The 124,365-nt window shown below is 44.0% G+C and overlaps 3 protein-coding genes and 1 long non-coding RNA gene across 7 annotated transcripts; 2 read left to right on the forward strand and 2 right to left on the reverse strand.

Moving 5' to 3' along the window:
• Positions 1 to 2,036: 2,036 nt before the first annotated feature.
• On the reverse strand, positions 2,037 to 40,475 carry NMBR (neuromedin B receptor). 2 transcript variants are annotated; one of them, XR_008315065.1, is made up of 4 exons: positions 39,606 to 40,475; positions 11,148 to 11,496; positions 6,260 to 6,803; positions 2,037 to 3,309 (listed from the first exon to the last, which is right to left on the reverse strand). XR_008315065.1 is itself a non-coding variant. In XM_053289947.1 (3 exons), exons 1-3 carry the CDS (start codon positions 40,004 to 40,006, stop codon positions 6,399 to 6,401), a joined length of 1,155 nt encoding a protein of 384 aa, XP_053145922.1. In that variant the 5' UTR covers positions 40,007 to 40,475; the 3' UTR covers positions 2,037 to 6,398. The 2 variants fall into 2 exon arrangements, 1 of the variants encoding a protein (XP_053145922.1); XM_053289947.1 differs by having other exon boundaries at positions 2,037 to 6,803.
• Positions 40,476 to 53,631: 13,156 nt separating this feature from the next.
• Positions 53,632 to 67,072, reverse strand: LOC128342585 (uncharacterized). The gene is made up of 4 exons (XR_008315093.1): positions 66,961 to 67,072; positions 58,883 to 58,919; positions 56,774 to 56,976; positions 53,632 to 54,727 (listed from the first exon to the last, which is right to left on the reverse strand). It is a non-coding gene; the product is annotated as an uncharacterized LOC128342585 (long non-coding RNA).
• On the forward strand, positions 54,355 to 65,070 carry GJE1 (gap junction protein epsilon 1). 2 transcript variants are annotated; one of them, XM_053289996.1, is made up of 4 exons: positions 54,355 to 54,824; positions 55,819 to 55,964; positions 56,861 to 57,043; positions 59,634 to 65,070. In XM_053289996.1, exons 2-4 carry the CDS (start codon positions 55,926 to 55,928, stop codon positions 60,030 to 60,032), a joined length of 621 nt encoding a protein of 206 aa, XP_053145971.1. In that variant the 5' UTR covers positions 54,355 to 54,824; positions 55,819 to 55,925; the 3' UTR covers positions 60,033 to 65,070. The 2 variants fall into 2 exon arrangements, with proteins under 2 accessions (XP_053145971.1, XP_053145981.1); XM_053290006.1 differs by lacking the exon at positions 55,819 to 55,964 and having other exon boundaries at positions 54,355 to 54,546.
• Positions 67,073 to 67,252: 180 nt separating the features above from the next.
• Positions 67,253 to 121,664, forward strand: VTA1 (vesicle trafficking 1). Of its 2 annotated transcripts, none has more exons than XM_053290039.1 (8): positions 67,253 to 67,430; positions 80,471 to 80,565; positions 86,694 to 86,821; positions 87,163 to 87,238; positions 100,387 to 100,498; positions 108,088 to 108,258; positions 116,255 to 116,335; positions 120,561 to 121,664. In XM_053290039.1, the coding sequence occupies exons 2-8, from the start codon at positions 80,485 to 80,487 to the stop codon at positions 120,704 to 120,706; spliced, it is 795 nt and encodes a 264-aa protein (XP_053146014.1). In that variant the 5' UTR covers positions 67,253 to 67,430; positions 80,471 to 80,484; the 3' UTR covers positions 120,707 to 121,664. The 2 variants fall into 2 exon arrangements, with proteins under 2 accessions (XP_053146014.1, XP_053146004.1); XM_053290029.1 differs by lacking the exon at positions 67,253 to 67,430 and adding an exon at positions 68,557 to 68,819.
• The last annotated feature ends 2,701 nt before the right edge of the window (positions 121,665 to 124,365 follow it).

Raw genomic sequence — 124,365 nt, forward strand, 5'->3', positions numbered from 1 at the left:
GTACTGCCAAAGTCCGCCTCTCATGGCTGCTATTAATTGGTTAAAAGTGTAGAGATTCAATTGTGTATATCCCAATGTATCATCTACTTGGCCCTATGTTTTCTCATGACTGTAGAACCAGGGCAGTACAGCCAAAATGCCAAAAGACCAATGTGGTGTTAAGGTGGGTGTGGTTTTAATTATTAGACATGGATTAGAGAAATTTCACTTCTAATCCTTGTTCATAGGATTCTCATGATTTTGGACCAGTCATATACTGTAATTAGCCTACCTTTATGTCACAGAGTTGTGGAGATAAATTGGGGTAGCCCCCATGTGCCCTACCCTGAGATCCTTGGAGAAAGGGTAAAGAATAAATAAAATATTTTGAGTGTTTCTAGACATCCTTGGGGGAAAAAATCCCTGTAACTTCTGAGAGGTTGGGAAATAGAGCAATCACTGCTGTATATCTTTCCTGAGTATAATGCCTTCAGTGACACTTTCTAATTATTTTATTTTATTTATTCATTCATTCATTCATTCATCCATCCATCCATCAAACATATATACCGCCCAAACTTTCATCTTTGGGCAGTTAACATAAAACAATTAAAACACATATAAAAGTTAAAACAAATCAAATAATATTTATTTATTTATTTATTATTTATTTGATTTCTATACCGCCCTTCCAAAAATGGCTCAGGGCAGTTTACACAGAGAAATAATAAATAAATAATAATGTCCAGTCTTTTATATTCACAATATGCTCTTCAGTAAATATGATGTAGTGGGCAAAAGGTTGGGGAGATTCAAGTTCAAACACTTCCTCAGCCATGAAGAAATTAATGGGATAAGCTAGTCAGTCATGACTAGCTTGTCCGATTAATTTCAATGGGACTGCTGATAAGTAATGTAGTCTGAATGTCAGCCAGTATCTCTGAGCCTCATTTTACAAAACAGGTATAACCAGTCATGGGTTTGGGGGATAGTTTGGGGAAATAAACCAAACTAACAACCCGTGCAGAGCATCTTCACACTAGTACTTGATAGCTCCCCTCACCCCCTGCCACAGCCCCCTCACCTCAGAGATCTCTCCACCCTCACCTGAGCCACACTCCTGCTCCTCTTCCTCCATCCCATTGCTTCCATCCCTATCACCCCTCTTGGTTGTTGCTGCAGCATTGCTAGCACCTACTGGCCAAGCTGCAGTCCTCTATCCCCAGAGACCTCCCCACCCAAGCCCCACTCCTGATCCTCCCCACAGGACCACCACCAGTAGCAGTGGTTGACCAGGCCCTTCCTTGCAGCTGCCACTGCCATGGCCACTTGTTCCCTTGCCTGCCTGCCTGCCTGCCTCCCTCCACCAATGACTTCGGTAACCCCAAACAGCAGCAGTGGTTGACTGGGCCCTTCTTTGCTGTGAATAGGTGCTGCCATGGCTGCTCATTCCCCTCAGGCTGCCGACAGGCTCAGGCCCATCCCTCACCTTCCTTCTTTCTTTCTTCCCCTCCCTTCTTTCTCTGTCCTCCACTCACTCTTCCCCTCTGTCTTTCTTTCTTCCCTTCCCTTCTGTTATCTCTCTCTCTCTCTCTCTCTCCCCCTTCCTGAGTGAACAGATCTTGTTCATCTTGTTTCCTCATCTAATTCACACAACAGCAACCTAAAGGAGTTCTTTCCTCCCTCACGACCCCTCTCTTCGCAGACCCCTGCCCACTATCCTTTTATATATAGATAGATTCCTCTCTTTTACAATCTAGAACATCTTCTGACCAGTAACAGCTGCATTCCAACTGACCTTAACCATCACAGGTTCCTCCTCCCTATCTGCATATGGAATCCCCACTGCCCAATCACCATGGTGCTTCTGCTCTCACAGGCTCCTTCTCCTTATTAGCATATGGAATCCCCACTGCCCAATCAGGTGCTTCTACTCATGAACTCTCACGAGACCTGCCACGCACAGGATTAGCCATGGGTACTCCTTAGAGAATTATAGATCTAGATAAATAAAATACAAAGGCAATGTTTTTAAAGCCACTTGGATAAACAACCTATACAGATAAAGTTAGTTTTTATTTGTATACTTCCATGCCACCTTTTGCTAATATAGACTCAAGGCAGTTTACAGCAAATTTAAATCAAAAACAATACAATTTTAGAACACTGAGACAAAGCTAAATACCATTAAAATACCAAAAACAAGCACATAAAATCGTAACAGAAACAAGCACAGAAAATCATAACAGGAGGAGCTTTCCCAGATGGCAAGCTTTACTTCAGAAGAAAAGAGCTGAACTTAATGCCAGTTAGGATAAGAGCATATGTAGCGCCTTCATGCACATTCAATTGCACACGAGCATAAATCAGAGGAAATCTGGGCTGTTCACATTGCTGCCCCTGCCACCCCCACTGCCTTCTGCTCCCCCCATCTCCTCCACCTCATCCTGCCTCTGTTGCCCCAGCACCCACCCAGCTTCCCACAAGCGGTGGAGAAGCTCAGGAGAAACCCCATGCAGTCTCTCATCTTGCTGACTGGCTGGCAAAACAGGCAGTGGGGACAGTGCAGCTTCTCTTTCGTGAGAGAAGGAGGGATCCGTACAGCCTGTTAGGGCAACAAAGGCAGCGGGGCAGTATGCAGCTTCCCTCTCTCCTCTCGTCTCCTCTCTCTTCTGTGAGAGAAGGTCCAGCACCTCAGTTCACCGGCACCATGAGATCCTGCACAGGCTTCCTCCGGAACTACACAATCGCTTTGGCAAGCCCATGAGAGGCTTGGTAGGTGCCGGGCACTAGAGGCAGGATGAGCAGGAGGTGGCATAGGAAGGGGGAAGCAGAAGGCAGTGGAGGAGGCAGGAGGAGGTGGCAGCAATTAAAAAACAGGATATACTGGAGCTACATTTTAGCACAGAGACACAGCGTGCAAAGCAAAACAAAAAACAAAGAAACAATGTTAGAATGGCACCCTTGCTGACTCCGTGCTGACATCGATGTAAATCCTCCACACATATGAATGCACTCCGACATTTAGCATGGTAAAGCAAGGTAAAACTGGCATATGGGAAAGGCCCAGATCATTTCACAGATTTTTCTCATTCCACAGGCACACTGGAATAAAACTATCTTCAATTGCCTATGGAAAGCCAGGAGGGAGATAAGGGAACATATCTCCCAAAGGAGAGAAAACCTCCTGGGGACAACCATGAAGAATGCCCTGCCATGACAGTTGGACCTCCAAAGATGTTGGAATGCAGATGTCCTGGCAGATCTTGTTGGACGAATCACTTGCAAGAAGGCAGTCCTTAAGATATCTCTACTCCAAGCCATCTAGGACTTCAAAGGTAATAAGAAGTTGTATTAAATCCACTGGTCTTGTTATTTACAACTAATTTATCCTCTTGACTTCAGTGGGACATGCAGCCCAGTTCTATCCATGTTTATTCAGAAAGAAGTCCCACTGTGTTCAGTGGGGTTCACATCCACATAAGTGTACAAAACATTGCAGCCTCAAGTACACAACTGGAGCTTATCAAGATAATTGAGTAACAAAGCTGATTAAAATGGAAAAGAACAGTCCACCCATGCTATATTCTGTTAAGATCTATTTCATGGTAGTTACACAGAGTCACCTCACATATGAATCTGCACGCTGATAATGTTTACTGAACCACAGTAAAAGAACCATTAAAACTACTTGGGAAGTACAACACATTATTTTATACCAAAACAACATTTAAGAACTTTCCACAGAACTACAGAGCAGTGACAACTGAAGCATTTGCTCAAACTGAACATGGAAACAAGCAGTGGGTTCAAGATGCCATCAAGGAAGTATAAATGGTACCTATTGTACACAGCTAAAACCACAAGGGGTTTGGGGGCAAGGGGTGGTCCTCTGCCAAGAACCTGTTGGAGCTATCAGCTGAGAGCTGAATCGCTGCCCGGTGCAAAACCTACTTTTAAAATGGTAAGAACCAAGGCTTACCTTTAAAAAAATAAAATAAAATAAAAAGCTTGGTTTCCCCCATAGGTACATAGAAAGCTGATTTATACCAAGTCAGAACATTGGTCCATCTCTCTTAGTATTGTCTACATGGTCTGGCAGCTGCTGCTTCTTTTCAGGCAGAAGTCTTTCCCAGATGCCAGGGATGGAACCTTTGACCTTCTGAATGCAAAGCACATGTTCTACCACTGTGCTAGGGTCCCATCCTCAAAGGTGGCATACATCCAGGCACTGTCTGGTCTCCCATCCAGTGGTCTCTCATCCAGGCACTGACCACACCAAGACCTGCTTAGCTTCAGCAAGATGGCTTTATCATGTGCCCATTAGACAATGTTCTGGTTCCCATATCACATATCTGCCCCCATTTTAATCCATGCTAAACTTCGTTCATGCCATACCGCCCTGAGCCAGCTCGGAAGGGCGGTATAAAAATCAAATAAATAAATAAATAATGAATACAAAAAGAATGAGAGGGAGGCCTGAAAATAAACACTAATAATTATCTATAAGCAGAATTGAATCCATATTCAAGTAGGCCATGCCTTCACCTTAGGGATGCTATTACTAGGCAAGAAAAAATATGTAACGTACTGAAACTGCACATAATCTTAGCTGCCCAACCTGCCATCTCTAATGGAAGAGAGATGCTATGAGGAGGAGCATCTTAACTCTTTAATCTCTACCATTTTCCCACCCTAAATCATCCCTGCAAATGCTTTTAGCTCAATAAGGGAAAAGATGTGGGTATCTATGTCTTTTTCCCCAAAGGAGCAAAAACAACTGGGCTGGGTAATTTGGAGGTAGAAAGCCAGCAGAGATAAATGAATTAAGATCCATGCATGGCATACATTCACACTTGCTTTCTAGGTATGGAGAGGAAGATTTGTGGAAACCCAGGCAATGTGATATAAGCCTAGCTGGGAGTCAAACCCAATGGGGAGAGTCCATAGAAAATGCTTCTTAACAGCCACTGGATACAAAGTCTGTCTCTCTTTCCTACCTTCATTGACTCAGCTTGTCTAGCACAAGCAAAACCCTGCTTAGGGCAAGGGCTGGTGGAGAGGATGAACCCTGATGCAATGATAATACTGTATGAAGCCCAAGTCTCTCTAATGAGACTCTGCACTTTGCCACTGGGTCTGAAAGAAAGACCTGACCTGACCTTCTTTTCTGCCATTAGGGCAGACAGTAGCCTGATCACAGTGCCACCAGTGGCGCTTCTGGCAAATTCCAGATGCCTATCTCTGCCCTAGTTTATCCCATTAGCGATTGAAGCCTGGACAACTGTTGTGGTTTTAAAGAAGTCAAAGAAGACATGGGGCAGTGTACGCTAGCTACACATGATTAATGTCATGTGTAGTTATATAAACCCCAAAGACCCACCTTGCAGCTGGAGGGCAGCCGGACCCGTTTGGAAAGGAATGTGAAATGATTTTTTTATGCACACCTGACTCATGGTGACTGACATGGTGACTCTAGGCTTGTGGCAAAACAACCAAACAACTTCTTCACTGTTGCAATGCCTACTGGACACACCCAGTATCTTAGTATGCACAGGGAGTCATGAGATTTAGCCTTTATGACATATTCACCAAATTAACACCATGTCCTAAAGACATTAGCCCTATTTAGACATGGTGCTGTACACACATACAGGTGTCTGTACATATATACATGTTTCTGTGAATGACTGTACATGCATATTTTAAAAATGAACCTTGGTACAGAACCCAAATATAGAGTACAGATAGGGTGTACATGGGTTGAACATAATGGGTAAATATATTGCATTGAACATAAAGTATGAATCACTGTACATACATGTAAATCTGTATGTGCACACACTGTACACAGATTATATGTGCATGGAACATAAAGAGTGAATTGGACTGTTGTGTCCTCAGAATCTAGGACAAAAAAATCATTGTGCATGTTCCTAATGTGTTGATACTAAACACAACCCTACACAAATATGGTTCTGTGTGGTTTGGAGACATAGATGCACACATTTATTTCTGTGTACAGATCTCCTTTGCTGGACTGGGGGGAAAGCATTACCCAGTAATAGAACTTCCATACAACTTGCAGTAGCCACCTGCAAGTTATCACGTACATAAATCTGTACTCCCCCCACCCCTCTTAAAAAGCAACCAATCATCTCCCGTATACTACTATTCACAGTCATTTATGTTCATCATTTCCAATCAGGTAACTTTAGAAGCAGTTCCTCTAAGCAATAAACTGTACAGAGATTTTTTAAAAAGTATTCCTAGCTCTTACCAAATCAATATGAAGATAAATTAAAAGATCACATATGCTCATCATAGGCAAGTAAGGGTATACCCAATTATCTGGTTTGATAGGCAAAGAGATTTGAGACTGTCAACTTATTCCAAGCTCAGATGCTGAACTGATTAAATCACAATGCTATTTCTTGTTTGGGATTCTGCCCATTCAGCAGTGTTGTCATGGTGACGGTGTTCCTGGCATTGTTCTCCACCAGAGAAGTCATTCGAATGGCTGACGAACTGTTCAGGTAACTGGCCGATCTCTGTCGAGGAGGCATCAAGCCACAGCAAATCTGGCTGTTGAAATGCCGCCTGAAGCTCTCACTGAGGAAATAGAGTGCAAATGGGTTGACACAAGAATTGCAGAAGCTGAGCACTCGGGCCACCAAAGTAATAACCATATGGCCAAGGGACAGGTCCGTCTTACTGTAGTTGAAGGAGCGGTACATGTAGAGCACGTGGGTAGGCAACCAGCACACCGCGAAAAGCCCAATGAAGACGAGGACAATTTTGGCCAGACGCTTTCGAGTTTCCATCTGGAATGATAACATCAGCAGAAGCAGAGTAAATCACGGTAAAACGAGCTGCTCCGTGGTGCAGACTTGATCAAAACATAAGCACTGGCTTTCTCAATGCATTCAGATACAATCAGTACAATAAATAGTATCAGAAGCCCCATTATATTTCTAATGATACCTCGGTTACTAATTAATTGTTGGTGTTCTCAGGTTTCTATGCACATAGCAGTAGGCTACAAAAAGCCTGCATACCAGGGTTTTTATAGCCCTATTCAGACATTACATTGTACGTGCATGCAGATGTCTGTACACATGTACATGTTTTTGTGCGGATGACTGTAGATGTGTCAGTCATTCATTTTGAAAGTGAGTCTAGGCACAGGCCCCCTAAGATGCAGGACATAGATAGGCAGATACATACACATATAGCCTGTGAATACCTGTATGTACATGCACTGGACACAGATTGTATGCAGTGAACATAACGTGTGCAGAGGACTTATGAGGATACCCAACAGTGGTCAATACTGTAATCTTTGACTGCACCAAACACTGGTAGTGGGGACAGTTTAATCCATTTCCCCCTCCAGTTCTCCAACAGATGTTTGGCTGTGTCACCGGTCACCTCCTGCCAATGATCTCTTGGGGCATCTGCACACGGAGGCAAGATCCAAGAAGAACCATATCATCCAGCAACCTATCCAAGGAGTACTGTCTGAAGAAACCTCATAACAGAGGAGAGGGGCTCCTGTATTGTTTGTCACTGGCAGGATTGAGCTAAGGGACTCCAAAGCCTCACAGGGTTCGTCGGGTTTCTCAGATTCAAGGGCGACAATTTTACAAGGAAGATACAGTATTGAAGAATAGTGCAGCACGCTCTACTAACTATAGCCTGGCACCATTATGTTTGTGGTGTCATACAATAATTTCATGCCAAAAAATTTAATTACACACATTATGATTTTGCAAATAACTTATTCTGAAGTTATTCAGAGTAAATGTCTCTTAGACACTTATAAATCAGTGTGCTCATAACTGCAGCCCATAATGGCTGCGCCTAAATGATCTGCAGTAAATGATATATTCCAGTAAAGCCCTCGGCACCCACCCACTCCATTCGTCACAAATGCTACATTTTCATAACTTCTCATAACATTCTCATGGCAATTACTAAACAAATATCCATGCAACTCATATTAAATATGTGACCTAAAGTTATATTAAAGAAGCAGCAGTTAATGAATCTCTTACTATTAGCCAGGTACAAGGAAAATACATCCTAAGATAAAGTTGGAATCCAATTAGTAGTCAGCTCAAAACCACCAATATCAGGGCAGGGGGAGGGGCTTAATGGCTCTGCTAGGGCTTTGCAGAGGACTGTTGGTGTTAACGTATACCAGTGGTATTTGTTGTGTCCAGGGGCAGAACCACCATTGCATGAACAGGTTCAAAGAACCCAGTCTGCCGCACTCAGGGACCATGATGTGCCCCAGCCATGCCCTCTGTTCCTGACATCAGAAGCAGCGGGTGTGGTTTTGCTCGCAAACTGAGTCACATGCTCCATTTTTAACACTTAGCCAGCGCCAGCTTCCCAATCTGGTCGGGAACACATCGCTCTGCCTTTTAAAGCAGGGAGAGGTGCTTCCCGGGCCGTGTGACAAATGTGGCAGTGGCTGGAATTTGCTCACAAATGGGGCACGCGGCCCTGCTTACAATCAAAACCATGCCCCATGTGTCTGATGTCAGACACAGGGGGCGTGACTGGGGGGCTGCTGGCCTCCTTACACCATTTAAGTCCAATGGCACTTAAAGACTTCTAGAAGAGCCTACTGAAGCTTCTAGATGCCAGGGGACTATACAAAACCAGGCAGAGCCTGCTGTGAATTCTGGTAAGCCCCCACAGAAATCTGCAGAGTGATTAAATGGAAATGCAAAATCTGGCCAAAATTATACCTTGGGAAATTGCTGTTATCCTTAATGCCTTGGCATATACCAAATATTCAACATGGTGGAGGCTATTTCTCAAACCAGGTTGAAAGAGGGTTTTTCACCAAAGAATAATCTGTTTGATCCTGTTTGAACAAAGACATAAGTGGGAATAGCTTAGTCACTGAAGTAGCCGCAGCATATTGATACAGGGGAACTCCATTATCTGTGGGGGTTCTGTTACGCATGAGGAGGGATGCAGATAGTTAAACTGCAGATAATGGGGCATTAGGGCAATGGAAATTGGGTGGTTTATTCCCTAGCCAGCGAAAAGAGCAAAAAAGTGCAGAAATTGGGGGGAAGTGCCCTACCATGCTCAGGGGCGGAGCCACCATTGCATGGTTCAAAGAATCCAGGCTGCTGCATTCAGGGAGTGTGGCCCACACCCCAGCAACACCCCCTGCATCTGATGCCAGACACAAGGAGGCGTGGCATACTCATAAACAGAGCCATGTGCCACATTTTCAAGCATATTCCGCCCAGCGCCACATTTGCAGCAAGGCCAAGAGAGGCTCTCTCTGCTTTAAAAGGCTGGGAATGCAGCTCTCTGCCTTTTAAAGCAGGGAAAGCCTGGCTTATCAAGCAGGGAGAGCCTGACCTCACTGCAAACGTGGCACTGGGGAATATGCTTGGAAATGGGGCGTGCACAGGGGCATAACTATAATAGGGCAAGGGGAGACAGTTTTCTGGGGGCCCACTGCCTTGGGGGGCTGTCCCAGAGGCAAGTCACGTGACTGACTCCACCAGCCATGCACCTGCCCGGGCTTCCTTCCAGGGGCGTAGCAAGGTTGGAGTGGGCCCAGAGACAAGTTTTTAAAATGGGGCCCCCTGCCACTGAAGCTCAGCTCATGAAGTAAAGAAATCTTAAATGACGCTGAATAGTGGTAACCATATCTAATCTATCTATCAATCAACACCTATGTGCCACAATAAAACATCAGGTTTTGTAAACTGTGGACGATGCAAGTCATTTAATGTTACGAGAGAGAGACATGCTGTTCTGGTAGCTCCAGGTCTTAACACTCACATAAGTTTGGGGGGATGAATACAACTGAAGGAAGCTCGGGTGTGTGCGCAGCTGGGGGAGTCAGTCATGTGACTTGCCTCAGGGGGGCCCCCTGGGCAGTGGGCCCCCAGACAACCGTCTCCCCTTGCCCTATTATAGTTACGCCCCTGCTTCCTTCAGTTGTATTCATCCTCTGAAACTGATGTGAGTGTTAAGACCTGGAGCTACCAGAACAGCATGTCTTTCTCTAGTACCATTAAATGACTTGCATCGTCCACAATTTACCTCATTTAAGATTTCTTTACTTCATGAGCTGAGCTTCGGGGGGGGGCATTTTAAAATCTTGTCTCTGGGCTCACTACAACCTTGCTATGCTCCTGGGCACGCAGCTCCATTTATGAGCATGCACACCCCCTGCGTCTGACATTAGATGCAGGAAGTAGGGCTGGGGGGGGGGGCTGCCACTGGCATGCTAATCCAGGACCGCCAGCAGCTTCCCTACCCTCCTGACCATGCTCTATGTCCCCCCGGCTGTCCAGCAATGCCCTGCAAATGCTGAAGCTTTCATGTTTTTCAGTGAAGAATCAGTTTGTTTGTTTTTACCAAAAAAAGCCAGAAAATGGCTTCCATTATTTAAATTTTGCCCACCATTATTTAAATGGTGAGCAAAAATGACCTTGGAGGTCATTTCCGCCAAGCCAAGGATACACAAGTGTTAACCCTTTAGCTGCCCATTTTTCACGCATATACCGGGGTCAGGTGGCAATCACCTCATGAAACTGCAGATGCAGGGTCCGCGATTAACAAGGTTTGCCTGTATTGTCACATGTCTACTCTCTACTTCTCTGAGTACCAAGAAGTGTAAAAGGTGCAGCACTTCTCAAATTCTGGTTTCCTCTGGAGGAAAGATCGCTGGAGGCTTTTGGTGTCTTTGTAATATTTTGTTTATTTACAAATATACAATTTGAAATATACAAGTTGAACATTAGATGGATTTGAAATACCAGAGCTCTCCTACAAGTCAGCAACTGGTTCTGTTAGATCCCAGAGAGTGACCCTGAAGCCCTGAGCTTCTCCATTCCAGCCTCTTCAAAACTCAGTCTGTTTCTGTCTCACTCAGAGGCTGCCTGTCTGTTTCTCTTTTCACTGACATGCCCCCAGCTGTTCAAACCTTAAATTTCCACATGAGCACCTCCTTTCAGGTGGAAATGGATATGTGCCATATTTCAAGACTGTTGGTGTCTTCCCCCATTCAGAGTCTCCAGGCTAGGGTCAGTTCAGAAATATCCTCTGACTTCCTGGACTATTAGCTAGTGGTCTACCTAAGAAATTCTCTTACAGAAAATCATTTAGATAGACAGACAACTTACCTGTCTTTTAGAATGTTCACTGTGCTCTCCAGGTAGATTATGTGCACTCTTAATTAAAGTCCGTGCGATATGATAGTAGTAAATACTAATGATGGTGAGTGGAATAAGGAGGTATACAAGGAGAATCATCACTGAATGGATCCTTGGGTGCAAATCATCCTTCGGTGGATATCGTATACATTCCGTGAAACTGACGTTATCTGCATCATTGATGTATGCCACTTCAGAGAATACTGCTTCTGGAATTGCTAACAAGATGGAAATTACCCAAATGCCAACAGCTTTAATACATGTCCACAGGACTGCGTTGGGAGCTTGAATATCCATTGGATTTACAATTGCCTTGTACCTAAAAGTGTATGGGGGAAATGAGTGTTATTTTTTTTTTTTAAAGAATGCAAGCTTTTATTGAAAGGCGTTAGCTTCATAATAGGATCACACTGAGGTCCTTTGGGAGGAGCAAAGGAAATATACTAGTTAGCAGACAAAAGTTACTGCAATACGTTCAAGGACCTACAGAAAATAAGTGTATGGGGTGGGGGGACACATCTGCCCCCCACCCCACTTGGGGATCTCTACATATTTGGCATGTAGAAGATCCCAGGTTCAATGCTTGACATATCCAGGTAGGGCTAGGAAAGACCCTTCTGTGAAACTCTGGGGAGCTACTGCCAATCAGTGTAGACTAATGCTGATGCAGCTCAAACTGACTAGTATAAGGCAGCTTCTTATGTTCCAAGAGAGAAAGAGAAAAACAGAGTAACTGCAGCAAAGAATTACCAATTTAGAAAGATCTGGAAGGATCTTATTTTTGACAAACCCCATTCAATGAATATAGATAAAGATTCTGAAGACCTTTCTGGTGCACCTTTACTTTCATAAAGTAAAAAGGCTCAATTTGGAGGAGGAGGTGCTTTATTTAATTCATACTGTTCTGACTTTTTGTTGCTGTGTTTGTTACTGTGACTTTTTGTTACTGTATGTTCCATGTGCGTTTGACAGAATATAACCTCTGTGTTATTATCACATATCACTTCCACCTATCTATCCTACCTGTATTGGAACGTGAGGGCATGATTGGTAAGGCCTAAGGTGAGCTTCCTGGTTTCCTTGCAGTTTCCTGGTGAATAAAGGAAAGATCTAAAGCTGTATTTTGAGTGGTTGTTTGCCACCATACTAACTAAATGGATCTTCCATGTAGAAAGTCAGTGTACCTCTGACTGACCACCAAGTGATAGAGGCAAACAGTGGGGAAGCCCATAACAAACATGTGGTGGGCGTTGAGGGCTGAGAGGCATATAACTGGCTGCCTTTGTAAACGAAATGGATGAGATGGACCTCGGTATGGTCTGATCCAATTAGGAATGAAATCAAAAGGCAATCTATACTCTTTTACAAAAAAAAAAAAACCCACCCTATTGTGTAAAGCAACACCAGAACAGCTTTGCGTCAAAGGGGTTGTTAGTCAAGATGCACCCTGGAAACAGCTAGCACAAGTCAGAAGTTTGTGATCAACTCATTCCTTATTGAATGTCTATGTGCCAGTTAATCATTCGCCCAGTATTTTCCCCTCCCTCCACTCAGGAGTTGACCAGGAGGCTCACTACTGCTTCCCAACTCTTGGATGGCTCTTTAAAGTGAGACCTGCATGCCTGCAATACAGAAATAATCTCTCCTGCTTTAGCCCTATGGTCTCTGGACTCTCTCTCTCACTCTCTCTCTATTTCTCCCCCTCTGCAGGGCCAATCGGGTGGCTAGCAGAGTTGTGGGGCCTATGTGCAACCCCATAGATGACCCCACCTGCCTAGCCCTGTGCCCCAGCTGCATGTCCTGGGTGTCCCCAGTTAGTTGGTGTGGCTGCCTTGTGGGGCAGCTTCAGACTGGCTTGCAGGAGATGGCACCCCCTTCTAACTGCGAGCAGGCCTCAGATATTGTAAAAATAGTTTTCAGTGATGTGTAAATATTTAAGAAACTTATAGTTAAATTTCCATGTTTTGTTACAGGAAGTGCTTTGCCTGTAAGGTGCCCTAGGTTCAATTCCTGGCACCTCCAGGTAGGGGGTCAAAAATAACCCCTTTGAAGCTCTGACTAGGGAGCTGCTGGTGGTCACTGTAGATGCTGTGGATAACAATGAGCTAAACAAATGGATGGTCTGGCTCATAATAAGCCAGTGTCATATGTTTGTACATTGATGACACTGAGGCAGTCATGTCTGGGGTAGGCTTGACACCTCAAAGTCTTTCTTGACTAATAAGAAAAGACACCAGCACTCTATCTGACACTACTCTAGAAGCAAATTGGGGGGCGGCACCTTTCTGAAACAAAATCTGTTGGCTTATAATTTGACTCAGGGACATAAGAGGCCAAAGCCTATCTAACCTGGCATCCTGTTCCCCACAATGATCCAGGGAATCAAGTTTGGCTTCAGAGGAGGACAAGTGCCCCCTCAGACAAATAGTTTGCCCCCATCTGCCCCCCATTTCTGTTTCAGAAATAAAACATGGCTCACCCACCCATAAATGCACTTTGCCTGCTCTGTGCCCAACCCTCATTCCCCCCCCCCTCCGATACCACCAGTGCTGGGAAGCCTACAAACACCAAAGGAAAATATATATCCTCTCCCACCATTCTCCCTTACAACTGAAATTCAGAGGCATTCCTAAATATTTATGAGATCATAGCAGAAACATGGCACCATTAGACTCTGTTTTGAATGCTCTGGTTTTACTGCCATGTGTCATATGCATATGGTAGGGCTATGTGTGGACCATGGTTCATGAGTCGGTCCAAATTTGGACTGACCTGTGGTTTCATGAACCAGTTTGCTCAAACCACTGGTTCGGTGGTTCGAGGGCCAGTGAGCGCGGCACCAGGGGGAGCCCAGAAGCCTCAAGAGAGAGGGACTATAGTCCAACTGGCTGTATTGGCAAGAGTGCCCCGTATTCTTCAGAGGCCGAGCAGACCACTCCTATTAGTAAATGTCCCAGGACTGAACAGACCTCCCCAGTTGAGAGTAGAACCCATAGCCTCAAGGTGGGGATTCTAATAGCTGGAAAGGTGCAGAATCCTGTGAGCCTGGGGATCAAGGACCCCAACCCAATAGTGTGTAACACACAAACACACACACACACATTCTTTCAACACCAGCCTGGCAATTTGTAATGAAAACTATTTATCTTCAGTCTTCAAGCAGTAAGTGCCTTCAAGCTTTCTACAAACAGTCATGATTAATGATACCTAGGAATTTGGAGGTGGAGATTTGTTCCTTTTATTAACTGCTGCACTAACCAACATACGTGGTGATTAGATTAGGAAAGCCCCTTCATAAATCTAAAGCCCCTAATAAGTCTAGACAGCTGAAGAATCCAAACTCCAGAATTTCACTCATGAGACAGATGCTCAGCTGCCGTACAGCCAAGACTGTTAATTTCTGTGCAGCTGTACATGAAAACAGCTCCTGAGACAAAGGCCCAGGTTAATAACATTCTTAATTGATTTCATTTTAATGAGCAGAAGAGACTTTACCATGGGTTAGGCACTGAAAATCTCATTGAGGATATATTAGGGGCTAGAGAAGCAATGCTCAGTTGAATATAATAGCACATATTTTGATGATGATGATGATGATGATGATGATGATGATGATGATGATTGATGATGAATGGAGGGCTTCTGATCATGGTGACAGCATGCAAATGGGTGGAATTTAGAGTATCCAGGAGCACCATTTAAGAATGTCAGGGGAGCTGATGCATATACGCAAACAAAGTGTTTATGATTTGGATCATAAGGGATTATTCTTCAACCATACTTATACTTTTGGGCAACTCGCTAGTTCTGTCACCGGCCAACACCCAGACTAACCTTCCACAGGTGTGCCAGGATTTTCTGTTGCATGAGGGACAATGTCCAGCTATCTCAGCTTCCTTCTGCAGCAGGCTGTGCCTCCCAGAACTGAGTCCCCCAGCTCTCAGGAACATTGCTTCGGGGCACACAAATGGCTGCAGAGGGAAGAGAGGGTCCTCAAAAACTCCCACCCTTGCATACACAGGGAGAAACCTAGTGTATCTGCAGAATGTTGCTCTTGATGCTGGCCACTGACTATTGCTATCTATAATTTAATTAGTGTCAAATGGATTGCTGGTGTACATTAGATCTGTATGCCAAAAGCACAAATCCCTCGGGTTCAAAACAAAGGGGAATGACAGTTGGGCATGTGTGAATTGTTGGGCCGTTGATTATTCTGCAATGAACACAAGCTTTTCAATAAATCACTGCAACAAATGCTTTTAACTTTACACTGTGGGGTTTTCTTTTTCTATGTATCTTTCATATATCTGAGAATGAGCCTTCTAACCTGACTGATAGATTTGTCCCTTCCCACAGAAATCCCTTTGCCCCCCCTCCTGAGATGGCACCCCTGGGTGTGTCGCAGGAAATCCCCACCTCCTTGCAGGACACCCCTGCTCTTGCTGTGGGCAGCCAACAAAGTGGCCTGAAGAATCCAGGTGAATCCTTAGCTGGTCCCTATAAGCTATCTAAACCAATGTGGGGTAAGCAGGCTGAAAATGCCATGCATGCCAGGATGCACTAAGAGAAACAGTAAGGGGGATAGGACGTTAGCTCATCTGTAGAGCATCGGCTCTGATGCAGTAGATCCTAGGTTCAATCCCTGAGACCTCCAGAAGCTTTTTCACATGGGGGCTTTCAGCCCTCGGTTTATCCGAGGAGCAAAGCCACTTCAAATAAGAATCACGCTGCTCTTCTCCTCTGTTCTCCCATTTTATTTTGTGTGTGTTTGCACTCTCTGGGCTTCCCCCCTCCCTTCGCTTACCCACTCCAAGGGAGCCTCACACTGTGGGTGCCACTCCTTTGCCAGGGGGGATGCAGGCAGGCAGGCAAGCAGCTCGACCCCTCACAGCCTACAAGCCACAACTTCCTCCCTGAGCACATGCACACTTATTGCGAGGTACATTCCTCCCGCCAGCTCCTTTTGCGAGTGCCAGCAAAGTCCACCCCCTCCACCCACCTGCACCACAACCTGACTGAAGTACACAACACACAGAGAGAGCCAGTCACTGCCGCTTTCCCCACCTCCCCCTTCCTTTTCTGGTTTTTCCACTATTTGCATCTGAAATACTTGACTTGGTTCCTTATCTCGTTAATGTGATTGCTTGATAAGCCGCTCCTGGTTTATCAAGAAAACTCGCTAAAAACAGGTTTTTTTTAACTTAGACAGAAATTGGGATAAACTTAAATTCAGAAAGGAAACCCCAGATTGTGTGTGAAGTGCTTCCAAAAATCTCACGCGGACTTCGGCAAATATCTGGCTGATGTTCAAACGCACACACTCCCTTCCAGAGGAGATTCCCCAGTCCTCTCCAGGTTGAGGCGGTAGCCAGAGGTGCATTCTATCAGCTTCGACTGATATGCCAGCTGCGTCCATTTCTTGAGATAAATGACCTCAAAACAGTGGTACATCTGCTGCTAACCTCCAGACTTGAAGACTGCAATGCACTCTATGTGTGGCTGCCTTTGCACATAGTCCAAAGTAACCTCTGCTAACTGGGCAAAGAGGTACCTTCTTAATGTGGTGATTCTCTTTATTGAGCAGGGGGAGAGCAACTGGCCCTATCCACCCCCAGCACAGTACCTCCAGTGACTGTTGCTGGTGTCTATCTTATGTTTCTTTTTAGATTGTGAGCCCTTTGGGGACAGGGAGACATCTCATTTATGTATTTATTATTTATCTCTGTAAACCACTTTGGAAACTTTTGTTGAAAAGTGGTATATAAATATTTTGTTGTTGTTGTTGTCTGAAAACTGCAGTTGGAACAGAATGCAGCAAACAGGTTGGTCTCTGGGTCATCTCGGAGAGATCATATTACCCCTATATTGAAAAAGCTATACTGGCTGCCGATAAGTTTCTGGGCAAAACACAAGGTGCTGCTTATAACCTATAAAGCCCTAAACAGCTTAGGCCCAGGGTATTTAAGAGAACATCTTCTTCACTATGATTCCCACTGCCCATTAAGATCATCAGGAGAGGTGCGTCTGCAGTTGCCACCCGCTCGTCTGGCGGCTACTCGGGGACTTGCCTTCTCCATTGAGGCCCCAAGGCTTTGGAATGCACTCCCTGTTGAAATAAGAGCTTCCCCATCTCTGACAACTTTTAAAAAGTCAATTAAGACACATTTGTTCACCCAGGCTTTTAATTAGATTTACAGTTTTAATACTTTTAACTTGTTTTAAGTTTTAAATTGTTTTCAATGTTTAAATTTTATTTTGATTGTGTTATTATTGTGAACCGCCCAGAGACGTAAGTTTTGGGCAGTCTAGACATTTGTTAAATAAATAAAATAAATAAAAATTCAAGGTAAAAGCACAGACTGGGAAATATCTGCCTGAAGTCCTGGAGGGTCACTGCTTGTCTTGGAGACAGTACTGAAGTTGATGGACCAATGATCTCACTCAGTATTGGGCGGCTACCTGTGTGCTCCTAGGTACCGGAGAAAAGCCCATGCATATTTTTGTTCTCATTTTTAATTAACCACTGTATGTGTAATTAACCACAATAAGTATGTTGATTAGATTAGATGCTAAATGTAGTAAGAAAGGGGTTTTCAAAGATTCCAATTATAGCAGAGCAAGCATGTGTGAGAAGAACCAAGCCCATTTCATGTATTTTGAGACAGACATTTAAGGTCCAAATACTTACTGTATACTTGCACAAAACAGATTTTGCATTTCATTTTAAGCTTGAAATGAAATGCAAAATTCTCAGAACATTTTTAACAAATTGTTAACCTTTTCCCCAAAATCCACATAGGATGAGCATGACCTATCACCCAATCTACTTTGGTGTCCCTAGGAGATACCCATGGGGAACATGGGGTGTTTCGAGTTCCCCATTGTTCCCTATGGCCAGAACAAGCTGCAACAGAGTGCACACACTAGTTTTGCATTGCAATTTGCAATGCATTTTGCAGCCCTGCCTTGAAAAACACTGCAAAAAACACAGTAAGAGGAAATCTGTCCCTCCCAATGCAGAACACACATTTCAAACACAATCAAAAAATGGCCAAAACAGAATCACTGACCCAGAATCCATTGCCAGTCACAGTGCCTGCACTGCAGTAACATCATTGGCACAATTTACTCTCTCACACACAATTATGCCTCCTTACCTCCTAACTTTGCAGCAGCTGCCACAGCAGCACCCTTAGCAGCAAGCATAGCCATAAGCACAACTAGAGCAACTTCAACCACATTTTGACTGAGTACACCTTGCTATGCAGACTGCAGAGCAGACCAGAGTAGTGGGTGAAGCACAAGTTAGTTTCAAGGCCAGACCTTGAGCTCATCACAGCAATCACCAATAAATATTACTGTTACACACACACACACACACACACACACACACACACACACACACCTGCCACTGTCTATTTCTCACCACAACACTATCTCACAAACAAAACAAACCACAACTCAAGAAAGACAGCTAGGCACACAAGTTCTGCCTTTTTCAATCTGAGATCCAGCAAAAACAGATAGTTATAGCAGCAACAGCACAGCAAGAATATTATACTCAGTGCAGAGAAAAGAAAACCACAAAATCAAACCTTCCTTGATTCCTTCCTCCTCTCCTGATGTAAGGGCTCTCTCTTTCTCTGCCTCCCAGTCCCTTTGAATATATTTTGAAATTCCCTCTCTTTTGTTCCTCCCTTTGTCGGTCTGAGATCTAGCAAAACCAGATAATTATGGCATAAGTAACACAGCATATTTTCTCAGTGCTAAGAAAAGAAACCCACAAAATCAAACCCTTTCTCCTGTCCTGATGTATCCTCTTCTTCAAAAGAGACATAAGGGCTCTCTCTCTGCCTCCCAGTCCCTTTGCATACATTTTGAAATTCCCTCCAAAAGTAATCATTCCTCCCTCCCCCCAGCCAATGGGGGCACAGTTGCCTAGGGATGTGCATAAAACCGGTTCTCCCGGTTCGGTTCGGGTCCGAACCGGGTCCGGACCGGACCGGGGTGGTTCGGTTTTGGTTTTGCCAGACCACCCCCCCGGTCCAGTTCGGTTTCGAACCGGTTCGGATCCGAACCGAACCGGTTCGGATCACAAAAAGTGGCTGGTTTTGAAGGGGACATTGTGTTCTACCTGCCACCCAAATTTCAAGTCGATTGGACCTTCCTCTGATTTTTTACAAATTTTTTTCAAAAAATAAATTTTTGCCCATAACTCACAATGTGGAGCCCTTAGGGGCAAAAAAGCTGGGGTGGGTGGTAGCCACCCATGGGTGTCCTCCACCCCAAAAATCCCAAGGCAATTGGTGGCTCCTAGTATTATTGGTGAATTTCTGAAGAAAAATTTTTTTTCCATTGGCTAGAATGGGGGTTCGAGTCTGCCCCAGACCCACCTCTGTGGGGTGGCAGCACCCCCAAAGTGGGTCCGGGGCCATGGCAAAAATGCCCTCAGTCCCTCCCAGCAATCCCCGTAGAGATAGGAGTGATGGTTCTGTTGTTTTTCTGAGGTATTCTGAGTGTAGATTCTATGATAGCTTATGAGATTTCCAATGAGACACCATGAATCCACTCTCATTTGCTATCACAGAATCCACACTCACTCAGAACACCTCAGAAAAACAACAGAACCATCACTCCTATCTCTACGGGGATTGCTGGGAGGGACTGAGGGCATTTTTGCCATGGCCCCGGACCCACTTTGGGGGTGCTGCCACCCCACAGAGGCGGGTCTGGGGCAGCCCCGAACCCCCATTCTAGCCAATGGAAAAAAAATTTTTCTTCAGAAATTCACCAATAATACTAGGAGCAACCCAACAATTGCCACCCCATCTTTTTGGCGCCTCTCTCTGGGCGCCCTAACACGTAACACCTAGTCAGTCCATCTTAATGCCTACCTACTACCACCACTCCTATCCAAGCAAGTAAGAGGAGGACACTCAGAGAGACAACACCCACTCTCTGATCTAACAAAAAGGCCACAGCTGTGCTGCCTGCCAGCACAGCAGCAGCAGCGGAGCAGCACACTAAGCACAAGAGCAGCACACACAGAGAAGAAGCAGGAGGCGGAGCAGCAGAGCAGCAGACCTGCTGCTCCGCATGATGGGTGACGTGATGCCCAAAGAAACCACCGCCTCACTCAGTGCCTGCCACTGACTAGGCCCGACAGACAGAAGCCAGCCAACCTGCTCTGCTCTGCTCTGATGCTCCCCATGGATGATGCACACACACCCTACATCTGCATCCCAATGACCAGACCAGACCAGACCAAGTGCGCAGAGTCAGCACAGGCCAGCAGCCACCAGCCCAGCAACAACAACAGCTACTACTGCTACCACCACAGCCAGTGTTGCCGCTACAATAACATTCCCAGTCCAGTCACGCGCGCCACAGCCTGAGCCTAGCACACAGCCAACAGCTGCTGCCAGCCAGTGCCTGGCAAGCCCAGCCAACATGAGGAGGAGAGAGCTAACAAGTAGACGGCGCACGCACATCACCAACCCATCACGACGGCGCAACTGCAAGGGGAGAGGGCACAATTACAGGCAGGAGGAGGAGGAGGAGGAGGAGGAGGCGGGCGAGGCAATCCTAGCACAGATTTGAAAGTTTAAAATCCACCAGGACATCTTCTAGAATCTAGACTTCTGTTTTTTCTACCACCAGCTGTAGTGTCTAGTTAGTCAGTGTGCTGTGCAGCTGAGCTGAGCTGAGCTGAGCTGCATGTGAGGAAGGGTGACTGTAGCTAGTTCTTTAGTTTCAGCAGACTGAGCATTGAGCATGGGCAGTGGCCTTGGGAAGCAACACAATTACACGACACTCACCTGCTGCTGCTGGTTCTAGAAGTTGCCTCTTCTCGTCTTCACCTCTTCGTGTGTGTGTGTGTGTGTGTGTGTGTGCAGTGAGTGCATGCCTTTTGCCTTGCTGGAAAGAAATGCTTCTCTGGTCCACCACCACATATCTGCTCAAGGACACAGAGGCCCAAGGCAGAGGTGGTGGCACCAGTGTGAGTGCATGTGTGCTGGTGGTGTTTGCCACCACAGGTGTTTTGTGTGTGTATGTGTGCGCTGCTAGCTAGGAGGGGGGAGGGAGGCAGGGAGGGAGGCTGGGAGGCAGGGGGGAGGAAAGGGGAGGGGGAGAGGGATGTAGAGGGGATTGAAGGGGGGAGGGTCCGGCTCAGAGTTGGTCAGCCACATATTTGTGCACACACGTGCTCACGTGTGTGCTTCGGTGGGAGAGACCAGACTCTCATCATCTGCCAGACCGGGGTTGGGGGCAGTTGAGGCGGTGGTGGGCTGGAAGGGAGGGAGGATGGAAGGTGGTGAAGAGGAAGGGGAGAGGATGAGAGGGGAAGGATGGAGGGAGTTGGAGGGGGGAGGAAAAAAACATGTAGACAGACACACACCACACTACACACAGAAAGCATCCACACACAGAGACAGTGCTAGGCATCCATTCACACAGACAGACAGACAGACAGACACACAACAGGAAGAGACAGACTGAGCCTGCACCACACACACACACACACACAGACCCAATTCCCCCCCTGCACAGTTATCAATCAATATGTTGTGTTGGCAGCCAGTTCATTGCTATTCTGATGGTTTTGGGTTTTTTGCCATCAGCCAACATCAACAGTGACCACAATCAAGATGAACATAAGATGATAATAATTCATTCGTTTCATTTCAAAAAATCACCCAATCATTTTCTCCATGTAAACCAAGCCCCCCACACATGATTTCTGGTGACATTTTCAATAAAATCAATTCATTTGGCATTCATCATTTTGTTCTCCCTTTGTCACCTTTTTTTCTTTCTTTTGCATAATTTTGAGGCTTGATTTTGACATGGGGTTTTTAAAGAAAAAATTATTTACATGTTTATTTACATACAGTATTTACATATCTACACTGCATTTTTGAACGTATACCCGCCGCTGCCGCTAAGTCTAGTACTCCGTGGGCTGTGCTACTTTGGGGGGGTGTGCCGTGCCCACGCCAGGTCCCCAAATGCTGACAGGTGGATAGATAAAGGGCCTGTGCTGGTCAGCATTGGGTTTCTTTTTAGGTGGGCGTGGGCATTGTAAACATCTGGCCAGTCGCAGCACTACAACTACTACTACAACTGCATCTCTGTGTGGGCACACTACACGCTGCGACTGGCTGGCACGGCTCAGCATCTGTCACGTCAGCTCAGCTAGAGGTGGAAGGGGGGAGGGGAGGGATAAGCAGAGGTCGAGCCAGGCAGGTGACCAACCATGGGGCAACCCACGGTAATCACTCGCCCGTCTCAAACTCAAGCTTGGGGTAGCCCAACAAGGGGAGGTTCACCTTAAGGAAGACCAGCTGCTCCACCAGACCAGGGTCCAAGCGGGAGCGAGAGGGTGTCACCACGTCCCCGGCACGTGAAAACACCCGCTCGCTCTGGACACTGGTTGGGGGGCAGGAGAGGAGGCGCACAGCCACCACCGCCAGGTCCGGCCAGACTTGGCGGCGGCTCGCCCAGAACTGTGCGCAGTCCACGCCGTCTCCCTCCACAGGCTCCTCCAAGTACTGCGCAACGCATTGCTCAGCACTGGAGGGGGGCCTGGCAGGTCGAGCCTCCCGCATACCAGGCATGGCGCCATAGCAGAACCGCTGAAACCACTGGGCGGATCTCGAGTCGGTAGCAAATGGCTGCTGCGATGGCGCCGCCTGGGATGCCGCGCTGCTGGACTGGGAAGAGGGAGGGGAAGGGGAAGCTGACGCCGGCTGGCCGCCCATGCTGCTGCTGGGTGCGGGTTGGGCCGCGAGGGCTGCCCCCGCACCACTACCAACACCCTGGTCTCTGCGGGCCCTAGCGGCCTCCTCCTCCCTAACCTTCTCGACCAGGATGCCCTTCCACCTGGGCAAGTCGTCGGCACTCACGGCATTGCCCTTGAGGGCTGGGTGACAGAGACAAGCGAGGACATACTCCTCCCTGTCTCCCAGCACATCAACGAGCCGCTTGTCAACCCCAGACCTCAGCCTCCCAGCCAGAGCACGACCCTCTGGCGTGGTCAGAGAGATATGGAGTCCACCCATCAGCTTCTCGAGACCAACAGCTGTGGGCAGCGCCTGGCTCAAGGGAGTGGTGTCGCCACACAAGCCCTTCGTGGCAAGCTGGAAGGGCTCGAGTGCCGACACCGCCTCGGACATCTGCTTCCACTCTGCGTTCGAGAAGTCGCAGACATCCAAGGACTCGTCCCTCGCCAGGGCGACAAGGGCTCTCTCCTGCTCCAACAGGCGCTGGAACAGGAGGAAGGTGGAGTTCCACCGCGTCTCCACATCCGTAGGGATGAGATGGCGAGGAAGGCCAAGGTCATCCTGCTTCTGGCGAAGCAGTCTCCTGGACTTCTCGCTGCGGTGGAAGTGGGCGGCCAGCTTGCGGGACTTATCCACAAGCGTGGCCGTGGCAGCAACAGCACCTGCGATGGGGCGGGCCCCCTTCTCCTGGGACGCCCTCAGCTCCTTAAGGCCAAGGGCGTCCCTGACGGTCAGATGGAGCGTGTGTGCCATACACCGTATGTTCACACAGTTCATGACTGTCTCGACAGCGGCGGTAACGTTGGCTCCATTGTCGGTGACAATGAAGCCGCGGGAGAGGTGTGGACACCCGCCAATCCACTCCTCTATCTGGCGGTCGAGTACGGCCGCCACCTCCTCCGCGGTGTGCCTCGTGTCCATCGTCTCCACGTGCAGGACGGCCCACCTGTGCCGTAGTGCATCGGGAGCCGCGCCGGACCCGGAAGCATCGCCCGCGGAGGTCCCCTCACTCTCCGGTCCCCACCAGTGGGCAGTGAGGGCCAGGAAAGAAGCGTGCATCCCACTGACACTGGTCCAGAGGTCAGTCGTGAAATGCACGCTTGTCCCGGCCGGAGCTGCACGCAGCTCGGCCGACACGAGCTCCCTGCACCGGCGGTACAGGGAGGGGACCACGTTCCGGCTGAACGTCGTCCTTGAGGGGATGACGTATTCGGGAGCCAGGTATTGGAGAATACGGCAGAAGCCGTTGTTCTCGACCACCTGAAACGGCTGGTCATCGGTGGAAATCATCTCCCCTATGAGGCGGGTGAGGTGATGATGGTCCACGCGAACAATACGCTGGCTGCCCGAGGACTGCGTCCACCGCTGGACGGGCAGTGTAGCCTGCCTGCTGGCTGGCACACTGCCGCTGCCCGCCCTAGTGGCAGATGCACAAGGCGCACTAGCGCTGCCAGCCTGTCCCCTGAGACCTGGGTGGTGACGCTCTAGGTGTCTCCACATAGGCGTCGTACCCAGGTGCGCAGGGTCCCTTCCACGGCTGACAAGCATCCTGCAGTGGACACAGCGGGCGTGGAATGGGTCATCTTGAGGAACCTCAAAATGCACCCATGCACCACTGCCCTTGGCCTCCTGCGCCCTGGGCGCCGTCCTAGGCCGTTTCTCGCAGGGTGGCTGCAGTCCTAGGGGGGGGGCGGCCGCCGCTGCCTGCCCACTGCTGCCACCCAACCCGCCCCTTCCGCCCTCCACAGCGGAGGAAGGGCCCGGCTGAACTGGCATCGGAGAGGCAGGCCTCTCCTCCACCACCTCGCCAGACCGCTCCCCACCAGAGTGTCGGGCTTCACGAGGGGGGGCCCCACTGAGCGGCGAAAGGATAGGGGGAAGGGGCCCCAGAGGGAGGGAGAACCTGGCTGCATCGCTGCCAGCCGCACGGTCCTCACCGCCCTCTACCTGCTCTTCCAACTCCACAGTCTCCTCCACCTCAACAACTGGCGGTAGCTCAGCAGCACCTGGTGCCGCCGGCGAGGAGGGACCCGCCACAGCCCTAACAGTGCCTCTGCCTCTGCCGCGATTGGCGGCAGCAGGCGTGGGGAACTGAATCCTGCGCACCAAAGATGGGGCCGGAGCAAAGAATTCTCCAATGGGGAGAACTGGGGTGTCCTCAGGCTCCCCGCGTCCTCTCCCTCCCCGTGCCGCAGGCGCACCCCGCACCTGGCCTCTCCCACCTCTGCCTGCCAGCCTTGAGCGAGCCCTGCCCGCCACACGGCGCTCAGACATGCTGCTAGGTCAGAAGGAGGGAGACTTTAGGAGGAAGGCCAGACAGGGTCAAAAAAATAATTTGGAGGGGCTTAGGGGCCAAAAAAAAGGCAGCTGATTTGGAGGCGGCGGGGGGGAAGTTTGTTTTGAAAAAAGGAAGCCAATGGGGGGGAAAGGAAGACTTTTTGATATGGGGGGGGAAGCCAATCGAAGTGAGGGGGAGGGTGTCCTTTTTGAATTTGGGAGTCAACCACCAAGCCAATTGGGGAGATGGGTCTGGGAGGGTTTTTTTTTAGAAAAATAGGGGGTTAAAGGGTGGAACCCCGGTGTGGGAGGGTGGCACGGGCAGTTGGGTGGAGTAGTTGTGGTGTGGGTGGCAAGTTTTTAGCTTTTTTGGGGGGGGGAGTGGATGGGGGGAGGGCACAGCACCTACCGGGGGTGGGGGAGGGATGCAGTCAACGCTTGGGAACCTGCAGATCAAAGGAGGAAACCCTTATTTAGTGAACTGGAACACAAAGTGTGGGTTCTGGGGGGTGGTTCAAACTCAATGCAGCCTATTTAGTGACTCTAAATTGCACACAACCAAAACCAGAACCCAGTCACACCAACACAGAGGTTGAACCCACCCACTCTGTGACTCTGCCTGCCCAATGCCATGGCAAGCAAGCAGCAGCAAACACTTGATGGCAGCCTCATGGATTGAACATCATGATCATCATCATGCGTGTGTATTGGCCCAGCATGTAGTGGCAGCATCAGAGCCCAGCCAGGACCCCACTCAGACTGCCCCAGAGGCAAGGAAGCACTCTGGCATGGCATGGGCCCAGCATGTAGTGGCAGCATCAGAGCCCAGCCAGGACCCCACTCAGACTGCCCCAGAGGCAAGGAAGCACTCTGGCATGGCATGGGCCCAGCATGTAGTGGCAGCATCAGAGACCAGCCAGGACCCCACTCAGACTGCCCCAGAGGCAAGGAAGCACTCTGGCATGGCATGGGCCCAGCAGTGGCAGCATCGCATCAGAACCCTGGACCCCACTCAGACTGCCCCAGAGGCAAGGAAGCACTCTGGCATGGCATGGGCCCAGCAGTGGCAGCATCGCATCAGAACCCTGGACCCCACTCAGACTGCCCCAGAGGCAAGGAAGCACTCTGGAAGGCACCTGTTCAAAAACCACCTGCAAGACGCATGCAATGCAACGCAACACACAGCAGCAATTTCTTTACTGGGCATGGGCATGAAGACACAAGTTTTACAACAGTACATCTCCTCTCCAAGGTTCCCTCCCTCCTCCCCACACCCAAATGCATTTCAGAATAGGGGTGTCCCTATTTAAAACCGCCAGCTAGGGAGAGAAAGGGGCAACAAAAGGTGCACAATCGCACACGCACTAACCCCTCTTCTTCCGGTCCTTCTCCTGCCGCTCACTGCTGGTCACGGATTCGCCGCCGCCAGCCAGCCACCCTGGGCTGAGACACAGCAGGGCGGCCGCACGAGGCACACAGGCAACCGGGGTAGTTCAACAACGATGGAGGGGCAGAAGTGAGGAGACAACACTGTTTGTGTCGCTCAACTCACCCCCAAGCAGAGACAAAATCAACCAAAAACTATAAAAAGAAAAAAAAACCGATGGCAGCCGCCAGGTGGGTAGGCTACTGTGTGTGGCTGCAGCTGTGGGAGAGGAGGTGGAAAGTGAAGGGGAGCAGAGAGAGAAAAGACTAAGAGAGAGAGAAAAGAGAGGGGGGGCAGGGACAAAGAGAAAGAGAGGAGAGAGAGAGAAAAGAAAGAGAGAGAGAGGAGAAAGAGAGATGATAGAGAGAAAGAGGAGAGAGGAGAAGCGCAGCGCAGCAGGGAGGGGGGATTCAGGTGTGGGGGGAGGACACAGCAGTAGCAGCGGTCCAAAGAGGTGGGGGGAGCAGAGAGGGTGTGTGTGGTTGGGGCTAGTGTGTGGCAGGGGGCCTGGGGTAAGTGGAGAGAGTCGGGGGCAAGGAGGAAAAGAGGTGGGGTGGGGGGAGCAGAGAGGGTGTGTGTGGTTGGGGCTAGTGTGTGGCAGGGGGCCTGGGGTAAGTGGAGAGAGTCGGGGGCAAGGAGGAAAAGAGGTGGGGTGGGGGGAGCAGAGAGGGTGTGTGTGGTTGGGGCTAGTGTGTGGCAGGGGGCCTGGGGTAAGTGGAGAGAGTCGGGGGCAAGGAGGAAAAGAGGTGGGGTGGGGGGAGCAGAGAGGGTGTGTGTGGTTGGGGGCTAGTGTGTGGCAGGGGGCCTGGGGTAAGTGGAGAGAGTCGGGGGCAAGGAGGAAAAGAGGTGGGGTGGGGGAGCAGAGAGGGTGTGTGTAGTTGGGGCTAGTGTGTGGCAGGGGGGCCTGGGGTGAGTGGAGAGAGTCGGGGGCAAGGAGGAAAAGAGGTGGGGTGGGGGGAGCAGAGAGGGTGTGTGTGGTTGGGGGCTAGTGTGTGGCAGGGGGCCTGGGGTAAGTGGAGAGAGTCGGGGGCAAGGAGGAAAAGAGGTGGGGTGGGGGAGCAGAGAGGGTGTGTGTGGTTGGGGCTAGTGTGTGGCAGGGGGCCTGGGGTGAGTGGAGAGAGTCGGGGGCAAGGAGGAAAAGAGGTGGGGTGGGGGGAGCAGAGAGGGTGTGTGTGGTTGGGGGCTAGTCTGTGGCAGGGGGCCTGGGGTAAAAAAAAAAAACAACACCTGGGAACAATGGGCAGAAAGTCTGGGGGGGGGGGGAGAGGAACCAACAACAACCAGCAGGGAGGAATGGGACACACACACAGCAAAACCAGAACCAAAAGAAGCTAATTGATTTCACACAAAAAACCAAAGTAACTAAGACAGGACTCAACAGGCAGCAGCAGCAGCACCAGGGAGGATGGGGAACAACACTCAGTCTGGGTGGGAGGGGGCAGGCAGGGCAGGAGTGGAGGAGGAGGTGGCAGTGGGGGGAGTGGGTTTCTGGAGGGGAGGGAGGGGGGAAGCTAGGAGCAGGACCACAGGGGAACAATCAAATTTGAATCCAAACAATCTATACACAAAGTAAAAAAAAGGAAACCAAAGGGCAGCCAGAAAGTCTCAGGGCGGGGGGGGGGGGGTTACAACTACCAGGGGGAGGGACTGGGGGAGTGGGTGACACACACAGGGAGCAAAACCAAAACCAGAACCTAATTCCACAAAGAAATCCAAAGAATGCAAGGCTCAACAGGCAGCAGCACAGGAGGGAAACAATCTTATCTGGGTGGGAGGGAGGGAGGGAGGGGGGAAGCTAGGAGCAGGGCCAGAGGGGAACAAATTAACAATCAAAATCAGAACACAAGGAATCAAATTGCAGCAATAATATAAACTAAATCCTCAGAAACACAACTCAGACAGGCAGCCAGCAATAACAATAGCTATTAATTAAAAACCAAAATCAGCAAATATATAAATTTACACAGAAGCAATAATTGAATGCAACTCAAAAAGTGGAACAAAAGTCAGGCAAGGCACAAAAACAGGAAAGCAATGCAGAAGAGGGGGGTGGGGGGGGGGAAGGAGGGAAAGCCAAAACTTTGGAAGAAGGGTTGAGAGAGAAAGGGTGAAGAGAACAGAAAACACACAACAGGAAAAGTTGGAAAAAGTTGAGGGGAAAGTATTAAAGAGGTTTGGACAGAGACAGACAGAGGGCAGATGGACAAGGTGGCACACAACAACACACACAGAGAGCAGAGAGACAGACACACACTAATGTGACACACAGTCAGCAGGGACTCACAGCAGACACCAGCAGCAAAAGAGCAAGCAAGGTCTCAGAGATGATCCCACAACTGCAGCCAAGAGAAGTTTCCAGAGAAGAGGCTTGGGTTTATATAGGTTTGAAATTCCCTCCTTTGGGAGCCCCCACCTTTGCACTCCCCCACGGCCAACAGGGTGCCAGCTCTCAACAGTGCAACAGCCAAGCAGCCTACCAGACCAAAGGACTCATTCTGGCCAATCAAAGGATCAATAGCGCAGCCAATACAATGCCTGAAAATAGCATCACAAAATGGATGCTAGGAGCAAAAGTTCCAGGAATGAGCCACAAAATGGAGGACACACTTCAAACTTTAAAGGGACACTCCAGAGACTCAATTGAACTCCCGAACCGGTTCGGGAAACCCGAGCCGGTTCGGAGCCGAACCGACTCGGATTCGGTCCGGATCGGTCCCAGAAGGGCCCGATTCGGTCCGGGATTGAACCGCCGGATCCGGACCGGTTCGGGACGAACCGATCCGGATCCGGACCGAACCGCACATCACTACAGTTGCCCATGACAATACTTGATTTGGACACTACACAAGCCAATCAAAAAGCAAGGAGATCGCAAGCCAATCAGAAGCCAGTGCCAGAAAATCAATCAGCAAGGGAAAAATAGGCTGCCAAAATGGCTCTCGAAACACTTAAAACATTTCAAGTAAAAATGGGGTCATTCCATTTCGAGCTCAAAACAGGCCCTATATTTTAAGGGTGTTTTGTTTCAAGCTCGAAACACTCAAAACAGCCTGTTTCAATCTTGAAACATTTCGAATATCCTTATTATAACGGTTTATTAAGGAAGTTGCATACTGGATAGAAAGCCTGTGTCCCTGAGCTTTATGTCTTCATACTGCAAGAGCAGAACAGGAAGGAGGAAAGGTGAAATGCAACACACAGGTACAAAGAGGAGGGATAGACCTAAGAGTATCAGTCTACCAATCAGAAGCCGGAGAAGAGAGGAACAGAGAACAGGAACGGAGAAACAAAGAGGAAGACCTTTACTATCTCTATTCCCAATGCCCCTAGTGGTCAAGAGGAGAGAAGGTGTAAAGAGTCGATGCTGCAGGAGCTATATCTCAAATGTTAAAGACATTTAAACTGGTTCTGTTTTGATGGAATGGCCAAGAAGAGGAGTTTTTAGTAATCTGGTCTAATTTTAATGACCTGTTTGTGGTGTCAAGAGAAATATGCTTGGAAGCAGCCAGGGTGGAGCCACCATTGTGTGAACGGGTTCGAAAAACCCAGGCTGCCACCCCTCAGGGGCTGCATGATGCACCCCAGCCACATCAGACGCAGGGGCATTATTTTGTTCACAAACAGGGCCATGTGCCCCATTTATGAGCAAAATCCAGCCAGCGCCATGTTTGCAGCACGATCGGAGCAGCTCTCCCTGCCTTTTGCAACTCTGTTTGCGAGTGAAACCAGCACCACATTCACAGTGTAGCTGGGAGTAACTCTCCCTGCCTTTAAAAGGTGGGGAGAGCTGCTCCGGCCACACTGTGAACTAGGGAAGTGCCCGAACCGGTTCGGAGGCCATGCTGGAGGCCTCCGAAATGGTCTGGTTCCGAGCCGGTTCGGCATGTAGGGGGGTTGTAGCTTTAAGGGCGGGGGGGGTACTTCCCCCCCCCCCGCCGCTCTTCCCCCTCCGGCACTGTGGTTTTAGACAAAGATTCTGGGGTGGCAGCATTCCTCCCTGCCGCCCCTGGCCCCGTCGTTAGCCTGCAAGTGCCGAAGTAAAGTTCATGCATGTGCCCGTTCTGCCACGTGTGTGCACCCGCCACTGCTGCCCACGCTCCGCTGATGTCACACGTCGACGTGTGACGTCTGCGGAGCGCGCGCGCGCGCGGCACATGTGCACACGCGGCAGAACAGGCGCATGCGTGATCTTTACTTCGGCACTTGCAGGCTAACGACGGGGCCAGGGGCGGCAGGGAGGAACGCTGCCGCCCCAGAATCTTTGTCTAAAACCACAGTGCCGGAGGGGGAAGAGTGGCGGGGGGGTAAGTACCACCCCCCGCCCTTAAAGCTACAACCCCCCCCGTGCCCATCCGGACTGGTTCGGAGCCTTGCACACCCCTACTGTGAACTCAGCGCGGGCCGGACTTTGCTTGCAAAAGGGGCCATGCAGTCTCGTTTGCAAGGTAGGCTACACTACCTTTTTCTGATGTCAAATGCAGGAGGAGGGGCTTAACCATGCGCCCTGCATCTGATTCAGACATGTCTGACACAGGGGGCAGGGCTACGGCTGTGGCGGCAGGCTGAACCCAGGCTGCTGCTGCTCTGTCTCCACTCTGCTTGGATGAATTTCCCCCATATTGTTAAAATTAACACTACTTCTATTATACTACTAAAAGAGCTTGCAGTTTGCAAGCATTTCTCCAGTACCATGAAATGACCATGTGCTCTCCTTTCACTCCATGCTAGCTGGTCACCAGAAGAGCTGCTTTGTTTTGAGTAAGTAATATTGTTGCTGCCAAGAACTCCTAAAAAGACAAATTCTAGGAGACTGAATGAGACAGGTAAACGAAGATAAGCAGTGCAAAATTTGTCATGTTTTTCAATTTATCAATTTGATTTACCCCACACTACTAGAACAACAACCAAAAAACCAGAAAAATCAATTTAACTTCCCAGAAAATGAGGGGAAACTCTCCTACTACAAAAGAATGGGAAATGATTATTTCTGACAAACTTTGGCAGTTTTCTTGGGTACTTTTGCAGACAGCAATTCCAGGCATTCATAGCATGATGATGAAACAAACAAGCTATATTGTTGTATTTCACTGCATTTCAATCTGTATCAGATTTCCCCGAAACCGCTTAAGTTAATTTCATGGAAATCCGATACAGATTGAAATGCAGTGAAGTACAATATAACTTGTTTGTTTCTTCATCATGCTGTGGAAGCCTGGACTTGCTGTCTGCAAAAGTACACAAGAAGACTGCTAAAGTTTGTCAGAAGTCATCATTTCTCATTCTTTTGTAGCAGGAGAGTTTTTCTACATTTTCTGAGAGGTTAAATGGATTTTTCTGGGGGTTTTATTTTTCTGGTAGTGTGGGGGGAGAGGTCTGGAACCTACCAGTGAAAACAGCATGTTTCTATATTTTATGGTTGGGTTTGAGAGTTTCATGTCAGTGAGTGAGTGAGTGAGTGAGGCCCAAGCAGCTTTATAGATATATATGTAAATAATTAGGGGTTGGGGTTTTTTTTTAACCTTTTTTAAAAATTTACATTTTTATTATTTCAGCATTCATGTGGGTTATTATCTTTTTTGGTTGTTGGTTTTTTCAGTTGAAATAAAGAAAAAAAGATAGAAAATATTAGATGTTAAAGAGCCAGTGAGGGATAGTGGCTACAGTATTGGACTTATTACTGCAGAAAACTCATAGAAAAGATCTGTAGTATTGTGGCATCAATCAGCTCATCCACATAGTGAGTGGCAACCCCATCAGCAGTCTTCATGAGCAATCTGAAGTTACCTCCACCACACAGCTGCAATGTTACTAACTCTGATCATGTCCAGGCTTCTTACTGTTGTCAGTAAGTGAAGCACAGTTGGTTTAATAAGGTTCAGTGCATTGGAACAGATAGATTTCAGGATGGGAAGGGAAAACATTTCAGTATATGAAGGATCCACAATGGTGATGCTTTTCTGAACACTGTTTGAAATATCTGCATTTGGTATGGTTGGCTGTGTTCACAAGCACTTGCAAAAGCACAGTGAGACACTCTGATAAGCAAGATCTATATCTATCTCCTACAGAAATGATTACTAGCAAAGAAAGTTCACTGCACCTATTTATTTCTCGGAAGCAAAAATGCCTCAAAGGAGATGTCAACAAAAGACTCATTTCCTAATTACTTATTGTCCCTAAACTTGCTTTCATGGGACTCTTCTCCTTGTTTCCTGTTTGAAGGTCATTGTTGGCAGATGCAATAATTCAAGAGCAGCTTTGAGAGAGGATATCTCCATGTGAATTAACAAAACGCTATGGTTCAGGCTATGATCACAGACATGTTTGCAGTCAAAACAAGTATGTTTACGACAGACAGGACTAAACGAGAACCTGGATCAGTAGCTGGTGTAAAGCACTAAAGAAACAGAATTGACCCTAACACTGAAGAGCTACTACCTAAATCTCACACACACCCATCTTTCCATCCAGCCAATCCCCTTCCTCCTAGTTTGCTTTGCTTTCCAGTTCTTTTTCTACTGTCTGCGATCTGTCATTTCCTGCAGCAGTGCATATTAATTCATAGAGAGAGCTACAGGTGAAACTCGGAAAATTAGAATATCGTGCAAAAGTCCATTAATTTCAGTAATGCAAATTAAAAGGTGAAACTGATATATGAGACAGACACATTACATGCAAAGCGAGATAAGTCAAGCCTTAATTTGTTATAATTGTGATGATCATGGCGTACAGCTCGTGAAAACCCCAAATCCACAATCCCAGAAAATTAGAATATTACATGGAACCAATAAGACAAGGATTGAAGAATAGAACAATATCGGACCTCTGAAAAGTATACAGTGTACTGTGCTTGATTGGCCAGCAAACCCGCCTGACCTGAACCCCATAGAGAATCTATGGGGCATTGCCAAGAGAAGGATGAGAGACATGAGACCAAACAATGCAGAAGAGCTGAAGGCCGCTAATGAAGCATCCTGGTTTTCCATAACACCTCATCAGTGCCACAGGCTGATAGCATCCATGCCACATCGCATTGAGGCAGTAATTGCTGCAAAAGGGGCCCAAACCAAGTACTGAATACATATGCATGCTTATACTTTTCATAGGTCCGACATTGTTCTATTCTACAATCCTTGTCTTCTTGGTTCCATGTAATATTCTAATTTTCTGGGATTGTGGATTTGGGGTTTTCATGAGCTGTACGCCATGATCATCACAATTATAACAAATTAAGGCTTGACTTATCTCGCTTTGCATGTAATACGTCTGTCTCATATATCAGTTTCACCTTTTAATTTGCATTACTGAAATTAATGGACTTTTGCACGATATTCTAATTTTCCGAGTTTCACCTGTAGAGATCTGCCATGTAACATGCTTAGGGTTGCTTGTTGTTATGAGTTACATTTCCATCCCACCCTTCCTTCAAGGAGCTCAGGGTGGTCCACATACAAGGTTCTTCTCCACCATCTTATCATCACAACAACCCTCTGAGGTTGTTTAGACTGAAAGACAGAAGTGACAGGCCAAAGTCACCTTGTACTGTAAGCATTGTGGCTGAAGAAGGATTTGAACCTGTGCCTCCCACTGGGGGGAGTGACACTCAAACCACTACGCTACACTGGATCTTTAGGATTAATATGCAAGTCTCAATTTTGTAACATATTAGGAATCCTAATTGAGATGGGTAAGTGGATTCATTCAGCAAATGCCTTGCTATAATAATCTTGGGGGTTGGAATTACTAGTAAGTAGGGCTTTTTGTTTTCGTCTACTTCTCTGGAAAAGTAGATGACAGAACCGGAGGATTACTTTGTAAAGCATACCAGTTTAGTCAAGCAAATATATACATTTCTGCAGGACATTTTGAGTAAAAGGAATTTTACAAAAATCTATGCAGTGCAACCATGCTACCAAATCAATAAAACAAAACATATATACCTCTAGCTCATCTGAAAAGTTTTGTATGACACAGCTGAAAAATACTTCAATGACTATTCTGTTTCCTCAGGAAACAATTTCATAACCATTCGTTTTACTTGAGCAGTTGCATAGAATTTGGTGCCTTTCAGATTTTCATTACATTATATTTAACATTCAAATTATGTTGTAACCAGAATGAGGTGCAAATACCTATTTAGTTTCATTAACTTTCACTTAAATTTCATACCTAATTATCCTGTTTTTCTTCTGATCTTGTGTTTCAGTTGTTTGGGCCAGTTGATTTCCTGTGTTGCATGCCTACTTTTAAAAATACTCTCTTAAGCATGACCCAGGGGCCAGGGGCAGGGCAACTACTGAACATTGTGAGCTATGGAGAACCTAAAGGGGACCTAGCAAAAGAAGAAAAAAGTACCCCTGCCTTTGTGAAACTGGGTGACAAACAGTTTCTGCCCTGAGCTATTTTTGGAGGAGCAGTATATAAATAAAATAAATAAATTAAGCCAGCCTTGCTGTGCATTCCTATAGCAACAAGTGATTTCTGTGAAGGCCATGTTCTTGGAAGATGTTTTATACAGAAACTAGAGTATAAAATAATTATAACCGCTACATGATGAAGCTTGCATACAAAAAGCTTTGCTCTTCCATTGCTGATTTTGGCACTCTCCCATAATTTTATGCTTACTCTTAATTTTTCCAGCCACGATTCTGAAAGAGAGTGAGATCCTTTTCCTCCTTCTTTAATCTAGGATCACACAAAAGAAGTTGCCCTGTATTAATCTCATAATATTGTTCAATATTGGTTCATTTTGGGGAAAGGATGGCTTACATCCCAAGCTCACATATATTACACAGAATTAATTTTCACTCACTACTTTCATCTGGACTTTCTTCCACATAGTCTGTTTTGTTTAGATAGGACCTGTGTAAAAATCTGCCTCCATTCTGTTACCTAATTATAAGTACACTTAAGAGTCATTTGTTGTAAAAACAAAAAAACCATTCTGGGTGAGTCCATGGGTCCAAAAAAAAGAAAAAGAAATCACTTTTTCCACTAGAGGCCAACCAGATGCCCCTGGCAAGCTCTAAAGAAGAGCATGAACATCCTCCTGTTTGTTTCCTGAACTGAGTATACAGAGATATACTGGCCCTGAATGTGAAGGTTCCATTTAGCGATCATGACTAATAGCCATTATCCTTCATACATTTGCCTAATCCCCTTTGGAAGCCATTTACCAATGACATCTTATGGCAATAATTTCCATACAGACCTCAATTATGTCTTGTGTTAAAAAGACATTCATATAATGTCTTACAAATCAAATAAATAAATAATAAATAAATTTATATGTGAAGTACTCCAGCCATAGCAGCAGGGAAATGACCTGACTAGCAAGCCAGAGGTTGCCGGTTCGAATCCCCACTAGTATGCTTCCCAGACTATGGGAAACACCTATATCGGGCAGCAGCAATATAGGAAGATGCTGAAAGGCATCCTCTCATACTGCACAGGAGCCGGCAATGGTAAACCCCTCCTGTGTTCTACCGAAGACAACCACGGGGCTCTGTGGTCACCAGGAGTCGACACCCACTCGACAGCACACTTTACCTTTACTCTGCTGAAGAAGGATTCTACTTCCAAGTACAATTTTAAGGACCAGATTGTTAGAACTTATGTATGTCTACTTGGGAGCCATACTCGGATCATGTTTCTTGTTATTACTCAGAGGCTGAGCTCTTTGGGGGTATAAGCAGAAAAAGGTTTACTTCTGAGTAAATGGGCTCCGATCGCAGTCCTGTTAGGATTACCACTCTAGCAGAGCACTATGCCTTTATCAGATGACAAAAAAAGCAGACATTCAACAAGCAAAGTTTCCTTTCCTCTGGAGATGGAGAAAATCTGCACTTGTTTAACTTCTGGATGCCATGCATCTGTTAGGCACAATGCAAGAACACAAAATAGTGGGCAACATGCAAACTAAGCTAGTCACTACTAAGCTCGAGGGACATTAAGGGGCTTAGTTAGTCATGACTAATCTGTTCCAGGGGCATCGTGTGTTTTGTTTTGTGTGCAGCAGCACCGAACCTCTTGCTCAAGGCAACAGATGATTCAATCCTTTCTGCCCTCTATGTTCTATCAGGTAATTGGTGAGAGGTTCCTGCTGCTGAGCCCTGCCATTTGGAAACCTCAGGCATCTTTAAAGGTGGGTGTTTGAAGACCCCACAAAAGAAGCTAAGTGCCCCCATTATGTACATATTAGGTGCTAAGCTGCTAATGTATTGTTTAAGTTATCAAATGTAAATAGCAAAGATAGAAAACTATCATCTTTTAACATCCTGGTGAGGTGATCTGGCATAATTTTACATGCTCAAGTCAGATGGCAGGCATATTTGCTTCACCAAAGGAGCTAATGTAATGTCTTGTAAAAAGTAGCAGGCTGTTAGTTAGCCTCTGTCCCCTGGGATGGGGGCAGCTAGGGAGACAGACAGAAAATAGTCTAGTAGCTGCAGTCTGAAAGAGAGGAGTAGAATTTCACAAAGCACAGAGCCAAGCAGCATATATGATAATAAGTGATTTTACTCTGCTTTTCCCCTTCCCCCACCCACACCCAGGGGCTTATTTCATTATTTGGGGCCATTTAGACCTGCTCCTCTATCCCCTTCCCTCCCACCACATCCTCTCCCTTAATGGGAATCATAAATCATACATATCAGGGGTTCCCAACCTATGGTACTCCAGAGTTGCTGAACTGCAACTCCAGTCATCCCTGGCCACAATAAATTGTGGCCGAGGATGATGGGCATTGTAGTTAGCAACATCTGGAGCGCCTCCAGTTGGGGACCCCTGTCTTATATGATGTAGTGGTAGAATGTTGGACTAGGACTGGGAGACCAGAGTTCAAATCCACATTCATCCATGAAACTCACTGGGTGACTCTGGGCCAGTCACTTATTGCTCAGCCTAACCGACCTCACAGGGCTGTTGTGAGAAGAAACATAACCATGCACACTGCTCTATTCTCCTTAAAGGGAGAATGGGATATAAATGTAAAAATAAATAAAATAGAAATCCTTAGCATTATAGGTTTATGGCTTCAGCTGCATTACATGGAGTTATGTATCACTGCTGTATCAAACAGATTTTTGTTCAGACATCTCACATCTGAGCCTTGAGGTTTTTAATATAATCAAAGGGTTGTTGTTATATCTGTATTAAATGGCTGCATCTCAGACTTGTGACTTCATTCTGAAAGCAGCAGCACCTGTGTCTCTTATTTTCATTAGGCAGTGCATTGTCCAATGAATGTTTTGCCTTTTTTACCCAGCAGTATTATAAAAGGTTGTTTGTGGGTTTGTCTCATGAATTATGTTGCCACATAGATCACAGAGCATAGGTAGTATAGAATGTTTGCTAGGTATAGTTTGAGATCTAATATCAGGAGGTAAAGTTCTCATCTATGTGGTTTGTTGGAGATATGGCAAGAGATACTTTCTATGATATCTGATTGTAGCAAGTTGTTTTTTAAATTCTTTAATATGTATGATGTGCAAGGTTTTCATTTTTTAAGCAACAGTGATGTGTGTTGACATGCATTTGGCATTTCTGTGACTCCATTTAAAATCTCAGGGAGCAAAAAGCTCTTTCTGGGCCCAAGAGCTACTTCCAGTCTGTGTCCTGTGCTCTGGACTTCATTTAACGCAACTTCAGATGTTAATATCTCCATTTGTTTAAGCAGATGTTGTTGTGGATGTGCCTTTTCCCTCCTCCTCTGTTTTTTACTGTCTTGGCTTTTACCCTACTTTTAATTGTCTTATGTTAGTAATTTGAGCATTACCATTTCATTTTGAACCCTTTTTGGAAAAATTTGTATAGGACCTCTACTGATGATGTGCCTCTTGCTTTGGGTATATTTGATCCCAACATCTGATCTGATTAATAAAGTTGTTTTGCAAAGTTTTATACTGTGTATGTACTGCAGTCAGTACTTTATTGATGATTAGGGTCTGTGTGTCTGGGACTGGGGGAATTGGAGATAAAGCTATGCAAATGTCTGACAGTCTCTTTAAAAACCCACCTCATAACTGTACAGCATGTAGCAACTATCCAAGAGTGTTAAAAATAAAATTGTGAAATACTTATTTCCCCCAATATAGACACTATTACTATGGTTCCTAAAATGTAACCCCACCCCATATTTGAAGAGTCTAATTTTTGGGCAAAAATGCTATTTAAGCCAGAAAGGCAAAATACTGTTTGCAATAAATTGGAGATGCTAAAAGAGTGTATTAGAACATTGACTTAGTAGTAGTAGAGTTACAATTGAGTTGTAGTTAGCTACAATGAAGTTTTCTGTAGAATTATTTATTTTTATTATTTCCCAGATTCCCCTGTTAAAAAGAGGCACAAGGTGGCTTAGAACAGAATGGCTCAACTGGTCACCTCAAAAAATTCAGTTCTTCATTGAGGCTGCATTCCTGTACTCACCTTGGAGTAAATCCCATTGAACACAATGGAGCTTATTTCCCAGAAGACTTGTTACAGGGTTGCATTGAATTGCATTGGGGAAATCATAAAAATAATTCTACAGAAAGCTCCATTGTAACCAGTTACAACACCAGTGAAGTAACTCTACAATGGAGTCAATTATTATTACTTAGTTATTTCGAAATGTGCAATAAAGATTTATTTTTGCATATACCCATATGATATGTATGCTGTCTTGCGTATAATTATTACCCATCATTATATGCATGCTAGCATTTAATTGTAAAAATGGGAAGGGGCTGTAGATGGTTGTCTTTGGGTTTTCTCCCTTTAAAAAAACAAAACAAAACAAAACAAAACTTGCCTGTATTTCTTTCTCTGTGTGTGGTGCTCCCTCCCCTGCCTGCCCCCCCCCCCGCGCGCTTTCGGAAGATCCCCGGACTCTCCGCTCCGCCTCCCGCCTGTGCCTCAGGTAGGTTCTTCCGCTCCCTCCATCCCTCCCTCCCCGGCGGGTACCTGTCGGCACTGAGGGCCGTGAGCGTGAAGACGGAGACGCCCACCGAGGTGAGCTGGATGGCGGGCAGGAGCTTGCAGCCCAGGCGGCCGAAGAGCCAGTCCTCGAGGAAGAAGCGCGAGGCGTCGACGGGCACGCAGGTGAGCAGCAGCAGCAGGTCGCCGGCGGCCAGGCTGGAGATGAAGATGTGCGGCACGCTGCGGGCGGCGCGGCGGCCCGCGAAGACCCTCAGCAGGGTGACGTTGCCCAGCAAGCCCACCGCCATGATCAGCAGGTACAGCGAGGGCACCACGCAGCGGACGATGAAGAGCGCCCGCGCCTGCGGCGGCCACCACTCCGGGGCCGCCTCGCTGCCGTTGCCCGCAGCCTCGACCCGCGTCCCGTTGCCCGCCAGTCCCCCCATGGCGTCTCCGGCGGCTGTCGAGGTTGCCAGAGCGGCGGGCTCCGGTTAAGGAGCGCGCCCCGTCGTGCCCGCTTGCGGGACCAGCCCGCCAGCCTGGGGGGCAGCTTGCTCCCGTCTTTTCCCCGGAGGCGCTTCCACGGTGCTCGGCGACCCCGCTGCCATCAGGAAGAGTGGCAGGTAAAGCGGGTAGGCTGCGAGGCACGGGTGGAGGTCCACGTCCAGGATCGCCACCAGCAGCCCAGCCCGGCTCCGGTCCCCTTGGCTTTGCACCGCGCACGTGGGGATCGCGCTGGGCGCAGCAGAGCCTCTTCTTCGAGAAGGCGCAGTGCCGGTCCTGCTTCCCGGAGGGCAAAGCGGCGGCTGTTTTGGACAGCTCCGAGTGGACCGAAGCCTGATCGGCTTCCTGCGCTCCGCCGCGGTGTGTCTTGCCTTTATAAGCTCCCAGGGCCGCCTCCGCAAGGAGGAGCACTTCAGAAGGAAGCCAGAAACTTGGGCTCTTGGCGCCCAGAGAGGGGAGGGGGCGGCTCGCCTCCCTTGCGTGGGCATCCAAGTCGGCGAAAGAGTCTTTGCCCACACTGACAAAGAGGCGATGCTATGGCAGTCAGGTCCCCACAGCTGCCGCTGCACCCAGCCGTACGCTTCCTGGATTCGACGTGATCGGTTTTAAAGACGGGGAGGGCCGCGCTACGGATCTAACAGCGATGGGTCCTATGAAAACCCGATTGAAATCAGATGGACTTACTTCCAAGTAGTAGATATATGCTGTATGATAGAGATGAGGCCGAGCTCTTTAGCTTCCAGCTGGCAGAGTTAGCAGACACAGTGGACAGGAGTTTCCAGGATCGCTTTGCTTGGAGTCCCTCGGGGTGGCACAGATGACGTGGAACTGTCCGCCCTGTAGTTCTGAAAAGCTCCCGGGCGTCGCATCTCCCATTCACACCCATCCCTCTTTTCTTTTTCTTCCCCCTCCCCCAACAACAGGGTAGAAGATATAACCCTTAAAATGCTGTCTTAGAACATAAGTCACACTGAAAACCATTGAATTTACTCTCTAATAACTCGAGCTGTAGAATCCGGCTGTAAGCCCATCATATCAGACACCATTGTCACTAGATCTTGCCATCTGGGGTGTCAATGCTGTGGTTTTCCTGGGAGTTCCTATACAGCAGTCTGCGATCTTGGTTCTCTTCCCCATCACAAGAGTAGATTACTGTTTCCCTTATGGAAATAATACATGAGGACATGGGACGTGCCCAAGGCCCCCATAAGAAATGCAGGGCAAGTGTGGGACTACACCTAAGATCTGCAATCCTAGACACAATGGACAGTGCTTGCTTTCCTAAGGCTTTCCTTAGGCTGAGGTATGTTCTATGGAAATCAATAGGATTTACAGCCAAGTAAATGGGTTTAGGCAGGTACATCCAGGAGCCTTCCCGCTCCCCGCTAACTTCTTTAGGATGGATCCCATTGACCTCTGCCTGAATAAATGTAGCTAAGGTCAGGTTAGCCATTGAATAAATGTAGCTAAGGTCGGGTTAGCCATTGAATTATGCTTTGTATGGAATGCATTTAGATTGGTTAGTTTGCGGTCATCTATCCATGAATAAGGATTCAGGAAAGGTAGTTGCTTATCTTGATCCTTATGTGTATTTTTGAGCTGTGGCTCCAGAATCCTCAGTTCATGCCTGCTATATAGTTAATGATGTAATTCTCCCGGGATTTCCTAGACCATGCACAACAGAGGATGAGCAATCACATAGTTATGAAGATACCTGTGTAAATCCGTGTTGAATGGAGCATGTGTCCCTGTCGTGTGCATAATGCGCGCACATGCTGGATCTCAGCGCATTCAAAAAATCCACAACTCTACGTGGTATGCTCTGCCTGCCTGACTCCTGGGAAGCAACAGTGGATGCAACTTGATTACTGCAACACACTCTATATGGGGATGCCTTTGTACGTTGTCCGAAAACTGCAGTTGGTCCAGAATGCGACAGCCAGGTTGGTCTCTGGGTCTTCTTGGAGACACCATATCACTCCTATCTTAAAATATCTATACTGGCTGCCAATACGTTTCTGGGCATAAGAACATAAGAACAGCCCTGCTGGATCAGGCCCAAGGCCCATCTAGTCCAGCATCCTGTTTTGCCAGTGGCCCACCAGATGCCACTGGAAGCCACAGGCAGGAGTTGAGGGCATGCCCTCTCTCCTGCTGTTACTCCCCTGCAACAATACAAGGTTTTGGTTATAACCTATAAAGCCCTAAACAGCTTGGGCCCTAGGTATTTAAGACATCTTCTTTGCTTGAACTACACGACCCATTGAGATCATCTGGAGAGGTTCGTCTGCAGTTGCTACTGGCTCATCTGGTAGCTATTCAGGGACAGGCCTTCTCCATTGCCGCCCCGAGGCTTTGGAACATACTTCCTGCAGAAATAAAAGCCTCCCTATCTCTTACAACTTTTTAAAAGGCAGTCAAGATGCATTTGTTCACTCAGGCTTTTAATTAGATATTGTTTTAATTGTGTTTTTAATAGTTTTAACATTTTAAATTTTAATTGTTGTAATGTTTTAATCTTTGTATCTGTTGTTTTTATTGTTTTGTTGTAAACTGCCCAGAGGCTTGCATTTTGGGCAGTATACAAATGTGTTAAACAAACAAACAAACAAACAAACAAACTTTTTCAAATGAAAGACCACCATGGCAACTGGTGTAAACCTGGTAAATTAAATATACTTTATAAATGGTTTATTTAGCTCACAACAAATAAAATGGTTGCTTAGATCATGCTGGTTCCCGACTTATGATGTGATTGCATTTGGCAAACAATAATTCCTAGTGCCTTTAATACAATTGCTGCCAACATGATGGAAGACAAAAGGGGAAAGAGAGACCATCAGATGGAGCCCACAAACCAGGAACAGTGAGAAAGGACATCCATGTGCCTTTTGATTCAAGAGCGCAGATCCCCTCTAAGCATTTGAGGAGTCTGCCCTCATTTTACTGAACTCACCTCACGGCCAGACCTATAAACCCACATCTTCAATCCCTAAATCATATTTTTCTCCCCCTCCCCAAACTTCAAGTGAAGAATTGCTCCTCACAATTTCCCTCTGTCTGCACCCCTGCTTTGGAGCCAGGTATTGCATCCCTCTGCCATAGGGGTATGCACAGACTGTTTTGCACTGTTCAGTCCAAAGTCAGTTTGAATTTGCACCGAACCACACCAAAGCAAACCAGTTCAGTCAAACCAATCATTCGCGATCAAACCGATTGAACTGGCCTGATTCGTAGCAGTCCAGTTAGCAAGCAAACCAGTTCTGCTGCACATCCTTACTCTGCCACTCTTTCTGTTCAGGTCAATGAAGAAAATGAATGGGTGACATGAAAACGCATCCACTTTAATTATGCCCAATCCAGAATGGGATGGCTGATTTGGAAGTCCACTGATGCTACTAATGCAGTCATTTCCCCTTTGTGGGTTCAATGTGGAGCAAAGGAGCCGAAAATATGATTCATGAGAGCAAAGTGGATGCTACAAATCCGTGAGATTGTCTCATTTAGCGCCCTTCCCAGTTTTAGACCTCATTCACGCCCCTCTCTGAATAACATTCCCGGAAATTTGTGTATTTTCACTAAGAGAAATGAGGTGGAAAGACACTAAAATGCCCTCGAAAGAAGACTGGCTGATAAAAATTTTGGAATATACAGAGATGGCAAAGTTCACAAAATTTATAAGAGAAGATAATCTTGAATGCTTTAAAGAAGATTGGGAACCTTTGTTTTGCTTTATTTAAAGAATTATTTTCCCAATATGGACTTTTCAGTAGGGTTTGAAATATAGTAATAGCAGTAGGCGTTGGGTAAAATCGAGTAGTATCGAATGCAGTTTGTATATTTTGAACTATTATAGCAATGGTTTATATGTATAGTTATTGTGAACCGTGCAGATAGGTGAGCTGGAAGTCAATATTTATTTATGTGTAGAGTTAGGAAATGAATGTAATTGAATGTAAAAGTTATTGTAAAATCTAATACAAATTTAAGAAGCAAAGAGAAACAAGGTTTTATGCAGTGAATACAAATTCCAAAGCATTTTACTGAGGTCCAATATACATTGCTCTATTATATTTTGTGAGACCAGATACTGCCTAGGCTGAGATATAGCAACTTCATGTAGGGGATTGGCATCTCCTGTCACCAGAGGAGGCTCCAAATTTGGGGCAGAGGGGGCATTGCCCTTCTTCTTGCCAGTCCCACATTCTTGCCCCTCCCAATTATCTCACCAAACATATCATCTTCTCCTCTATTTGCCTCTTTGTCTCTGTCTTCATTCACATGTATGGACCTGCGGTTCTACTCCCCACACCATCCAACTCTCCTGTCCAAATTCAGACCTCACAGAGAATACTCTCTCTGCAGTCAGCAAGACTGCACAGGTGTGGTGGCCTCCAAAATGGCCACCACACCAGGGAATAGGCCCGGAAAGGGCCGAAGGTGCCTGAACCAGGCAAGTTTTACAAAAAGGAAGGCTGGCGGAGGGAGGGGGGACCTCCGCAGACTAGCGCCACCCCTGCCACCTTGGAGAAGCCCTCCAGAGGGGGTAAGTTAAAAAGAAAGAAAAAGTTTTTTTTAAAAAAATGTTCAACACCTCTGTGCCCCCCCAAATGAACTAAAATGGGGGGTTTCTGGGGGGGGGACCAAAACTGGCCTTGTCCATTTTGAATTAAGACTGAACAGGGCCAGGCAGTTTTGTGCACACCCCTAACTCAGAGACCTAGAAAAGGGAATGGGTAGATATGTTGGACTGGCACTTCCTCTAGGTATTTCTTTTACTTACAAGCAAACCAACAGCCTCCCCTGTTCTCTCTTCAATACGGGTCTTTAAGCAAAGCCTGTTGCTAGCTCCCTCATCTTTCTCTTACTCTTGAGGGTGAAAGAGAGGGAGGAGGTTATGGCTAGGGATGTGCACGAAACATTTTGTGCACATCCGGGGGTGGGGGGAGTGGGCATTTTAAAAGAAGAAAGGCAGGTCTTACCTGCGGCTCCCTTGCTCCTCCTCTTCCCCCTGCCACCCCCCCCCCGAGCAGTACTGTTTGTATTCAGCAGCCAGGCTCTCTGCTTGCCGGCTGTGTCTTGCTGGGAACAAGAAGTTCCCTGTTCCCAGCAGCCTTTGGGCAGCATAAGGAAGGAAATGGTGTCCACAAATGCTCAGATGCCATTTCCTTCCTGATTTTTATGGCTTAATTTTCAAATCTGATAAAGAATCCTGGTAACGTTGTTCAGAAGTGCAACCAATTCTATACAGTTGATTCCAAATTGGGACTTACTCCCAAGTAACTGCTGTGTGCATAGGAGTGCAGCTTGAGGATGTAGCCCAGAAATGAGTATATGGTAATAAATGGAGAAATAAAGCTTGCTTAAAAAAAATTGAAATAAAGTATGTATGTGCATATTTGTGGTACAAAAGGAAACTAGTGGGCTCTGTGGATTGCCAAATACACTGTGGTATTTTCAAGTGATTTAAAAAGTGTATATGCAGGTGCTACGTGAAAATAATGTGCGCAAGGCTCCAACCCCTCCCCCCTTGAGTTGATCTTCTTCTTGGCCTGGTCCTGCATGGGGTGAGGAGGAGAGGGCTGAGACTGCAGAGCGGGGGCGGGGGGGGCAGGGAGAAATGGAGGCAATGCTGACAGAAGGAGGGGTGGAGCTACTGAGGGAAAGAAGAGGCATGGGGACTTGAGAGAGAGGGTGTTGCTTCTTTCCACATTGACACCCACAATGAACCAGTCTAAGGGCATGAGTCATTGTTGAATTATTATTAATCATCCTTGATTATTTATTTATTTATTTATTTAGAATATTTATACTCCGCCCCTCCAGTGCACTACTTCTCAGGGTGGCTCACAACAATAAGATAGACACAAGATACAATAAAAGTAATAAAATTAACTAAATTAAACTAACTAACTAACTAACTAACTAAAAAGTAGATTAAAAACCACAATCATTTTTAGGTTCAAATAAAAACTGAAAATTGTAAAAAGCTAAAGAACCTACCAGATTTAACAAAACAACCCCCCCAAAAAATGGAGCATTAAAAAGCCTCCTTAAAAAGGTGTGTTTTATGATTTTTTTAAAAAAACCACTGAGCGAGGGAGCAAGGCTTTATTCACAGCCAACCAAGGGGCAGATTCAACACTAAACAAGCACTAAATTGCCAGTTTCTAAGGGCTGGTTTGAATGATGGAGATTTTGGTTGAGACAAGTAAACAACTTTGCAGATTGAAGAAACCCGTGGGCTGGTGATTACCCTTCCACTACTTTTTAACTTAGGGTTGGACAGGGGCGTAGCAAGGGGAAAGGGGGCCTGTGTTTGCCCCTCTCCCCGGCGGCCCCTCGGAGTGAGTGAGATGGAGAAAATAGGGAGGGGGTGGAGATGTGGTCCCTCGGGAGCTGGGGAGCCTGAGTCCTTTGAACCCATCCGTTCAATTAGAACTGTGACTCTGGGGTTGGACCTGCCTGCTATTTGCCCCACCTATGGTTATCCCTGTCTCTCTCTCCCCTCCACCTGCCCCCCCCCAGCCCTAAGAGGCAGCCAGCACCACTACCTGTTGCCACTACATTAAAATAAGACTTACCCATACCTACTGAAAAAGTGTGAGCAGCATGGCTTTTCTAAAAAGTGTGGCTGGGATGCAAGTCACTCCTTGTACCTGAACTCCATGTCTTCACATCCCAAAATGTAGCTGAGGTTAGAAAGGGGTAGGTGCTCTGTACATGTTTCAAGGCACTCTTTCCTTTCTATGTCATCACATGTTCCAGGACTGACTCCTGTCATACCAGACAGACACAGCGTCTGGTACAGGTACAGAGTCCCTGCTGAGCACAAGTGAAGCCCTGGATAACAGCCTCTCAGGTCCTCCAAATAAATCCTCCTCCAGAGGAGATTAAACCTGAAAGCAGGCAGCTGCAAAGCCCAAGTTTTCCACTAGGGGAGGCATATTTCAAGTCCCTTGCCTTGAGGAACACATTATTTACAGATTTTGTTTAACTTTCCAGGCTGTCGAGCTGAATGTACTACAGTCACCTTGCTATGATCTGTAGTTTAAAATGATTTCTCCAAATGTTATATAAATCAGCAATGGTGACAACTTCCAAGTTCATGATCCAGGGTGCCAATAATACATTACTTTTAGAGCAATGAAATCCTGCTTTTAAGGCTTAAAAACCCAAGGAATGGGAAAGTTAAGTACCTACCAATTGCTTTTAGACGGAGCAGGAACAATGATCAGAACAATGACTTGGTTGCCTTCAGGATCTGCAGTGTCCAATTACACCTGTCTAAATCCTGCCAGCCACTTCAGTTAGAAGGTAAATACAGCTTTAGAAAAACAAAACAAAACAAAACACCACACACATACACAGTGATAGTGGCAGAAGGAAAACAGGGGGAGGCCAAAAGGAGTAGAATGAATGAAACTCTTGTCTCACAGACAAAAGCTTCCTAGGAAATATAACATCTCGTATTTCATGTAAATACCCTGCTCCAACATTTATTCAGAAGTAAGTAATACTGATTTGGTAAGATTGACATCCAAGTAAAAATGTTTAGGATTGCAGTCTTAATTAACATTCGAATTTGATTTTAGGGTGGTGGGTTTTTTTAAAATTAACTGTAGCATTTTCGTGTTGCTAAAAATGTATGGATTTTTCTGAATAGTGAACAATGATGGGAAGCCCTTTTCATCCGTCTTGTCAAAGCAGGACATGTACAGGAGGAAAGGTTTGCCATTAACAACTGGATGACAAATTCAAGTTTTTCCCAGTCTGGAAATGCAGTGATGCGAAGCTCAGAATGTCTGCCAGTTATGAAACTGTTCAAGAATGCAGGAACCCTGTCGGCGGGGGGGGGGGGGGTGGAGAGAGGGAGAGGAAATTGCAGCCACAGACATATTAGAGATGTCTTCAGAAATAGTCCAGTAAAATGATCCAGATAGCTGAAATAAGTAAACCAATCAACACATGCCAAAGCAGTGGAATAACTGAGGCTGTAATGACACTTCAGTACCTGCTTGTGGGCTTCCTGAAGGCATCTGAGTAGCCACATCATGGGAAGCAGAATAGTTATATCAATCTCAAAATATATCTCTACACACACACACACACACTCATATTTATATTTATATTTATATTTATATTTATATTTATATTTATATTTATATTTATATTTATATTTATAGGGACATAGGAAGCTGCCAAATACTGAGTCAGACCATTGGTCTATCTAGCTCAGTATTGTCTACACAGACTGGCAGCAGCATCTCCAAGCTTGCAGGCAGGAGTCTCTCTCAGCCCTATCTTGGAGATGCCAGGGAGAGAACTTGGAACCTAGATGCTCTTCCCAGAGTGGCTCCATCCCCTGAGGAGAATATCTTACAGTGCTCACACTTCTAGTCTTCCTTTCATATGCAACCACAGCAGACTCTGCTTAGCTATGGGGACAATTAATGCTTGCTACCACAAGACCAAAGTCAAGAGAGCCAAAGAAGAAGACAAAGTAAAGAAAGATAAAGACTACAGGAAGGAACTTAATATGGAATTTCAGAAAGCTGTTAGAAGAGACAAGGAGCAGTACTACAATGACACCTGTAAAGATCTTGAGGATGGAAATAGACACAGAAAAAACAAGGAACGTTTTCCAAAAGATCTCTGAACTCAGAGGGAGGTTCCAACTTCAAATTGGTATGTTAAGGGATGCCAAAGGACAGATAGTAACTGATTCAGATTAAATCAAACAGAGATGGAAGGAGGATACAGAAAATCTGTATAGCAGGGACATCAACATCCAAGATACTCTAGAACAGGGATTCTCAGTGTTGGGTCCCCAGATGTTATTGGACTTCAACTCTCATAATCCCCAGTCCAAGTGGCCTTTGGTTGGGAATTATGGGAGTTGAAGTACAATAACATCTGGGGACCCAACATTGAGAATCCCTGCTCTAGAAGATATTCCCTATTTGCAAGAACCTCTAGTACAGGAAGATGAAGTTACATCAGCACTCCGGTCATTACCAAGTCAGAAGGCTACAGGAATCGATGGAATAGCTACAGAAATATGGCAGGCAACAGAAGAAGAATCAGTCAAGGCTCTATGCCAGCAAATTTGGAGAATGACATAGTGGCCAACAGATTGGAAGAGGTCAGTCTACATACCCATGCCAAAGAAAGGAGACTTAGCAGATTGCGCAAACCATCGCACAATATCCTTAATTTCACATGCTAGCAAAATAATGCTCTAGATCATCCAATGCAGATTAGAGCCCTACGTGGAAAGGGAAATGCCAGATGTTCAAGCTGGTTTCAGAAAAGGCCAAGAAACAAGAGACATCATTGCTGATGCATACTGAATAATTGAGAAAGCCAATGAATACCAAAAAGAAGTCAATATGTGCTTTATTGACTACAGAAAAGCCTTTGATTGTGTCACTCATGTCAAGTTGTGGAATATCCTTAGGAAAATGGGTGTCCCAGAAAACTTCATTGTTGTCATGAGAAACCTATACACAGGACAGGAAGCCACAGTCCAGACGGAACACGGTGAAACAGACTGGTTCCAGATCGGCGAAGGAGTAAGACAAGGCGCTCTACTTTCTCCTTCTTTATTCAATTTATATGCTGAACATATACTGAGACAAGCTGGATTGGAAGAAGTTGAGCTTGGTTTTAAAGCTGGAGGAAGAAACATCAATAACCTGTGCTACGCTGATGACACCACTCTGATAGCTGAGAATGTGGATGATCTGCAAGCTCTAGTAATGAAAGTCAAGGAGCACAGTGAAAAAATGGGACTACAACTAAATGTAGAGAAGACTAAACTAATGACAACAGGGTACCCCATGACACAGCAACCAGCCTCAGAATTGACAATGAAGACATTGAAGTGGTGGATAGCTTTTGCCTTTTAGGATTGACTGTCAACAGTAAAAGATCCAGCAGTCAAGAAATATGCCAGACTAGCACTTGGTAGGGTTGCAGTGAAGGCTTTGGAAAGGATATTTAGATGTTTAGAAGTGTGATGTGTCTACATCTACAAGGATTAAAATTGTTTGGACAATGGTTTTTCCTGTGACACTCTATGGATGCAAAAGCTGGACTTTGAAGAAGCAAGATAGAAAAAGCATTGACGCTTTTGAACTTTGGTGCTGGAGAAGACCTTTGAAGATAACATGGACAGCCAGGAAAACAAACAAATGGATCATAAAGGCAATGTGTGCTGTCAAATCGGTGTCAACTCCTGACAACCACAGAGCCCTGTGGTTGTCTTTGATAGAACACAGGAAGGATTTACCATTGCCATCTCCCGCGCAGTATGAGATGATGCCTTTCGGCATCTTCCTATATCGCTGCTGCCCAATATAGGTGTTTCCCATAGTCTGGGAAACATACCAGCGGGGATTTGAACTGGCAACCTCTGGCTTGCTAAACAGATTAATCTAGAATTTTCACTCTAGGCACAAATAACCAGGCTCAAACTATCATATTTTGGACACATTATGCGAAGATGCAGCTCCCTTGTGAAGTCCATAATGCTGGGAAACGTTGAAGGAAAGAGAAGAAGAGCAGCAAGGTGGGTGGAATTACAACAGCAATGAATGAATGCACCACTGAGAGACCTTAAAGGCCAAGTCGAAGACAGATCATCCTGGAGAGAATCTTTCTGTGTGGTCACTAAGAGTCGACACTGACTTGACGGCACTTAATCAATCAATCAATCAATCAATCACCTCTATCTATCTATCTATCTATCTATCTATCTATCTATCTATCTATCTATCTATCTATCTATCTATCTATCTGTTTGTTATGTTTTTATATTGCCCAATCTAAATTAATAGCTCTGGGCAGTTTACAACTAATAAAATTATTAATTTTCTTAAACACTGTAAAATTTAGGGGAATGGTTTTAAGATGGTATGTGCGAAAAGTCCAAAGGCCAGAGACCACATATTAGTATTCATTGCTTTTCTCTCTGGTTTTAAATGTCACTGCTGGTTGTTTTTAGATTGCCTTATTTTTTCATGTGTTGTGAATCACCCCTACAATGTATGTTGAAAGGCACTCAAAAAATAATAATGCAAGTAGGGAACCCATTGCCACAAGATGGGGCGATAGATGCTAACTTAAGTGGCTCTAAAGGGATTAGACAAAATAATGGAGAAAGAGGAAAGGTCTGGCAAAGACCTGGGGTCATGACTGCTAAATGGAACCTCCATGTCCACAAGCAATCTACCTCTAAAAACTAGTTGCTGAGAACAACCCTGTGGGAGGCCTAAATAATATTTATTATTTCTGTTTATTTAGTACATTTACATACCACCCAATACAAAAAATGCCCCTGGGCGGTTGCCTTCAGGCTGTGCATGTGGGCTTTCTGGAGGCATTTGGAGGATGAGATGGCCCTCTGGTCAGAAGGGCTTTTCTGGTGCACTTGAGGGTGCTGTGTTTTTCTTCTCACTGTGACATCACCAGTTCATACCTCAACTGTCAGTTGCTCAGAAAGAGAGATAATGGAAGGAGAAATAGGGAGCAACCCTGCTAACAGAGCAAAGAGGCACTTTTTAAAAGTGGTGATTCTCTTTCTTTAGCAGGGGGAGAGCAACTGGCCCGATCTATCACCAGCACAGCATCCCTCCAGTGGCTGTTGGTGAGGTCTACCTTACATTTCTTTTTTAGATTGTGAGCCGTTTGGGGACAGAGAGCCATTATATTTATTTATATCTGTGTAAACCACTTTGGGAACTTTTGTTGAAAAGCTGTATATAAATATTTGTTGTATTCAGGGAGCAGGAGAAGGGAAGAGGGAGAGATTTCTCTATTTAGATTTGTAAAGGGGTGTTGTACTGTGAATTGTATAACCTGTAAACCAACAGTGGGAAAGAGCGGCTGAACGAAGCCACCCAGCTTTGCCCATTTCCCTGGCTGATCACAGAAGGGAAGTGGGGGATTGTTTGGAGGTGCTGCCTTCTGATTTTGAGCCTTGCTTCTTCTCTCTGGAAGATACTGAGGCTATTCTCCCGATGGGGGGAAACCAGGCTAAAGGAGCCCAGCCTAGTTTTCCCCCTTTGTGAGAACCACCGAGCCCGGTAGTTCTCTGGCGGCTAGCCCGCCAAAGTACCCCACCCCTTAACCCAGGTGAGGTTAGCAAAGCAAGTGCTCCGCTAACCCAGATTTTCTGATTGTGTGCTGCTGCGGTGCAGCTCCACGCTGCAGCAACACACAAGGAGACCCCCGTCAGGAGGCTCAAACAAGCCTCCCGGTCATGAGGGATCTCCCCAGGATGCCCCAGGCATCCTGTGACTTCCGGGGCTGGGTGGACCCTAATCCCCGCCACCCCACCCAGCTTCATGACGGAGCCAGTAATCATGTGGGCGGCCGATTAGCCACCCAGGATTGTCTGTGGGGAGGGGTAAGTGTACCCGCTCTCCCTGCAGACCCGCTGGAACATGAGAAGAGCTTCACTGTTTTAGTCAAGGCTCTGCCCTGAAGCTCTCAGCTGGTGGTAAGCAGTTGGTGGCCCACCGCCTTTGCATTCTACTGCCAAGTCTTTGTTCGGAGCATCTCTCCAAGAGATCTTGCGCCTGGCCTGGCTGCTCAAGATGCCTACTTTGTTTCCTCTGTATTGATGAGAAATAGGTACTGAAGCTACAGAAGGTTTTCACATTTCTTTATTTAGATTTGTAAAGGGATGTGGGATTGTGAATTGTATATCCTGTAAACTAATAATGGGAAAGAAGAGGTGAATCAGCTCTCCAGGAGGAGAAAGTGAAGATAGTTATCCTAATAAGGCTATTTAAAAAAAGGACTGAGGATCTTATGCTCTCCAAAGAAAGTTCCCACAATTTAATATACTCAGTCCCTTTGAAAATAGATTTGATGTGCTGACCACAGTTTCTTCAAGTCCTGTTAAAGAACCCATACTGCTGAAAACTTTACAGACAACCAGGGGCGTCGACTGCTCAGTTTTGGGTTAAACCACAGACATATTCATCTATAAAAGTAAAGTTGTGCCGTCGAATTGGTGTCGACTCCTGTGACCACAGAGCCATGTGATTTTCCTTGGTAGAATACAGAGGGGGTTTACCATTGCCATCTCCCGTGCAGTATGAGATGATGCCTTGTAGCATCTTCCTATATCGCTGCTGCCTAATATAGGTGTTTCCTATAGTCTGGGAAACATACCAGCGGGGATTCAAACCAGCAACCTCTTGCTACCTAGGCAAGTTACTTCCCTGCTGTGCAATTAGGTGGATACATATCCATTATTTGCAGTTCTAGAAATCACCCTTCATCAACAATTGATCACATGGTTTTAAAAATAGAATATTCTTTTGCTCTGTAAATTAAAGCCCACAATCTAAAATAAAAATCAAGAAACTTGTTACATGAATTAAAACAAATTTATCATAGCGGTGTTCCATTCAAGGAATGCCGATTCAGAACCACGCATGGGGGGGGGGGTGACTTTAAGGCACAGAGGGTGCTCTTACCTCCTCTGCTGCATTTCCTCATTAAAAAATTTCTGCATTAAAAAATGCTTGCGCAGGGCGGCTGTATACCCTCTTGCCGCCCCAGTCAGCATAAAACCGAAAGTGGCGTCCGTGTGTGCTCTTTCTTACTCCAGCAATAACATGCAATGCACTTTCATTTCATAGATCCTCATGGTGAAGACTTAAACGATTAAAACAATACTAAACATAATGATTGCCTTTATGTCATTGGCATTTTATAACTCATTACTTTGCTATGTTTTTGTTTTATTGCTGTTACTAAGTGCTGTAATTAATCACTCGGAAAAGCATTGCTATGAAGTAGTATAATATACATGCTTTTAATTTTGCCAAGTGTGTGGCAATCTCTTCACAGCCACATTACTGGGATGGTCATTTTAATTCATATTTTCTTGATCTGGAATTCAAGCTGGGAAAGAGTGACTTGCCCAAGGCCCAGCAATTAATCTGTGGGGGGCGGGGTGCTTGCCCCAAACTCTTTAAGTCCAACTGTGTAAGCAATGTACCACACTGGCTTACTACTTCCTCCGTCCCCTGAGCAAAATACATAGCAACACAGAGAACATCCAAAATTCATTATCATACTGAGTTTTCCTATGGTGATGTTAAAAGTGGTGAAGGGTGCACTTTCCTTACGTTTTCTATACATACACTCTTGGGCCTATCAAATGTTACAATGAGCTTGACCCTGAACTGCAATGGATCGTCAAGTCTGAGAGCAAAGGCCACGTGCTGGGCTGCGGGGTCATGATGAGTGCATTTCTGCCAGGGTTGCCTCTTTACTTCCCTGCCTCTCGCTCTGTGTGTTGCCTGGGCGGGGGATAGCAGCGCGTGAAGCTCTTCAGTCTGGCAGGAGAGCATTTCTCTGCCAGGATGGTTGCAACTCGTCTCCCTGGACGTTCACAGCGGAGCGACAGGCAGGCGGCTGAATGGGGCACCCCAACAACGCCACGCCGGGGCTGCGGCTGGTGCGTATCTTCCGTCTCCCCCGTTCTCCTTCCAGGCTTTACAGTTGCTTCTTCCGCTATGTATAGTTGCTTAAACAGGCAGCCGAGCAGCCTCGTCGCGGATAGGAAAGCGGGACTGGACACTTCTGCTGCCTGCTAGGACGTGAAGAAAAGACGTCTTGGATTTGCTTGGGAGTCGAACCTGGTTTTGAGATAATTAAGTGGGTCAGATTAATGGGTCAAGATTAGAACAAGACAAAAGAGGGATCGGGGAAACTGATGAAACAACACGAAAGAGTGTAAGCTAACAAAGAAGGGGACCTGGGAGATTTTGCTGTGTGTTTTTTTAAAAAGGTTTATCAGACAGCTTGGGAAACAGAGTAGATTTTCGATAGGAAAAAATGGGGGGGACGACACACTAAAGGGTAGCATGCATTTATGGATGGGTGAGCGGTGTCCCACATATTAAATTTCTGAAACAGAAATGTGGGGGGGGGCAATAACCACTTGGATAGTCATTAAGATCTTGGGGCTAGGATCATGTAAAGTGGCTCTTTTGGAAGGAGTGCGTTTAATATGAACAATTCACATATTCTGAGTAAAGCTGTCAAAATAATTCATTTTCTTTTAACTTTATTGTAAGCTAAAGCCCTTATGGCTTCATATTCTAATAATATTGCAACTCAATCCTGTGTATGTATCCTCAAAAGTATATATGCATTCAGTGGGATTTCCTCCCTGGAGAGGATTGAAATTGCAGCCTCTCTGTACTGTTTAAAAAGCTAAGCAGCTTCCTCGCAAACCTAATTTTATGTTGGTTTTGTTCCAAGGCTGATGTTAATTCTGAAGTCTTTTCTTTAAGACACAAAAAGAGTGTCTTGCGCAAACAACCTGTCCCTCCCATTTGAGTTGCTGCCTCTTTATTTTAATGCTGCCCCATATCCTGCTAGTCTGCCTTACTGTGCTAAATCAGCCATTGGTGAAGCTGCCATCTAGACTAGCTCTAGGAATGAAGCCAGAATGTCATGTGTTTTCAGGCTATAGTACACAAGGATGTGGTGACTCCGTTGCCAGTTGCACGTTCACCATCCTATTGTGTTGCTGGTTGCTAGTTTATGAGGTTGGGTTGGGGGTTTCTGCTGACAAGTTTCATTGGGGATTATTGGGCAGGCAGGCTACATGTACACAGCCTTTGTGTGTGGGCTCCCCCCCCCCTTCCCTGAAAATGTAAGGTTAATTGGGGCCCCAGAGATAAAAAAAGCAAAATTGTGCAGTGACAAGAGTTTTCCATAGCAAAGGTCAGGAAAGAGCATAGAATCGGAATGAGCCTGATGACTGCAAATTGGCAATGAGGTGCAGGGATTCTTCCACCATTACACTAGGACAGTATCTTACAGGACATGTCTTTAAATTACATCAAGAACTTCTATGAAGGATGTGTAAGTATGATTAAGATCCTACTACAGAAAGGACACTCATTATTAAGAGATGTTCAGGGTTCAAAAGAACGATTTGCTAATCAGCTGTGGAAGCTCAGAATATCATCCTTAGAGAGACAAAAATCTGTTAATTTGTTCGTAAAACTCAGCCCGTCTCAAATTAAAAATGTATGCTTGGCAGCTAGCATTTTATTTTAGCATAGTAATAAGTAACTCCTAGAGGTGCTAGTTTTGAAGTGGCCAAAACAGAATTTTTAAAGCAAAACAAGAGTTGTTTATCATGCTGGCATTATATTTGTTGCAGCAGTAAGTTAAGTGAGAATTACTATGAATCTATTTGAATCTATGAATCTATTTCGATATGTGCAGAATGCTTAGATGTCTGTAAGTTTCCAGTTTTTGAGGTTAAATTAGAATCAGAAACTACTGGATCTGGTTAACAGTTCTTACTGGAGTAATACATTACAGGAAGAGTAATCCCCCCCCCCCGATCAAAACCCTATGAAAGGAGCCTCTTATAGTCTGATCCTGAACACCCTGGCATTGTTTTAAAAGGCCTTCCAGCTAATGCAGTGCAGTTCCAATGGAAAACCTTTAGAACCCAACTAATCAGTGTATGCATGTAGGACCCTCAGATCCTTGCTCTATGTGGAAATATCGTAATGAAACGCACATTTGGCCTTAGACAACTGATTTGAAAATAATATATCACTGAAACCAGCAGTCTTAACCATGGAGTCTGTTGTCTGTTACCTAGCAGAGTCTTAATATGATTTGGAGAAAGGGTTGCAGAATTAAATATCTTATACCTCTAAATCAAGATTCATTTTGAATAAGAAGATTGTTTTCATGTGTTTTTCATTCTTTTCTACTGGATCTCCATACAATTCTGACAGCTTAGGCCTCCAACAGTGATTGGTCAATTCCACACGCTCTTCTTTGGCTCAGTTCGAATGTTCTTCCTTGGCGTTTTGGGCTTTGCGGTTTATGGGAACGAAGCCTTGCACTTCAGCTGCGAGCCAGACAAGAGGGAAGTTAATCTGTTTTGTTACAACCAATTCAGGCCCATAACCCCACAGGTAAACATTTTCCTCTTATTGTAAAAGAAATTCATTAGGCTTTTTTGGTAATCAAAATGTCCTAAAGACTTAGAGACAACTAAGTGGTAAAGGAAGGAAGGAAATTAGGCAGAGCAGTTTCATCCTGAATGGGGAGAACTTTCCATCTGTGAAATCAATTATTGTTTATCTTTCAGGTGATCTTTAGGAAATAGGTAGATTAGACCTTCATCTTTGCAAACATATGATTTCCTTCCTTCACCTCTTAGTTGGCTCTAAGTCTTTATACAGTGGACTAGTTTGGATTATATATCTAAACCAATCCCACTTACACACAATTACAAATGTGAATGAGTGCATCCACCTTCTAATCACCTATGCCCTATTCAGGCATTCATAAAACATGGACATATATGCTGGGTAAAGCATCCATGGGAACATGCCAGCAAGCACACACACACCCCGCCCATGCCAACACATTCCATAGCCCCGCCCACACTCTTTCCATAAGTACAGGTCCCCTCCCCCCCCAAGGAGCAAATGCTGCACTTTCTTTCATGATTAGGGTACCCAACATTCCTAATAATAGGGAGGATCTCTCTTTAGCACACTTTTTCTCTCCAGTCATGGTGTACTCATGGGCAGCATCAGGGCAGGGCTATGCATTATATCAGTGTGGGGCGGGGCTTGCTAACACACTCCCATGTAAACTATAATCAGATACAGCATCTACCACTTAAATAATGCTTGGATAGGACTCTCATATTTAGATCATGAGTGAGGAAGTAGCTTGGGTAAACTACCCACATAATTAGGAGAAGGGGAATGGTGCACAAGGACGGGGAAAAGGACACGTCCCTAATTGGGCGCTGGTGGAGCCAGCTTGAACATAACGTCTGATCCAGCTTAATGAGAGTTAACAGATGAAGGTGAAAAGATTTGGGACTTAGATGGAGGATTGCATTTGTTAGCACTCTACCATATACTGAAGAAAAGCTCAGAGAGATATTTATATTTGGGGAACAAGACATACACCCTCAGCTTGCAATCTGATGTGGTACAGTCCAGAATGCTATTACCTTTGCTGCAGTGCTAGTTTTGCTGTATGTAACAGTCTGTGTTGTAATTTATGAGAATGTAGTATGTTCATTCAGGGAACCGTGAACTATGCAAAACACAACTTCTGAGTTGAATAAAGCTTGAAATACAGTGGGATGATGATGATGATTTTGCAGTAAATCACATGTTATATTTAACACACATAGAGGCTCTTCATACGACCCGTGTGAAGTGCCTGATGGAGTTCTGTGGGGAGCCCACTCTCCCCACAGACGAGCAGCCGCTCGTAGCTGGGTGGCCAGATCGGTCGTCCACACAGATGGCAGCTTTGTCACGGAGCTGGCAGGGGCTGCAAGGATCAAGGGCCACGTGGCCCCTGGAAGTTCCAGGATGCCCCATGCAAGCACGCCGGGCATCCTGGAGAGACCCCCGAGCCCGGAAGGCTGTTTGCAGCCTCCCAGTCAGCGGTCTACTCATGTGTCACCACGTGCCATGGCAACACACAAGCAAAAAAACAAGGTTAATGGAGCAATCGCTCCATTAACCTTGTTTAAGGGGAGGGGGATTTAATGAGGCTAGCTGCCAGGAGCCGTGTGGCTCCCATTGCAGCACACAATCGCCCAAAAGTGGGCTGGGCTCCCTTAGCCCACTTTTAGGCAATCGTGGGAATAGCCTCATAGATTACTACACTTCCTGTCCATACTCTGCATTTGGGCGGGTGGCATGTACCCAGGAGCATTTTTAAACAAATACACACAGAGTGTTTCACACAAGAACATGTACAGTATGTAGCATATTTACCTGAATTGAAGATGACCTTGAATTTAAGATGACCCACCTAAAATAATAATAATAATAATAAAAGTTATACCTGCATCTACTCGAAAGGATCAGGACTCTGAATTTAAGACAACCTCCTGATTTCTAATATGAAAAAACTTAGTCTTGGAATCAGGTAAATACAGAGTGTACAACATAATGTTTGAATAGGGCTTTAGTCCACACAGGCAAGAGAGACAGGGGGAAATATCACCAGCCAGTGACCTGAACCAAGTATGCACCCCAGAACAAGATCCAGAATCTTCTGCAATTGTGACAAGGATTTCCTGAAGGTAGAACGTTTGAAAACCACTTTTATGATATATTGCAATATGAAGATTTCACTATTAAACTAATGAACAGTTATTAGCAACAAAAATCCCTTTGTTACACATATTAAAAGGAAAAATTATTGGATAATGGCTTGGATCCAAACTTACTGCTGCACTTTCAGGAGCTCCTGCCATTCCCAAGAGAGTAGCACTCATAAGGACCCCTTCTGCTTGCAGCTCGAGCAGAAGGGACTCCCATGAGCACAGTGTTGAGTTTGGATCCTAGTGACTGAGTTACAATTTTAAGAATAAAGTGGAACAGTGGTTTTTCTTATAAATGCTATTCTAAAATTATCTATGGTGAACAGAGCAAATGGCACAAGACATTCATGGATGTCTGTTATCAGGCAGTGGAGAACAGTTGTAAATGATCTGACAGCCAAGTTTCTGCTATACTTTAGGTATTCTGGGCTTTACAGCTAGTGACCGTACTGGTACCTGGAGCCATTTTCCATCTTTATGCTGCATGTAAAAGCATCACACAGGAAGATATCCTCCAAAGCCCTGCCTACACCGTTTTTTATATTCTCTCTGTTCTGTTAAGGATCATCCTTGAAGTTGTGGCTTTTTGGCTTCAGAGTCAGCTCTTTGGTTTCCAGGTGAATCCACTCTACAGATGTGATACAGGAGCCCTTGATAAAAAGTTTAATATTACCAGATGCATGGTACCAGAACACTTTGAAAAGACCATCTTCCTTATTGCTATGTACACATTTACGGTGATTACAATTATGTTGTGTATTGCAGAGGTTTTTGAGATTTTGTGTAGAAGATTGGGCTTCTTGAACAGTCCTGAATAGTCATTACTGTTAGAATGAATTGCTCCCATTTGTTCACTATCACACATTTGTTCACTGTCACAGTGGAGTACTCAAACTGAAACAAATTGTCTTCTTTAAATACAAAAGGCTGCATCCTGGTGAAAGGGCTGTAAACTAGCACCATGGTGTTTCTGCAAGCCATCTTCCCCACCACTTCCTCTCAGCTGTAGTTCCCTGAGCCCCCTGAAAAGCTGTTCCTGAAGGTCAGGGGATCCTTGGGAATGGCAGGGGAAGGGGATATGCCTCAGAGAGCAGCAGTGGAAGAGGGAAATCTGATTCATCTCTCCCACTACAGCTCTGTGTGCCACATCCCACACTATTCCCAAGGGTCCCCTGGCCTCCAAGAGCAGTTTTTTGGAGGGTCAGGGTGCTGTCATTGGAAAGAGGTGGCAGGGGAAATTGTGTGAGCTCAATTGCACTTCTGCTAGCTAGGATAGAGCCCGAAGTCTGGTAGCACCGTAATACTCCCTTTAGATATATGCATAATTCTACTGGAAATTATCATTTATGGGGGTGGGGTTAGTCATTACTAATAAAAATATGCTTGACACACTGATCTGAAGCATATATACGCAGAACAAAGCCCCACTGAGTTCAGTGAGAGTTTTGCTCCAGAATGTAGGATCACAGCATAAGGCTAAGATCCTAAGACCATTTCAATGGCATTGATTGTTTGTCTGGTGAACTCAATGCAATTTAATTCTGAATAAATAAATAAGAAGTAGTAAGATTGTAATATGACTTTATTGAATCTAGTAGAGACAAACAAATCTAATTTATTCCATAACTTAAGGCAAATTGGCTAGAACAAGCTACTTTAGAATATCAGAAACACATGTCTTAGCTTTAAATTCTGTGCTTTCTGATATGAAAGGACAAGCCAATGTTTTATCATAATTAGTTAACTAATTATGATACTCAAACTGTATTGTTAATCATCACACATTTTTATACAATGGAATTCTCAGACTGAAACAAATTGCCTTCTTTAAATACAAAGGGCTATATCCTAGCCAAAGGGCTGCAACACTACTCATAAAATGATAGCATTAGATAGCATTGAGAGAGCTAAAAATTGCCCATGGAACTTTAACAATCAGTTTTGTACTCTCCGAGACATCACATGATAATGTAGCTTTTGATTCTACAAAGTAGTTTCTGTTAAAGGCATACTAATATGTGTTATTTGCCACTTGTAAACCACAGTGCTCAGACAGATCAGCATGTTCTATTTTCTTTTCTTTACCACCCTGATTATCTTTGATAAAACATGGATAAATTATCTCCTATCTCATTGTTTTATATTTCTACTTGTGCAGTAATTTGCCAGAGCTATTTCATTTAATATCTCATGCATTATCTATGGTAGGAAGAAAGAAACCTTATACAGCATTTTCTGCAATTTTAGATTAGATAGAGGTCATTCACACAATCAAAAACTGTGCTGTATCCAGGTTTGGGAGCTTTGTGTACTCCAAGTTTTTGCTTGTGTGGAAGCAAGGTAGGAGGAAAGGCTACCCAGGTTTAAGTCTCATTGTGTTCAGTGGAGCTTACTCTCTAGTGAGTTAGAAATTGCAGTCTTAGGCACACTTATATGGAAATATATTTCATTAAATGCAGTGGTACTTACATCTAAGGAAACATGCATAAGTTCAGACAGCATGGCTAGCATCCTAGACAGTTTCTAGGGAGTAAGTCTTAATGAAGGTAGTTAGATTTATTTCCCTGTAAACATGAATAGGATGTGGCTGCAAGGCCTCAGTTTTACTTGGATGTAAGCCCATTGAATAAAGTGGGATTTCTGAGTAAACTACTCAGCACTGGAGTGTTGAGCTGCTCAGCAACACAGACAATATTTACGAGATTTTGTCATCTGATCTTGAATTTAAAACATCTAATAGTATTCAGCCATTGCTAGACTCATATTGGAACCCATCTTGAATTAAATACAAATCACAGTCCCAAAGCAACCTCTGGTAGTCTCACTCATGCTATACACTATTATTTGTTACAATATAACTCCATACATTAAAAAAGCAAAATAAACAAATAACAGCACAGTAAAAGAGAAACCTGAGGATACAATAAATTTGCCATGGTGCAACCATACCTTCTCCAACTTGGGCGCTTCCGGCCAGCTAGCATCGGCTAACAGTGTTTAAGCAACTGGCAGTGCAGTGTAGCTCTTACAGTTTGTCTAGGAAGCCAGTGCATGGCCTTCTTCAAATATGGCCCTTTCATACTTACCGTAAGTGTACCTTCAGGATAATCCAAATATCTTCTTTCTATCTACCAGACCTTGTTATCTCTTTCTCTTACTCCACTATAGATTCTATACTTCTGCATATACAGATCAGTTTTCAATACCATTGACCATGTGAATCATCTGAGGGATTTGGTAATAGGGGGTACTGCTTTCCAGTGGTTCCATTCCTATATTTAAGGCAAATTCCACATTTCAGATGGTGTCACTTGGGGATAGTTGCTCTGTAAAATGAGAGCTATTGTATGGTGTCCTTCAGGGCTCAGTCCTATCCCAGATGCTTTTTTAAATCTACATGAAACCGCTGGGTGAGATCATCAGGAGATTTGGAGCAGGGGCTTATCAATATGCTGATGACATCCAAATCTATTTCTCCATGACATCATCAAGAAATGGCATAGCTCCCCAAAATGCCTGGCTTCAGGCAGTAATGGGATGGATGAGGAACAATACATTGAAGCTGAATCTAAACAAGACAGAGGTACTAATGGTGAGGAATCATAATTCAAGGGACATGATAGAATTTCTTGTTCTGGATGGGGTCACATTTCCCCTAAAAGAAGAGATACATAATTTAGGAGTGCTTCTAGACCCAGGCCTCAACCTTCTCTCTCAGGTGGAGGCTATGGCCAGGAGCACTTTCTATCAACTTTGGTCGATATGGCAGCTGTATCCATTTGAAGATAATGATCTCAAAACTGTGGTGCACTCACTGGTAACGTCTAGGCTTGACTACTGCAATGTGCTTTATGTGGGGCTGCCTTTGTATGTTCAGAAACATCAGTTAGTTCAAAATGCAGCAGCCAGATTGGTCTTCGGGATTTCTCAGAGAGACCATATTGTGCCTGTTTTAAACAGTTGTACTGGCTGCCAATATGTTTCCAGGAAAAATACAAAGTGCTAGTAATTACCTTTAAAGCCCTAAACAGTTTAGGACCGAGTTACCTGGGAGAGCACCTTCTTCAGTATGATCCCCACTGCACATTAAGATCATCAGGAGAGGTCCATCTCTGGCTTCCACCAGCTTGTCTGACAGCAGTTTGGGATCGGGCCTTCTCTGTAGCTTCTCTTGGGCTCTGGAATGCACTCAGTATGGATATTAGAGGCTTAAGAGCTTTAACAGCCTTTAAAAGAGCCCTTATATCTTTTTAGCCTGGCCTTTAGTGATTACTGAAATAATTTTAAACTGGTTTTAATTTTGTTTTTAATGAGTTATTTATTTTGTTTTATCTGTTTTTATATTTGTGAACTACCTAGAGCCATCTAGGTGAGGCGGTATAAAAATCTAATAAGTAGTAAATAAATAAATAAATAAATTAGCTTTTCAATGCACCATAGTTCCAAATGTGTGTACACAGGAGATACAAACATGCATTCACAGCTTCTTCATAACCTTCCAGCAGCAGCTCCTGTTGCATTAGCCAACAGATGAGCCACTTCTAAACACATACACAGAGCATAAAAAGCAGTTGATTCTTATAAGCAAACTATATAAGCAGCAGTTGCTAGAAAAGGCAATGGAAAAAGCTGTATTTGGCAGCATATTCAGTTCTTTAGCGTGGACAGTTTTTACAATACTGTACTATGAACTTAAAATTTAAAAGACAAGGAAATATCAGTAAAAGATGTTTACAAGACGAAACTTATTCTTCAAAACCCTAGGAGAAATCCCAGTCCAGTTGGAAGCAGTTGGAACTCTCCTATTTGAAATGTGTATAATACAGCTTTCATCCAAAGGGCTCCATGTGGCACAAATAACTGTGAGGGAGGTTAGAGAGTGACTTGCCCAAGATCCCCAAAAGAGATCCATACTTTAGTGAGGATTTGAACCTGGGTTTCAAGCAATGGCACCAAAGTGGCCTCCACTAGTCATGTGAATAATTTGTATTGATCAGTGTTTAATCCAGGACTTGACTAATTTTATCTGGATCTGGGAGCTAGCCCAAACATTTAGAAGCCAGACAATGGACACATGACAGGATTAGCAGACGTAATGACAGGTATTATTGTGGAGAGGGAAGATGAATGGGCTTCTTTTTATCCCCTTTACAAGTAACACACTTAAAACAGAACCTGGGCTGCCTGGGACAAATATTTGATGACATAACTCTGCTTCGGAATATCCTAATTTATATGCCACAGTTAAATGATAAATGCCATGATTTCTTGGCACTTGGGATTTGTCAAGCCCTGGTTTAAACTGTCAGTAACAAAACCAGCTCCACCATATTTAGTGAGTGACTAAGATGAGCAGAATTCGTGTTTGTTAATGTTTGCTGTTCAGATCCAAAATATGTATTTGCAATCCTAAACAATAGTACTGTTTATATCATAGTTGACTGTTTTATGTTTCTGCATGGACATAAGTCAGATTTCATGTGAGCCTGTTAAGTACTGTATGTGGAGGGGGAGGAGGTTGCTTTCGGTTAGATTGGCCAGCTTTTCAACCAGCTTCTGCTTCTGTGGTTTCAACACCAGCTTGATCTGTAGACATTAATATGAGATAGTTGTCTCTATGCCCTGAAAGCTTTATTTGTGGTTTACTGCAGATCAGACTGATGCTAAAAGAACAAGAGCTAGCTGGCGGCGGGGTGTTGTCTGGTCAGTTTGCAATCCAGCTTTAAATTATTTAATGTGTTTTGTTCAGTTGCTAAATGAATATTATTGTTTCATCAAATATCCATCCATGTTTCTAGAGAAGCTGTTTATATCAAATTTAATGTATAATCTCAGGTACAATAAAAACTTTTTACGCATAACAAAATGGTCAATAGTTGTGTGTGAATACATTAATCAAAAACTGCTTTTATATTACATATTCCAGGTTTGAGGCTTATTCCAGTTAAAATAAACAAGAACGTGAACTGTGGATCATATCTAAATCCATCCTGATCTTGTGCAAGGTGGAGAAAATGTCATGAAGAACAGTATGTGTGTTTTCACAGAGGCCACCTAATAGCACAGCGGGGAAGTAACTTGCCTAATGAGCAAGTGGTTGCCAGTTTGAATCCCCACTGGTATGTTTCCCAAACTATGGCAAACATCTATATCGGGCTGCAGCGATATAGGAAGATGCTGCAAGGCATCATCTCATACTGTGTGGGAGATGGGGATGGTAAACCCCTCCTGTATTTTACCAAAGACAACCACAGGGCTCTGTGGTCGCCAGGAGTCGATACCAACTCAGCGGCACAACTTTACCTTAACTTTTCACAGAGGTATAATATCCCTGCCTAAAATGGGCAGCAGGAGCTATGGAATTCCACTCATGGGAAAGGGAGAAAAAACTGAAGTGCTTAGAGGCAGTATTGTTGTCCACTTTGATTGGAACATTTATTCTGCTAGAAGCATGACAGAAATTCACAGATTGCATTTATGCCAACCTTGGGGAAACCTTGGGGATTTCTGCCTACCACACAGCTGTTAAAAGCAGCTACAGCTACTGATAAAAAGGTGGGTAATACATTAGTATTAATACCTCCTAATAGCACACCCTCCTCTTGTTCCTGCCCCCCAAGTGTTATTTGGATTTCAGCAATCTTCTTACCTTCACTCTTGTATATCTACTGCTTATTAACATGATTGCTCCTGTGAGTGTCATTTAACAACCCTAAACACTTAGAAACAAGATACAGGAATACCTGCTAGCTTACATGGTTTCAGGAAGACTAAATGGATTCACCCATTCCTGGCAGTTAGCTCTTTTATCAGATATTGGCCATGAAACTAATTAAAGTCTCCATATACAAGTACAGTGTGCCGCATGCCAGGTGCTGGCCACAAACTACAGTACAGGGGAAAGCCAGATATTCATGTAAGTGTCAAACGGTATTTAACTCGTGTGTTGAAAACAAAACTGCTGGATTGTAACCCTAGGCACATTCAGCTGGGAATAAACTCAATGGGACTAACTTTTGATTAAGCATCAACAGATTCTCTAAGGCCAGGTCTTGGATCCCCAGATGTTGTGGCTGGAGATGATTGGAGTTGCAGTCCAGCAAAAACCAGGGACCAGAAGTCAGAATCCCTGCTCCAAGACAATTCTTATTATTACCTGTTCACCAAATCCCCAAGCAGTGAAAAGCTCCAAGGCCAGCATGACCAGGTTTAGGCACTTGGATGAGAAAACATACCTCTGACCGACAGGGTGTGTGCCTGTTCAGTTAGTAACCTAATTGCAAGACCTGTACTGACTTCCCTTTCTTTGGAACACACAAGGTATGGGTACTATCATCTCTCCTGCCAGAGCCAGAAGAGGAGGGGCAAGTTCACTGGGGTTGAATCATTGTCTGTAAGGGATTCACAGTAAGCTGCCACCATCCACTTTATTTTGAGGTGGGGAAGCCCACTCTCGATATAAGGTTCTAGGGGCAGGCAGGGTAGAGTAGCAAACCTTCCCCAAAAGGGCCAAGTAGTTCTAGGCCTCCAAAGGCACATGACTAAGGCAGACCCAAAATTAAGAGTACACTTCAACAAAGATTTATCATCAGATTAAAATAAAAAGGTATGCAAAAAGAACAATTGTCTTTTCATAAAACATTGTAAGAGAGAGTTTTCATTAACTGGGCAATGCAAATTCCAAGCAATCAGTAAAGAAAAATAACTTCCCTAACACATTTAACTGTACTGGTCTTTATTACTCACAGGCTGCAGCCTTCCCATCTCCCCAGCAGCTCTCAGCATGCTGCTTCTTCAGGGTCTTCCTGGAAGGGATGTGCATGAATCTGTTCTGAGGCCCTTTTATGGGCCTCCGAACAGCTTAGAACACTGGCCAGTTTGAACATGCGGAGATCGAGGTGGGGTAGAACCTTAAGGGTGGGTGCACTTACCCCTCCCCCCACTTTCCCCCCGCCAGCACTAGAGTCCTGTAAAATCTTTCGGGGCGGCAGTGTACCTGCTTGCCACCCCTTCCCCTCTTCAGTTGGAAGTGGCCGGAAGTACCGGGCACACGCCGCACTCATGTACGTCAGACAGGCTCACGCACAATCACAACATACGAGCACCCAATACTTCCAGCCGAAGAGGGGAAGGGGCAGCAGGGAGGTACAACATCACTGCCACCCCAAAAGATTTTACAGGACTCCAGAGCTGGCAGGCGGAAAGCGGCAAGAGGGGTAAGTGCACCCTCCCCCACCCTTAAAGTCCTACCCCCCACCCCTTCAAGCCACCTCCGCCCAGTTCTGTGCACATCCCTACTTCCTGGGACAGGCTCACTAACTGACCAAAGTGGCTGAGTGTGTAAGTCCCACTCAGTCCTCTGGATTGGTCCTTGTGCTTTGAATTCCCCAGGCTTTTTTCCTATTTAGGAAAGGCCCTCATTATGCAGGATGTCCCTCATTTCAGGGTGTCCCTATAGGGACAGCATTTGTCTCTCATTTATTCAATAGCATATAATTCAATTACACATATGTCAATGATACTCAGGCTCTTGGTTACCACTGCATACACCTCCCAATCCCCCTGCCCCACCCAACTTGTGTCCTTTATTCTGGAACTCGTGTCCCTCATCCTGGCAATGAAATGTTGGCAACCCTAAGGCCGACCCTCCCAACAGTTGCTCTAAGTGAGGCCTAGCCCTCCCTCAAAGCCTTTCTGTCCTTGCTAAGAAGTAAAGAACTGCAGGAAGCAAGGACAGTGGCTGACAGCCAGACTGTTGCTCATGAGTATCTCCTGTTTAAAGTTCTACCTACCATAAGGCACAAGAGGCCGTTTAACCACACATAGCTTGATTTCTCTACTGTGGGGGTAGGACACAATGTATTTGAAGCACAGCAACAAAAAGGAGACAGTAAGTTCATTACTGTGCTTTTAAAACGCATAGACAACATTCAACGGCCAAAAAGGCTTTCTCAACAAAACATCTTTTGATTTATTGTCACAACACATGTAAAAGCACAGCAGTCCTGCTGGAATAAAGGATGTGAGTAGTGTGTGTGTGTGGGGGGGGGGGTTAACATATCGTCGCCTAGCTTCTTCAGTTTCCTTTCACATGATTATTTCAAAGCAGTGCATCGAAAGGGAGCCTCAAACCTTGTATGCTTTATTTGGCTTTTGACAATAAATTTCTACACCTTTCCACCACTGTTACCCCACATATGGAGGATTCCATTAACTGCAACAGGGAACCGGAAGTTTTATTCGAAGCCATTGAAACCATTGCCTGTGCTGACTCTTCCTATCTCGGCTCACGAGATGTCGCTGCTACCGCGTCGGCGGTCTCAAGCCGTCACATCCCAGTCCGCATGCGCGGCTGAGTTGCGGGACCACCACCTACTGCGTCACCGCGCCGGAACCGGAACTCTTCCACTGACAAGATTGAGCAGGGAAATAGTGGAAGAGTTTGTAGTTGTTTCCGATACACCGAGCTGCCAGCCTCGGTTGAGTCTGTAGCGCTATGGCGGCCTCGGGTCTTCCGCCGTTGCCCCCGCAGTTCAAACCCATCCAGCACTTCCTGAGAACCGCGCAGGAGCTCGAGAAGCGGGAGCCTGTGGTGGCCTATTATTGTAAGTGAGAGGCGCTAACGTCCTGCGGGACCCCGCCCACATCGAACTTCACAACATGCCCTCTCTCAAGCTCCCCCCCCCCCACCCGGGATTGTTAGAGTGAAGTGGGAGAGGCCCAAGGAGGGGCATAATCTCTCCCCGAAATTCCCGCCAGCCCTGTGCATCCTTGCTAGGGCATATGCTGCTCAGACGCAGAGGCCCCCCCCCACTTGCATCTCTTTCGCAACATGGGCAAATTTAGCCATAGCCGACGACTCAGATGCTTTTAGGCATTCCTTCAGCACCCGCACAACTTTAACCCCCCTACCTGTATTACTCTATGTAGTATAATAATTGAATATATATACATGTTACCCCCATAGGCCTGTTTAAGAAATGAGACATTTGTGAAGGGCTTTGAACAGTCTAAAGCGTTCTATAAAAGCAAAGCAAGGATTGGTTCCCGACTTTTCAGTGCCCATTCGTGTGTAAAAATGTAATCCACATCTGTGGTTTTGGATATGGGTTCTGGCCAGGTATGAGCCATTTCTGTTAGTGAAAAGGCAGAATGTAATCTTGTGTGTCTGGCATTCTGTGTTTTACTTCTTTGCTCTGCTTCCCTGTCTTAGTATTGTGACTCTGTAATTCCATATCTCCACTCTCTCTCATCTCATATATGCCTCACCAGTTCTGTACTCTGTGCACACCTTTTCATGTTTATTTGATGGTTCACATTAGTCTGTTGCTAATCTCCTTTTTGCCACACCCAAAGTTATTTGGTTGTTAGTCATAGAATAGCATAATTTGATAAATTGCTTTAATCAGATCTTCTAAAATAGAAAGTTTGCATGGATTGAACCAATCTCAACTCATACACATATTCTTTTTCTTGGGGTGTGTGCATGTGTTTTTCAAATATTAATTTATTTCACTCAGTGATGGAGATTAGCAACAAAAGGAATCTGAGGCAAGTCAAGAGGCCATGTTGTAGAAAGGCATTGCCACCATGTTGCAGGAGAAATATATTTGACAGGTTCCATATTGCACTCCTGGACTAAATACTTGAAGATGTACTTCAATCTACAACATCTGAAAGTACATTTCCAGCTGTAAGAGTGTTGCTGTTTCATTGATTCAGTCAAACACACAAGATTGCTATCATGCTACCTTTGAATTTTGGGTTTAAAATTCACAAGAATGTGAATTCTCTAATATTATTTTAAAGCATTAGTTAGTATTTTGTTCATTATTCTAAAGGGTGAAAAATATCTCACAGGTTATATCTCACAAAAATATCTCATTTTAACCCAAACCCCCCTCCCTTTTCAGGCTGCAGAAGCAAGGAAAAAAACACCATTTTTCTCCCCCACCCGCCTCGATCTTCACATCTCTCAGCAGACTAGTGGCCCTGGGTATATTAAAGTAAAGTGTGCTGTCGAGTCAGTGTTAACTCCTGGTGACCACAGAGCCCTGTGGTTGTCTTTGGTAGAATACAGGAAGGGTTTACCATTGCCATCTCCCGTGCAGTATGAGATGATGCCTTTCAGCATCTTCCTATATTGCTGCTGCCCAATATAGGTGTTTCCCATAGTCTGGGAAACATACCAGCAGGGATTTGAACTGGTAACCTCTGGCTTGCTAGTCAAGTAATTTCCCCGCTGAGCCCTTGGGTGGCTTCTGGGTATATTAAGAATGTGGAAAGGGAGAGGGACTATTATCCTTCCCATAAGCTCCAAGGCAGGACAGTTGATTGGATAGAAATAGAAAGCTATGCCTACTTGAAGCTGAGGGGGATAACCCCACCCAGTTCTTTTGGTCCGAGGTGCAAAAGGCACAAATGTAACATTAACTTTAACATACCATACAGAAGAGTAACCCATCATAACAAGGCAGAATTATACAGAGTAAGATAAAATACAGACCCGGGCTTAATCCCCATGAAAACACTAATACCAAGAACTAAGATTGTCAACCAGGAACAGGCAAGGACCTCAAGAGGGTGGGTCAAGGTTTCCTCGGTCCCAGCAACAAGAAGCAGCCTTCACAGTAAGTGAAACCAACGCTCTGTTCTCTGTTGCTGGGACCGAGGACACCTCTGGACAGGCTAAGAGGAAGAGGTGGTTAATACCAGAACCTGTGAGATGATGAGTAATGTGTGAGAGAGAGAAAGAGAGAGACTGTAAGAGGGATTAGTCTGTGCATTGTCCATATACAGAAGAAAGAAGATCAACAATATGAGATAACATTATCCCCAAATACTAGTAGCATTAGAAATGAAGTATCAGGGTGTTCTAAACTGAGAAACTGGGAGCTAGGAAATTTCTAGATTGTTGGACATCATTATCATTTCACTTGATTAAAAGACTGCACAGCAGCAGTTAATTTGACAATGTCCTTGTTTTTTCTAAGCATATGTTGTTTACTGAGTCAGAGCAGGATATAAATATGGTTTCAGGATAGCTACTCTTATTATGATGCAGCCCAATCCTATGCATGTTTATTCGGAAGCAAGTCTCATTACGGTCAGTTGGCTTTCTCCAGATTAGCATATGTTGGATTTCAGATTGTCATGTGTATGATTACAATACATTATTGAAGAGATCCATGTTAAAAGTATAAATGAACTATCCAAATTGCTTCTCTGAATTGCATTGGCCAGGATTTAGAATTGCTTTGGGCACACTCATGCACTTGAGTGTGCCCTCTGGATTTTTTTCTTTCTCTTTATACAGCAGCTCCTCCCCCCATATGAATAGTCTATCTGCAGTGGGGAGATTTGTATTCAAGCAATAAAAGTTCAAAGTCACATTGGGCATGCAGAAATCATTAGGTTATTGTTAGAGTTCAGCCATTGCACACACGTATTTTCTGAGTCTTTAAAAATAAGCATTAATTAAGTTTTAACATTGTAATTCTAGGTTTGTATACCAGCTGACACCTAGACTAATGTAGCACTGGTGCAACAGGAAGGTACCAGTGCTTCTGAACACTTCCAGACTAACGGTGCACCAGTGCTAGTGTGTGTGTAGGGGAATTTCAACAATTTCCCCTGGGAACCCTCTGTGGCATCCAAAAATATGTCTCTGAGGGCTGTGCAACCCTCAGGGACATGTTTTCACGAGCATTTCCCTAGGGAATGGGAGGTAATTAAACTTTGCATCCACCACTGAGCCAGCAGTGTTAGCTGAGTTAATTGAACTTCTCAGAAGCACCAGCGCTTCATTAGTTAGGATGTCAGCCACTGTTTCTAAACCCAAATAATAAACAAACCCATTTTGTTTACTAAAATGTTAATTGTTTTATTTTTAGTCTTTATTTTTTTCCTATTTGTTCATCTAGCAAAAACCTAAAATTGGGGGTGTGAGAGTGCAGCAGCATCTTAACACTGGATATATAGTTACCCCCTGCTAACTTGGCAAAGAGGCACCTTTTACCATGGTGATTCTCTTTATTTAGAAGGGGGAGAATAACTGGCCCTATCGACCCCCAGCACAGTACTTCCAGTGACTGTTGTTGGTGTCTATCTTATGTTTCTTTTAGATTGTGAGCCCTTTGGGGACAGGGATACATCTTATTTATTTATTATTTCTCTGTGTTAACCACCCTGAGCCATTTTTGGAAGGGCGGTATAGAAATCGAATTATTATTATTATTATTATATATCTTTATTATTTTAATAAAGAAAAGCATTTATACTGAAAAATATAGAATAGATCACAGGATAATTTTGTGTGATAACTAAATTATACATAATCTATTACTTGCTTTTGAAGTCATAAAGCGAGTTTAGGTTTTGTAAGAAAGTCAGTATGTGTTTTTCTGAAAAATTGGGGTTTGGTGTTTTGTCTTTGTGGGGAGGGTTGCTTCAAAATTTTACATGTTTATCCCTTTCCTTTCTTTCACTGCACTTTCTAAGTTCATTTTTGGTTATTTAATTCCTGCGCTATGTTGATGAAAAGAGCACTTAGGCCCAGTTCAGATGATCCTACAATCAAAAGATGGATTCTGGTTTGATATCATAGGATCTCTTAAACTGTAGTTTCCTGGTCTGGATGTCAAGGGAAAATGTTTCAACAAACCAGAAAGCTTTGCATTTACCCAAGGATGCAAGGGGATGAGAGCAAGTATAGGCTCTTCTGTTCGTCCGTAGTCCTACAAACTATAGTTTATTGGATCATCTGAACTGGTTCTCTGTTCTCAGTGACTGCTTCAGAACAGTTCAAAACAAAACTACTCCAGAACAGTTCACTTTCTTCAGAAGTATATGTAATGGGTAAATTACAGTGGGAAGCAGGGTGTGTTGTGCTGTGGTATACTACAGGTGAAACTCAAAAAATTAGAATATCGTGCAAAAGTTCATTAATTTCAGTAATGCAAATTAAAAGGTGAAACTGATATATGAGATAGACGCATTACATGCAAAGCGAGATAAGTCAAGCCTTAATTTGTTATAATTGTGATGATCATGGCGTACAGCTCATGAGAACCCCAAATCCACAATCCCAGAAAATCAGAATATTGTGAAAAGGTTCAACAGTCTAGGCTCCAGGTGTCCCACTCCAATCAGCTAATCAATCCATAACACCTGCAAAGGGTTCCTGAGCCTTTAAATGGTCTCTCAGTCTGGTTCATTAGGAATCACAATCATGGGAAAGACTGCTGACTTGACAATTGTGCAGAAAACCATCATTGACACCCTCCATAAGGAGGGAAAGCCTCAAAAGGTAATTGCAAAAGAAGTTGGATGTTCCCAAAGTGCTGTATCAAAGCACATCAATAGAAAGTTATGTGGAAGGGAAAAGTGTGGAAGAAAAAGGTGCACAAGCAGCAGGGATGGCCGCAGCCTGGAGAGGATTGTCAGGAAAAGGCCATTCAAAAGTGTTGGGGACTTTCACAAGGAGTGGACTGAGGCTGGAGTTAGTGCATCAAGAGCCACCACACACAGACGGATCCTGGACATGGGCTTCAAATGTCGTATGCCTCTTGTCAAGCCGCTCCTGAAAAACGAACAATGTCAGAAGCGTCTTACCTGGGCTCAAGAAAAAAAACTGGTCTGTTGCTCAGTGATCCAAAGTCCTCTTTTCTGATGAGAGCAACTTTTGCATCTCATTTGGAAACCAAGGACCCAGAGTCTGGAGGAAGAATGGAGAGGCACATAATGCAAGATGCTTGAAGTCCAGTGTGAAGTTTCCACAGTCTGTGTTGATTTGGGGAGCCATGTCATCTGCTGGTGTTGGTCCACTGTGCTTCATTAAGTCCAGGGTCAACGCAGCTGTCTATCAGGAGATTTTGGAGCACTTCATGCTTCCTTCTGCAGATGAGCTGTATGGGGATGCTGACTTCATTTTCCAGCAGGACTTGGCACCTGCCCACACTGCCAAAAGTACCAAAACCTGGTTCAATGACCATGGGATTACTGTGCTTGATTGGCCAGCAAACTCGCCTGACCTGAACCCCATAGAGAATCTATGGGGCTTTGCCAAGAGAAGGATGAGAGACATGAGACCAAACAATGCAGAAGAGCTGAAGGCTGCTATTGAAGCATCCTGGTCTTCCATAACACCTCAGCAGTGCCACAGGCTGATAGCATCCATGCCACGCCGCATTGAGGCAGTAATTGCTGCAAAAGGGGCTCAAACCAAGTACTGAATACATATGCATGCTTATACTTTTCAGAGGTCCGATATTGTTCTATTTACAATCCTTGTTTTATTGGTTTCATGTAATATTCTAATTTTCTGGGATTGTGGATTTGGGGTTTTCATGAGCTGTACGCCATGATCATCACAATTATAACAAATTAAGGCTTGACTTATCTCGCTTTGCATGTAATGCATCTGTCTCATATATCAGTTTCACCTTTTAATTTGCATTACTGAAATTAATGAACTTTTGCACGATATTCTAATTTTTTGAGTTTCACCTGTATATTGTATGGTTTTTGCAACTAACAGTTGCCTGATAGTAATAAAATGTCACTTCTCTATGCCAGGAATCATATAATGTTTTACTATAACAAACATTGTTTAAAGCAACATAGCAGTCCAGCACAGCAAGCCTCCTTCAAAGGAAAGTTTTGTCTCACCAGCCTTCTAGAATTCTTTGACAAGGTCAACAAGTACATAGATGGGGGTGATCTGGTGCTTATATAATAATAGATTTCCAGAAATCATTGCATTAAGCTCCTCTCCAAAGTCTTCTGAAAAAACTTGGCAATTGCAGGATAAGAAGACGGAGCTTTTTATTAGGCGTGTGCACAAACATAAAAGTCGGGATTGGGTCCTACTTAATCTGTTCCAACCCCACAAATGTAAGTGGGATCCTTCAGACCCCTCCGAATATTGGATTCAGGATCAGGGTCGGAGTCAGACAAACCTGGGGGCGGGGGGAATTAAAGTAACCACAGATACTCACTGTCAGTGTTTCCTCTAAGGCGTGCATACACACAAGTTTTTTTAATGTCTGCTCAGTTATTTTTAGATCCTGCTCAGATTAAATCGGTAAGGACCCACTATGAATATTTGTGTGCGCACACTGCCTTGATACTGACACCCAGAACAAAACTCATTCTGCACACAGATGAAAAAAATTAGAGGAATACTGTTCACTGTGAACCCAGAAGTAGAGTAACATAACACCAAAGAGCCGCAGGGAAAGTGGCGTAACATCAGAGAATCCAAAGAGAAGTAATGTAACATCAGAGAATCATAGGAGAAACCTGGCAATCGACTGCTTGTGAGTGGAAAAAATGTCTTTAAAACTTCTCAAAAAATGAGATTTATACACGGGCCGAGATGGCAGAAGATGCGGGGGGGATCCCCCCTAGCTGTGATCACTTAAAAAAAAAAAAAGAGCAGACTCTTTGCCTCTGGAGGGCTCCAATTATTTTTACAAAGAGGACTGGAAAAATCCAATCCAAACTTGGCTGTGTAAGTTAGGGTTTGGATTCCCTCCAAACTCCTCCAAATTTACCAATCCAACTCTGTACAGGCCTACTTTTTATAAAGCAGTAACTGGTTAAATAACAGGGAGTACACAGTAGAAATAATGGACAGAGGGCTGTGTAGGGAGGAACTGCGCTCAGTACCCACAGAGTGCCTGTGCCATAATATCAAACAATGACATTATTAACATATGAAGCAGACTTTACCAAATCAGACCATTTGTACATGTAGCTCAGTATTGTCTACACTGACTGGCAGCAACTCTCCCAAGGTCTTGGGTGGAGGGTGGGTGGGGGACCTGTTCCAGTCCTACCAGGAAATGCCTGGGATTGAGCCTGGGGAACTTCTGCCACTGAGCTATGGACCCTCACAAGTTCCATAACAGGTTTGTGGAAATATCTTGTTCAAACTCTTCGTAACTTCCTCTTTGAGTGTTATGACAAAGATGGAAAGGGTTGGCTTCTCACCTTAACATCTGCAGCCACTAAAAGAGACCCTGCCAGTGCCCATACTACAGCCCTGGTTGCAGTGTTGTTTTTCCTAGTCAGTTCATTGCAGTGGAGCAATGAAGCTAATGCATGTTTGCTCAGAGCTCACACACAGCAGTGATGAGGTGGCTTTTGCTTATTTGGAAGTCATTTTTAGGTACTCATCAGGCGGATGCCTAATTTCAGGTATGTAAACATTGGGCAGTGAGTTATCTGAGCTTTTGGTAGGAAATAAGCCTGTGTCATTTGGGGATAATTAATTGCTAGTAGCTACCTTCATAACTTAAATAGAACCATGTATGTGTAAGAGAGTAGATATGAAGTAGTAGATAAGAAGATAAGATGAAAATGGATGCTGTTGCACTTTGAAATGTAGTTGAGTCCCATCAGCCTTACCAGTTAAATTTCAGAGTTGCAGCACTTTGGTTATGTTAGTATGTATAACGGATTTTTTCAATTAATTGCTTTGTAAAACAAGTTGCTGTCTTCAGAGAACAATGTGTTCTACTGTAGTTCATAGTTCTCAGCATGCATATGTAAGTAATTTGACAGTTTTAAATGCTACCCCCTTGCTCAACAACAATTAATTGGGGCCAGTACAGAATTTGGCAGCCTCATTCATACAGCCATAGAATGGCGCTGTGTAGAGTGAATCCCAGTTTTAGCTGTATGTCCTAGCAATTCCCACAAATGCACAATTGGACCGTTTCTGGACTGTGCCTCTTTCCCTCCACACCCTTTTACCACATATGTAGAGATGCTGAAGACATTCAGAATGAGTGGTGATAAACTTTAACTACTTGACTCAGTTGTCAGGGAGATCAGTATAGCAGCTTAGTGCTTAACTAGTAGGTACAGGAAACTGAGCCTGGGAGCCAGGAAAATCTATGCTCTAAGTACTATTATGCACTTGTGAGGTGTGCACTTTTCCCTTTTGACAGCAGTCCATGGAGTGCATCTCCATCTTTGAAGAGAAGCTTTGTGGGGCATGTAGGGAACTGATGCTCAGAGAGGGGAGCTGAAAAGCCTTTGTGTTCATATGGTGATGCTTTATGTCCTAGTCTGAATGGACAGTATGTCTTATGTCTTGATATCATTATGGTATTCATTCTTTGCCAGTACCTCCAATTATGGAGTGGGGAAGGAGAAAACACACTTGGAATGAGGTGATGATACTGGGGTAACTTCACTTGATATTATGGAAGGGGGAATTCTATATAAGGCTGCTGTTTTCATTTTCTTTGGGCAGGTTCACACAATCAATCTTATGTTAGTTTGCTGGGAATCTCAGATTCCTGAGGTGTGCATACTCCCTTGAAACATGTTGTGTGAATCCAGCCATTATCAGGAATCTGATTTGTGCCAAACTGACATTAAGCCAAGATCATCAAGCTAACTTCAGACCTAAGATTACTTCATGTCGGTTTTGCCAGTATGAGATTCCCAGTAAAGGCTGGTTCACACAACATGCTCCATGGGAGTGTGTACCTCAGGAATCTCAGATACTTTGTAAATTAACATGAGATTGATTGTGTGAAACCCCCCTTTGTAGCATTTAGTTTTATCCTAAAAGTTAGTGTAGGGTAGGTAATTTGAAAACCTTGGTAGGAATGTGAATACAGTTAAGGTTTTCTTGTACATTTTAGGCATATATCTTTCCCCTTTCCTTCCTGTGGCAGAGCTGGAAAGGCTTCAGGTACTGATCATATTAAGGCCCTTATGAATACAGATTAAACCCAGTTGAGACCTGGTAACATACTGTTATGTATGTTTTTCATCTTCACTTTTGTCTATTCGAGAGAGAAACTTTAAGAACCGTTTTATTTCCCGAAAGAACTTTTGTCTAATCGCAAAATAAATTGTTTTAAAACTCTAGATCTTAACTGTTGAAATCTGATCAGATCGTTAGGAAAAAAACTTTCATTTTGACATTTCAGTATTATATGTGAAATATTCAGTAGCAGTTGGACAACCTTCCACGTGTAGGCAGCATCAGCACATTGGTAAAGCAATTACTAGAGAGTGGAGTGGTTTATTACATGCTTAAAAATCAATCTGCTCTGATGTCAGACCAGAATTGTATAGTACGATCATGACTGTCACGCTGCTTGTTCCAAGGTACTCCCAATCTGAGGATTTTACTGGAGGGTACATTTGGGAACCTGTGAATAGCTATCAGAGGATTTGTGGACAACACGTAATCAAACACATTAGCAAATTCATTAAAATAGTTTGGCATGAGCAGCTAGAATACTTTGACTGCGCTAGTTGGGTAAATATTCCTTTGAACACACCAGTGGAGCTAGCAGGGCATATTCAAATGTTTAGTGTTTCCCTTCAGCATTTATTCAACAAATTTAGATATATTTTGTTTGCTTTTGGGCAGAACCTTTTTCTATAAACACAGGCTTGCCAAGTGTTCATGACTAGAACAATATTGGAATACAGTCAAATGAAATACAGTTGTAGTGGGACTTTCATTTTAAAATATTCAATGGAGCCAATAATGGCCTTAGGGTCAGCAGCACAGTAAATGCCAAGTTTTTGCTGGCATCCCCAAACTTTGAATCCAGCAAACTGATTGGACAGCCTGAGAGGTTCCAGGATAAAGCTGGTATTTGAGGCATAGGCAGAGTTCCCTCTAACAGGGATTCTCAGATGTTGTTGACTACAACTCCCACAATCCCCAAACAAAGACTATTGCAACTGGGGGTGCTGGGAGTTGTAGTGAACAACATCTGAGGATCCCTGTTAGAGGGAAAACTGGGCAGAGAGTGGCTTCACATGTCACGCTAGACCTGAAGTTCGGCAGAGCCCCAGGAACAAGTGTTCCATCTAACAGGGATTCCCAGATGTTGTTGACTACAACTTCTATAATCCCCAAGCAAAAGCCATTTCAGCTAGGCGTTCTGGGAGTTGTAGTCAATAGCATCTGGCAATCCCTGTTAGAGAGAACACTGCCGGGAACATGAGTGCGCAACATGTAGTGTCGGGAAGGCTTTTCCTTCATTGGGTGTGACGTGCAACCTGCCAGTGTCAGCATATGCTTGCAGTATGGAATCAACATCTGTAATCAAGATTTGAAGTGTGGGACAGACGTCAGATTCCATACTGCCAATAGGATAGAATATGACAATGTTAGTGGGTTTGCACATCATGCCTAGTGCTGACAAAGCCCTTCTGACCCCTGCTAAAACTATTTATCTGTAACTTTAAAAGCTTGTTTGAACTTGGTCAAAACATATTTTTGAGATAAGTGTGCCTATTAGGGGACACTGGTTTGAAAAAGCTTTTCTGATTTGGGAATCTGAAACACTGGTAGACTTCATAAATGCTAAGTGGATACCCTAAAGTCTAGAAATAATTTTAGTTACGAAGTTAAAATTAAAGAATATTAAAGTTATGACATCACCCTGCATGCAGGTGTAAGTATATTAAAGCATGTAAAGAGTATCGCATTCCTCTGAGCCTGTTTCATTTCTTCTTCAAAATAGATGCCACACAAGTGGCCTCTCCAGATTCTTGCCAACATCTTGAAAAGTTCTCTCCAGCAGAAGCTAAACAAAGAGGTGGTCCTGGTGACAGTATAAGTTACATTAGGCCTTCTTTCTAGCATCATATGCTGTATGCTATTGCCTAGCTTTGCCACCATCACTCACTTGTGCTACATTTGAAGTGCTCTGAATCCAACATGGAGAGAGGAGAGGGAATTGCTAGGAAAGCCAGGCAACCTCTATGCATTATACAATACAACTTGGCTACCTCCCACTCCCCTTCCCCACCTCCTCAGGTTTTTTTTTCATATTGTGCAGCTCTGGGGAAGACTTCCAGAAGATGATGCTGCCATTGCTGCAGAACAGCTATTAAGAACATGCCTGGTATTCCATGAGCCTGCTTCAGGCATGCCCAAAGTCTTTGGGATTTGGGTCATTATTCCTTTCAACAGCAGACCACTTTGTCATATCACAAAGTGTTTCAGAGGATTCCCCCCACCCCACCCAAGTCAGGCATGATGTTGAAGAAGAGCTTCTGTTTGAGAAAGGCAGGCTCAAAAACCCATTGGGCATATGGAGCTAGTTGCATAGTCTTTTGGATTCAAGCCCATGTTTTTATTTGTGTTTGTTACTAGAACTTTAACGCTGGGCTGGTATTGCGTTTTAATCTCTGCTTTTAACCGACCATGCAGTAAAGCATGCTATATATTCATCAGTGACCTTCATATAAGCCTTGTCTTTTACAGGTCGTTTATATGCTATGCAGACAGGTATGAAGACTGATAGTAAAAACCCAGAGTGTCGCAAATTTTTATGCAAGCTCATGGATCATCTTGAAGCTGTAAGTAGATCTGCTGCTATATCAATAATACTTTTTTTAAAAAAAGAAAGAAATTGCTACATACATTTTCCCCTGAGTAGGAGATCCTCAGGATGGGTAGTAAACTGAGCATGCTCGAGACAGAACTGGACCATGTGACTTGTTTGTGGGCGTAGCCTCCTCCCTCCTAACCCCAGTTCCAGTTCTGTCTTGCTCGGGATAGGACATATTGGGAGAGAGCTCATGCAGTTAAGCCTTTTTTCTTCAATTCGTTTTATTTATTCTCCATAATGACCAGATTCTTGGCTGTTGGGGGAGACAGGAGTCACAACTCTTTGGACTGTGCCTGTCAATTTATACAAATAGCTGTTGTATAATACTTTTCTCTGCTGCCCAAGGCAACGTCTCTCATTATGTTTTTCCTAAATGGGAAGCTCTTTCATGTCAATAAGATAGGCCTTGACAAATTTTCCTTGGCTCCAGGAGCGAGTACAATTTAGGAGTCAGGCTACCCTCTGCTCCATGGGGGTGAAGAGACTCACTGCTCTCTCCCAGCAATATCTCTTACTCCATGTGGGAGCAGACTTGCCTCCAGCAATGTCCTCCACTTCATGGATTGTGTGGTCAGACTCCCTAGTTTGCTTGCCCCCCCATTCTTCACCTCCTGATCATGTCTATCAGGCAGGCAGTGGCCAGATGTGAGCTGAAGAAGAAGTGAGCAAGCAAGGCAGGGGTTGATTGCTCCCTCCTTTTCCTGATCATGGCCATCTGGCTCAGGTAGACAATGAGCCAACATGGAGAAGGAGCATACAGCCTGTCCCTGCCTTGCTTGCTCACTTTTCCTACTGGTTATGTCTGTCCATTGCCTGCCTTAGGTGCCACCCTTAAATTTCCAAGCAACATGGCAAACTGGTGCTTGGAGATAGTTGAGCCCTGAAATAAAGAATAATATGTGATTGCCACATATAACAGTTGTACCTATACCTGTATTTTATTGCATGTGGTTTGTCAGTAGCAGCAGCTTCTCATAATGTAACTTTTTCAAAACATTCTCTACACAACTTTTCATTCAAGAAAAATATAATGTGTGAAGTGGCCCTAAGAAACTATTTTATTTGAGTTCGTTGAAATCTGGACAAAATCTCATTTTTGAATGAGAAAAATGTACTCTTCTAGATTCAGATGCAGTGTTAATATAAGTGAGGAAAGAAGTGAAAGAAGGAAAACATTTACATTGAGTATTGTGTGCAAGGGTATGTGTTCATTGGTACAAAGAGTGTACATTGTGTTTCCAGAATTAATTCAAAAGAAATACAAGTGGCCCTTGATATTCAGTGGTTCAACTCCCCCCAGTTCCACTTACTCACAGGCCTCCTCCCTATATACCAATTTTAGTTGTGTTTGAGGGAGGATTTATTTTCATTTATTTGCAGTTTTCTACTCCTCAAGATAACTCCGTTTCCTCAGCCATTCACACTGCCTCTTTAAGCCTCCCTGTATGCTAGCTGGAAAGCAGGGAGAATGGCCATTAAATCAGCTGATTAAATCAAACCATCAGCGATGGGCCAGAAGGTTTAAAGTGTAAATGGCTGCTCTCCCTGCTTCCTAGCTTCTTCATGGGGAGTCTTAAAGAGGGCCCAAGTGGCTGGGACACTCTTTAAATCACTGTCACTTACTGGACTATAATCCAGTTAGTGTGATTGAGAAGTAGGTGCTTCTGCCCTCCTCTTTCCACATAGGCCTAAAATAACATGCAACACAGGTACTTCACATGGAGGCCTGTATAAACAATGGCATGACCTATATATATAATTTTCTAAGGCGTACCCATGGCTAATCCTGTTCATGGCAGCTCTCATGAGAGTTCGCGAGCAGAAGCGCTGTGGTGATTGGGCAGTGGGGATTCCATATGCATGTAGGGAGGAAGAGCCTATGATGATTAAGGTCGGTTGAAATGCAACTCTTACTGGTCGGAAGATGTTATTGATTGTAGAGGAGAGGGGTGTGTGTAGGTAGGTAGGTAGATAGATAGATAGATAGAGGGCAAGGGTCTGAGAAGAGAGGGATCGTGAGAGAGGAAAAAGCCCCTTCAGGAGAAGGAGGCTCCCATGTGAATTGGGGAAATAAGATAAACAAGGTCTGTTAAGGAGAGAGAGAAGGGAGGGGAAGAAAGACAGAGTTGAGGAGAGAGAGAAAGAAGCGGGGGAGAGAGAAAGAAGGAAGGGTAAGGGACAGGCCCAAGCCTGTCAGCAGCCTGAGGGGAACGGGTGGCCATGGCGGCACCTATTGGCGGCAAGGAAGGGTCTTTTCAACCACTGCTGCTGTTTGGGGTTACCGAGGCCATTGGTGGATGGAGGCAGGCAGGCAAGGGATGAGCCCGGGCCTGTCAGCAGCCTGAAGGGAACGAGCGGCCATGGCAGTGGCGGCAGCAAGGAATGGCCCAGTCAACCGCTGCTGCTCCTGTGGAGAGGAGCCATAGTGGGGCCTGGGGTAGGGTGGGGATATCTCTGGGGTTAGGGGGCTCAGCTTGGCCAATAGGCGCCAGCAATGCTGCAGCCATGACCAAGAGGGTTGAGGGGGATGGAGGCCTGCCCAAGAGGGGTGAGGGGGATGGAAGCAACCAGATGCAGGAGTGCAGCTCAGGTGAGGGTGGAGAGATCTCTGCGGTGAGGGGGGCTGTGGCAGGGGGTGAGGGAGCAATCAAGTACTAGCACGCAGATGCTCTGCACAGGTTAAGCTAGCTTAAATTATTCCTCAAAAAAGGGAAGAAAAAGATGGCCTAAATTAGGCCATTACATGTATCTCAATCAATCTTTATTATAGTCATAGACCAGCATAAAGTATAAGGGGTGATTACATATTAAAAGTAAAATTATATATTATAATAAATACGAGAGGCATGAGGGCATAAAAAGCCTGAAAAAGGCACAAGAGTCATAAAAGCATAAAAGGGATTAAAAGATATAAAAAGACAAAATGCATAAAAACCTAAGTAATAAAACTGGATAATTTTTTAATGTTTATATATTTATTTTACATTTATATTCTGCTCTTCCTCCAAGGAGCCCAGAGCAATGTAGTACATACTTTAATTTCTCCTCACAACAACCCTATGAAGTAGGTTAGGCTGAGAGAGAAGTGACTGGCCCAGAGTCATGCAGCAAGTCTCATGGCTGAATGGGGATTTGAACTCGGTTCTCCCTGGTCTTAATCCAGCACTCTAACTACTACACCACGCTGGCTAACAGCCAGACTATATAACTATTGCAAGTCAGAATTGAATGAACAGTGTGGCACCCATCCTGAGTTACCGAGGGTCAGACTGAGACTGATAGGACTCAGGGTCTACTATCTGCCAACAAATGCTTGTCGCTGCCACACAGAACCTGGTAACGCTATATGTGATGGCAGGCTTAAGGTCACAAAGCAGCAAGGAGCTGTAAAATTGGCTCGATTGTCCTAGGTACTTGCATAGCAATGGAAGAATGAGGGAGGGAGGCTTCTCTGAGCATTTAGAGCCATATGTTCCCCGTGAGCTTTCCTAGTGCCTCCAGAATGAAAAACTACCCCTAAGTATTTGAAGCGTGAAACTTGCTCAGTCTTATGCCCATCAATCTGCCAACAGTTTATTTTGGGCCTCCTGGTGAAGGCCATGATTTTGGTTTTGTGATAGTTGATTTCCAGGCAATCCTCTTTGTAGTACAGCATCGGGGGCCCCAGCACTCTTCTAAGGTCAGTGGTGGTCCTTGAGAGGATAGCCGCATCATCCACATATAACAGGATGGCCATGTATCTCTCAGCGAGTTTTGGAGGATGGAAATCTGGGTTGCTGAGCTGGTCCACCATGGAGTTAATGTGAAAGTTGAAGAAAAGTAGGGCCAGAATGCATCCTTGCTTGACGCCCTTCTGAGTTGTGGCAGCTCTTGTGAGGTGGCCTTGGGGTTCATTATGTGTATGAGTCTTCATGTAAAATGCCTGCATTATACATGATTTGGAGAATAAAACATTGTGGGTATGTGCTGCTGGCTTGCACAATCCCTCCCTCCCATCCGTACATTTCACGGTTTCCACTTCAAACCATTGTTTCAAATCATGTTTTGGAGGATTGTGTTTACTATAGTTTGCCCAGTTTGGCTAGTCTTAAGAAATTATAGTCAGAGGAAACGAGAAGCAATTAGGGTCAGAGGAAACCTAAAAACTGAAGAAGGAACTGGTGTACAAGAGAGCACCGAGAATAGTGTGCATGAGCCCATGGCACATTGCTGATCTTCCAGATGAATGTGATCTTTAAACTGCACCCCTGTCTGCTGACAGCTTCTGTATTCTAAATATTTCGTTGCTAAACTTTATTCATATATTCCTTATCGGAAACTAGCCATTCACATGTTCTCTTTAGAGTCATTTAACAACATAGGAAATATAAGGGTAGTCTAATATCCTTGGTTTTTTGTTTTGTAAGGATAAACTAAGGTTCTCTTAAATGCCAACAGTAAGTCTATTCAGGTGCCCTAAATCCACCTGTTGTAACTGTAACAGTGTTATTTACTTTGCTGATTTTATTAGGAAACCTGAGGCTTCTTGTACTCTCTAACATCTTTGAAAAGAGGTCTTTGAATCGCAATATGCTGCTTGCCTAAGCATTCCAGTAAATCTTCAGGTCACTGGAGCAGTTGGGTTGAACCAGGGACTCTCAGTTCATTAGCTCTTTATTTATATTAAATAGTGCAAGCTGCTTTGGGGGTGGAAACTATATAGTTCTATTGACCTTCCTTGGCTATGAAACAGGTTATGAATTGGATAGTGTTGAGTCTTTGTACAGAGTTTTATTTGGAGTGGGAGGGAGAGGCAAAGTATTATAGAACTATTAGAAATCTGGTGATTTATCCATAATGCTGGCTCTGTAGCACAGAGTGTTGTGGTAACTTGAGAATCTTGCATATTTTTCTTCACTTCCTTAAAAATACAAAAGCTTTAGCTTTCATGATTGTGAAGTAAATAAAATTGAAAACATTTAGGCAGCTAGAAACTAGGGGTGTTAATTGTCACTGCCCCTTCTCCAGGAATATTTCGTCCTATTTGCTTCATTCCTTTTGTTCTGCCTCTCCAGTTGCTGAACAAAGTATTTCTAATTCACCCACCATTTTTTCCAATCTGAACTGTATACAAAATGCACACTTGCTTAATGTTAGGAGTAATGTGGGGTGAGTATATGTTAGACTTGCCATATTGTGTATGCACAACATATTTGATAACAAACTCTTGAGTTGGTGGCATGGAGACAGCTGGATCAAATGGGAAGGCAAGGGCCCACTTTGAGACCTGCAGTATGCTTTAAGGACCATGAGAGAGAGCTCCCAGCTGAAAGTCTCTGGGCCTTGCATGCTGTACCCTTGCTAACTGAGCAAAGAGTTGCCTTTTTAGAGTGGTGATTCTCTTGTATTTAGCAGCAGGAGAGCAACTGTCCCTGTTGAACCCCAGTACAACATCCATCCAGTGGCTGTTGCTGGTGTTTACCGTTTACACACACACACACACACACACACACACACACACACACACACACACACACACACAGTGAGCCCTTTTGGGACAGGGAACCATCTCATTTTTATTATTATTTATTGTTCTGTGTAAACTGCTTTGAGCACTTCTGTTCAAAAGTAATATATAAATGTTTGTAGTAGTAGAGATGCTTTCCAACTACAAAAAGATTTGTATACATAGAACACTAGCATGTCATGGAAAGGGCTAGGCTAGAACTCCTCTCCCTGGCATGAAGTTTTCTATAAGGAGAGAATATTTTATATGGAGGAGCATTCATATGTGCAAGCCCATCTCCTGCAATCAGAAGCACAACATAACCATCTCAGTGAAAACTAGGCTTGGGAGTAATGGGGAGCCGAAATATTGGCATCCACCTGACAGTCAGCATGAATAGTGACTGGCTCTGCATGCTGACTAAGTTGTACTGACAGGAAAGGCATGTCTACACCAGCATTTATACTTGTTCAGTCAAGGGTTAGCACTTCCCAAGTCTGTAACCCTATAGGGAGCTTCACCCTATACTCTTAACTATAAGTTAACTATGAGTCCCTGCAATGTAACTTCTGTGGGCTTGTAAATAACCATGCATCTTTGAACTTTTTCAGATGAAGAAGCAGTTGGGTGATAATGAAGCTATTACTCAGGAAATAGTTGGCTGTGCCCATGTGGAGAATTATGCATTGAAAATGTTTCTTTATGCAGATAACGAAGATCGAGCTGGGCGATTTCACAAGTAAGTGGCAAAGAGTGACAGTATATCAAAGATGAGATATACTGTAAATCACTGAGATAAATGTGAAATTGAAGCAACATAGTCTTGCAGATCAGATCAGATTGGTTTATGAGCCTGCCCTCATGCACTGGTGTGACACAGAAGGGCCTGAGCCATAGGTCTGGCAAACTGCTGGTCTCATGTGAATGGTCACTGACAAGGTTGCAGTAAGGAGACACAAGCATCCTGGGATGTCCTCTTCTGATATGTGGGGGTGGGGGAGGTTGTTCCTCCACTTACGCCTAGCTATTTAGGATTATTTGCTTCTGGTACATTTTTTAAAAATCACACTTTTCTTTCAGAAATATGATTAAGTCTTTTTATACTGCAAGTCTTCTAATAGATGTCCTGACTGTGTTTGGAGAACTAACAGATGAGGTAAGTTACACACTGTGGTGTATAATTAATTGCTGGATGTAAGAAACAGTCTTTCATTCCCCAATCTAGCTAAAATTAATCATGGCTAAGCTCATTGGAATAATGGTCCGTTTAAAGTTAGTTGTTACTTAACCTGTTCCATTTATTTCAGTTGAACTTAGTCACAACTAGCTTTAGCTGGATCAGGGTCTTTCTATGCTAGAACAATTTATTTCCTTTTTAATACAACATCGTTCACCTGAAGATCTCAAGGCAGTGTACATATGTATATTTGTGGGTTTTTTGTTCCCTCGAGTCGGTGTCGGATCCTTCCAACCACAGAACCCTGTGTTTGTCCTTGGTAGAATACAGGAGGGGTTTACCATTGCCTCCTCCTGCGCAGTATGAGATAGTGCCTTTCAGCGTCTTCCCATATTGCTGCTGCCTTATATAGGTGTTTCCCATACCAGCGGGGATTTGAACCACCAATCTCTGGCTTGCTAGTCAAGTCATTTCCCCACTTCGCCATTAGGTGGCTCAGTGTACATATGTAGCGAAACATTAAAAACAATAAAATCACAATAAAAGACAATATAGATATCATGACCTCAGGAGATCAAACCAGCATCCCAGGGCATAACAGGAGGAATAATGGCAAAAGCTGGCAAGTTTAACCAACCAGTTCTTGTTAGTCCCAAACATCCAAAATGTTTGGAACTATGACTTCTAAAATTTGGGTAAATAACATTATTTAGCTGTCGGGAAGGCCAGGAGCGGTACAAGTCTCAACCAGGAGGGTGGGCCACAATCTAGGGGCAACAGTGGAGAAGGCCCTGTCTTGCATACTTCTACAGACGATATGCAGTATGCATACTGGTATGCATCGGTATGCAGAGCAGGACCTTCTCAGACAATTTCATAAGCCAGGCAATGTTATTCAGGAACAGGTAGTTCTTCAGGTATCTAGGGCCCAAAACCTTTAAGGGCTTTAATGGTGATCAGCAGCATAAGAACATAGGAAGCTGCCATATACTGAGTCAGACCATTGGTCTATCTAGCTCCATGGCAGCGGCTTCTCCAAGGTTGGAGCATCTTGAATTGCACTTGGAAGCAAATTGGAAGCCAGTGCAGATCTTTCAGAATAAGCGTGATGTGATGGCTCTCTGCAAGTATTGTAAAGGTACACTAACTTAAAAGGTACAAACCACCACACACAGTATTTCTCAAGAACAAAAGCAGCTAATTGCAAATATGAGACTTTTTACAAGTATTGAGCAGCAGGTAAAGTTCATGTCTTTGACAGCGGCTCATTCAGAGTTGAGAAGGGAGCAGTTTTTGATTCTGCATACTTCTCAGCATGGTGCATTTTGTTGTTTAAAATTGGAAATAGAAAGGATGTTAAGGGACTGGTTGAAAATAACCAAAGTGACAGGTTTGATTGCTTAATATTATGATGATGATACCATCTTATTTTTAAAAAAAGCAAAACAAATTAAAGACATGCTCTTGAGGGGATGGATGAAAATCCAGAGATAAATGAGGAAAAGTTATCAATTGAGAACATGGTTCTTGTTCTGGTCGTTGATCGAAATAAAAGCTGACTGACTGACTGAACATGGTTCATAGTGACTCTGATCTTCGTTAAAAGGACAGAGAATTTTCAGTGTAACTTTTATATTGTGTATATTTAAGTTAGGTAGCTTGGCTGTCTATTTCTCATTTGTTCTCTGTGCCTTTGGAAATATAAAAATGTGAAGATTGTACAAGCATTTCTGATCAGAGTTCAGCTTATCTTGATCTTTCACTAGATGTGAAGAAGAATTATAACGAAACATAACGAGTCAGGCTTCTTGGGGTTACTGTACTACAGACAAACACACTGTTCAGACTACATGCCTTGCCCCAGGCAGTGAAGATGTAAGGCAAAACTATGGTTTGGGAGTTGGAAGCAAGCTATTGGATTTTTCACCAAAACCAGAACCCGATGGATGGATGGATTTATTTATTTATTTATTTTCATTTCTATACCACCCTTCCAAAAATGGCTCAGGGCGGTTTACACAGAGAAGTAATAAATAAATAAGGATCCCTATCCCGAAAGGGCTCACAATCTAAAAAGAAACATAAGATAGACACCAGCAACAGTCACTGGAGGTACTGTGCTGGGGGTGGATAGGGCCAGTTACTCTCCCACTGCTCAATAAAGAGAATCACCACGTTAAAAGGTGCCTCTTTGCCAAGTTAGAAGAGGTTTAACCACTCTTAGCAACAGCACTCCCAACCAGGGTTGGCAATGGTTACATGTAATGGTGGAAACATGAGAGGAATTCACTTATGAGAAGTAGGTAGGGATGTGCATGAACCGGTCCGGTGGTCCAGCACTGTGGGGTGTGTGTCTAGCTTTAAGGGCGAGGGGTAGTACTTAGCCCTCCCACCGCTCTTCCCCCTCTGGCGCTCGACTTTTATGCAAAGTTTTAGGGGCAGCAGCGTTCCTCCCTGCCGCCCCTGGCCCCGTTGTTGCCCAGAAAAAGAGGAAGTTTCTGGCACGCATGCGCCCGTTGCGGTGCGTGCACACTCATCGCTGCCATGCGCGCCTCACACGTTGTGTGTGCACGTGATGTGTGCGGTGCGCACGTGGCGACGGACACACACACACTGTGACGAGCGCATGCGTGCTGGCAACTTTCCTCTTTTTTAGGGCAACAACGGGGCCAGGGGCAGCAGGAAGGAACGCTGCCGCCCCTAAAACTTTGCATAAAAGTCGAGTGCCGGAGAGGGAAAAGTGGCGGGAGGGGTAAGTACTGCCCCCCCGCCCTTAAAGCTAGACCCCCCGCCCCCAGTGCCGTTCCGTGGTCCGTGCACATCCCTAGAAGTAGGGGCCTGGGGAGAGGAAGTGCATGATGTTGCGCCCTTATCTAACTGTTTTACATTATATCTCCATTGATCCAAACTGTGTATTCCTCTCCCCAGAACGAGAAGAAAAGTTATGACTTTGTTGGGAATGGAATGCGAGATACCTTTTAATGTACCATTAGCTATTTCTGTTTCCCTGCTTAAAAAACAATGCAGCACTACTTGCCTTCAGATGAAGTAGATTTGTAAAGCTTTAATTATAGCATAACATTTAAATGTGTAGTGTGTGTATTTTTAAAAAATAAACATAACATAGACACACAGAGTTTAAGCTTGTAAGTCTGTTGCTTATGTCAGAATTGGCTCACTTCATAACTCTTGGCCACCAACAGGACTAGTCTTCAGAAAGTCAAATTCGAGATGCACAGTATCAAAGCAATGTAAAGGAAGTTGTTGGAGATCCAGGCTTCATGTTTTGCACAAGCCTTGGTTGTCTTAGGCATTTTAGGTGGCAGGCCATGACCTCTTTGTGCACCCTAATGATATGGTAGCACAAAAGCAGTAGAATTAGGTGCTGAAGGGACCCAGAGATCCAGAAAAAAACATGGCAGATAATATGGCAGTTATAAAACAAAACAAAACATGGCAGTTCTGGGTTAAGGATGGCAAGTGTTTCAGATCAGGCTGCATGGGCTGTGTGTGGAATTTTTGGAGCCACACTTGGTGCTTTTGCTGAAAGATCCCAGTGATTTCAGAGGAAGCCTTGGCGGCCTGTATGCAAATTCTGCCTATTAAGTGACCCACCCGTGCTTTTAAATAACGGGGGCAAGTGTAATTTAAGCAACCTTCGAGGCAGATTTCTTATTTCAACAAAGACTCTTTATTTTGGCTGAACAGGATTAGACTTAAGTATGCCTAATAAAAGGGGGAAAGTGAAGAACATCATAAAGACTACTTTAAAATAAAGATGTGAGCCAACTCCACAGTTGGTTTCTCTTGCGTACACATGTTCTGCAGGAGGTTTAGTCTGGGACATGCTGGAACAGATAAATTCTAAACAAGATGTTCCATTTTCTGGCATTTCCCTTTTGGAAAATAAAATTGAAGGAATTGTGCAAAATGGATGAAATTAGAGGCCCGGATGGGAAAGTATGCCAGAAATGTTGAAAGCCTTGTGCAGAAATACAAAGTTCATAAAATGAGTGTAGGCGATTTTCAAAGCTAGGCAAAGGGAGTTCTGGAATGCCTGTAAATTAGTGAAACCCATGTTAAAGTACTTCACATCCCGGAAGCAGGATACATGAACTTACTGTAGTTTTTGAAAAAGGCCTGCAGCTCTGGTACTGAACAGCATATTTTCTGTGACTATGCTTAACCATATCTTGACAAAAACTACAGTCAGAAATTGAAATGGTTAGCATAACTACACGACAATAACTTCCTGCTAGAGAAAGGAATAAAGTTAGAATACTGCTTCTTTATACTTTTTTGAGATAATGTATAGCATCTACTTGGTAGCTAACAACATCATAGCTATATTTTGTCTAATAAGGCCATACTTCATGTACAAATCTCTTAATCCAGTGCTTCTCTGAGGCCAGATGGATGATTGTTATGGAAAGTCAAAGCCGCCATCTTCTTCCCCAGCAAGCATAAAATGTTCCAGAGTGACCCAGCATTAGAAAGAACTGCACTGTGTTTCTGTTACTTCACTGTTTCATGTTCAAATAGATCTAAGAAAGAACCACCTTCTTGGCATTTAAAAGTATTAAAAATGCATAAAGCCCAGACGTGTAACCAGGGGGAGGCAGGCAGGGCACTGCCCCAGGCGCCACTGAAGGGGGGCGCAAAGTGCCTGCCATGCCCCCCTTCAGTGGCGCCTGAAGGGCACCCCACATTTTTGGGGGGGGGATTTAAAAAAAAATTCAAGTCCGGTCCGGCGCCCCCTCCCCCCTCGGTGCAGCAGGCCGCGCGACTCACCAGTTGCGAGATCTGTCCGGGCAGGGCGGTTGCTCCCACCATTGGCTTCTGGAGAGAGTCTGCGTTACCCTTTTTCAGCGTGGCAGCTAGGATTAGCTGTGGGGGCCCCTCCCCCTTTGCAGAGGATGATGTTCCACTGATGGGGCTCAGCCCCCTCCGAGTGGGTTGATCGCCCCCCTCCCACTTTGACAAATTGCCCTCTGCCGCCGGGGAGTCTGTGCATCGGCAGCAGCTGCCTGGAGGAGGAGAGGAGGCTTGCTGGGCTGGGCTGGGCTTCCAGTGGGGCAAGCCATGCAATCCTGCGGATGCTGAGCAAGTGGTGGTGGCGGCGCGGCCAGGTAGGGGCGTGAGGGCTGGCGGGTGCCGGGCTGGCTTTGTTGCTCCCTAGGAGCCCAACTTCTCTGCAGAGCGCGCCCACTTTCCTCCGCGCTTCTCTGCAACCGTCCAATGCTCTGTGTGAGCTTTTTGTTTATTTATTATGCATTTATTCATGCAGCAGGAGGCGGCCAAAACCACAGGCAGGGCTGGCGCGATGCGGTAAAAAAGAACTGCATCACAGGAGGCACCGATGTTGGGGGGGCGCCTGCTGCTCTCCCATCCTCGTCATTCCCTTACTTGGAGCTTGCCGGCTGCTTTGGGGAGGGGGCGCGTGCTGAGCTTGCTTGCTCACTCCCTCTCGCTTGCTGAACAGGCCAGGGGAACACTCGCTCTGGGGCGCCCACCTGAAAGCCATCTCTTTTCCCAGACTCTCAGTGAGTGAGAGCCAAGGAGCTCAAGCAGGCAGCGCCTGCACCTGAGAGAGAGAGAGGGAGAGAGAGAGAGGCGGGAAAGAGTGGAGGTGGCAGGAAGGAGGAGAAGCGCTTTACTAATTGGTCTTTACCAAACATAAAAAGTAAAATAAAGAGGGCAAAGCAAACTTCTGTTGGTGCGGGGGGTGGGGTCGGGTGGGGAAGAGATCTAATGGGGTTGAACTCATTATATGCCTGTTCTTTGCGGCACGCAAGGGAGTTGTTGCTGAGGAATTCTCATCCTGTTCTTGGATAAGTTTTGGCGGCGGGGAGTGTAGGGGTTTACAGTGTTTCTCTCTCTCTCTGTGTGTGTGTGTGTGTGTGTGTGTGTGTGTGTGTGTGTGTGTGTGTAAACTTTGGGAGCAAGGTATGGGGCTTTAACACCTACCCTAGCTTCTTTCGTGTGAGGCTTTGGTAGAAAGGAAAAGGAGGTGCGTGGGGGAGGTGGCGCGATCATCATAATGCTAATCAAGTTTTCTCATTGCTGCATTTCTCTTTCTCTCAGCCTCGGCTTATTCATCTATGAACACAGATCAGCTTTTTTACAATCCAGAATCTTCCTCCCCATCCCCTGCCACCTCCCTTCTCTGGCATTTGCAGCAGCCTTTTAGCAAAGAGACATGAAATCTACAAATCCCTTTCAACGATCTTGCTTTGGCGTGGGGGTGGGGTGGGGACTCCCAGGGGCTGTTTTCTGAGGCAGTATCTGAAAGCAGCTTTGCTTGCTCCTGACTCCTCTTTCTTTTACCCTTACTCCCCACTTCATTAACATGTTTCGCCATTTACTGTTGGGGAGGAGGAGGTTTTTCCTCCAACACTTGGATTACGCTCTGTTCCCTTCCCCTGTTCTCCGATTAGCATAGGAAGCCTTGCAGGAGCAGGACCCAAGCAGCTCATGGTAACGGGGGAAGGGAATTGAAGAGGCACTTTGGAGAGCTATGAAAGAAAGACAGGCAGGGTCCAAGTTTCTCTTCGAGCGAAGTTGCTAAAGAGGCTTCTGGGCTTCTACTCTGTCTCTGCATGAAGGGGAAAGTGCCAAGGTTCTGGCTTGCTTGTGCTGTTCAGAAGAAATTTGAGTTCTCCTGCCTTTTGCAACACAGCTTTCCATTTTCAAACAGAGCGAGTCCTAAGGGCTCTTTGCACATGTTAACAGATACTCATTCAAGCTCTCTGCCCCCACTCTACTTTAAAGTTAGTCACACGAACGAATACCAACCCTTCAGGCTGCTTTGAGTTTCTAAATATAAAGGAGGAGGTGTCAATCTCCACTGAGAATAAAAAGCTAAAGTCTAAGTGGTCTGGGGGTATTATTGATTAAAATATGGTGGTTTATAAACTAGAGAACTTGAGTGCAGCATGCCACAAACATCCAGTGCCCCACAAATTCTGACAGAGCACCATCCTGTTATACATTACTGACTTTCAAAAGTGCATCTTTCCAAAGGACTCTCTGATTGCAGTCAAATTCAATCTATAGCTCATAGTGGTAGCTCCAAGATGTGATGTTGTAAAGCCAGAACTTCATAATGTTGTAGAATCATATTGTAGAATCAGCAGTAATAATTTTAAAAAGCAAAACCATTCTTTAAACGCAGTTATAGTATTATGTCTACAAATGGATGCTTAGTAGTCTGCTTTTGTATCCCATATACAAAAGCCCACTGGAACATCTGCAAAAAATACAAGCTACCTGTAGCCAAAAATTGGTGGGACCATAAAATTGACAACGTTGTAGAAAATGAAGATGCAAAAATATTATGGGACTTCCAACTACAAACAGACAAACATCTGCCACACAATACACCAGATATAACTGTAGTCGAGAAGAAAGAAAAACAAGTTAAAATAATCGACATAGCAATACCAGGTGATAGCAGAATAGAAGAAAAAGAAATGGAAAAAATAACACAAAACTACAAATTGAGATTGAAATGCTGTGGCAGAAGAAGACCAAAATAATCCCAGTAGTAATTGGTGCCCTAGGTGCAATTCCAAAACACCTTGAAAAGCACCTCAACACCATGGGGCCAAAGAAATCACCATCAACCACTTACAAAAAGCAACTTTACTGGGAACAGCCTATATTCTGCGACGATATCTGTAAGAACAGCAACAACATTGATAATAAAATTCAGCCATCCCAGGTCCTTGGGAAGGACTCAGTGTCTGGATAAAACAAACCAGTCAAAAACACCTGTCTGACTGTGTAAATAAATAATAATAAAAAAGAAATTGCAGTAAAAACCAGCTGTTAGGCTTTAAACTGTCGTTTTTAAGACAATTTTTTCCCCTCTCCCCACCCCCACAGCTTCTCACCTTCAGTCCAGGAAAGAAACAAGCCTACAACAGGCATTTAATAATCTTTAGATCTTAAGAAGTATTTATTTAATGACAACCTAAGAAGAGAGCTGAAAAGTAGGAATTGCAGTGAAATCCTGAAAGATCTTGTGTGGAAGTCTCATATATGCATGCTCATACATGTATCATATATGCACGTTAGTATCATATGTGCACACTAGTCATCAGCATTTGATGTGTGTGGAAGAACTATCGTGTATCAATCACCACAGACAAAAGTTTAATATCACTACAGATGTAATTATTTTCACAAGTCGGATAATACATTCAAGGGATGAGGGATCAAGTGATGTAAGTAAATGTGTGAACTGATCCATACAAGTTTTTCAGACCTGACATAACACTTTCACTTGCAGACTGTAGGGTTATGGAACAAATCAATAGATTTAGGAGCCTACAAGTTTTGACAGAAGTATTCCAATTAATGTCAAAGTTACTTTCATAAGTAAGCATCAAGAAACCTAGTAGCTTTATACCCAGACATGAATAAGCATATTCTTATCATCTCCTGCTGTAATGTTTGTTAAACATCTTCCACAGAAAAATGTTCTGATTTTAATTATGATAAACTCCTTCTAACAATAGCAAAGGCTTCTTTAGTCTTCTCTGTAGAAAAGGCCCTTACTGCATTATGCTTTTGGAAACATCCAGAAACATAGATGTACATTATTGAGCAATACAGACAATAGTTTGAGGTTTCTGGTAGTATAAAATGTGTTTTGAATATAGCACTTTCTTAGTAGGAGTAGTTGGCAATACATTTTGTCTTACAAAAACAGCATAAACATATGAACACCACTCTTAATGTTTGGATTTTTAATTCTCTGTAATTTTGTGTTCATAGATGTGTCAGATGCTGCTCAGGTGAGGGATAGAACAGTCTGGGAAAAGTTAGTTGCAATGAAATCTCACGGGGAGTAATAGAACGGGGTTCAGTCATGGTCACATTTTGCTGGATTGAGCCTGGATACAGATAAATGATGCAAAGCCAGATAAAATTATCTGAACAACTATAGAAGGAGGTTAAATCTAAAAAGTCCTAGTTAGTAACATCTAAGGTATTTAATGTTGCTTAGCATGCTTTTCATATTAAAGTACACATGTTTCTTGTTTCAGTTCTTGTGGGGGCTTTTCTTTTTAGACTTTACTCCAAAACATTAATGATGTGCTGTGACTAACTTATAATTGAAATAGTGTTTTGACATGTTCAGACTATTATATGCTATGTTTTTGTACATCACACATTTCCTCTTTGTCCCCACCTCCATTATTTAGCATTTGAGGAGCAGGAGATATGTGAAACTAAAACTGTATAACATCTCTTTCTTCGGTTATAATCAGGGAGCATACTTGAATATGAATGAATTCATGACTCAGGTGGGACAAGTAGTCCTAGTCGTCTTTGTACATATTAGAGGTTTATTTTTCCATTAGTGCGTCTGTTTCTAATGTTCCTAAAAATATGTACTTATGTACATAAAATATTTTTCAATCCAAATGTGAAAAAACCACTTCCAGCCAATTGCTTACCATGGTTATAAATCCACATGGTATCAGACAAATTAAGTAAGAAAAGTGCAAAATAGAGTAGAGATGACCCTAGATATTGTGTGTTTTCCCATGGTTTTGCCCATTTGCAAGGATCCTCCCTTATACCAATTCAGTTATGGTGTGTGTTTCAGGGAGGAGGGGTAGTTTTGTTTTTTCACTGGGCTGTCCAAGCCACTCCTGCCTTTTGCGTGCTAGCTGAGAAGTGGGGAGAGAGGCTATTTAAACTTGAAACCTCCCTGCCGATCAGCTGATGGGTGGGGAGATTTAAAGTTTTACTACTATGGATATGTATGGATATAATTGTGATGATCATGGTGTACAGCTCGTGAAAACCCCAAATCCACAATCCCAGAAAATCAGAATACAGTGGTCCCTCTACTTACGAAATTAATCTGTTCCGAATGCACATTTGTAAGTCGAAAAGTTTGTAAGTCGAAAAGCGGTTTCCCATAGGAATGCATTGGGAACGGATTAATGCGTTCCGGAGCCTAGAAAAAAGACCCAGACCCCCAGTAAGGCTTGCAAACTGCACAAGAACATTTCTTTTCAAGAATAAACAGGCAGTAAACAGGCAGGCAAGTCAAGGAAACCGCATGTAAAATTCGTAAGTCGAGGAAACCCCATCTAAAAATTTGTAAGTCGAAAAAACCGCATCTAAAACCGGATCTAAAACTGCCGTTTGTAACTCGAAAAATACTTATGTCGAGTAGTTCGTAAGTCGAGGGACCACTGTATTACATGGAACCAAGAAGACAAGGATTGAAGAATAGAACAATATCGGACCTCTGAAAAGTATAAGCATGCATATGTATTCAGTACTTGGTTTGGGCCCCTTTTGCAGCAATTACTGCCTCAATGCGGCGTGGCATGGATGCTATCAGCCTGTGGCACTGCTGAGGTGTTATGGAAGACCAGGATGCTTCAATAGCGGCCTTCAGCTCTTCTGCATTGTTTGGTCTCATGTCTCTCATCCTTCTCTTGGCAATGCCCCATAGATTCTCTATGGGGTTCAGGTCAGGCGAGTTTGCTAGCCAATCAAGCACAGTAATCCCATGGTCATTGAAACAGGTTTTGGTACTTTTGGCAGTGTGGGCAGGTGCCAAGTCCTGCTGGAAAATGAAGTCAGCATCCCCATACAGCTTATCTGCGGAAGGAAGCATGAAGTGCTCCAAAATCTCCTGATAGACAGCTGCGTTGACCCTGGACTTAATGAAGCACAGTGGACCAACACCAGCAGATGACATGGCTCCCCAAATCAACACAGACTGTGGAAACTTCATACTGGACTTCAAGCATCTTGCATTGTGTGCCTCTCCATTCTTCCTCCAGACTCTGGGTCCTTGGTTTCCAAATGAGATGCAAAAGTTGCTCTCATCAGAAAAGAGGACTTTGGATCACTGAGCAACAGACCAGTTCTTTTTTTCTTGAGCCCAGGTAAGATGCTTCTGACATTGTTCGTTTTTCAGGAGCGGCTTGACAAGAGGAATACAACATTTGAAGCCCATGTCCAGGATCCGTCTGTGTGTGGTGGCTCTTGATGCACTAACTCCAGCCTCAGTCCACTCCTTGTGAAAGTCCCCAACACTTTTGAATGACCTTTTCCTGACAATCCTCTCCAGGCTGCGGCCATCCCTGCTGCTTGTGCACCTTTTTCTTCCACACTTTTCCCTTCCACATAACTTTCTATTAATGTGCTTTGATACAGCACTTTGGGAACCTCCAACTTCTTTTGCAATTACCTTTTGAGGCTTTCCCTCCTTATGGAGGGCGTCAATGATGGTTTTCTGCACAATTGTCAAGTCAGCAGTCTTTCCCATGATTGTGATTCCTAATGAACCAGACTGAGAGACTATTTAAAGGCTCAGGAACCCTTTGCAGGTGTTATGGATTGATTAGCTGATTGGAGTGGGACATCTGGAGCCTAGACTGTTGAACCTTTTCACAATATTCTAATTTTCTGGGATTGTGGATTTGGGGTTCTCATGAGCTGTACGCCATGATCATCACAATTATAACAAATTAAGGCTTGACTTATCTCGCTTTGCATGTAATGCGTCTATCTCATATATTAGTTTCACCTTTTAATTTGCATTACTGGAATTAATGAACTTTTGCACGATATTCTAATTTTTCGAGTTTCGTCTGTATATACCACTCTTCAACCAACATTTTCAAAGTGGTTTACATAGGAAAATGAATAATACATAAATACAATTGCCACTCTCCCCGCTTCTAAGCTGGTTCAAGGGGACGTTTAATGAGGCATCACAGGCTTTCCCAGTCATTCTTTGCTCTTGGATGCGGAGCCTAACACCATATTTTCAGTTAGGTTAAGCACTCCGGTATCACGGTTTCACCGTTAGTGGAACTTTCCAGAAACAAACCCCCTGTGATATTGGAGGGCCTCCTGTATATTAATGCTTATACTTCTAGTGGCAAAATGTGACTATAAATGCAGAAATAAATGTTCTGTGAAAACATGGATGAAAAGATCAGCTGAGAGATTTCTGCAGAAGCAGAAGAATAGCAACCTAAGGAAATGGTATGACTACAGGTGGCCCTTGTTATCTGTAGGGGTTTCTTTCTCTGCTACAGTCGTGGATAACGGAACTATGGATAACAAGATCTTGAAGCAATGGGAATTGGGGAGTTAAATTCCTACAGGAGAAAAATGGCTTAAAAAACCTGAGATAAATAAAATGCCGCACCATGCTGTTTGGGTCCTCAGCTGTCCAGCAATGCCCCTCAACACCCCCCCCCCCCGAATTTTGGCGATTTTCTGTGAAAATTCATGGGAGGGGATGTGGGTGGAAGAAAGAGCCACAAAATGGCTCCTTTCAGCAAAATAAAGGATGGAGGTAATTTCTGGCAACCTAGGAACTGCAGCTAGGCAAATTCCTACTATTTTTTTGAAGCGTGTATAACACGGTTTGGTCTCCATTGTCTGACCGCAGATACACAAAACTGTGGGTAACAGGACCACAGGTAAAGAAAGCTACTTGTATTATTCACATTTAAATGTTTCCAAACCTTGCTTTTTAGTTCCAAACTTTGGAATAATCAGCCTAGTAATGTTGCACCCAAGAGGGACTATAAGCTTATTTTCCTCAGCTAGCAATCTCCTGGCTGTATGGCAAACCATATGTAAAATGGAGGGAAATTTTAAAAGGAGTTTGTGATATGGCCTAGGGGTCTGCTGTGTACATCAAATATTCCACTGGGCAAACACTAGCATTCCAGCCTACCAAAGCTGAAGATGTTCAGAAATATAATATGATCAGTATTTGTTATGAATCTGGGCAGTTATAGAATAAGCAACATTTCTTTTCATATCGAAATGCCGTTCAACAAGTACTCTGATATAGGAGTACATGGTATACATGATGTGTAAATCATAAGCTTTGTCCATGGCAGAGATTAAGGAGAATTGTAGCAAAGACCTTCTTAAACAACATAATATTGATTTATTTAAATAATTTATTTCATGGTTTTTGTAAGGAAAATATTAGTTGCAACAAATATTATGCTCATCTGAGGGGGAAATAAAAGTTAATTTTTGTGTAGGTGAATGTTAATAAATTTTCACCAGACTAAGAAATCACAGAATTTTAAACTATTAAATTTTCATTTATTTTCCAGAATGTTCAACACAGAAAATATGCCAGATGGAAGGCAACATATATTCATAACTGTCTAAAGAATGGAGAGACACCACTATCCGGGCCCATTGGAATGGAAGGGGAATTCTGTGGTTAGCAGTTTTGTTATTTCAGATATTTCTTATGGATTGGATTCTCTGCTCTGGCCTTTTTTTATAAACATAGAAAGCTTCCTTCTACTGAGTCAGATCATTGGTCCACCTAGCTCACTATTGTCTACACTAGTGGTTCCCACCCAACCTGGGGTCCTCCATATGTTCCTGAACTACAACTCCCATAATCCCCAGCTACAATGTACAATCATTGGTCTGATTGGCATTGACTCTCTTCAGCTTAAGACAGGTCTTTGCCAGCCCTACCTGGAAATTCCAGAGGTTAAACTTAGGACCTTCTGCATACAAAGCACGTGCTTTACCATTGCCCCTGTCCCAAAAGTAAAACTTCACTGTCATATTGTTGCTCTCAAAAGAAACACCACATACAAACAAACCTTGCTGTCTGTGGATTTGACATCGTGGTTTCACATATCCTGAGTTGGGTAATTGACACCTGATCTTGGCAGATGTGGTGACAGCCAACAACCTGGATGGCTTCAAGAGGGGTTTGAATAACTTCATGGAGGAGAGGTCTATCATCCGCTACTAGTTGTAGAGGCCACCTCCAACCTCAAAGGCAGGATGCCTCTGAGTACCAGTTGCAGGGGAGTAACAGCAGGAGGGAGGGCATGCCCTCAACTCCTGCCTGTAGGCTTCCAGCGGCATCTGGTGGGCCACTGTGCAAAACAGGATGTTAGACTAGATGGGTCTTGGGCCTGATCCAGCAGGGCTGTTCTTATGTTCTTAAAAAGGCTTACAAGAGCCATTTTGTGGCTCATTTGCAATTTTTTTAAAAAAAAATTATGGTTTTTCTCCCAAAAAATGGTGAAATTGGGCCTTTGTGTGGTGGTGGGGGGCATTGCTGGACATCTAGGGACACACAGGGTATGGTGCAGCACTTGGTTTCTGTAATTTTATCAAGATTTTAGCAGTTTTTAGCCTTCCTCCCCCCCCTTCAGGATCCTAACACCCTGAGTCCCATTGGCACAATGACCCGTTCGTTATCTGTAGTTGTAGCAGAGAATGGAATCCCCCCGCTCCCCCCACATTCACCTGTAGTTTAAACAGAAAGACCTCATCATAAAGTATCTGTTACTCAGCAAACCTTTTCAGTTTTCTCTTTCTGCATTTGAAATGCTCATATCAATTTAGCTCCTGAAGGAAAATGTTTCCCATTCAAATTTTGAGTTAGCGTATATATTACTTGAACTGCATTTTTAAAATGTGGTGATGCCGATACCACAGGTTCCTTTGGCGGCACCAAACCAAATTTAAAAAGAGGGAAAACCTCCAATGTCTCTGGGATCAGCTTCATTACTGGCCCAACATGTTTCGGCAAGTCCTTTATCAAGGGCTCTTGTTTCGGTATATTTCAGTGGTCAGAAGAGGCGAAGAAAAGACATCTATTGTTCCTTGTAGCTGAACTCTGATTGCCCTTGATGTAGGACTTGCCAAAATGTGTTGAGCCATTAATAAAGCTCAGAGGCATTTGAGGTTTCCTCTCTTTATTATATTCTTATTTGATTTCAGTATAGAGTCAGCCAGCCCCTACTTTTATTGGCTGCCATTCTGACTAACAAATTGCTTGTGTGACAAGCAAAGTTGCACTAGTGCAAAAGATCATATAGTTGTGCTAAAATAAAAAGGGTGCTTGCATAATTGTGCAGTGGTCCTCTTTTGCAAAAACTCCCTTTCAAAGAAATGAGTTGAGCTGCAAGTTGTGCAACTGTTGTGTAAGCGTGCTTGCAGTAGCACAACACTGATTTAGAATGCACATGCCAGACTTAGCACAAGTAGCTAGCACAATAGCTTTGCACTAGTGCAACATCCTTTCACAAGTGCTTCATTAAGATGTCAGCCAGTGTTCTGGCTCGCAGATGCAAAGGTACTCGTATTGAGTGCAAAGTAATGGAAATATATACTGTATGCTTGCTTTTACTCCACACTACATTGCTCACTGAGCAACGAAGAATGCATGATTCCTGTACATCTCCCTTGTTTATGATAGTAGCTGGTTTCGCTCCAGATGGTCAAGGCTACATTATCTTGGCTAGCAGAATCTTCCGGGCTAAAGAGAAAACTATTCAGAATTGCTGTTTCAAATTTAATTTTAATAAAATTAAAAATATTTTATTAAAATCAAAATTTTATTTATGTTTTGCTGTCCTGCATTGACAAAATGTCTGGTTATGGATTATGATTGCTATTTAGAATATGCTAGGATATAACTTTGTTTTCTACTGGTATTCTACCTTGATTTTATCTGTAGGGGGGAAAGACTGGTAAAATCTGTTTTAAAGAAAGTTCTTATGAGTTCTATTTTATGTGGCACATAACCTACAACGTTTAGGGCCTTCTGGTGCCAAAGTTCATATGGAAATGCATTTTTACTCCAAAATACCCAAAGAACTTCTCATAATTCTTGCTTTGTTCATTTGGGAAAGAAAAGCATCATTGTTTAAATTTATTGGAGGACTTCCCCCATTCCTTTCTGCTTGCTCACTTTCTTCCTTCTTCTACAAATGGAAAAAGTCAGTGTTGAAACATAATGAAACTAACTTTCTGTAGCTTGACAAAATTCCATATTTTCTAAAATGTTTATTTCCCCTGTGATCTTGAAAACCATAGTTTAAATCTTGGAAATGTGTATACAGTACTGACACGTGGGCTTCTGTCTGCAATTCTGTTCTTGTGTTTACTTGTATATTGTCAAAATGTCCACAACTCCATGAAAATCTGCAATTGCCCACTTGATCTATATTAGTATTAGTATTATTTACATTTTTTATATCCTGCTCTTCCTCCCAGGAGCCCAGAGTACTACATACAGGTGAAACTCGGAAAATTAGAATATCGTGCAAAAGTCCATTAATTTCAGTAATGCAAATTAAAAGGTGAAACTGATATATGAGATAGACGCATTACATGCAAAGCGAGATAAGTCAAGCCTTAATTTGTTATAATTGTGATGATCATGGCGTACAGCTCATGAAAACCCCAAATCCACAATCCCAGAAAATTAGAATATTACATGGAACCAAGAAGACAAGGATTGAAGAATAGAACAATATCGGACCTCTGAAAAGTATAAGCATGCATATGTATTCAGTACTTGGTTTGGGCCCCTTTTGCAGCAATTACTGCCTCAATGCGGCGTGGCATGGATGCTATCAGCCTGTGGCACTGCTGAGGTATTATGGAAGACCAGGATGCTTCATTAGCAGCCTTCAGCAGTTCTGCATTGTTTGGTCTCATGTCTCTCATCCTTCTCTTGGCAATGCCCCATAGATTCTCTATGGGGTTCAGGTCAGGCGAGTTTGCTGGCCAATCAAGCACAGTACACTGTATACTTTTCAGAGGTCCGATATTGTTCTATTCTACAATCCTTGTCTTCTTGGTTCCATGTAATATTCTAATTTTCTGGGATTGTGGATTTGGGGTTTTCATGAGCTGTACGCCATGATCATCACAATTATAACAAATTAAGGCTTGACTTATCTCGCTTTGCATGTAATGCGTCTATCTCATATATCAGTTTCACCTTTTAATTTGCATTACTGAAATTAATGGACTTTTGCACGATATTCTAATTTTCCGAGTTTCACCTGTACTTAATTTTCTCCTCAGAACAACCCTGTGAAGTAGGTTAGGCTGAGAGAGAAGTGACTGGCCCAGAGTCACCCAGCAAGTATCATGGCTGAATGGGGATTTGAACTCTGGTCTCCCCTGTCCTAGTCCAGCACTCTAACCACTACACCACGCTGGCTCTATGTGGAATGAATACAGATCTTACAGGAGATGTGAAAGTCAGTCATTTTCCCAGAATCTGCTAATAAACATTCATGTAGATAAGCCATTTCATGTTTTAAAAAGAAATGTATGAGTTTAATTAGAAAATGCATCTATGGCTTTTTAAAATAGCCATAGTTGATGGTGGTGATCCAATTAATTCTGTTCCACTGGGCTGCATTAACCTCTCTTTAATCTTCAGTAGTTCTTTGAATCCTGGTTTCCCAATAAACTTAAAAGATGGTCTGAAATTCCAAAATGAAAGCTAGATTTGTTGTGGTAGATGTTAGACATAGGGCGGGGAAGAGTAGGTGCATATGCACTTTCCTCTATGGATGGATTTAAGCAACCTTTTTAAATGGTGACCTTCTCACGACATAGGAATCTGTCTTCTGGTTTCTACCTAGTTTGTTTAATTGATTTCTAACTTTTTTCTAAGAAGGAGAAGTTTAGCCTCACAACAATCATGTGTTGGATTGAGAGATGGTGATTGGATTGAGATGGTGAAAGCTACCCCAGATCATAGCTGTGTAGGGATTTGAACCTGGAATTCCTATGACAAGGTCTAACATTATAGCCATTGCACTATACTGCTTTTCTGAAAAGACCACCTTATTGTAAAGTCACTATTCAATAAAGGTTTTGCAAGTGTCATATGACTACTGCTTCACATACCATCTAAGCAATGCGGGTGGTTGCAACACCCTCCACCCTGCTGCATCTGTCTAAACACGGCTGACTCGATTGGACATAATGGGTATTATACAACTGCTTTCGAGTAACTTTATGATTGATTGGAACTGCCCTTTTGCACAACACAGTCAGCATTGTTTACACAGATGCAGCAGTGCACATAGTGCTGCAACTGCCCGCCTCGCATGGTATGTGAGCTGCTACAATTAATCATGTGAATCATGTTTAGATTTGTCTCAAAAGTAGGCAGACAACACATTTTGATATACAAATCAGAGTTGTCAAGACTTGGAATATAATTTAACCATGTGGAATTTGCTTTAATGTGGACCTATGTCCTTGAATCCATCTATAAACGGAACTATAAAATGTACAATTTAACTTGTGTTGTATTTAACAAGCTTTTAGCTATGAGCCTCCAGCTATAGAAAGGGTTAAATATCTAACAAAACAAATACAACTTTTACAAGCTAAAATAAATTTGCATTGTGATCTTGTTTATATTGTAACTTTGCCACAATCCATTAATGTAACTTTCTTAATCTATTTCTGCATAGATACATACTGTATACATTTGAATGCTGGCAATAAGAGCGATGGGTACCAAGGGGACTACCGATCTGAGTACTCTATGTTCAGCCATGTTATGGGTCCCGTTATTCGGAGGATCTCACATATGAGAAACCCTTGGCGATGAAGGGTTGGCGTGAGACCCCCTCACATTTGGAAGAGTCCACATTCACGCTCACCTCAGTGCTCCCCGAGAGACCGTATTGAGCGTTGAGAACCACCCCCTTCGACACCGGTGATGCCCCAGAACGCTTTGATACCGAACACTCAGGATGACAACCCGGGCTTGCCCTTGGGGTCGATGCTTGCAGCACAAGTCTCTTTGGCTCATCTGGAGCCTGATTATGAGAGCAATGATTGCTCACAGGCTTCGGAGGCGGTTTCTCTGGGATCATCGCCACTTGGTGTCCAGTCAGACTCGAAACCGACCTCCTGTATATGGTGTATGTGACACGAATGTCCTGGACGGGCCCTCTCCTGTACTTGTTCCCTCAGTTTCCTCTCATCCCGAGGGTCTTACACAAACTGCGGGTGGATCAGGCCAGGGCAATCTTGGTCACCCCGTGATGGCCCAGGAGGCCTTGGTTTCTGACCCTGCTGCACTTGGCGGTAGACTGGAGACCCCTGCCAGACCTGCTAACTCAGGAACAGGGACGGGTGCTACACCCGGACGTTCTGTTGCTTCATCTGACTGCATGGCGGGTCCTGCCAACTTTCCATTGAGAGTTAAGGAAGTGTTTGTGGCTGCTAGAAAGCAGTCCACACTGATGTTGTATGATCACAAGTGGACTTGTTTTACTTCCTTCGCTTCCCAACATGGGTTTGATGCATTTAATCCATCTGTGCAAGATGTATGTAACTATCTATTGCCCCTTAAGGAATCTGGTTTGAAGATTTCATCTCTTAAGGTATATTTGGCTGCCATTGTGCACATTCCCCTTCTGACCAGGCTTCCTGGTTTAAAGACCCAGTAGTAAAAAGTTTCCTGAAGGGTTTAACACACATGTTCCCAGATGATCTGGTTATGTCACCGGCTTGGGACCTATCAGTAGTCTTGGCTGGTCTACTAAGGCCGCCTTTTGAACCATTGGCTTCAATTGATCCCCATCTCCTGACCTGGAAGGTCGCCTTTTTGGTGGCCATTATCTTGGCCAGGCAGGTGAGTGAGTTACGGGCCTAAGGGCTGACCAGCCGTCCTTTTGGTTCCATAAGGACAAGGTTGTACTCAGGACAGATGTTAAGTTCCTGCGCAAAGTGGTGTCCATGTTTCACTGTTCGTCCCCACTCACTTTACCGGTGTTTTTTCTGAATCCTTCATCGGATGCAGAGAGGAGGTTGCACTGCTTCGACATTTGAAGGGCATTGTCCTTTTACATCCAGAGGTCTGCTAAGTGGAGGAAATCTCCCTCCTTGTTCATTCTCTATGGTATTGGCCCAGTCCATGTCTAGGTGGATTGTTTCCACAATTGAGCTTTGTTATCAGTTGCCTCATAAGCAATTGCCTGCAACGGTTAAGGCACACTCTGTTAGGTCCGTGGCGGCCTCTGTGGCCTTTGATTGGACGGTCCCGTTGGACACTATGTCAGGCAGCTACTTGAGCTTCGCCCCATTCATTTATCTGTCATTATGAAATTGATACTAGGGCATGGAATGATGCTGTGTTTGGCAGGAGTGTCCTGCAATCCATTTTCAGTTGATGTACTCGTTTCTGAAATAAAAAATTCTGGCAGATTATATTTGCTTCTGTTCTTCCCTCCTCCTTGGGTGCTCGCTTGTTATGTGCTTACTTGTGTAGAAGACGGAGACCACGTCAAAGAACTACAGGTTACTCACCTGTAACATTGGTTCTTCTAATGGTTATCTGTACTTTTACACGCCCTCCCATCCTCACCATGGGGTTCACTGAAGCTGGATTCTGTGACTGAGGGGATAAGGAGTGGTGCAGCCGCATATAGCGGCTGGGGTTCCCGCCCAAAGCAGGAGAATCAAGCTTGTTAGATTCCAACGAGGTCTGCGCAGGCGCATAGCCCATTTGTGTAAAAGTACAGATGACCATTAGAAGAACCAAAGTTCAGGTGAGTAACCTATAGTTTTATGAGCCATGAATAATCTGCCAGGATGCTTCCCATTTCTTTCACTGACCCTCACAATGATCTTGTGAAGTAGCTCAGACTGGAAGTCATTGACTTGGAGACAATGATCCTGTTAACTGGGCAAAGAGGCATCGTTTGAAAATGGTGTTTGTCTTAATATGTAGCTGGGGGAGAGCAACTGTTCCTAGTACTGCATAGCATCTCTCCAGTCACTGTTGCTGGCATCTCCCTTCTCTTTCTTTGAAATTCTGACCTCCTTTGGGACTGGGAATCTTTTCTTCATTCTCCCCCCCACCCCCCGTTCTTTTGGTATGTAAACTGCTTTTTAAACTTTCTGTTTAATATACAACAGACCCTTATACTAGTAATTGTATATTTATGAATACATGAATTGGAATTGGGGGAAAACATCTCAACTTGTCTCTGTTCTGTTCTTGCAAGATGATCAAAATGAAGAAGATGGCTCCCCTGCACTACCCAATCAAGAATCACAACCATCCTCATCTACATATGAATCAAGCAATGTGCCTGCAAGCAGTTACACTGGCATACATATCCCACCAGGTGCTCATGCTCCAGCCAACACTCCTGCTGAAGTGCCTCATAACACAAGTATGTTATTTGTATACATTTCTGTTGCCTTTGCCCCATTTGTCTCTTTTCCTCAGTAGGAGTCTGCACTTGTCAAAAATAAGAGCGTGCTTTTTTCTTTTCTTTTTTTAAATGTTGGTCTTCTCCCAGAATATTTTTAGAGCCTTATTACATGCATAATACATAAAAAGTGACAGACACATGTGATGAACAAATATTAATTCTGGCTCACATAAAAGAGAGAATGAAAATACGTGGGCGGCTCTGATGCAGCTCACAATAAGACCTTTCTCTTCTCTTCCGGTAGTCATTACCAATATAGTGTAAATCTATACATGTTATTTTCTTGTTCCAAACCCTTTCAATATCCCTTCTACTCTTGGACTACATTAGGGACTTCCTCAACTTTCAGAGAATCACCTTGATTTTCATTTTCAGGCAGAAATCAAGAATCATATTTTTTTAGTAGGCTCTTTTCGTTTTTTATGAAATTCATGTTAGAAAATCCTTGCTTACAAAACTATATTGAACTGAAGACTGAAATAATCCTAATATCCTGATATTCCTTCAGTTTTCTGTAAGTGTCTGGCGCACTATTCCAAATGTGAAATACAATTTGAATCTGATCCTTTATAACGCCCTCTGCACCTCTCACTGGCTTCTGGCTGTGCAGAGTCCTGACTCTCACACATTACACATATAGTGCATTTAAAAGTGTAAAGAAGTAAAGCACAAATGTTTGATGTAGATATGGTTACGCCAGGATGACTTTTTATTTACTGTAAGACATACTAACAAAGAGCTGCATACGGGTACTTAAAGAGCTGCAGGCTGCAGACCTCTGCCCTAGAGTTAGTGAATGTATGTGTATATGTCAGAGACTTAAGTAATTAAAAAAAATCACTAGGTGTTTCTGCTGTTGAAATGAATGTAAGTTGTACCATAACACTGCCATTAGATTGTATCTTTAAATCCATACAGATTAGAAGTCCAAGATAAGATAAAACTGTAGTATATGCACCTGCATAATCAGTCTGTTACTGATATTGTTGTTCTGATACCTTGATCAATTAAACTCTTTGTATACATTTATAAAATCTCTGTGCACTTGAAAAGTATGGCCGGGATCCTAAGAACCACACACAACTTGTTCCATACACCCAAGGGGATGTTCAGCATGTCTGTTTCGTAGAACAGCTGTGAATGATGCAGGCAAAGCTTTTTTTTATTTTTTAAAGAGGCAAAAGTGAAAGGGCTGTTTCTGAAATGGCATGCGCCATAGGTACTCCCTGCAATGTAATGTGGGATTGGCTTATTTGGCTGTATTTCAGCAGAGGCAAAAACATCTTTGCTTCAGGCAGTGAGGTCACTCACACAATCAAAAACTGTGTTCTACCAGGTTTTCCTCGTACTTTACTTCCACTCAACTAAAAATTGGGAACACACACAGCTCCCAAACCCAGATAAAACACAGTTTTTGATTGTATGAATGACCTCATTTGGCTTTGAGTTAATGGAGGCTTGGTGCTCTCTCTGCTTTATTTGTTTTTCTCTCTCTCTCTCTTGAAGTATTTGTGTTTGCTGTTTGTTAAATTTAAAAAATGTTAGGCTGACATCTTAACTCGGCAGTTGGGCAATGAACAATGCACTAGCACAAGAAGATTGCATAGCTACGCTAAATCATGGAGATCTTCAAAACTGCACTGTTGCCAGGGGCACTTTTCCCCCCGGATTTCCAGGCCGAAGTTCGGTGCTGGCCCATGCCAGTTGGCCGAGAGCAACTGGGCGGACTGTGTGTGGGTGACTAGCCTGTAACCCGCCTGATCTCTTCCCCAGAGTGGCTGCTTTTGTGGTTGGGCCACTGGGCCAGGCCGGATGAGCCCTGCCTGGCCTCTCATATGGCCCACCCAGTGGCTGACTGTTGCCTGTGTGCAAGGCAGTGGCTACCTTCCTCTCACCTGCTTGAGCTGCTTCCACCTGTGCACAACATGCATGATGGTGTCAGGCTTCAGGCATCTAGCAGTTGCCCTGCTGGAGTCGCGTGAGGAAGTGGAGCAAGCGAGGCAGCAGAGCAGGCGAGAGGCAGGCAACCACTGATTCTCCCACTCTGCCTCAGAGGCTTCAAAGCTCCCCCAGCCCAGGGCAGCACCAGCTGAGGCAACAACCTCAGCTGCCTGTATGTGGAGCGAGGGGAGAGGCATTGCTGGTGGCTGAGCACCTCCAGACCTCGCCAGGATGCCAGCAGAGGCAGGGACCAGCAGGACTGAGTTGCCTTGTGCACCCGCGCAGAGTGTTCCTTCCAGTCCTTGCCCAAGAAGCTGTCTCCTCTGCATCCCTACACCAGAAGCCGCCCAGCAGCAGCCTGGCTCCCTTGGGCCTTGCCTGTAGTTCACAGGGCATCTGGCTGTCCCTCCCAAGCATCATCATCTTTCTCCTTTGTTTTCCCTCAGCACCCAATTGAGCCAGACTGACTTCCTTGCCAAGCAAAGGCACTTCCTTTGCCTTTGCGGGTCAACCTCACCTGCTCAATGCAGGGACCACTGTGAAAGGGCTCGGGCCACAGGAGGTTTGGGCCCGTGGCCTATCCCAAGCGATCTCGGGACTGATGCACATTGCAGATCACATGCTTGATTTGGTCTTTCACTCTGATCAGGGTGATGTTCCGTGGGTGGGGACTCCTGTGATTTCCCCATTGTCATGGATGGACCACCATCTGGTTAAGGATGGACTTACAGTCACTTCCCACCTTTGCAGGGGTGAGGGACCTATTAAGATGGTCTGCCCGAGAAGGTTATTTGATCCCATAGGATTTCAAGAAGCCTTGGAGGGATTTAGTGTTGGCTCTGCCGGCTATCCTGTCAATGATCTGGTGGAAAGCTGGAACAGAAAATTCACTGGGGCAGTAGACATGATCACTCCTAAGCGTCCTCTCTGACCCGCTTCAAAATTGGCCCCTTGGTATACAGAAGAACTACGGGGGCTGAAGTGGTGAGGTAGATGACTGGAGCGCAAGTGGAGGAAGACTAGACTCGAATCCGACAGATTACAACATAGAGCACATTTGAATAGCTATGTTCAGGCAATACGTGTAGCAAAGAAGCGACAAGGAAAACCTGGTAGAACACAGTTTTTGATTGTGTGAGTGACCTCACTGCCTGAAGCAAAGATGTTTTTGTCTCTGCTGAAATACAGCCAAATAAGCCAATCTCAAATTACATTGTAGGGAGTACCCTATGGCGGATGCCATTACAGAAACAGCCCTTTCACTAGACTCGAATCCAACAGATTACAACATAGAGCGCATTTGAAGAGCTATGTTCAGGCAATACGTGTGGCAAAGGAGCAATTCTTTTCTGCCCGTATTGCATCCACAAGTTCACATCCGGTGGAGCTGTTTAAGGTTGTGAGAGGGCTACTATGTGCCCCTCCTCCCTTGAATTAGAATCTGGAACCATCGATTGCCTGCCGTGATGTGTTCAATGAATTATTTGTGGGGGAAATCTCTCGTATTTGGGCCGACTTAGATTCTGTCTCCAGTTACTTCAGTGTCTGATGTGGAGTGTCCAGCGACTCCTCTTGTGTGGTTAAGTGGGATCAGTTCCAGTTTGTGACTCCTGAGGTTGTGGACAAGCTGATTGGAATGGTGCAACCTACCACTTGTCTTCTTGACGCTTGCGCAACATGGCTTATACTATCTGGCAGGGCGGTTGCTGTAGAAGGCCTGGTAGAGATTATAAATGTGTCTTTGAGGGAAGGCAGGATGCCTCCTTGTCTTAAGGAGGCAATTATTAGACCACTTTTGAAGAATCCTACCTTGGATCCCTTAGAGTTGAACAACTACAGGCCTGTTTGCAACCTTCCGTGGCTGGGCAAGGTAATTGAGAGGGTGGTGGCCTCCGAGCTCCAGACAGTCTTGGAGGAGACTGATAATCTAGACCTATTTTAGACTGGCTTTTGGGCGGACTGTGGGGTGGAGACTGCCTTGGTCGGCCTGATGGATGATCTCCAATTGGGAATTGACAGGGGAAGTGTGACTCTGGTGGTTCTTTTGGACCTCTCAGCAGCTTTCGATACTATCGACCATAGTATCCTTCTGGAGCGTATGAGGAGGTTGGGAGTGGGAGGCACTGCTTAGCGGTGGTTCTGCTCCTATCTCTTGGGCAGGTTCCAGATGGTGTCCCTTGGAGACTGTTGTTCTTCAAAATCTGAACTTTTGTATGGGGTCCCTCAGGGCTCCGTATTGTCTCCAATGTTGTTTAACATCTACATGAAACTGCTGTGAGAGATCATCAGGAGATTTGGTGCAGGGTGCTATCAGTATGCTGATGACACCTAAATCTATTTCTCCATGTCAGCATCATCAGGAGAGGGCATAACCTCCCTAAATGCCTGTCTGGAGGAGGTAATGGGCTGGATGAGGGATAACAAACTGAGACTGAATCCAGATAAGATGGAGGTACTCATTGTGCAGGGTCGAAACTTGGGAGATGACTTTGATCTGCCTGTTCTGGATGGGTCACACTTCCCCGGAAGGAACAGGTACACAGTATGGAGGTGCTTCTGGATCTGAGCCTCTCCCTGTTATCCCAGGTTGAGGCAGTGGCCAGAAGTGCCTTCTGTCAGCTTTGGCTGATACACCAGCTGCGTTTGTTTCTAGAGATAAACGACCTCAGAACAGTGGTACATCTGCTGGTAACTTCCAGATTGGATTACTGTAACGTGCTCTATGTGGGGCTACCCTTGTGTTTGGTCCGGAAACTACAGCTGATTCACAATGCAGCAGCCAGGTTCATCTCTGGGTCATCTCAGAGAGACCATATTATTCCTGTACTGAAAGATCTACACTGGCTTCCGATAAGTTTACGGGCAAAATACAAGGTGCTGGTTACAACCTATAAAGCCCTAACCGGCTTGGGGCCTGGGTATTTAAGAGAGCGTCTTCTTCGTTATGTATCCCACTACCTATTATCAGGAGAGGTCCGTCTGCAGTTGCCACTGGCTCATTTGGTGGCTACTCGGGGACGGGCCTTCTCCGCTGCTGCCCCAGAGCTTTGGAACGTGCTCCCTGCTGAAATAAGAGCTTCCCCATCTCTGAAAACTTTTTAAAAGTCTAAAGATGCATATATTCACCCAGGCTTTTAATTAAATATTGTTTTAACAGTTTTATCATTTTAAAATGTTGTTATAAAAATTCAAATGTTGTAATGTTTTAACTTTTACTATGTCATTTATTTTGTTTTAACTACTATTTTAAGTGTTGTGGGGTTTGGGGTTATTTATTTTAATCAGTGTTTTCGCTTTTTTTTTTTTTTTGTAAACCACCCAACAATGTGAGTTTTGGGTAGTATAGAAGTGTGTCTGTGTTAGTTAGTTAGTTAGTTAGTTAGATAAATTAATATAATATAATATATGTTATGTTTATGTTATGTTTATGTTATGTTTATGTTATGTTTATGTTATGTTTATGTTATGTTTATGTTATGTTTATGTTATGTTTATGTTATGTTATGTTATGTTATGTAGAGATGTGCACGAACCATCCAACTGACAGTTCGGCCGGAGGGTTACCTTTAAGGGACCAGGACCGCTATGCTTCCCCCACAAAAGGACCACTGAACCAGTTGGGCACATCCCTAATGTTAAATGGCATGTTGAAATGTTTCTGCTAATGCATATTTGCATATACTGTGGGTTCAGTTGCTCTTTGTGCCCTCAAGAACCCATGTGTCATGGTGTTTGTGTGTGTGTGCTCTTGAGCATGTGCAGAGTGCAACTGAAGACAATATTCCCTGCATATCAAGAGACTAGAAGAAAGGACTAAGATGTGGGTGGTGCACTTCTTCTGTTATTCTGGGGGTTGGGGTCTTGGAGTGGTGGTGGGGGGTCAGGGGTGAGAGAGAGAGAGCGTGTGTGTGATGGAACTCAAAGAGGGGTCTGTTGCTTATGTCAACTGTTACAAATGGTTTTCTGGGTGCGTGCAGGTTGGTGGCGGCGGCTTGTACTCATTCCCTGCTTCTGTTCAAGCCAAACCACTTCCCCATCAAATAGAGAAATAGAAATAAATGTGAAAACTATGGTTTGGGAAAGAAAATACACTGATCGAAGTTTTGCTACGGACCTTTCTTTTTCTTCTTCTCATTTTTCTATTCCTCCTTCCTCTTTATCTCTTTCTCTTAAGTTCTCTGTCCACTCTAATTCCCCCTTTCCTGTCCCCCCCACCATTAGAAATAGTTTGGGAGACACTAACAGGTTGGTGGATGGTGGTGGAGTGGGTGGGGTCTGCAAAGGCCTTTAGGTGGTGATGATTAATTTGTAGCAGGGCAGGGAGTGGAGCAGGCTCCAGCTGGGGTGGGTGGGGTGGGCGAGAGGCCTCCAGAGGCCTTTAGGTCCAGGCTCCAAAATTACCTAGGTGCACCACTGACTGTTGCACAAACATATGAAGTGTGCCATAGGTTCCATACCGGTTGTGCAAAGGCAGACATGTTTACATGAGTGCAACACTAGTCTGGAACACAAGCTTCAGACTTTGCACAACTAGCCAATGCAGCAGCTTTGAATTAGTTTAGTGTCCTTGCAAAGTGCAGCATTACGATGTCAGCCATTGTGTTTAATGCTTTAGATAGCCACTTTGGACTTTCTGTGAGGAGAAAAGTGAAATATATACTTAAAAAAAATAAAAATAAGTCAAAAAATATCACTAAACATGCCCAGGTCCTTGGGTATACTTGAAGTATTTATTGGATTGTAGCCTAAGTGTAGTCATTTGTTTTTTTTAATTGAGGGGAGAGATACAGATTTTCTTAGCAGGAGGGGGAATAAAAAAGATTCCACTACCCCAAAATGAGGTTAAATTAAATATGTGTATGTCAGGGGAGAAAACAAAATAATTGTCTTGGTATGATTACACAGATGTAGAGATGGAAAACATAAAATGCCCGAATATACATATACCAAAGTTGCAATCCTACACAGTTATTTGAGTGTAAGTAATACTGAATAATTGGATTTATTTCTAAGTAATGCTGTCAGCCTTACAAGTACAGTAAGTAGGAAAATAGTTGTGGTGATGATTGTTTGAAATACTGAGTTGGGTTCTAACAAAGAGCCCATTCTTTCTTCTCATCATCTCTCAGCCCAGTAAAGGAGCTCTAGAGTAGGCCATCTGACCCTTTAGGGACAAAAGAATGATACTGCTATAGTCCATGTTTCTTAATTCTCTAAACTTTTTCTCGACAGAATCTGCTTTGCAGTGCCTGTGTGTGGTTTGGGTTTTTTTAATGAGACATTTGTACACTAATTTTTGCATATTTGTAATACAGCTGTAGTGGGCTATTCTGAAATTGTATGAAAGTCTATCTATATTTGATATATGGATATCAAATATTTAATGATGGTTAATAATAATAATAATAATAATTATTATTATTATTATTCAATTTCTATTCCACCCTTCCAAAAATGGCTCAGAGCGATTTACACACAGATATAATAAATAAATAAGATGGATCCCTGTCCCCAAAGGGCTCACAATCTAAAAAGAAACATAAGATAGACACCAGCAACAGTCACTGGAGGCACTGTGCTGGGGAGGGATAGGACCATTTACTCTCCCCCTGCTAAATAAAGAGAATCACCACATTCAAATGTGCCTCTTTGCCAAGTTAGCAGGCAACATGTATTGCCTGTTATTACATGTAATTAAACATGTATTAGAATGTCTTAAAACAAATGAATATATTTAAACTTGATTTAAATATCTCTAAAATTATTCTGAAACCTTATATTTAGTTCCAATTCTCAAGAGGTTGTAGGTACTAGTGATGAAAGGTTATGGATCATAGTAAGTTTCTGTTAATATTTAATTGGTTTGTAATGTGTTTTTTATGGCCCCTTTCAGCATATAGAGTGCTTTATTATTATTCCGTCTTAACAGCAATATTGGCAAGTAGATTAGGCTGGAAGGCATTGATTTGTAAGGATAGATTTATAAATATGCACATTATCTTTTGTATTACAGGTGTGACAAGCAGTACTCTTCAACCCACTCCTCAAAATATTCCCATAGTAGATCCTTCACTTTATAATGTCCAACCTTCAGGTAAGAGGTTTTGTTTTTTCCTGCTATGATTTGTATTCTTTGAAAAATATTTGCTGCAATCCATTGACATTGGTAGAACTTCAATGCACATTTAGCTTGATCTATATTTGGAAGCAAGTCTGACTGAGTTCAGTGGAGCTTGCTCACAAGAGCAATTTAACAATAAAAAAAGAGTGCTAGGGTTACAACCATCCTCTTAAAAGAGACCCAGTAATTCAAGTAATGTTTGTAAAATAGGGAAAGCATTGCCAATATTACCACCCTTTGTTACCTATACTTGCACATCACAGGTAGTGCACTATGAAGGTGGTCTTGCAGAACCAGTAATATTTGTAAATAGAGAAATGCTTGGAAATATAATCTGCCTTGTAGACCTTGGGCTGTTCAGTCATACAATTGAAGAGCTAACCAAGATGTAATTAGATTTCCTTGTGCTGTGTAGAATGAAAAATGGAGGAAGACAAGAATGGTGCCAGCTTTGAGAAACTGTCTGAGTATTACATTCTTCCTTTTGCCTATACTCCCTTAGTGGCTAAGGACAGCCTAGGGGCAGATTTGGCCAGTGAGCCAAATATTAAATGTTCTCCCTCAATTATTCCCAGAATCAAAACATTGATTTATTGTTGACATTATTTTAATATTTGACCAGACATTGACAAGATAAAGTTTGTTGCAATGTGCAAAGAAGCTCCTGGAATGGCTCTGCCCAACAGCAATGTTCCGATGAAAGGGACCTTGATGAGCAGATGTGGCTTGAGGGTCTTGGCTGTCTGCCTCTGTACTAGACTTATTGGTGGATACTTTTTCATAATTAGTGCACAACAAATTTTAATCAAATTCTATATGCCCAACGGTTGCATAGATGACAGTGGCTCACATTCTGTGCAGTGTTACAAGCACAGAACAGGAGCTACGTCCATGGAAGAGGCTTCCATGACACATTTCTGAAGCCAAAAAGTACTTTTGGAGAGAGGAGAGAACAGCAAAAATCACTCCCCTCCCCCTCAACTTTTGCACATTTGGCTGCTTAGCAATGCTCTGAGCTGAGCTCCAATCGAGCCTCTTCCATGGACGCAGCCCTTGTTCCACACTTGCCACACTGTGCAGAATGTGAGACAATGAAACTTGGACACTGCACTTTTCCATTCACCAGTGGAAAGTCATTTTTGTGCAACTTATTTTGTGAATCATTTTAACACTTATAAACACCTGGGGTTTCTTTTATGCACTATGTGGTAACACAATAATATGACATTTAAATGTTTTAAAGCCCCAAAGAGTATCTATCTATATATTTATTTCTCCTAGGCGTACCAGTCGCTAATCCCATGCGTGGCAACTCTCGCGAGAAGCTGCCGGACTAGCGACAGGACGCAGAGAAAACGGCCACTGGGATGAGGAGATGGTGGCGGCAGGCCCAGCCAGGCCGCAGGAGGAAGCGGCAGCAGGAAGGGACGGGCGGGTGCTGGGAGGGAGAAGCAGGCCGTTGGAGGCGCATTTGCTCTGTGCCCTGCCCAGCCAGTTTTAAATTAATTGTGCTGCTGTTTGGTTACTTCTGTGGTAATTTAAAAGGGTGTATTTCTTTGAGTGTATTTCTGACTGGATCCTTCCACCCTGTCTTATCAAGGGCCATACATGCTTCTGTACATGCATTCTCGCTAATCAAGAGTTGCATGGTAAAAAGGTACTATACACTGGTTCTCATTCTGAATATGTATATCCATCACTTGAGGTTACACAAACCTTTCCCATTATGCATCTGATGAATGTAGGCTGTAGTTTACAAAAGTTCATATCACAATATTTTTCTTTAATCTTTGAGGTACCACAAAACTCTGATTTTGCAACCACAGACGGATACAGTTTCTGTTCTGGGATAAAAGTGCATGGTGGCAAATTCTATAATCTCATTGGAGCAAGCATGGTGCCAGTTTTTAAATAGACACGAGTTTTGTCGGACCCCTGTTGGCATTTTAAACATTTTTTCCTTTCTTGCTAGCCTTTCTCCCTGACCTAAGTGCATTTTCAGCTTCTATATCAGCTTCCTAACTACCTAGCTGAAAGATTCATAGCTGGTAGAAGTTAACTCAGGACTGTCACATTTCAGTAATGAATATAACTACTATACTAATATTATCCTTGGATTTGTAGAGAGTCGGGCTTTTTGCAGCCTACATAAGGCATAGTTTACCCCATGTGTCAACATTTTTGGTATTTCAGAATTTAGTCCTTTCAAATGATGGAGATTAAAAGCAACTACCACATATACTAACTTTTTGTTTTTCTAAATGTTCCTTTAAAAAACCGCTCCAGTTTTCTCTCTCTCATTTACAAATATTGTAAGCCTTTTCCTGAAATGTTGCTATAATAGTGTCTGAATTTAGGCCTCATAATAATAAATAAGAACTTTTGCCAACAAAGCATGTAATAGAGTAGGTACTGTAAAAATAAGATTAGATTGGTTAATTTAGGCTTTGCTCCAGTAAATCAGTTGAATACTGGACTGATGCCTTGGCTGTTTTCTAAAAGAATGATTTTCAAGTTGCTTTTGGCATCATAACATGAAAAACAAAATGTCCTTGAGACAGTCCTTAGGTAATTTGTTCTTGCCAAAGGGAGGGGAGGTCACCATTGACCAAAGTTTAGAAGTTAACTGACAATACAGTCATCTGGTAATGGATCTGTAAACTAATATTTTTTTTAAGAAATACAAAACCATTGGTAGCCATCTTGGCCTTCTGTCTTGACTGTTACAAATAGGCAAACTCTGGAACTTTTCCAACATGATCAACTTTTTCTCTCTCCCCACACCATTGTTTTGCTCAGCCTCCAGTCTGAAGAAGCAGTCTGCAAAATTCAAACGCTTGCTCACTGCTGTGACATTTTAATTGTTTCCAATTAAGGCATTATCCTACTTTGGACTTTTGAATGTTCATTAGTTAACATTAGCCCCAACAATTTGGTATTCAATTTGGTCTATTTGACAGAGATTTCATACTTTACACAATAATAATAGGTTGAGGTTTAATACCATGGCTGTTATATGCAGTGGGCACAGACACGCTGGACTCCTGTTGAATTAAATGGGGACTGAAGTACACTTCCTTTTCTCTCCAGTACTTAAGCCTGTCTTGTGGGCTTCTTTTTTCTTTTCAGTTCTAGGGGTAGGTTTGTTTCAAACTCTGCATCAATATATATATACCAATATATACCACCAGCCCAAAGTTTCTTCTTCTCTCCACCTGTGTGTTTGAAACGTCCTACCCTTCTAGCTACCCTCTCTGCATCTCACACTGTTGCTGAGTGTCCCTGAGTCCTTTTAAATATAGTCCTGTTACTTGCCACAACCAATTTTTTTCGGGCAAGTTTTAATGCAAAGTAGTTTTCACAAACAGAAAGCAATCAATATGATTTCTAAATTTAAAAAAAACTTAAAAGGAAAAAAACTTAGTCCACTAAAAGCCACTGAGACAAAACATCATGTAGAAAAAGATTGTATCCCACCTTTTCTACAAAAACCTCCAGGTAGCTTACATGGGTTCTTTTTCTCCCTATTACAAAGTAGAAGACTGGACATAAACTTCTGTTTTATAGCAAATTGTATGTTGAGATCTCTACAGTATCAAATCTTACCAGCTTTGCATTAAGTCTGGAAAGTGAACCCTCTTTTATAGTTTTATTTAAAATGAGTATATCACTTCAGTTTGCCTCTAATACAAATAGGTAAATATATCTCACTGTTTATATTAATTTGCTGCTGCAGTAATAATATTGAGAATATGTTTGGTTCTCTTTCACCTGCTAGGGAACAGAAAATGTGTTGATGTGCATATCTTTCATCAGAGGATGAGTGTATCTTGTAACAGGGGACGTTCCCATATCTAGACAAATTATACAGAGGCGGCATGAATGGCCTCTGTTGTGTTCCATGCTGGGGGAGGGGGTGGTGGTGGGAGGAAATGTAAGGTTAACGCATGAGGCATTGTCCTTGTTTTTGTGCAGATTGTAACATGATTACCCTTAACTGACTGGCATTTTTAAAAGCCTTCCTTAGTGGCTTCAGATAAAGGGCAAATCTCTCTCAAAGTATTGGCTTACTCATAAAGGGTATCAGACGACTTTAGAACTTACCACTGATATTTAACTTTTTTTTTTCAAGTGGTTAAGTAAATATGTACTTAATGTAGCATCCCTACATCCTAGTCATTTATCTTTATTTTCACAGGGGAAATTCGTTTGACTCCAGAAGACTTTGCCAGGGCTCAGAAATATTGCAAATATGCTGGCAGTGCTTTGCAGTATGAAGATGTGAGCACTGCTGTACAGAATCTGCAGAAAGCCCTCAAGCTACTCACTACAGGCAGAGAATGATCCCATTGTCCACCCGATTCATGACTTGCGCCTAAAGAACTAACAGTCCATTACTCTTAACTTCAGCCTGTCAGGGAAACATGGTTGTACAAAAGCTTTTGATTTCTGTGACAAGAAAACAAACTCTGTATCTCTATCAAATTCTTTCTGTAGTCTGGGCTAGAGAGTCTTTTGGCAGAGGAATAAGAACCATCTGGCTATAGTGGTTTGAACTCAAAATGCCATTCCTAGGCAGTTCTGGGCCAGTGCTCCAGATGGCTCCAACACTGATGCTGTTTGTGAAAACATGTTTAATGTTTACATCTTGAAAAACAAGCGGACAAGCTTTGTGTTAATGTGTATTTGGAATTTCTCACACGTATTGGGTTGTTTTGGAAACACAATTTGTTTTTATGTGTAGAATTCAATAATGCAGAGAGAGAGATTATGATATGGCAAGGGGAGGCTTCCCACCTCCCTTCTAACTTGTCAAATCAATTTGGAAACACAGGAATTTTTCAAGATACATCAAACAAACCATTTTAATGGTTCCCAGTTCTAGCAATAATCAAAGCTGCATGGTTGTGTTACTTTCCTTGTTTTTCTTTGCATGGTTCATTTCATTTTTTAGTACAAAAGGAATCGGCACATCCCAAAAGAAGATACCCTGACCTTTGAGAGCATTTTCATTTAGTTCTAAACCTTAGAAAGATACCATGGCATATCTAGACTTTGATGTTGAGAAGTTTTGGTGGTATTTTTATTTACATCTAGTGCTCATCTCTGGTAAGGTTGCTACACAAATTTTAAAATTTAATCTAATCCTTGGCCCTGGACTGTAGACCCCATTAAAGAATTGGACCCTTGATATGTAGTGTGGAATTATTAATCTAATGTTAAAGTGGATCTGTTCTGTTTAACAATGAATTAACATAATTCAGTTTTAGAAGTGAATAGAATAAAGTTTTCCTGAATGACACTTTATATTCAAATACACATTTTCTATATAACTGGGTACGTGAAATGGTCATAGACATGACTTTGAGAGTGAATGGGTCATCCTAATACTGTTGCAGAATGGTTGCTCTAAACTTTGCTGGCAGTAAGTAATAGTATGTTAGGAACAGTTATGGAAGCTGCAAACAAGTAACTTTTTCCTTCCCTATAAGTTTGACTCTGACATAAGCAGATCACTGTAAAGGTATACAGGAGAACTTCATTAATCGCAGACTCAGTATCTGCAGTTTTGCATATCATCCGTTGGGTAACTGACACCTTACCTCAGTATACACATGGGAGAGGTTAACCTTGCATATCCACAGGTTGGGGCTGGTCAGAAATGACCTCAGAGGAATGACCTCTTTGTGTAATCTAAAAATGAAACACAAAGAAGGCACCAGCAACAGCCACTTGAAAGGATGCCATGATGGGACAGTTGTTCTCCCCCTGCTAAATATGAGAGTCACCACTTTAAAAGGTACCTCTTTTCCAAGTTAGCTGTATCTCTGTTTTAGCCTCTATAAAACAACAGCTCAGTCCAACAAAAATATCGGCACTCCCGCTGAATCTGACCCAGCACTCCCAACCTGTTACCTGGAAGGAGCAAAGTTTGGTCCTCCTGATAGTGTCAAAATTTGATATTTGGGGCCATGCACATGCTTGACAGTACTGAGCTTCATGGACCTATAATCCAGCTCAGAGTAAGGCAGTTTCCTGTTAATATTTCAGAGCACTTTTGTGGGAGAGGCAATGTGGAGGGCTACAGACAAGGAAAATCAGTGACCCCTGTAGGAAGCCAAGATCTCTGGCTCCAAGCTTATATTTTGCCTTAAACATTGTCACTCTTTCGTAAAGAGCTATTTCCCTTCAAGGAGTAGTATTCATTTTACTATAAACACTGCTGCTACAGTAGAGATGAATTTTGACTTTAATTACTGCCCCATATACTGTCCTTTCTGTTTAGTTTGCTTGAATTTGTAGCACTAACGTTCAAAGTAACCTTCACATTCTCTGTTCTGTCTATATGACTGGAGGAACAAGTTTGCTCACTTTAATAAAACCAGGCGAAATGTTCTATATAGTGCTTTTCATCCAGATAAATGTTGGAATACTTAACAAATTTTCAAAAATAGAAAATACTATGTTCTCCAACTTTCTCTGGCACTAGTTGAATATGGAAAATGAAAACTAGTGGTCTTGCCAGTGATATACAACTGTTTTTAAGAACTAAACTGTAACAGGCAATTGAAAATGCTATGGAAATAGTGAAGGCTAGATCATTGAGAAATTGTCCTGGAACCTGAACTTTTGCCTTTAAGTAGCATAGGATCTTTATATTTACTCATTTTCCACTTGATGGGTACTGCCTCACCCATATTTCAAACTGGCACACTGTGGGAACCTGGTCTAATGCAGACCCGGAACCGTGCCACCTGCAAATTCACCTCGCTTTCCCACAGTTACTTGATTGGAGATTCCAACTTCTCAAGAGGCTAGCCCAATCCTACATTTCTTAAAAAGCATATCTGAACTTGCAATGCAAGGCATTGAGTTTACACACCATAATTATTGCCTGAACATCTTATGCTCTGCACTTTTAACTTGACCATTAGAGTCCTGACATGTCTTTAAATGTTTATTCAGAATCAGCAAAGGTGGCACATTAGTGCCCTTTACATGTTCTCCCAGCCAAGTGGCAGACATTTCTCTTTAAGCATATCCTACACAGCTGGGCGAATGTTGAAATGACCCAACCAGGGATTGAGGAGTGATTGTGTGGGTTTTTCCTATGGAATCAGCATCACAGAGCTGGATCATTCTGTTTTATACTAGCTGTACAGAAGCTGCTTATGGATAAGCAGTTTCCACATGGCTGGAAGAAAAAGCACACAATCGTCATGATTTTTTTAAAAGGCATACCTGTTTGGAGGATGGAACAAAATATCCAGAACCAATTTCCTTCCTCTAGCTTCTGTGAGTTACTCTGTTTACACAGGATAAAGAATTCTGAGCATTGATTCTATTTTCATATCAAAGGTCAAACCATTTTAGTTTTACTTCCTGATCCTTTTGCATGCCAGAAATCTAGGTGAAATCCATTACCAAGTGAAACTGTGTTAGTCTATGTTCTATATTTTAAAATCTAGTTGTTCCAAGACTTTCTAAGATCTTAAGATCCCTGTTCATTCTCTGTCCCCTACCACCCTGTTCTCTCTAGTGAATAAAAACCTAACAGCAGCACCTCCAATGCATTCTGCACGCTTAGGCTGCAATCCTCCAAAACATCAATGCGGTTTTTAAAATTATTTTTCATAATGCTGTTACAAAATAGGACCTATAACTACTAAACAGGCATATGTATTATTACCATCCGTTTCTATTGTGTCCCCCCAGTAAAGTGGTCCCTGCAGGAAGTCAAGTATTTGCACCTCTTAGTCACCACTCATGACCAGCAGAAGCACCACTTCAGGTTCTAGTAAGGGACTTGGTACAGGGAACAAGTTAAGGTCTGTTCATGGACATATTCAAGATTTGGTTGCAACAAAGCAGTATATATTAGGAGCATTTGCTGACCCTTCTAATCAGTACTTCAAGTACTTATGAGGAATAACCACATGGAGTTTGTAATACTGGGGGGAAGAAGCAAACTTATACGATATATCTAAATGGGGGTTCTCACA

This window comes from Hemicordylus capensis, chromosome 1 (assembly GCF_027244095.1).
Source record: "Hemicordylus capensis ecotype Gifberg chromosome 1, rHemCap1.1.pri, whole genome shotgun sequence".
Classification (NCBI taxonomy): domain Eukaryota; kingdom Metazoa; phylum Chordata; class Lepidosauria; order Squamata; family Cordylidae; genus Hemicordylus; species Hemicordylus capensis.

Excerpts from the sequence above, each read along its gene's own strand:
- NMBR (XM_053289947.1), bottom strand. The coding sequence starts at position 40,006 with ATGGGGGGACTGGCGGGCAACGGGACGCGGGTCGAGGCTGCGGGCAAC. Across the intron at positions 11,497-39,605 it reads ACGGCCCTCAGTGCCGACAG|GTACAAGGCAATTGTAAATC; the intron begins GTACCCGCCGGG and ends ATACACTTTTAG. Across the intron at positions 6,804-11,147 it reads GTGAACATTCTAAAAGACAG|ATGGAAACTCGAAAGCGTCT; the intron begins GTAAGTTGTCTG and ends TTATCATTCCAG.
- GJE1 (XM_053289996.1), top strand. The coding sequence starts at position 55,926 with ATGTCTTTAAATTACATCAAGAACTTCTATGAAGGATGT. Across the intron at positions 55,965-56,860 it reads AGAACTTCTATGAAGGATGT|CTTAGGCCTCCAACAGTGAT; the intron begins GTAAGTATGATT and ends CAATTCTGACAG. Across the intron at positions 57,044-59,633 it reads TCAGGCCCATAACCCCACAG|GTATTCTGGGCTTTACAGCT; the intron begins GTAAACATTTTC and ends GCTATACTTTAG.
- VTA1 (XM_053290029.1), top strand. The coding sequence starts at position 68,711 with ATGGCGGCCTCGGGTCTTCCGCCGTTGCCCCCGCAGTTCAAACCCATC. Across the intron at positions 87,239-100,386 it reads TTGGAGAACTAACAGATGAG|AATGTTCAACACAGAAAATA; the intron begins GTAAGTTACACA and ends TTTATTTTCCAG. Across the intron at positions 116,336-120,560 it reads TTATAATGTCCAACCTTCAG|GGGAAATTCGTTTGACTCCA; the intron begins GTAAGAGGTTTT and ends TTATTTTCACAG.